The sequence below is a fragment of the Chionomys nivalis genome, chromosome 12 (genome assembly GCF_950005125.1).
Source record: "Chionomys nivalis chromosome 12, mChiNiv1.1, whole genome shotgun sequence".
In the NCBI taxonomy this organism is placed as follows: domain Eukaryota; kingdom Metazoa; phylum Chordata; class Mammalia; order Rodentia; family Cricetidae; genus Chionomys; species Chionomys nivalis.
Genome location: NC_080097.1, coordinates 26,777,148 through 26,921,326, shown reverse-complemented (window position 1 = coordinate 26,921,326; position 144,179 = coordinate 26,777,148). Strand labels below are relative to the sequence as shown.

Below are 144,179 nucleotides of genomic sequence, written 5' to 3'. Positions count from 1 at the left end.
AACTGTTATAGTGGGTGACTTCATCATGGTCTTGACCTCTTTGCTCATATTCTCACTCCTCACACTCTTTGACTGGACTTTGGGAGCTCAGCCCAGGGCTCAGCTGCGAGTCTCTGTCTCTGTTTCCATCAGTTGTTGGATGAAGTTTCTATTGGTGACATTTAAGATACTCCCCTATCTGACTACTTGGCAAGGCCAATTCGAGCACCCTCTTTTTGATTGCTTAGGGTCTTAGCTGGTGTGATCCTTGTGGATTTCTGGTAAATAAGAGCTTATACTTATATTCCTCAAAGTGCTCCACATTATAGAAACAGAAGGAACATTGTCTAACTCTTTCTATGGAGCTACAGTTCTGCTGATACCAAAACCACTCAAAAATTCAACAAAGAGAATTACAGACGAATCTCACTCATGAACTTAGATGCAAATATACTCAATAAAATATTGGCAAACTGAATCCAAGAATGCATCAAAAAAAATTTATCCACCATTGCCGCGCACCTCCCCCCCCCCTTCAGTCTGCGCTCTATGCACTAGAACCCAGTTCGCAAGCTTCGGGCAAAGGGCTTGAGAAAACACACGCAGAGACAGACCGACACAGGGACATTACAAAAGCCCTTCTTTAATAGCACCATGGAGGCTTAAATACACAGCCATCAATGGCCAACAGGTGAAAATCCCATCCTCTGATCCTCTAGGCAATGCACAGCTATTTTAGTAACTTCAATTAGAACGCTCTAAGAGGGAAGAGCAGCTGAAGGCCAGGACTCAATTAGTCCCAACAAACCATAATCAAATCAGCTTTATCCCAGAGATAATTCAACATACAGAGATCCATCAATGTAATCCAATATATAAATAAACTGAAAGAAAAAAAAAGATCATTTCATTAGATACTGAAAAAGCATTCAACAAAATCCATCACTCCTTCATGATAAAGATCTTGTTATGAAATTTCTAAGGTGATTATTTTCACATAGTTTACTGATTAAGTTTGAAGTAAAAATTGATATATGATTTTGGTTCTGAAATTTTCAAAAAGAAAGCAAAACATTTATTTTATAGGACAATTGGAGTAGTGAGGTTGTCTAGTTCCTAAGTCACAGTAGGTGATTCTCATTACTTATAAAAAGTCTTTTGAACATTTGATTTTCTAATAAGGCTAATGTTTATGTGTGAACAGTAAATATATTTCATAATCTTCATGGAAAGCACTTTATAAAATCATCATTAAAACTGGGGTTTTTTCATGCTTTCTAGACTTTTATAGTTAGATTTTAAAATAAATAAATTAAGACAAACACAAGGGAAAACATTTGAATTTTTCTTTTTTTTATAGGTTTTTAATGAGCTCTACAATTTTCTAGGTTCCCCTCCCTGTCTCTCTCCTCCTCTTCAACCCTCCCCCAAGATCCCCATGCTCCTAATTTAGTCAGGAGATCTTGTCTTCTTCTACTTCCCATAAAGATTAGATCTATGTATGTCTCTCTTACTGTCCTCATTGTTGTCTAAATTCTCTGGGATTGTGATTTGTAGGCTGGTTTCCTTTGTTTTATGTTTTAAAAAAACACTTATGAGTGAGTACATGTGATATATTTTTTTTCTGGGTCTGTGTTACTTAACCCAAAATTGTGTTTTCTAGCTCCATCCATTTGCCTGCAAAATTCAAGATGTCATTATTTTTTTTTCTGCTGTGTAGTACTCCATTGTGTAAATGTACCACATTTTCCTTATCCATTCTTTGGTCGAAGGGGATTTAGATTGTTTCCAGGTTCTGGCTCTGACAAACAATGCTGCTATAAACATCGTTGAACACATGTCCTTGTGGCATGGTTGAGCATTCTTTGGATATATACCCAAAAGTGGTATTACTGGTTCTTGAGGAAGGTTGTTTCCTAATTTTCTGAGAAATCACCACACTGACATCCAAAGGGGCTGTATGAGCTTGCATTCTCATTAGCAATGCAGAAGTGTTCCCTTTACCGCACAACCTCTCCAGCATAAATTGTCATCAGTGTTTTTGATATTGGCCATTCTTACAGGTGTAAGATGGAATCTCAGGGTTGTTTTGATTTGCATTTATTAGTTAAGGATGATGAACATTTCCTTAAGTGTCCTTCAGCCATTTTAGATTCCTCTGTTGAGAGTTCTCTGCTTAGGTCTGTACTTCATTTTTTACTGGAATTTTTGTTCTTTTGATTATGAATTTCTTGAGTTCTTTGTATAATATGAGAATCAGACCTCTGTCTGATGTGGCGTGAAGATCTTTTCCCATTCTGTAGGCTGTCATTTTGTATTGTTGACCGTGTCCTTTGCTTTACAGAAGCTTGTCAATTTCATGTAGTCACATTTATTAATTGTTTATCTCAGTGTCTGTGCTGATGGGGTTATATTTAGGAAGTGGTCTCCTGTGCCAATGCATTCAAGTGTACTTCTCACTTTGTATTATATAAGGTTCAGTGTGGTTGGCTTCATATTGAGGTCTTTGATCCATTTGGACTTGAATTTTGTGCATGGTGATAGATATGGTTCTATTTTCATTCTTCTACATGTTGATATCCAGTTATGCCAGCACCATTTTTTAAATATGCTTTTTTTCCATTTGATATTTTTTGATTGTTTGTCAAAAATCAAGTGTTCGAAGGTGTGTGGATTATTATCCGAATCTTCGATTTGGTTCCATTGGTCCTCCTGCCAGATAAAATGTGATTGATCATTGCCTTTAAGAATATAGAAGTATTCATCAGTATAGGATAGGGTCATTTCAGGTTCCCTCTCCACAGTTGCCCAAGGTACTAGCTGGGGACCTCTCCCTGGACACCTGCGAGCCCCTCTAGAGTCAAGTCTCTTGCCAACCCTAAGATTGCTGGCTCCCTTAATTAGGATATGTATTTCTCTGCTCCCTTATCCACCCTTCCTATATCCCAACCATCCGATTCCCCCAAGCTCCCCCCATCCTCGCCTTCTCACGTTTCTCACCTTAGAACCTTCATCTGGTGATGGATCGAGATAGAGACAGAGACCCAATTTGGAGCAACAGACTGAGCTCTTAAGGTCCAAATGAGGAGCAGAAGGAGGGAGAACATGAGCAAGGAAGTCAGGACCACGAGGGGTGCACCCACCCACTGTGACAGTGGAACTGATCTATTGGGAGCTCACCAAGGCCAGCTGGACTGGGACTGAATAAGCATGGAATGAAACCGGACTCTCTGAACATGGCGGACAATGAAGGCTGATGAGAAGCCAAGGACAATGGCACTAGGTTTCCATCCTAATACATGAACTAGCTTTGTGGGAGCCTAGCCTGTTTGGATGCTCACCTTCATGGACCTAGATAGAAGTGGGAGGACCTTGGACTTCCCGCAGGGTAGGGAATTTGGACTCTTCTACAGTCTCAAGAGGAAGGGGAAATAAGTGGGGGGAGGGGAGTGAGGGAGGGGGCAATGCATGGGAGGAGGGGGAGGGAAATGGGAAACGGGGAGGAGGTGGAAATTTTAATTAAAAAAGAATAAAATAAATAAATTAATTAAAAAAAGAATATAGAAGTAATTGGCATATCTATTTTAGTGCATTTGTCTATAGCAGAAATATGCATGGATTAACTTAAATAACCTGCATAGATATCAGAAAATACTGTAGGGAAATGCATTGTAACCTGAGTGGGCTGTTAAATGGGTAGTGATGAATGTTAGGAGTTTATCATTGTGGAATAACATTTATTAAATATGTGCATCAAGTTAAGTAGTTTAATGATAAAAGATGTTTTTTATTCCCTATCCTCAATTAAACAAATGCATATATCCACTGTGCAGAAGTGGGGCAAATTTAATATGTACTTTTAAGTTTTGGAAGCATAGGATTTATCACTTTTTAATTTATCAATTTTCACAAGAATTGAAATAAATAAGGATATGAGAAATTTCTAGGGATCTACCTCTTTGTGTATCAAAGTACCATAGGGTACCTTAGGAAACTCACAGAACCCCAGTGTAGCGTTTAAAATATTTATAGTAATCAAAGAAGTGTTTCACTGCTACCAGAAACACTGGGAATGTTAGCTGGAGGCAGTTTAAATATTCTACATAAATGTTATATTTTAGCATGGCATCCTATGTGTAAAAGGCTGGATTTTCAGCATGTGCTGTGATTTAAAAATAAATGTGAGTTTCATGTGAAAGTTAGTATGTATGGGAAGTTAGGGTGTGGTGCTTTGTTTGACTGAGAATAGTTTAACCTTTCAAACGGCACAAGTTATCCATAATTATTTAAGATTATTTAATAATGTTTCAAGACATATTTTCACTGAATAAGTATACTTTTTTTTTCAAATGACAACTAAGTGTTTAAACATAAATATAGTATAAGTAGTATAACCCTGTATATGGAAAATCAGTATTTTAGGCATTTGTTTTGGAGAATAACCTAATGAGAAAATGTTTGCATGGCAAAAATGTTGAAAACTACTAAAAATTGGAAATTTCTTCAACAAAATAAAGAACTATAGCTAAATTGCTGGAGATGTGAATGGAGCCACCTGCTCCATTCACATGGTATCTGCATTTGTAAGACACCACTGATGAGTCTAAGGCAATTCTATACACTCAGATAAACTTATGATCATTTTAAACATGCAGCCCTACACATATAACCTAATGAAGGCTAAAGAATAGTTGTCATTGCTCCAGCATGCAGACAGAGATGCCTTATGACTGTAGGAAGAGTGTGACTGCTTCTGAGTCCTTGTGCTGCATCTAATATCCTTCCACTTTCAATGCCGCAGCAAAACAAAGGTCTGTCAAAGTGAAGGGCACATAGTCACATCAGGACCTGTGCAGGAGATGAAATATCTGTGAATAATCACTTTATTTTTCTGCAACTAGTTAAAAATATGACACTGGCTGATAAGGCATTCCTACCTAATTGCAAAGCAGATGATAAAGTAATTAGACCATTAGTTCATATTTTTGTTATATGTACCAAACTAAGACTGTGGTAGTATTTTAATCTACTAATATACTAGTGTTTTAATCCTGTTGCTCTGCTTTATGTACTCTTGATAATTCAAAAATATCATTTATGCATCAGTTATTGTGAAAATTTATTATTTATATATTTGTTCATTTTATCCATACATGCATTTCTGCATTTGGTTGGTTCCATAACTTTTACTTCAAAAATGGACATTGTTGACATCAGAATTTTTGTTGGGAACAAAGCATTGTGGTAAATTCATGATTTTTATGTGAAAAGTTTATAGTCTATATTTTCTATTGTATCTTTTAACTTTGTAACATTAGAACTACAAGTAGCAGGCTTCGTTTTAACATTTTCATAAATATATGAACTTATTATTTTTTATGAATTATGCTTTGTTTTTATAAATCCCCTTCTCCAATTTTTTTTTCTTATCCTCATCTTATTGGCTCCATGCTTCTTAGAAAGCAACTTCACCATCTGTTTTTCCATTACATGTATTCCAGTACTTTCTCATTTATTCTTCTACACATATCCCTTCAGGTCTTATCCTACCTTCTGTTCTTGCCCATAACCCTGTCATTATAAACTATAATAACCATGTCCATTTTTACCCATGATATTTGGAAAAGTTTATCTAGAAAAGATGTGAGATGCAAAGTTTAAACTTATATACATATAAGAAAGGGAACAGACAAACAGAGCAAAGGCTGAAGTCATTTAATTTATCATGAATATCATGAAGTCAATACTACAACCATTAGAAACTATTTTAAACTAAATTAAATAAAGGAAAATGTAAAGTAGAGAACAAGAACAAAACCTGACATGTCCCTTTGGCTTTTCTTCTCTTGGGAAGGATTTCTCTGATAAAATAGTGCAATTAGCTTCAGATACTTTGAAAGTGACAACCCAGGCCTAGTTAAAACTTCCCTTTAGGCAATAGTTCTGAGCTGTGACACAACCAGTTAAGTCAGATCCATTCCAGGGACTCTTAGACAATGAGTGATGATCTTTGAGATTTTTTAAACCTTTATGTTAAATGTCTTGAATTGGGAAGCTTCAGAGGTTTGTCTCAATCTGTTTTGTTTCTTTTTTTATATTATATTTTTTTGGTTTTTTGTTATATAATTCTTAGAGTCATGGAATTTGAAATTTATATTCCTATTTGAAAACACATAAATTTCATCCAATAAATTACTTTAAAAATCATTTAAATTAAAGTGAATTTGTAAGAAGTTTAATGAAATTTGTTATTAAACAAATGCCATAATTATGACTATATACTTATATATATATTTGAAATTTAAACTTATTACTAAATATCTTTAATTTTATAAACTCAGGAATTATAATTTTTATTTGAAAGTGTTTTATTCTATCATGCTTCTCTGGCAATGCTATCACGTTTCTCTACTCTGGAAGCTGTGATAGAAAACAACTGAGGCAGTGGCATAAAATAAAAGGCTCATTTGCACTTAGTGTCTCAGGTAAAGTGCTGCCAGGGTTTACTTTTGGTAAGGTATGTCTTATCCCTTGAGTAAGGCTAATTTGTTCTTCACTGTGTATATAATTTTTCACCTAGGCTTGTGAACTCATGGTAGTCCTAATTCTTTTTAGGTTGCTAGTTTTGTAGGATTAAACTCCCATAGTTTTTGACATTTAACCTTAATTACTTCCTTAATGGACTCATGTCCAAATGATTCACATTTGAATGAAATCTTCAGATATGACCTATAAAGGCACACAATTCAGTCACTGACACACATACTTTATTTTAATTTAAATATATCACCATAGCATTTTGTACAAATACTTTAAAAAAGAAGTTTTCTGTGAGCAAATGAAATCTAATAAACTTTTCATCAGGGAAACGCAAATCAAAACAATTCTGAGATACCATTTTACACCTTTCAGAATGGTTAAGATAAAAAAGTCTGAGGGCAGGTTATGTTGGTGAGGATGTAGAGTAAGGGAAACACTACTGCATTGCTGATGGTAGTACAAACTAGTACAGCCAATTTGAATACTAGTATGGTTTCTCAGAAAATTGAGAATCAATATACCTCAAGATCAATAACTCATAGACAGATACCCAGAGGATGCTCAAGCCTACCACCAGGACACTTGCACAACTATGCTTCTAGCATAGAAACAACCTAGATCCCCCCTCAACCAATGAATAGATAAAAATAAGTGGTAGGTTTATACATTGAAACATTTACTCAGCTGTAAAAAAATAGCTTGAAATTCTCAGACAAATGGACAGAACTAGAAAAAGTCATCCAAACTGAGGTAACCCAAGCCCAGAAAGACAAACACGGCATCCTTTTGCTCATAAGTGAATTATTAGATGTAAAGGATAACCAGATTGCAATCTCCAGCTCCAGAGAAGCTGTGTAACAAGGAAGACATTAAGAAAGACCCATGGTTCACCTTAGGAAGGTGAAATTTATCACTCGAGTAAACCAGAGGGAGGGTGTAGTGGGGAAGGGGTGGATGATTTGAACATTAGTATATGGGACAGGCAAAAGTTTTGGCAGGGACAGGAGGGAAAGGAATGAAACAGAAATCTTGATAGAAGGAAATATTATGGGGTAAGGGAGAAACCTGGTACCTAGGGAAATTCCCAGGAATCAACCAGGATGAATTAAATCTGAACTTAAAATGCTTGTAGTTCTGAAGAGAAGCAAAATTGTGGGACATTGAGAAAAAAGTTCCAGAATAATTATATGTAGCTTGAGTCAATATAATTTCTGGGATTTATAGAGGAGTTTTGAAGAGATCATAACAGATACAGAGCAAACACAGCCATTCTATATTAAACATGTATGAGAATACTGCAATTAATGCATTTCTTTGCACAAATAATGAACACTATTAATACAATGTATAAATTTATATCAAATTTTTTTATAAAAACCTACTGAAGTTATTTATATACATTTTAATTTTCATTTTGTTTAAATACATTTCTGAGCAACAAAATTGATCAATATTTCTAAAATCACACAGCGATGTTAAATTGACCTTGGAAAGTTACACTAATGATATTAAGTGGCAATAGATAGTCCTAGGAAATATTTGAAACTAATTTTACAGAGCAATGCTAATTGAGAAAGTTCACCAAGGGACAAAAATTATATTAAGAGAACAGCTTCTAACTTGAGCATTGAAAACACTAATTACACAATGATATTTTAGTACAGAGCCAGATACAAGATCAATGATGTTGGAGCACAAGGAAGGTACTGAAGATCATCAAGGGCTAATGAAAAACACTGACCCATAATCTGGTATTAAAGAAAATACATGGCAAATATATACTTATTAGACTATTTATAGTAATGGAAAATTTAAAATTATACTTTAAATATAAGCATATATTCTTTTAAAAAATACAATCATTGAAAATTTAGAAAAACCTTGATGAGAAATATTGACTATATGAAAACTAAAGGCTATTTTCTCACTTGAGTATGTTCCTGTATACTTTTAGTTCCACTCTTTCCTTTACACCTAGCATACAAAAATAAAATACACAGGGGCTGGAGAGATGGCTCAGTGGTTTAGAGCATTGCCTGCTCTTCCAAAGGTCCTGAGTTCAATTCCTGACAACCACATGGTGGCTCACAACCATTGTAATGAGGTCTGGTGCCCTCTTCCGGCCTGCAGGCATACACACACACACACACAGAATATTGTATACATAATAAATAAATATTTAAAAAAATAAATAAAATACACAAATGAGTTGTATGGTGGAAACCTCATCTTCATCAAAAAATGCTTCTTTTACAAAAGATATACAAAATAACCTGAAGTTCTATTTTAAGAATTTTTTTTTTAAGTGAGATAAGAATGACTTAAGATACAAATGAAAGAAAGGATAATCAAGATGACTTAGTTAGCATTTATATTGCTTTGCTGAAACACCATGACCAAAAACCAAATAGTTTATACTTCCACAGAATGTCTCAACATTGTAAAAAATAAAGACAGGAACTCAAACACATCAGGTACCTAGAGGCTGGAGCAGATTCAAAGACTATTGATGGTTGCTGCTTAATGATTTGCTCATCATGGCTTGTTCAACCTTCCTTCTTCCAAAACCCAGGACTACCAACATAGAGATGGTACCACCTACAATGAGCTGGGCCCTCTTATATCAATCACTAAAAAAATATTTGACAGCCAAATATTATGGAAGTATTTTCTCAATTGTGATGACTTCCTTTCAGGTAACTCCAGCTTGTGCCAAGAAGATATAAAACTAACCAACAGAAAAGGCAAGATATCAGTAATACATTTCAAAAAATGCATAAAATTGAGTAGAAAATGATGAGCTGAAAAATCAGTGAGAATATTTACCAATTAGAGTTTAGTATTCTTCATCCTGTGAAGAATGTCTCAATGTACATTAAAAGTAAGGATATGCAGAAAGTTTCAGAATATAAAATAAAAATATTCTTATTCCTACATTCCTCACAAAGAAGTACATTGTGATGTTTAAATTCATTGACAATTTAAAAAGATATAGAATAATCTAAGGAGGGAATCTATGTGCATGTCTGTGAGAGAGTTTCTATATTATATATTTTGAAATGAGAAGATTTATTTTAATGGTAATTGCAATATTCCATGGAATAAAGTTCTTTGTCAAATTAAAAAGGAGAATGTAAAGTGAGCACAGTCATCCGTTTCAATCTGCTTCCTGACTATGGACCCAATGTGACCTCCTGCCCCTTGATCAGAAGATCACTCATCCTTACTCTGCTGAAGTGTACATTCAAAGGGTGAGCCAACGTACATACTGCCTTCAAGCTACTTTTTAAGCTCTTCTTTTCTTGTTATGCCACAAAAATGAGAAAATCAATTAATAAAAATATTGTAGATCTTTGGAACTGATTTATTGGTGGAATGTGGAGAAATTTGAGCTTTGGGATAAAAGACTGTCTCAATGGATAATTCTCTTGGGATATTGGAAGACAATAATGCTATGTGATAGAGAGCAAAATGTCTGAGTAATTATTTTGCACTGAGAACCAAGAACACTATTAAGAACTGGATTGAGGAACACATAAAGTATTTTGTATAAAGATATGGCAGAATGTTCCCTATGTCCTGAGAATGCAGTTGAGGTTGAATTACAATGTAGGTAACTTGTTTATGAGGCAAAGACATTTTAAAACACATTTCAATTCAAGATATATTATGGCTCCTTCTCACTGGTCTCACTGAGATCTTTAGTTGCAAAACAGAAAAAGAGAAAAAAATAACTGTCATGTTTTGAAAGGTTTGCATGAGAAATCAAGGAGAGTACTGATAACAAAGCCTCTGAAATTGTTAAAGTGTTCAGCATTTTTTACAGAGATATCTAAAACTCTTCACTGGGGCAATAAAAAGACCCCAACTCTTCATTCTGAAAATATAAATTCATTTTAATAGGAAAACCTGACCAAGATGTCACTGCACATTTTACCTGAACAATAATTAACTGTCTGAGAAAAAAGTTCCCCAGGGAAACCACACAAAGGAAAATAGAATTGTATTTCAGGGGGCAGGCTATATTATAAGGTGATAGAAGAATTTGGTTGCCTCTTTACATGGTTCTAGCATCTGTATTTGTACAAATGAAAAATGCATGGCAATAGTGAGCTTGTGGGACCAGAGGATGCTTGTTGGGACATGAGTCTCTGCAGAATTCCCCAACTTGTGTATCTCTCTATTGCCAAATAGACTTCACTTTCCTAACTGTTTAAAATGACCTAATTTCAATAGCAAGATCTGCATTGTGGGGATGCCAAGAACATGAGATATACATAGAGGAAAGTGGGATTGTGGCCATCACAAAAGATGGATTGCAAGTATTGCAGGTAGGTGAGCCCATGTCATTAGGAGCCTAGAACATACCTGCTGCCAGATCAGTAATTAAAATATTTTATGTTCACCTGGCAGAATTTTTGTCATAATTTACATCTACTTAAGTATATAACAATTAGTGTTGGTTATCATTAAAAGTCAGTGAAGTGTAGGAAGTCATGATATAACTAATACCTGAACCATCTAAAATACAAATAAGTCAGAAAATGAAAGGTATGCATTATCGGATCTCAATAAAATACCAAATAATAATTACATGATAAACTATATAATATCTGTAGAAAAACTATGATATAAAGAATAAGCATATCATTAATAGTTAGTTGGTCTACTTGATCATTTTTGATTAATTTTAATCTGAAGAATGCAATTAGATTCATATGAACAAGACTCAAGTCCAAATGGATCAAAAATCTCAACATAAATCCAAACACATTGAACCTCAAAGAAGAGAAAGAGAAAAGTAGCCTTGAATGCATGAAAAATAGAAAACCACTTTTTAAATATAGCACCAGTAACACACATATTGAGAGCAACAATAAATAAATGGGACCTCCTGAAACTGAGAAGCTTCTACAAAGCAAAGGACACAGTCAATAAGATAAAATGACAGTCTACTGAATGAGAAAATACCTTCACCAACCCCATATCAGACAGAGGAAAAATCTCCAAAGATCTATAAAATATGGAAGAAATTATACATCAAAATTCAAGACAGTACAATTAAAAATAGGGTGCAAAAAATCTTAAGAAATTGATCAACATCCATAGCAATCAGGGAAAGTCAAATCAAAATGAATCTAAGATATCATATTACATCAGTCAGAATGACTAACATCAAAAACACCCATGATAGTTTACGCTGTAGAAGATGTAGCATGAGGAGAACACTCCTTTATTGATAGTAAAAGTGCAAACTTGTAAAGCCACTTTGGAAATCAGTATGGCAGTTTCTCAGAAAACTGGTAATCAATCTACATGAAGATCCATTAATACCAGTCTTGAGTATACACCCAAAAAATGTACACTCATAGCACCAGGACAATTGCTCAGCTGTGTTCATCACAGCATTGTTCATAATAGCCAGAACCTGGGAACAACCTAGATGCTTCTCAATCAAAGAATTGGTAAAGAAAATGTGGTACATTTACACAATGGAGTATTACTCAGTTGTAAAAAAAAAAACAGTGACATCAAGAAATTTGCAGGCAAATGGATAAAATCATTCTGAATGAGGTTATCTAAGCCCAGAGTGTACTCACTCATAAGTGAATATTAGACATAAAACAAAGGAAAACCACCCAATAGTCCACAAACCCAGACAAGCTAAGTAACAAAGAGACTCCTAAGAGAGACATGTGTAAACTTCTCTTGAAAGGTGAAATAAACAAGCTCTCCTGAGTTAATTGTAAGCATTCGGGGAGGTAGACAAAGGGGAGGGTAGAGGAGGGGAGAACGGGGGGGGGTGAGGAGGAAAGGGATGAGGGTGAAGAGAATATGAGGGAATGGGATGGTTGAGATAGAAGAAGGACAGAGAGGAAGAACAAGCAAAGAAATATCTTGATTTAGGGAGTCATTTATAATAGGGCTAGCAAGCCTGGCACTAGGAAAATTCCCAGAAATCCACAAGGTTGATCCCAGCTAATATCCTAGGCAATAGTGGAGAGGGTGCTAAAACTGGCCTTCTCCTGCAATCAGATTGATGACTACCTTAATTGTCATCATAGAACCTTCATCCAGCAACTGATGGAAGCAGGTGCGGAGAGCTGCATTCAATCACTGGATTGCGCTACCAGAGTACACTAGATACAGGGATAGGCAATAATAGGAGGAAAGAGGTCAAGACTATGTTGACAATACCCATAAAAACTGCTGAACTGAGCTAATGGGAGCTCACAGACTCCAGAATGAGAGTGGAGGAACCTGCATAGGACTGAACTAGGACCTCTGAATGTGTGTTACAGTTGTGTGGCTTGGACAATCTGGGGAACCACTGGCAGTGGCTGCAGGATTTAGTCCTAGTGCACGAACTGGCTTTTTGGGGCCAATTCTCTGTGGAGAGATGCCATGTTCAGCCTAGATACATGAGGTCAGGCCTCGGTTCTGCCTCAAAGTGGTGTGCCCTACTGTGTTGAATCCACATGGGAGGCCTTATCCTCACTGAGGAGTGGATCAGAGGTGAGGCCCAGGAAATGTTGGCTAAGTGAGAGGAGGGTAGTGAGTGGAAACTGGGATAGTATGTAAAATAAAAATGATCACTTTAATAAAATAAAATAAAAATAAAAGATGTTGGTTGGTCAAATAACAAAAAGATTTGAAACTGTCATCATTCATTCTTTTTATTTGTTTATTTTTCAAGGTATAATTTCTTTGTGTAGCTTAAGAGTCTGTCCTGGAACTTGCTCTCTAGAGCAGGCTGGCTTCAGCCTCACAGAGATCCTCATGCCTCTGTTTCCCAAGTGCTGGGATTAAAGGTGTGTGCCACCAATGTCTGGCAGCTATCATCATTCTTGTTGAGGGAAACATGTAAGTCGAAGAAAAATGATCAGATTCTGCAATTGTTAAGTGAAGGTTTAGTGTAAGAGTTATAAGGAGAAGAAAAAATAAATATGAATGTTAAACACATTGTTAATGACTGCTGCGAATTGGAGTAGGAAGAGAAAGAGATAGTTTTATATAAATGTAGTAGAAAGAAAGAACATTGTTACAGTTTGTCCTCATACCAAGTTCTGAGAAATAAGGTAGAATTCTCTATTCTCACAACTGAAAATAAAGCTGTTGGAGCTGAGCCAGATTCAATGTTCAGTAATTAGAGGCAAGGAAAAATGTGTAGAGCACAATGAATTTGTTAAGTTTGGAGTAACAATAGCAGAAGGCATGCTAGGAGTATGGAGAGATTAGGAAATTAAACATTGCTGTGTATTTATGTTTTCTTAAGTCCCTATTACTGAATCCCCACAAAGCCATCACACCAGCATCCAAACTAGAGAGATCTGGCCTATTCTTGAATATGAAAACAGTAATAATTCTACATTAGTATGTTCTGTACCAAGGAATCTGAGAACAGAAACCCATTTTGCTGTTAAAATACATTTTCATCCACTTAGCCACATGAGAGTAGTCACTTTTTTGTTAATCCACCGTGGATTAATAATGAGGAGCTTTAATCAGGAATTCTTATTCTCATAGTTAGACAAATTGGAAAGTCTATGAATTTCTGATGTTCAAGCTCCTGAGCAGAATGTTACTTTACTGCATAAAGAACAAATTGGGCAGAATCCTATCACTGTGGAGTCAGAAGGACTGTGAAACCTCTAAGGGTCAAATATTTACTACTCCTTAGTGCTCAATTGATGAGGCATCCAAGTTCCATCTGTTTGTATTTGCCATCAAAATTTTGTTGAGTATTTAGTATATTAAAGGAATTGCTAATTGATTCCACTCCTCTGAGCAAGGAAACGTTTCCTTATGCATCATAGAAGCCTAGAAATACTGCCTGGAGAGAAGAGTGGATTATTCCATCTACAAACTAATTCACGAAAATATTAACAGGGTAATTATCTTAATACAGATGCATTTTCTCATGGGTGATTATCTGGGTTTATTTTAAATAAAAAGTATGAAACATCACGGCAGATTTGATCTAGTCAAATGGATTCAGAATGCTTCACCCGAAATTATCTTCTAATTTTATTTAAATTTTCTGGATAAGAAAACACTGATGTGTCTTTGGTTGATGAGCCCTTATTTGTTTAGAAATGAGCAATGGCACCCCCACAGGGTCACAGCGCTTCCTTTATCAGAAGCAGCCTTTAGGCCACAGTTTGCAATCAGTGAATATTTGTATTATTAGCAATTTCACTAGACAGTAATTATCTTATCACAGAGAAAAAGGTTAAAAAGAAGCTTCTCCATTGGACACCTACTGTGTGGATAATTAAGTAGCTCCATGGCTTCTTTCATTACTGTTTTCGATAATACTTAAATACTAGGGAACCGAGCTATAATCAGACATGATTTGATGAGACATAGAAAAAGACAGGGAAAAAATGACTTTCATCCCTAGTTTTACTTGCTAAACAAATTAATTACTTAATTTGATAGACAATGGTTACTATTTTAGTGATATCTCCTAGTTATTCGTTGTTGTTCACTAAACAAAACCATTATGTACTAACATCAAATTACAACTTGTGATATTCATGAAAATATATTAGGATATCTACAGCATTTCTCCTTTGAAGATCATGTTGAAAGTTATCTGTGAGTATGATTCTTAAAGACAATCAAATTTTGACATGTCTAGATGCTGTTTAAAAAAATTATTGCGTCAAATTTGAAGAAAGAACTTCTTTGTGGTAGTTCATCTCTTTAATCCACTATGCCAAATAAGTCTAAGCACTTTCTCATGTGAAGTTACTAAATATTATTTACAAAATAGTAAAATTGGATTATTATAGTAAGCTTTTATATATCAAAATTTTAGTGTGGACTTTTAAATGCAGTTAAACATTAATAGTATTAAGAAAATATTGATTTTAAATGTGAGCTCAAAAGCATTTTAAAATAATGCTTTGCTAATTTCGTAAATTCAAAAAAATATTAATAGCATTTTTACCTAAGGATCTATATTACTCATGATTTAAATTTCATCCAAAGGTAAAACAAACATATTCTATAAATCCTTCTCTCTCTCTCTTAAGATCTCACTTCAAAACACCCGCTTCTACAGAATGAGAACATCAAGTAAATACAGGTAATTCTCAGTATTGATCAGTTCAGAAAGATTTTGAATAGCCATTATTCCTTTGTAATGATTCCAAATATGAAGTTAGCATTTAAATTTTTATAACTAATAGAACCGATTCAATACAAAATATAAGGTCCCATTAAATGGAAAATAAAGATTTACCTTTATCACACATACATACAGTAACCTCCCTATTAACTACCTCAAATATAAAATTTATAATTTTAGCCTGTGTTATTTACAAGTCACAACTTAAAGAACTAATATGTACAAATCTCAGTATTTCACAAAGTCCCCTTCATGGCAGTTTGAGTGAGGACTCAAGCTTCTACTTATATATTAAAGCTGCTGAGTATAAAATATATTTGGCATGCATGCCTATGATGTTTGTCTGAAAAATTTTAGGAGATAGGGATTTAAATAAAAATCACCTAATCAAAACTAGAACAAGGGGATTCTAATAAATTAAAGAAGCAATGAACTGAATTTAAAAAGAGGTAAGTTGTAAAATTGGAGAAAATATTTACTCAAAAAGGCTCTGAGAAAAAATATCTCAAATATTCAAGGAATCCAAACAAAACATAAGAAAAACAAATATTATTATTAAGAAACACTGACAATTTATACTATAGAAACCATACAGACTTGTCTCCTCTTTGAAGAAGATGTATACCCATTTTGCATTTGAAAACCCAGGAATGGAAATAGTTAATCTGCAAGACAAGGTCTCACCTAAGTCCTCTTGACTCTTACTTTTGTTATAGGCTCTTTCCCCTTAACCACTGTTTCTTGGTCAATAAAACCCATCTTAAGTAACCACTGTGCCAACACTAGTGTCGGTCTGCTCTTGACTTCTACATAACTTATGTTCATCTCGCTCATTCACCTTAGACCCTTATCTTTATTATATATTCTGAACCCAGCTTTAGGAAACAGGCCACAAGCATTTTGTAAAGAGTTTCTATGAAAAAGTGTCTTAAGCTTTACCATACACACAGGATTTAGTTATTTATCATCATCTGCCACACCTTGGTACAATTGTCTGGCCCAGTTGGCAGGGAAAAGGTAAACCAGCCCTGAGTTCCCGAGAGTGGAAGAGCTAGCCTAGCACCCCTATTCTGCCATGTGGTGGCAAGTAAAAGATGTCTTCCACCCTCACCATTTGCCAGTCATTGCAGGAGAGTTAACTGACCTGACCCTCATCAGATGCAGCATTCAGGGGAGCAGGTCCTTCACCTCACTTGGGCAACAAAATAAAGATGACCCAGTTGATAAGGGTGTTGGGAACCAGCCAGGAGAAGATAAGCAGGAGAGATCTTGTCCCTCCCCTAATCTGTTATACAGTGGTATGAAGGCATCACCACCTTTTGAAACCTTGTGGCAGGTGAGAAACTTTTCATTAAGATAAAATGAGCCTCAGAGTTGGCCCTGCTTCTCACCAGCTGCATCACTCTGCAGATCTGCCCCTATACCTCACCCAGCCAACACAATGAGCTGGTCCTGGTTCTGTAGATGTGGCCAAGTTGGCTCCAAGGACATAGAGCATAAGAATTTGCCCCATGCCTTGCTTCTTACTAAGAGGGTGAGCTAGCCAGGGCAATGCTTCAGAAACTCCATTATACAGTACAACAGGATATCTGAGAAACCCCATTGAGAACCCAGTATCTAGTGTATCAAAAACCAAAGGCCTGATGAACCAGACCAATTGTCAATTGAAACAAACATTTGCAAGTAATGCTATATGAATTAAAGAGTATACTGTGTGAATCACTGTGTCACACCGTATCTTCCAGCACGAGATTCTTCTTTTCTTCTTTCCTGTTTCTTTTCTTTTGAATTTTATTTGGACTTATCCTGTGTGTGTGTGTGGGGGGGGTTGTAACAATAGAAGGTGAATGGGAAGGGAGGCTGAGAGAAGGGGGATTGAGATGCATGATGTGATAGCCACAAAATTTTAAAATTTAAAAAATTAAATTGGATAAAGTTAACATAATTGATCTCATAGAAATTGATGGGAAAATAGTTCTCAAACTTTGGTTCACAAACTCTTTGGTGAAGTCAAATGACTCTTTAACAGGAGATGCATATCCACTGAAGCAGAATGCAAATTGAGAGACTCTAAAGAATGGAAAATTTGAGAAAATAAAAAGTCAGCCAACTGGTGCTGTGTTAAAATTAAGTAGGATCAATGAATTCTAATATACTCTTATACAGTAAAGAGACTGCAGATTATAATAACATATAGTACACTCCAATAGCTTAGAATAAATAATTTTTGAAAATGTTTACCAGTACCTGTGCCCATGATTAAGAATCATTAAGAATAGGGGGTGGAGAAATATTACAAAAGTCAGTGAGTGGACTTTGGCAGATAAAAACTAAGTTACTGATAATGACAGGACCTTTGTATACATGAATGCACACTGGTTGTGGTTGCATGCACAAAACCTGCAAAAGATCAAGTCAGCCAAAAATTCCCACATGAAAAACAAAGATAAATTATATACAACCCCTACTGAGAAGCTACTGACATGTCTGCGTTCCTTTGAGTACTTATGTTTTTCCCATGCTTCAACATAATTTAAAATTCTCTTCTTAACCATAGACCCTTTATCATAGTTCCATGAGCTTTTCTCACTACTGTTGTACCCAGAGAAAGAGAAAAGGAGGAGATGGGGAGGGAGGGGGAAAATAATATTTTCATGAGAAAAATGTACAGAAATTGAAGATGACATTATAAAGACACACAAATACACAAACAGACATACACAGAAAAGAACAAGGATGAGTGATAGGTAAATGATGTGGCAATAGATGATAGATAGATATACCAATAAAATCAGGTAGCTGAAAGAATGCAAAAACAAAACTTATACAACGGTTATATCTTTATTATTTTTAATATATATATGTATATATATATATTCCTTAAGTAATATTGTTCGTCTACTGAGAAATACTTTTGAGTAAAACTGGAAGTTACAAGAAAAGGTAGTAAAGTAAGACTACAAAGTTTTCCTAATTTGCCTTCCATATACAATTTAAACTTATGTTTAATGGCACTAATTAAAATCTTCCCTATTTATAAGCCTTAGCCATGCGATAGTAATTAGCATGGAGGTGTTATTCACTCTTGTCCTAATACAGGCTTCCTTTTAACCTTTCTCAGAGTTCTCACTATTTTTTGCTTCACTGCTTTGCTTTATTGAACATTATACAACATGGCAAGCAATTATGTATGATTGTGTCGGAAATTAAATCAGCAAAAATGCGTTAATGGTCAGGTTTAAATACATAAGCAACAAAATTGAAGTAAAGGTTGCAGTTCTATATTTAGCTTTTCGTATTGTGCTTGGGTATTAAAGAGTGTAAAATGTGTTAAATCATTCAGGCTTTGAAGAACATTAAAACATTTCTTCACAGTGGATTTATTTGGTGGCAGGATTTAAAGTCCTGCCAGAAAATATCATTATTATCCTTGTTTATTAGCACAGGCAGAGTGAGCTATGTTTCGTTGTTCACATCTTGGCACACAGGGGATGCGTTTGAAGGACAGAGCTCTAGAACATACACAGTGTGTGCTAGAGTATTAGCTTACAACTTGCGGAATTACTCAAACTGAATATTCCATGAACTGTTCAATATTCTTTTCCTTTAGAGAACCGTTCCAAGGAAAACATTCTGCATTGGTGAAAATAAGCCATGGTAGGAACCTTACTCAAGAGATTACTGGGATTTTTTTTCCTTTGGCAGATAACATTTTGTGAATTAGCCAGTCATACAATTAAAGCACTGTATCCTAGACATGGAAATTTCAATGATATCTTTTCTCCACCAGCATAGAAAATAATATTTATTCTTTATTTTCTCTTCAAACTTTTCACATTCACACTTCTGTTGTTTGTTAGCAGGAGAGTAATTTTTGGGGGTGGGGGGAGAGATTGTTTTGTTTTTTTTCTTTTGTTTGAGGTGGCAGTTTGTTTTGGAGTTTTTCTGTTTGTTTGTTTTGGTTGACACAACATCTCACTCTGTAGTCCACCTTGGCCAGGAAATCGCTGTCTGGACCACACTTGTCCTTGGGTCTGCCTCCCAAGTGCTTGCTTTGGCGGTATTCACCATGCAATTCAACAGCTCATGCCTTCATAGCACATGACAATTAAACCTAATTCAGCAAATTGAAACAATTGGAAGGGAATTTGCATAATCCCCATCTCTGCAGAGCCATCTCCATCTGTTTCTGTCACCTTAATATTAGCTGTGTTAAATTATAAAGAAATACACTGACTTTTTGTTAGCATACAATCTTTCCTTTAATAGAAGATAACCAGAAAAGATTTGAATGTTTTCTCCTTTGTAAAATGATGATTTCATTTTACTGTTTTCTAATTCAATCAGTCCACAATGTCCAAATTCACTCAGAAGAATAAAATGAGTTTGGTGTGGTATGGTCTACTTCAATTTTTTTTTAAATTTATTTTTTTTTAATTTCATTTTAGAATCCAACCACAGTTCTCCCTCCCACCCCTCCTACTGCCCCCCATCACCTTCCCATCAGCTTAGCTCCCATCCATTTGTCCCAATGGGTAAGGGTTCTCGATGCCAAGAATCCACAAGGATGACTCCAGCTAAGACTCCTAGCAATAGTGGAGAGGGTGCCTGAACTGGCCTTCTCCTGTAATCAGGTTGATGAATACTCCAACTATTATCACAGAGTCTTCATCCAGTAGCTGGAGGAATGAGATGCAGAGACCCACAACCTACCTTCAAATGTTAGTTATCTGACAAACTCTCCATTTTTCTCCTCTCTAGCCTATCAGAAAAGGTAGCTCTCACATAATTCTTTAGCTTTAAATCACATATTCCCATGTAGCAGCACACTGGAATATGTCCCATCTGAGTTTTGTGCAATAGTGAATTCTAAAACCTTGCATGCTTCCGTTTTATGACAGGATTCTAATGTAATATATAAAATATGCTACAACATATCAATCATTAAAATGATTGGCAATTTTAGTTATTTAATTTCAAGACTTGTCACAAGTTTAAAATATCAGGAGTGCAGGGCTGAGGGAAATGATTGAGCTTTTATAATACTTCGGGCTCTTACAAAGAACCCTGCTTTAGGTACCAGTACCCAAGAGGTAGCTAGCAACTACACCATGAGCTTGACGGGATTTAACACCATCTTCTGGCTTCAAAGGTCCTGAATTCAGATGGTGTACACACAGACAAAACACTGGTACATATAATTATTTTAATTGAAATATAAAAGAAATATTTAACAAACAAGCAATCAAACAAACAAACAAAAAAAGCACTCAAGAAAAAAAAAAAAGCAGGGAACCCACATCTGGGCTCCTATGTTCACTGCTGGTTGAATTTTCCCCAGGTAAAGCTGTGGTAAAGACTCAGTTATTTTGTACCCAGAAACAGCATGTATCAGGAGAATGGTTTATATAACATTAAAGGTTTGACTCTCTTCTTCACCGTTTTCAACTGGGTCTAGTGAAAAGGCAGATTTTTTTTTTAAACCAAGAAATTACTACAATTTTTTTTTTTAAACCAGGAAAATATTAGTAGAAAAATCGACATAAGGGACCAACTGCTACCGGAATGAAAATACATACACTCACTTCAACTATGTATATATTTGGGAAGCAAATCTGACCCTAATCCTTTTGTTTCCTAGCAACCTTGTATTCTTCTTGATATTGTATAATTATGTTAAAACTCATTCGTGGGGGAGGGAAATGGGAGGCGAGGAGGAAGTGGGAAAATTTTTTTTTTCAATTAAAAAAAAAAAAACTCATTCGTGTCCTAATGATGCATTCTCAGTCACACCACAATTGCTTCCTTACAATTATTCCATCCACAAACAAGTGCTCACAAATTACATCAGAGCAACTGGAGTTTATGAAAATATCTAAATGCTACCCTTGAAAGAACCAGAGACATGGATTTTTCAATTTTCAATTTTCTTAAAAGATGGCTTCTTTTGAAACAGAGGAAAATATTAGAGCTTTTAACTCCAAATTAAAGAGCCAGGTGAAATTACTCAGTGTTTAAGAACAATTGAAGACCAAGGTAGTTTTTATTCCCACTACCTACAGGGTTGCTCACAATCATCTTTAACTCTAGTTCCACCAGACAGTATACCCTCTCTGACCTCTGTGGACAAAAGGCACACATGGAGTGCAAAGACACATATGTAAAACATGCATACACATAAAATAAATACATTTAAAACTACAGAATTTAAAGATGAAAATATTTTGATTAAAAGAAATATTTTTAAAATGCTTTTTGAAAATAAAACATTGTAACTGGTATAGAATCAAATTAAGTCTGCATAAACAAAATGATAAAAATCTCTGTGAGAAATAATGTCATAGAATAAAATTATGCAGATACATAAAAAAATCTAAAAACTATTCATTGTAACAGTGAATTTTTAAATAATTATATAAATAATATGTATATATGTCAATGCATCATTTTTTCAATAGGTTAAATGACATCCATTTGAGAATAATAATTCGGGAATCAGAGAGGAATTAGGCTATATTAAAGTAATAAGGAAACATTAAATAATAACTTAAATGGAAAGAGGAATAAGTGAAGAGAATGATGAGAACCGGAAATAATAGGTTAATAAAATGTTATAAATATATAATTAACATTTTCATACATTTTTGTTTTTAATTTGTTCAATTTTCCCTTTAAATGTATTCTTCAACTAGAAGCCACTTGTTTGAGCCCCATGAAAACTTATGAGCGCAGTAAATGATAAGAAATAAAGCTAACCTGGGTGGTAATGGAGCACACCTTTAATTCCAGCACTCATAAGGCAGAGACAGGTGGATCTCTGTGAGTTCAAGCCCAGCCTCATCTACAAAGCTAGTTGCAGGATAACTAAGGCTGTTACACAGAGAAACCCTGTCTCAAAAATCCAAGAACCAAAAAACAAACAAACAAAAAGAATCAAAGCTAATGTGAAATAAATTCCTTAAGGCCATTTTTCTTTTGGGTAACCAATGATTTGTGTTTCAAGCAATTGTATTCTGGGAGTGAGTGGCAAATTTTCAATAGTATAAAGTATTAGAATAACAACTGGATATATATGATAGGTTAATTAATAAAGCTTATTTAAAAAATATTACCATTGAATAACAAATATTTTGCACAGAGAGAAATTAAACACTATACCTTACCCGAATATTAAACTCACAGGTGCACATTATTAAATCATTGTTCCAGTATTTACATTTTTTAAAATTTTGTTTTGTTTTGTTTTTCGAGACAGGGTTTCTCTGTAGATTTAGAGCCTGTTCTGGAACTAGCTCTTGTAGACTAGGTTGGCCTCAAACCCACAGAGATCTGCCTCCCTCTGCCTCCCCAGTGCTGCAATTTAAAGCGTGCACAAGCACTGCCTGGCTAAAGAAATATTTTATTTTTAATTGAAAAGGAAGTTTTACCATACACTATATTCTGATTATGGTTTTCCTACCACCCAATCCACCCAGATCATTCCTCTTTTCCACCGATTCAAATCTACTCTTTTTCTCTCTCTCTCTCTCATTAGAAAGAAATAAACAAGCATTTGAAAATAATAATAACAAAATCAACTAAGATAAAACAAAAACTATCATAAATAGTACGTAAAAACAAACAGAAGCAAAGTGTCAAAAAGTATAAGAAAATCATATAGATAGACACACATGTTCACAAAACATAAATTCTAAGGAAACATATAATCAGAAAATCATAGCATGTACTCATAGGACCTATGCAGTAAAAAGAAAGAAAAATCAGAAAGAGAAAGAGGAGAAGGAAAAAAATAGAGAAGAGGAAAGAAAAAATCCTGACTATACTTCTCTTTAGACAGCGAAACTTCAAATTTGTCAATGTTTTCAGTTTCTGTTGGCCATATACTATAGGACATGAGATTTCTCTTAAGTATAGGACTTCTCTTAAGTATAGCTTATATACCCAGTGATATTTTGTAGGAGAAAAATATGTTTTTTCTTGGTGAGGGGTTATTACTTGGAGACAGATTCTTGGTTGGGCTGGAGCATGTTTCCATATTTTTCAGCAGTAGGACCCTATTTCACCTGTGCAGGCCCCAGAAATGTAACTTCAGTATTGTGAGTTTGTGTATCAGCTTAGGGTTTTGCTGGAAGACCTTGTTTTTGTTTGTTTGGTTGGTTGGTTGATTGGTTGGTTTTTGGTGTCCTCCATTACCTATGGTTCTAACAATCTTTCCATCTCTTTTATTGTTCCATCTCTTTTCTCGTTTCATCTCTTTTTCTTTGCTTGAACACTAGGGGAGGAATTTGATGGAGACATTCCATTTTGAGATTAGTTTTCCAAGGTCTCTCACTCTCTGCATACTTTTCATCTGTGGGTCCCTGTTGCTCACAGCTGCTACAGGAGGAAGCTTCTCTAGTGAGGCCTGAGAAATATCAGAAAGTCAGGAGGAGTCATTTTATATCACCTTTCATTAACAGAGAAGTAGCATTTGCTTTTCTTCTAGGTAACTGTCCTATCAGTCTCTGTTTGTTGGCCACCCAGCAGTACTGTTGATGGGCGGGTGGGTTCTACCTCTTAAAGGGGGTTTTAAGTATAGTCACATTTTGTTTAGTGGTTACCACAAAGTATGTAACTTGCATTAGCATAATTTACATTTTGACCATTGTAGGTTGAAGCACTTCTTCCTTGGTTAGAGATTCTCCTTTGGTAGCAATCAGAGGACCTTACAGCACGGTGAATTATAGTCACAAGTGAAGAAGTTTCTAGTCAAGCACCAGCTTGACTATTCCATGTTCAATGAGTTGTGTGGATATTATCTGAAAATATGATATCTTTACACGATGGAATATTACTCAGCAGTTAAAAAATAATGAAATTCACAGTTAAACAGATGGAGACAGAAAAAAGATCATTCTGAGTGAGTAAGCCAGAAACCAAAAGACAAATTTTATGTTATTCGCTTATATGTGAAAGCTAACTATTATATCTTCTATGATCCATGTAAATATGGAGGTGATAAAAAGAGTAAGAGATGAAAGAGAAGGTTTGGATCTTCCTAGGAAGGGGAAATACAATAAATACTTATGAACAGGCTGCAGAGAGGTGTTGGAAGAGTGAAGGATCAAATGGGGAGGGGTAACACAAAAGGAATGAAAAATAGAATAAGGAAGGGTCAGGTAAAGTAAGAGCCATTAAGGGAGGCCTATGGCAACCTTACACAGCAGAAGTTTTCTAAAATACGTACGTATATGAAGATCATTCAAAATGAGTCAGAAAACAACAATGGAGAAGGATTCCCAACTTAGAATATTTAATAAACAAGTGAAGTCCCTGCCCTGGGAATAGGTTATATCTAAGCAAGTTGTTGGCGAAGGGACACCATAGGGAATCCCAAACAATATAGGCCATTGGCTGCTCTCTACAGACTGATACTAAGACCCTATTTTTGCAAACAAAAGCTATAAAACTCATTACTTCTGCATTTTAATAAGTTAATCTTATTTTTCATATATCACACCACAGGAATTTTTAGAAAAATAACTTTGCCTTGTAGCATTAATGCCTCAATGGCATTCCACTCAAGGTTGGTCTAAACTTAGAAAAAAATATATGTACTTAATTGGTCATTTTATAGAGATTATAAAATTCTGAAATGAAAAGTTATTTTTTCCATAACACTTACTCTGGTTTGCTCATTAAATTTATCTAGTAGGATGACACTATTAAATCAAGTAATTTCTTACATTAACAAGATAACTATTTTTGTAAATATTTCAGAAAATATTAATCTTCAATTTTAATCTGTCAAAGATACTTTATGTGATAAAGTTACTGAAGTAAATAACCATAACTTTTAAATAGTTTTATTAAAATTTATTTTTACACTGTTTTTAACATTCTCAATTTTATTTTGTCTTTGAACAAAAGAAAAATGCTCCAATTAAAAGCAAGATCCTTACTTTTAATTGTAGCATTTTTGTGGTGTTTAAATCAGATTTTTCAACATTTAATTTTCACAATTTCTTCATTATTTAATTTATTCACTTTTCCTTCAATGGTTATCAAAGAATATATCTCACTTATGGTCAAAGATACTCTGAGTATCTTATATTTTAGAATTTAATGTGACAAGAAGCTGTTTTTAATATACTGTTTTTTAAGCTCAAAATTTCTATATAATTTTAAAATAAAGCAGCCACGGTTAGGAGGATGGTGTTTAGAATAGGAAAACACTGTAACTTTAGGGTACCTAAGTCATACGTTAACAGATCTTCAAAGGCCTACACTATTGAAAATCAAAATAAAAGTAAAAGAGAGAGAGGGATGGAAGAAGAGAAAGTGGAGAAAGAGAACATTTATTTTAATATAAGAAGCAGAACATACTTTCATTTGTGAGTGAAAGATGGTTTTGGGGGGCAACAAGTGTAGTTTATGAAACTTTGGAGTCATATCTGTTTTAATAAAATAACTTCATGATATCTTGAATGGTGACCATTTTAAGTGAATTTACAATAGAGGCCACAAAAAGTTAAATTACTCTTTTTATAAATTGTATTTCTAATATGTTTATTTGACTAACATGGCTGGGTTTTAAAACGTATTCTTATATTGCTATATGTGTGCATGCATGTCTGCATATGTGTGTGGAGCCTGGAGGTTAGCATCACGTATCTTCTTCAGTTTCTCTCCACTTTATTTACTGATGCAGCATCTCTTGCTGAACCCAGAGCTCCTGCATACACGAGTCTTGCGATCGCAGGTGACGACCATGGCTGTCTAGCTTTCATGTGAGTGATCAACAAGAGCTTCCTAATCCTAAAGATCTCCCCAGTTCTGCATGTAGTTGATTTCCTCTATGGAAAACTAAGAAAGGACCATATAGAAAAACAACAACAAAAAGAGGCTTTCTTTCGGTCTGCAGAGAATTCTTACAAGAATAATAAATTATCAAAGGCTCCAACAAAATCCAGAGCCAAACACCTGTACTCAAATGATATGCTTTAAAACAATCTTATTTTACATACCATCCCAGTTCTGTCTCCCTCCTATCCTGCTGATTCTCCCACTTTCTCGCCATCCCACCTCCACCCATAAGAGAGGGTGAGGCCTCCCATGGGGAGTCAACAAAATCTGTCATATTACTTGAGGCAGGACCAAGCCACCCCCCACCCCCAGCCGTGTCTAGGCTGAGCAAAGTGTCCTGCCATAAGGAATGGTTTCCAAAGAGCCAGTTCATGCACTAGGGATAAATACTATTTCCACTGTGTTAAGTGGTCCCACAAACTGCCAAATTAAACAACTGTCACCCACATTCAGTGTTATACAGTATAGGCCTAGTTCAGTCCTATACAGGTTCCCCAACTGTCAGTATGGAGTCAATGAGCTCCAACTTGTTCAAGCCTGTTGCTTCTGTGAGTTTTCCCATCATGGTTTTGTGTCCGTTGCTCATAATATCACTCCTCCCTCTCTACCGCCGGAATACAGGAATTCGTCCCAGTGCTTAGCTATGGTTTTCTGCATCTGCTTTCATCAGTTACTGGGTGAAGGTTCTATGATGACAATTAAGATAATCATTAATTTGATTACAGAGGAAGGGTAATTTAGGTACTCTCTCCACTATCCCTTAGATTTTTAGCTGGAGTCATCCTTGTGGATTCCTGGGAATTTCCATAGTGCTAGGTTTCCTGCCGGTCCCACAATCGTTCCCTCAATCAAGATATCTTTTTCCTTGCTCTCCCTCTCTGTCCTTTTCCATCTTGACCACCCTGTTCCCTCTTGTTCTCCTTTCCCCTTCCTTTTCGCCTCCCCTATCCCTTCTAGCCCTTGAGAAGATTTGTGTAACAAATTGAAAGCACCTTCTTCTTGCAGGCAGAGGAGTTAACACATCTCACAGTAAATACCAGGTTATCACAATTGTTCCATGTTTTGCATTTTTTGCAGGTGGAAAATTCCAGTAAAAGGTCATGTGCAACAAATAATTCAACAGAACAAGATACATTTAAATTGTATTTTTCTTATCTAGAAACTTAGTTTCCTGTCCTAGAATAGCATGCTTAGATTTACTTTGTTTCTGTTATGGAAAAAGGTACATTTGTTAACACTCATTTGGATTTTTTTCTTAATAGCTATAATTAAGTTATTTATTTATTGTGGCATGAAGAAACTCCTTTGCAACTGCAAGGATGTTTGTCTTGTGAAGAAGATCGTGCCTACTTTCTAAGGCAGTAAACTACTGAGTACACTGCTTTTTTCAAAGTAAGATGTCATTGTCTAAAATTTCCAGATTTGAAACAAAAGCCTTCTGAATAATGTGAATATGAGTTTAACTTAAAACTATAGTCTCGAAGTACTGTTTTAAAAAGTTTCTTTGTGATGAACCAGCTAAAGGGACCTTAACTGTCCTGCTTCATGTAAAGATCACTTGTTTCTTGGAAACCCTCTTTTAACAAGCGGTTAAGTTGTCAGCGTTAAAGGGTGAGTTGTAGGAGCTTTCAAAGAAATTAAAGGTCATATTTTCCTGAGCACTTTGAAGATGAGGAATAACTAGAGAAGTGAATGCAATTAGCAGAGAACTCAGATTACTGGAGCCATTTTATACATCACTTTGAGAGCATGGAGAAGTGTGCTGAAGCCCTTGATGAGGTTCTTGAACTTAAAAGGTAAGGACACCTTAAAAAAAAGCTAGAGCAATAACCTAGAAAGCAAAGTTTCTCTGGAATTTCAGCTTGAAATATTGTAAAGGAAATCAAGTACTATGAAGCCATATTAAAGATCACCTAAAGAACACAAGCATAACATCCTTCTCCTGCCAAAACATGAGTGACTGAGTGATCAACTCATTGTCTAAATCTTCTCTTTTTTTCACCTGTCTTCTTTAAAATAGTAAATACTTGTAAGATTCATGTTCAATATTTTTTCTAATAAACAAAAGTGTCTAATATTTTCTATTAGAGATGAATTATTTAGTTTTTAAGGACAGTCTCAGTCTGTGGTCTCAAATAAGAAAGTAGAACATTCAGGGAGAATAAAAAGTGCTATTACATGGAATGAGTCTTGTATTTGTAAAGGAAAATCACCTCCCATACACACTTACAAACCAAGTATTTTAAATATTTTTATAGTTTACTTAATTTTTTCATTTTGTTTTAAATTTTCAAAACATTGTATGCAATGATATTAAGGGATTTGTGGTTATTGAGGAATGAATTTTTGGTTTTCTTTCTATTTATGTAATGTTGAATATTCTCTTGCAACATAGCTAACCACTTTATGTCTTATTCATAGAAAGTGATTGAGAAAAGCAAAGTGACAGAATGTGATGAATAATATCTATATGTTGATTATAAAATTGAATCCATGTATATAAGAGAATATATATAGTTTATATATATGAGCATACAAATTATATAGAATGCAGATAATATATTTTAATGACTGCATCAGTAAAGAGTATTTTATAAACATGTTTTGAAAATCAATTATTTTAATTGATCAACAAAAAAGTGAACTTGACACCTCAGAAGCAGACATGTTTTGGTCTGAGCTGCTTTGTTTACAATAGGATTCTTTTGTTCTTTAGCAGATTTCATCTTGGAAATACAAAAAGTGAGAAAGAGAATTAGTGACTACCAATTTGCTAAGCTAACATCTGATTGTTTTAAAGTACTTTGCATTTTAGAGTGGTTGGTGATGGTTTTCCAAACCTGGTAAGGGGAGACTTTGGGTATCCTTCAGAAAGACATTGGATCAAACTAAGATGGGATCATCTCTCTCAATTCGTTTGTTGTATATGTCGTAAATAGTTTCAGGTTTTTGTAGAAAAAGATCTCATAAGCAGAAACCAGAAAGAATAAGTAACTCGCCGGGCGGTTGTGGCGCACTCCTTTAATACCAGCACTCGGGAGGCAGAGGCAGGCAGATCTCTGTGAGTTCGAGGCCAGCCTGGTCTAGAAGAGCTAGTAAGTAACTCTACGTTCTTCTCTCCTATTTATCATCTATTTATATGTATAATTTATCTTCTAGGTTTCACATATATCACCTATGTATGAATGCATACATGAATATACCTATTTGTATCATCTATCATTTATGTATTATTTAACATTTATTCTAATTATGACATTCATTTTGATCATGGCATCTTATCTTATATAATAATCTTATCTATTATTAATGAGATATTTACTCTGGTAGAGATATTTTGCCTTGGAATTTAATTAAGTATATTATGACCATTTGGTGTAGAAATATTACCTTATATTTCATTTATTAAAATGTGTTTTCTTTTGTTTGAATCTAACTGAAAAGATTTAAGGAAAGTTATTTCTCATTTGATCTTGTGTTTGTTTTGTATCTTTAATTTCAATGAAAACAATTAGTTCTGAAATTGTCTTCCTCTCAAGATAAGCACTCAGATGACAATATCAAATAATTTTCATTTCCCCATATTAGGCAATAACACAGGGTATTGGTCTTTTGGGAAATAGATTATCGAAATAGAGGCAGAAAGCAAGACGATGTACATATATGTGTTGCAGGGAGGCCATTTGTTCTTCCCTGCCGCATGGTTAGCATAGACCTGAAATAATCACACAGAAACGTATTAATTAAATCACCGCTTGGCCCAATAGCTCTAGCTTCTTAATGGCTAACTCTTACATCTTAATTTAACCCATCCCCATTTATATGTACATCACCATGAGGTCGTGGCCTACCAACAAAATTTTAGCACATCTATTTCTGGCAGTGTTTCAATGCCGTCAGTCTTTCTCTGCCTTCCTTCTCCTAGTATTCAGTCCCTTCTCCCAGCCTACCTCAGTTCTGCTCTATCAACAGGCCAAAGCAGTTTCTTTATCCATTAACAAATAGAAGCAATACATAGACAGAAAGAACTTCAACACCATATATGAAAGCAAAAAACAAAATTCTACAAGGGAAAATACAGAATAGTTCTTAAAAATGTGACTTTCATCATTAGCCATTACAATAAAGCATCCTGCTGATGTGTACTTTCTGCCAGGCATTAGATCTGCCCTATATAATATATGCACTAGGACACCTCTATGCAAAAGGCTTCCATTTCTGTAACCACTTCTGGACAAAAGATTGAGAATGGGCAAACATGGCTTATCATACTAGGACACTCTTGTTTTTTTGCCTTCTACTCATATTTTATTGATATTTTCTCCCTCATAAACAGAGAGCTCATATGTGGAAACAAAAGAATAAACTGTGCCAATATTAAGGTATCGTAAATTGTTCCAAACACAAAACTACTAGACCCTACATAGAGTTCATATGGTATTTAGTGTCATCTTTTAGTTTTGGAAATTTAGAGGTTTTCTTTTAACACATGCTCCTATATTTGAATAGTACCTTAGGCAAAGACACTTCACTCATGTGTTTTAGTGGAAGGACTATAAGATCAAAATAAAAACAATGTGACATCTGTGTGACTATGCAAAGCTGTAGCTAATATAATCAAAGTTCTCAAGATAGAGAAAATATTTATTTATGGAGGGAATAATAGTTTATTTGTCTCAAATGATTTTTTATTTTGTTTTTTATGACATGAATAATAATAAATTCTAGTTTTTCCTCATGCTTTAACTGCTTGGTTTTTATTTAAATTTATGCTATAAAAAGACTTCTTAACTTTTGTATTCTTATTTTTTTCTCTGATTAAATTGTAAAAATTGTATATTTATAAACCAAACCTTAGAAAACAAGTGTCTTTGATCCACAAAAAACTTGATAAATACAAAACAAAAATGCTATTTTTTTCAGAAATTACTTATAAGCCAGTTATTCTGGGCATATTGTTTGTTCAGTGGAAAGAGAACACTTTTGGGGCGACAACCAGACTCCACTGTCCTACTTTAGGTGTCTAAATAATGAATCACGTTGGCATGCCTCTCATGGGAAAATATGTCTGCAGCACTAATCATTCTCCTGCAAAATTGCTGCTTAATTTGCTCAGTTCAGTGTCAAGAGAGATGTTCCAACAGGGTCTAAAACTCTTAATTTTCATCTAATACATTAACATAGTTTATAATAATCATTTTCTAAGAATCTGCTAAATTATAACCTGCAAAATTTTGTTCGTTCCTTAAAGGTAAATATTCTTTAATTAAACATACTAAGTATCAACTGATTTGCTCTCTGAAATTATATTTCTGAACTATGACATTGAGTTTATTTATACTTCAGAAATTTAAGAGTAGGACATAAACTCTACTAAATATCACATGCTGTATTTGAAGTAGAAACCAAATTCCAGTAAACTTTTATTTCACCCTTTTCTCAGTTTGTGGGTGTGGGTGTGGGTGTGAATGTCTCTGTGCCTTGGTATGTGTGCACATATACCATGGCACAAGTGTGAACATCAGAGAAGAAATTGCAGAAGGAAGTTCACTCTTTATATCATATATTTCTTGTATAACAAATACTCCAGATTCCTACTGAGAAATCACACAAAGTCCCAAAACACTTTAAACTGTACAAATATATTGACAGGTACATGAGGCTTATTTCTGAAAACTAAATTGCCCAGGAATTTAGCAGCTAAATAATATACTCTTCTTCCCTTAAAAACTTACTTTTCTGCACTAATCACTCAATGTTTCTGAGAAGATACCAAATAACAAATATGATTATAGGAGCTAAAGTTTATCACTGTATAATTAGAAACAGATCGTTCATAATTACTCAGATATATATATATTTTTTGCTTTCTAAAGAAGACATAAATTTCTTGATAAGGTTGCCTGTTCTCATTATTTTTATAGCAAATAAATTATTTTGCTTATCCAGACTTTATTTGCATTGCTACTATCTGTTCAAATATGATTTCAAATATATGATCAGATCAGAATATGACACACTGATTCATATTTAAAAATATCAATCTAATTAATAATTAGATTAATCTAAGATACAGAGCAACCCTGTCTCAAAAAATTTGAAAAAATCTAGTTTCTTTTATTTCATATGTTGTATGCTTCTGAAGTTGTTCATATCACTGTTGAAAAAGTTTAAGGTGCACATGTTTTTATAAATTTTACCAAGAAAATTGAGGCCTAAATTCTAAAAGACTTGTTTTACAAAACAAGTAAAAATAAATGATGAATTACAAGATTTCTTTCTCTGTGTATCACTGGCTTTCTATTTTTAATTTATGAAAATATACTTTAATCATAACATAATCACAATATACACATTTTGAATATATGGATATAAGTATATGCTGGTTTATCATTAAAAATAAACTAGAACAATAAGGCTAAGAAGCTGTTCCAAAAATAATAAATACAAATTGTTTTAGGTTCTTGGGTAAAAATTCTAAAACTATATTTGTCATGCTGATAGCTAATAATATGAGAGAACATATAACTCACAGAGGAGACAAAAGGAGAAAAGTTATCTCAAACACTAAAACGTGATTAAAATTCATAAAAAGAAAATATCTAGTTACAATAAAAGAAAACTTCCAAAGCATTAAAATATACCCATTTAATCTTATTTAAATATTTTATTTTTATTTTATGTGGGTGTCATGCTTGTGTGTGTGTGTGTGTGTGTGTGTGTGTGTTTGTATGCGTGTGATTATGGTGCCCCCAGAGTCCAGGAGAAGGCATTAATCCACACTATCCCTTCCCGGTAAGGGTGCTGAGAGACATCAGTCCTCTGGAGAAGAGGAAATACTCCCTTTACATCATTGGCCAACCTCTCCCATTTCAGATATCTACTCTAAATAGAGCACACATGCAGGCAGAAACATAACCTAAGTATCACTTGTCTTAGTGAAGAGTTTCTACTGAAATATCTGACAAATTTACAACTTTGTATTCAGGAAGGTAAAATTAAATTTCCCATCTGTCTCTGTTACAAAATTTTATGATTAATGAAAAAATAAGTAAATGAATGATTTTGAAAGTTTTTTTTCAACAATGACTAGTGCACAAACTAAAGGAAATGTCTCATCTCTAGAATGTTAAGAAATGACAAAACTAAAATGTATTTATCTGATGAGGCAAATTAAACAATTATCAGATTAAGTAAATCATAAATGTGAATTGAATATATTTCACATATAAAATTATACAAAATGTGTAAAGAATTTAGTACATGTAACATTTATTATATTTCAATCTCAAGTATTCCAATAAACAATGAAATGCTTGGCAAGCTGTCCTTTAATAACCAGAGCATGTATTGAGGTTCTGAATCTTGTGAACATCATTTGTAATCAGATATCCGAATTGTTGATTAATAGTTTTTTATTTTTAAACCTGCCATGACCAGACAAAGGCAAAGCATGAAAGCAGATTTCATAGATTTTATAAATAAAAAGGGAAACGTAACAAGGATGGGATAAGAAAACAAAATTACTAAGAATAATTGATATTTTTATTTGTGAGCTTTAGAATTAATGGCTGAAGAGGAGTGGATTTGGGAGAGAGAGAAAGTGGGAAAGGTAACACAGAAAAGTGGAAGGCGGGGTGACTGGTTTTAATTATATGTATTGTATGAGAGAAGAAATTTAAAAAGTAATTAATAACCTGAACATAATCATAATCACTGTTAGAAATGTAATTTGTGAATCATAACATCATACAATTCAGCAAGACCATAGGAAAAATTAACAAAAAAAATGTGGGAGACATGTAGGCTAATTATTTCTGGAGCTGCATTATAACAAGCAAAATGTGAAAAATAAAATAAATATTGGAATAAATTCTGCCTATAATAAAATGAATTGAGCAACATAATTTGTTTAATGAATGTTACTAATTATAAATAAGAGCATTAAAAATGAAATAAGTGATTTTCAGGTTTTATTTCTAGCTGATTACTACTTTTAAGAAAAGCTAAAACAAAGAAACATGGCCTGCCAATATCTGATTGGAAAAGCAAAAGTTATAATATCTGATTGGATATGCAAAAGTCATAAAGCCAGGTAAGCTGCTAAACCATGAACCAGCAAACCTGAGCCTTATGATGGCCGCTGTGTCACTTTGTGTTTTGATGTCCATATGTTGCATGCTTGGAGGGGAGCTGTAGGAAGCCTTACAGCCAGTGGTTACCTGCCCACTGGGACGTGGCCTCTTATACCATATATGCTATTTGCCGGTCTCTCTGTTTCAGTTGAAGATTTCAGTTTCTAATATCCGTTCAAGCAGAGGATTCTGATTTGTGAGTCTACCCCTAAATAAATAACCATCTATTTCTCAATTCTGAGAGTGTGGAATTCAGCTTCCTTCTTCAGAGGGGTTTTTACTATTTCTACAATTTGAAGATATTAAAATATTGGAAAATTTCTTATGAGTCATTTATGCCTTCTTCCAGGAGTATTGCTTCTAAGCTTCCACAGGAAAGTCTTTAGCATGCTATTCTTTCCACTTTGAGGTAGATATCCTTATTCACTTGAAGGTCTTCTGAAGCATTGGAGGTTATGGCACACATATAAATACCAAAGAATTCTCTATTAGGCTCTGAGATATTGTTGAAACGCCTGCTCCTGTACTTACTCATGAACAAGATAATCAGAATAGGCTCAGGTGATTGCCTAGCGTATAAAGGCAGCAAAGTTTGATTGGCTATAGTTACTTCTACCATACACAAAAACTTATGTTGATGAACAAAAATGAGACAGAAAAAAAGAGTAAAGAAAGAGATGTCAGGATCTCCCTTTCATATAAACATTACCTCATGCAAAGGCACTGTGGTAACATATGAACAAAGACCAAAAAAATTGTCAGGCTTAGGCATATTAATAAATTCTATAAAGTTATGAATTCAAACATTAGATTATGCCAGAAATTGTATAATAACTGCAGCAACATTGGCCTGAGGAATTTTCTTGGGCACTATGACCCCTGAAAGTTATCAGTGCACAGTTTGGGACTTGGCAATCTGCCTGGAGAATTTTTTCTGTCTTGCATTCTTAAAGCCTCAAAATCTGGCAACCTAAATATGTCTCTAGATACATAAAAATGAGTTAATGGGTTGATGAGTAAAAGTGATTATGAAAGATAACTATTTATCAATGATACTAAACTTGTGAGAAAATGATTATAAAAATAACTCTGTCCTGTCATGGATTTTCAAAGTTGATAAACTTTATGATCCTATATTTGCAAGAGAAAAAATTTAAACACATGCCAGGAAACAATAATGATATGACCTATGTTTTGGAACAAAATCAATCTCTCCGTGATTACTCAATTTTGTATAAATAAAGAAACACTTGTAGGTAATCAGGCACAGAAGTTCTTTCTGACAACAATGTTCAGGCTCATTTATTCCCTCACCCTCCTGACCTCATCTCTGAGACCTGGTCACAGCTGGGACTGGTCCCTGGCAAAAATATATTTCATAGTCCTACCAAAAGCTTTTTTTTTTTTTTTTTTTGGTTTTTCGAGACAGGGTTTCTCTGTAGCTTTGGCGTCCGTCCCGGAACTAGCTCTTGTAGACCCAGCTGGCCTCGAACTCCCAGAGATTCACCTGCCTCTGCCTCCCGAGTGCTGGGATTAAAGGCGTGCGCCACCACCGCCGGCCTAACCAAAAACTTTGTTCCAGCACAGTTGTGCTAGTCTGTAATCACAGAGCTAGAGAACCTGAGGCTTGACAATTGGATTGTTGCCTGTGATATATAGCGAGGTCCTCTCTCAAAAATGTAAAACAAAGCCCCAAAATTAACACATCCATTCCAGGGAAATCAACACTATATCCAAGTCACCATGATCACTACTCATGGTGCAACACCAGTATGCATGCATGCAAAACAGACATATACATAAAAAATACAAAGTTAAATAAAAATTAAAAAAAATAGAATCTATTTTGAAATCGATCGCATTGATGGAAGACATTTGTAAGATTTGTTTTTGTTTTGTTTTAAAAATAAATATTTAACATATTAATTATACACACTTTGGTCACCAAGAGACTGGTTTTGAACGTTCTTAGTACTTGGAAAATGTGCTTTCTCATGATTACGAAGTGCTCCATATGAAAAAAAAATGACATAATCATAGTCAATGAATCTAAATCTGAATTTATAGGCTGAACGATACTCACATATTACTGTTAGCTTTCAAAATAATGTAATATATACTACCACCATTTAAGACTATATGACAGTAATTCTAAATGACTCTCAACTTTATAACAATTAAGAGGAACTTTTATGCATACACTGGAGTAGAATATAGGACTATTGATTTTGAATTAGCTGAATATTCATATTGTAAGAAATAATTTTGAAGTGTATAAGCACAATTTAAAGCAACTCATGCAATATTTTCTTGCATAAGTAAATTAATTTTGTACATGTTTTATTTTAGTCTTTACTTACATTGTCTTAAATAGATGCCTATGTAAATTTAAATATTTTGGAGTATGAGAATGTGAAGTGTGGGTTATAGTTTGGTTGGTGGTGTTCTTTGGGCAGTATGATATTTCTATTTTTAAAAAGTATACTTAAATTTATTCTGCCACAGAACGCATTAATGGAACAAACTAAACAAAAACAAATTTTTATTTGCTCATGACCTTTTAAGACTTACTATTGCAGTTACAAAGATTTTCACTTGCAAAATAAATTTCAAGGACAAATCTCATCAGAAAGTTATATTTATTTATTGCAGACTACTATTATATACACTAACAAACTTTTTAAAAGCTTGTCATTTCTTTTGTAAAAGCACATAACAATTTTTATTCGTAAAATTTACTCATAAATAAACTACTTATAGATGATCGTGTAAAAATAAATCCGCCAAATTACAATTTCTTGAATATAAATATATTATATTCATAATTATTTTTATATTTAGAAACCCATGATAATCAACAAAACTTTCTTAAGGGAGACTTAATCTTTAAGTAATAATTTGTAGTTAAGTCTAAACATTATGTTGAATTTTTCCATTTTAATGTCTGAAGTTTCCTAAAATAAATTTGCATTCCTATTTATTTATTGCTCAATATGTTGGATAGTATATCTTGTTGTGTATAAGGCTTCATTCAAAATACAATGTTGCATTTAATTTGTTCTCTCAAAATTATAGACTTAATATGTGTGGCTACCTTCAATTTGCTCCATTAGAATTCATATTTTACAGCATTAATTGACCAGAGAGTACCAGTTTTTCATATTTTATTTCAGCTGGGATTTTAAAATTCACTTTGAAATATTAATACAAATTCCAAAAATAGAACATTGTCTGGGGGATTAATTAATTTCCTATTTTTATCTTATATGCCAAAAGGTGATTTTAAAAAATTGCAGTCAAAGATATATTTAAGCTTAAAAAATTACATTTGGATTATCTCTATAGGGTTGTGCTGTGGACAGTTATCTGTTATTTGAGATATTATAAATGACAATTTGAAACCATTATTTCTGATTTTTTAAGCAATTCTCCATTTCCTGCTCTGCTTTCTTTTATCTATTTTATTCTTATGATTCAGATTTTTACATTATAGTATTTGTGTATGATTTTCTACTTTTGGTAACAGGAAAATGCCCTTAACTATGCAATGCTTGAATAAACTTTGAAGACACTCTTATTCTGAAGATAGCTATTGACATTAACCCACACCCTTTATTCTTAGCCTTTAACATAGACAAGCTGTGACTCTTCAATGCTTGTCTCTTCCTATTATATTAATCTTATCCTAGCCTCTCCCTCTGTTTATAATCAAAGAATGTATGTCTCAAGGACATAAACTTTTCTTTGAATTCAATTCAAAACACTGTTTACTATTGCATATAGGAGTAGGATGTGTGTTGGAGTAGAGAAATATAGCAAATAAAAAAGAAAAAAACACAATAATAAGGGCTATTCTTTGATATTTTGTCTTCACAACCTATCACTAATTATTCCATAATTTAAAAGTTGTCCCAAATTTGTTTTAATAGTGCCCAGTTGGAGTTATCTCTTTACTTTTGCAGTATTTGTGGAAGGACTTGTTAAAAGTGGCTTACAGACATAAGAAAATACATCATTACCATATATTGATAAAATTTAGTGGCATATATAAATCTTTCTCAGTTAATTGTCTTCAAAGTCAATAATCTTACCAAACTGTTTTGAAAATAAATACACATTGTTATGCTTGTCACCTCATTTATTAAAAAGTTCACCCTTGTACCAGTAATTTGAGAATCCTGTTTCACTGAATATCGTATTTCCGTATGTACTTCACATTTTTGCCACAGCTTTCTCTCACAATATTTTTTAATGTAGCCACATGCTGATGTACCTGTGACATCATCTTTTTATTTATTCTTCCATTTCTTTCTGCCCAAAATGATTTTCTTTCTTATTGTTTTTATCCTAAGGCTTCATTTGACCTTCACTTTTTATTACCTAGATTTCTCATGACTTTTATGGCTGTAATACTTATTTGGAAATGATTTTTCAATGACTTAATATTTTTTAATTTTTATTTATTATATTTAAAAATACAAATACAAATTCACACGCCCTCCTTTCCTCCCATTTCTTCCACACACCCTCCCACCCCAACTCCCCATCTAATCCTCAGAGAGGTTAAGGCACATTATTTTGTGGAAGGTTCAAGGTCCTCCCTACTATATCTAGGCTGAGCAAGGTATACATCCAAAGAGAATAGGATCCCCAAAAGCCAGTATATGCAGTAAAGATAAATCCCAGTGCCACTGCCAGTGGCCCCTCAGTCTGTCCCAGCCATACATCTGTCAACCACAATTAGAAGGACTAATTTGGTCCAATGTTTGTTGCTTCCCAGTCCAGCTGGAGTTGGTGAGCTCCTATTAGCTCAGATAAACTGTTTCAGTGTATGAACCTTTCATGAACTTGACCTCTTTGCTGATATTCTCATTCCTTCTATTCTTCAACTGGACCTTGGGAGCTAAGTTTAGTGCTCTGATGTGGGTCTCTGCCTCTGTTTCCATCTGTTTTTGAAGTCATCCTTGTGGATTCCTGGGACTTTATATTTTGAATGTATTTTTCTCATTTTTTAATTTGTTTCCAGCAAAGTGATTAAACCAAATCTTATGCCTCCAGTCTTTAACTTACCTGAGATTTAAATGTTTTTTTAAGACAGGTTACAACTGACTCTCTCAATTTGAACTATGTGCTTACACAATAAATTTGATATGGCTACTAGTCAAAGGTAGACTAGTTGAAGTAATGAGAGAATACAGACTTCACTCTCAATTTGTTCTTAAAACACTCTTATGTACATAGATAATTCTTACTTATACTGTATGTGCTGGCAAATTCCAGAATGTTTCCACTCATATTGGAGGAGTAGAGGGAATGGACGGAACCAGGAGCACATGGTCCACCAAATTAACTGAGCAGGATAACATGGGCTCACAGAGACTGAAATGCTAAGCACTGGGCAAGGTTAATGTAAAATGTAAATGTTAGCTAGAAATATGCTTAAGCTATTGGCCAAACAGTGTTGTAATTAATAAACTGAGGACTTTTCATCACAGTGAGACATATTTGCTCCTGGTAGCACCAACCTACTTCAAGAGAATGATGGACATTGAAGAGGTTCCTTATAGAGTTTCTTAGCCAATTGGCTGGGGATAGACAACCAAGCACACATCTAGTTGAGATTTTTCTTAATATATTTTTAAGTGTGTATCAAAAAATCCACAGTTTTTGCAATGTAAAGTGATGAAAGATCACCATAACTATTTTGTAACAAATATTCTTCATTATTATAAAAAATAAAATAGCCAGCCAGGCGGTGGTGGCACACACCTTTAATCCCAGCACTCGGGAGGCATAGGCAGGCGGATCTCTGGGAGTTCGAGGTCAGCCTGGTCTACAAGAGCTAGTTCCGGGATAGGCACCAAAGCTACAGAGAAACCCTGTCTCGAAAACAAACAAACAAACAAACAAACTAAATGAATAAATAAAAATAAAATAAAATAGCCATTTAATCATCACCAGATTATTGTGGGTAATATTTTTATAGAAGTATTATCTTAAGAAAAATATGCACTGTATCTGATCTGAAGTTATGGTCGATTGTTAGCAGTGGCTGCATTCCTTTTAAAACTAGAAAGAATAAAATGCATAGCATCTCTCTATCAAGTGCTTGGGAGGTTGTACTGTTAGTAGTGAGCAATATCAATAGCCAATGTCAGGATAAACAGTCACTCACAAAACTTCTCTAAAAGATTAAGACTTATTTAGATGATGATGATTTTTCTATGGTTAAATATTGCATTGGTTAGCATAAAAATTTAGTAAATTCTCCATCCTACTAAATAAAGGTTCTTTTGCACTTTTAGACCAGTTTTACAAAATTACATCAGGAAATCTCTATAGGACTCCATTGACCTAAGAAGTGACAAAAACACCCAATTCAAACTGTTCAAATTTCTGTGAATGAAGATGATACAGAATTCTGCTTTCAATGGTAATAAAGTCAAAGACTTTCCACTGTTTCTTTTTATCAAACACAGACTAGACTGTAGAATGATATGTTAGGGTTATCTAAAATGAACCATTTAGAGAATTTACAATTAGAATATGGCAAACTGACTTTGAGTTCATGCTCTTGCATTTAAATAGAGTGAAATTTGCCCAACAATTGTTTTAAAATGAATAGCACTTGAGACTGACCATGACCTCACCATGACCTTGTCATATAGGTTCTAAAAATGTTGGTAAAAATGTTTTTAAATGTCACATTAAAACATAAATTATACAAATTATAAGGCATTTGGCCAAGAAAAATTCTAACTATTGTTACAATAAAGTATCCAAAAATATATTAGTTATTGAGAATGTGTAGTCAGATCCAAGAGAAAAATATTACCTAAATTTTATTAAGAAGCTTCAATTTATAAAGCAAAAATGTAGAGAATATTAAAAACAACAAAAATAAACTCAGAAACAACTAGGTAATAAAAAGTCATGAAGTGAGTCAGCTTCTTAAAAATTAATGACATTATTATGACAAAAATAAAGAATTTAATGACAAGATCAATCTAAGTATTTCAGTACCATAAATATTGTAAACAATATTCAACTCATTATATCAACAAATACAAAAAGTAAGCATTTATGGAGACCTCCCCAAGCCAAGGAACAGGCCGAGACCACACGGATGCAAATCGCAAGAGGTTTATTAGGTAGACACAGGTACCTGAGGGGGCGGCAAAGTATTTCGGAGGACTTGCCCGCCTGCAGACTGGGAGAAGGTCTTTTTATAGGAAAGAGGGCAGCAAAAGCAAGTTTACAGAAGCAGAAGCGTGGTTATCGGAATGGGGGGGGGGGGCATGAATGGTTTTTCTTCTCCCAGCACGGATGTTTGGCAGCAGACATCCTGCTCTTATCTTATAGATATCCTACTTTGCAGTCATCCTGCTTTGTAGATGTCCTATCTTATAGATATCCTGTTTTCCTAAGCAAATGGGATGTTCTCACGAGAGTAGGCTAGCTGCTGATCCTGAGAATCTTTCAAGCAAACAGGACATTCTCCTGGGAGCATGCTAGCTGCGGGTTCTGAGGAGGGGGTCGGTAGGGTCTTTCATTGTGGATCTCTAGATAGTAACAATCCTATATAGTAACGATGTTAATGAAAATGGGTTAATGTCTTATTTTAAACAAAAAATCTAAATATGTTTTTTCTACTACTTAGTTTGCATCCTCCTTGATGAAATATACACAGGCCTAATAAATGTTTCTAAGATCTTGCCTTTCTTCCCAACTGTTCTGCAGTGTTATTTACAGGAGTTAAATGATTTTACTTGTTTTAGCGTTATCTCCAGGTTTCTTTTAGTGAGATTTTTAACTAAATTATATTTGTTGTTTGAGTCATACATTATCTTCTTTAACATTCCTAAAACTTTGCTTTTTATACTTTAAGTTTGGGTGAAGTGCCACTTCACAGAGTTTCCATGGCAACCTGCACAAGTGTCCACCTTTACACCATGCCTTTCTAAACTACCCTACCACTGCTAAAACAGGAAAACTTCAAGTTCTTATTGCAGACTTCTTAAACAACACAGCCTATCATTTTAAACTATGTACTTATTGCTATTTTTATAAGGTCATAGTTGTAAATGTTTTTCTGTGAATGTTACAGATAATATTCTAAGTCCCAGATTGTGATCAGAAAGTTAAATGATAAACCACAAAGATACTCCATTTATATTGGTTCATATCTTGCATAAAAATTCAACATTCTTTATTATCTGTTACTGAACAGCATATATCCAATATATATCACATTATAAACAATTACACATATATAAATATCTCCCATCTCTTTGGAAGAAAATTGAAAGTACTTGTTTATCATTGTATATCTTATTCATCAAATTATTTCTCCAAATAATAGGCCCTATGCCTTCATTTGGCATTCAGTGAATATCTTTTGAACTGAATCAAACTGAATGTGGGCCAGCTGTCATTTTTTATAATAACACTCTTCCATCCAGAAAAAGCTCATATACACAGTCCAGAGGTCTCACATTTGTCCTCATAAATGTTATGAAGATAAAGAAAATAATGATATTTCTATAAAGATGCAGCTTTTTATCTTACCCATATGGATGTGTTCTACAGAAAATTTCAAAACAAAGATTTAAAAAGAATTTAATCTGAGCCTGCTCTCTGTTGTATCCATCTTATGTTTTACAAATTTGTGTTATACAGATTTGGCATTAAATCAAATCTCCATTTTCTATTACCTTATCTACAACGGAGAGCAGCAAAATGATCATTTTTCAGGTTCCACAATATGTCAAGACTTCCAAAATATTGCACTGAAACAAATTTCTGACTGGAACAATACACTCTCCATAATAACCATTGTCTATTATTTTTAACATAATTTTGCTTATACTGTAGGAAAACCATTTTACCCACAAGAGAAAACTTTAAAAGTCCTGTGGCTTTATAATTCATCTTTAATCTTTGAGCGGATTAACAATTTACTACTCTGAACTAATTAGTTGTACTAAAAGGATTGATTCCATTTAAATTTAAGTACTATAATCAAGGGATTACATTTTCTAAAGGTATTTGTGATGTCAAAACCAATAATTAATCCTATATCGCAAGAGTACTTTTCAATAACTACAGGCAAATAAGTTATTATAGTCATTTCTTTGTATTTGTAAGTGAAGATACTTAAGCAATATGATTATCTTAACATTATACCCCTTTTCAAAAGTAAATTACTTTACTTAGTTCTAGTTATGGAAAGGGATTTTTATTTTGTTCATTTGTTCATTTGTTGTTTTTAATATGATGGACCATAACATTCTGCTCTTATAAGAAATAAGTATAGGCACAGTGACTTTGAACATACTGAATTAAGATAACTTACATTCTTTATTTTTATATAGCTAATTTTCTTATTTTTATTTGCAAGTGAATTGATATAGCCATTTTAATGTAAAATTGTGAAGGTAACAATTTTATAAATTTGATAAATTGGAAATGAAGTGAAATTAGAGAATAATACAAGAAATGTATGATTATAAAGCAGAAAAACAATACATTTTTCATAATAAAATAGAGATATAAAACTGCAACTTAGTCATTTCCACTGTCCATACATGTTGTGGAAGTAAATCAGCTAATCACTTAGTCTTATTTATTTATTTATTTTTTTGCACTGCCCACTACTGTTTAATATAATTTACTTGTTCTTTTTTCAATTGATTTTTATTGAGCTCTACACTTTCTCTGTTCCCCTCCCTGCCTCCCCTCTCCCTTTCAACCCTCTCCTAAGGTCCCCAATGCTCCCAATTTACTCAGGAGATCTTGTATTTTTCTACTTCCCATGAAGACTAGATTCATGTAAATCTCTCTTAGGGTCCTCATTGTTGCTCATTGTTGTCTAGAATCTCTGGGATGTTCAATAGAAGCTTTAACATCAACAGAGTAGCCAATGACATTCTGGTTGAATAAGACACACTCCAAAAGATAAAACCTGTACCAAGCATCACTATAAGGGCAAAACCTGTGGCTAGCCAAATCCTAGGTGCAAGGGTGATAGTGCAACTGTTATGCTGACAAATAGAAATGAAGTTAAAATGACTCCTTACCTCATGAAAAATGCAGCTTTTATCTCTCATATGAGAAGAAACTTTTTGCAGTACTTGGAGACTACCATAGAAATCTACAACTGGCCATTGTATAGAGAATAAGAGATTGCAGAATGTTCAAATGCAAATGAAGCATATATACTTCATTCCTATACCTCAAGCTCTAGGATCACTGTAGAAGACAGGGTGAGAAGAATGTAACGGCCATGTAAGTGTATGTATATAAGGACACATTATCTTCGAGACCTACAGCTGGAAATAGGAATTCACAGTGTACAAATGTCCAAAATCTGTGTAAGGCCAAACAAGACTAGATTCTTATGTGGAAATCGAACACATGCAAGAAATACCATTTGTAGATGATGTGGGATTCCCCTCTCAATGCTACGAAAATGCTTTATTACCATTGGTTAATAAAGAAGATACTTTGACCTATGATGGGGCAGAATATAACTAGGTGGGTAAACTGAACTGAATACAGGGAGAAAAAAGGTGAGGTCAGGCAGATGCCCTGTAGTCACCTATGAAGGGAGATGTGAGATAATAAACCATGGGCCTTGTGGCAAAATATAAAAATATAAATGTATTAATTTAAGATGTAAAATCTAGCTAAGAATACCCTTGAGCCATTGGCCAAAGAGTATTATAATTAATATAGGTTTGTGCGATTATTCAGGTCTGGGTGCCTGGAAAATGAAGGAGCAGTCTCCATTTTCAACCACTCACAGCTGTGGATGCATTGGTAATCATTAGCTGTTGTTGAGGAGACTTTTATCTCTATGAGTGCCACCTGTGGTAAACTGAACAATCTCTCCTAGAAAGTCATATCTAAGAATATTTGAGCAGCATGTTTTTGTCTTAGAAGACTAAAAACAGCAAATCTAATTAAGATGTAATGTAAGGTGGGTAGGGTAGAGAAAATGAATCAGTGAAGGGTTGAGGTGGATAAATATCAGTAAATCACATTTATAAAACTCTCTCTAAAAAATAGAATAACTCTGCAGGCTTTTGTTACTTTGCTTAGAAATTTCTCCTGTTGAAATGTTTGCACACCCATTTTCATTGTGGTTCAACTCTCAATATCTGGGAAAATTAACCAACTAAGATGCCTATATATGATAAATATATAAAAAGTGATTAATTTACTCATTGGAGTATCACTAAATTGCAAAGAAAAACAGAATTATGAAAATTTCAGGTATTTGGAAAAACTGTCAAATAACTAATAATTGTCACACAAAAGAAAAAAAAGGAAAAATGGGATTCCAGATGAGTGATGCTGAAATCACTAAGAACACATTTGAAAGCACATAGAGCTTTTCTTCTCCAACTAAAATTTCAGTTTGTTTTAATTCTTTCGTTTTTCACTAGGAAGTTGAATAGAAGAAAAAAAAAGATAAAGTCACCAATGCTTATGAAAATGCTTTAAAGATATCAAAATAGAAACCCACTAACAATGAAGGAATTTTAACAAAAATATAGCCACCATCTATAAGATAACAATAAAGTGAACAAAATATCAGTAAAATTAAAGACTACCATAGCATTTTTATTAAAATCATTACAATCAGTACATAAAATATGTGATGGAAACAAATGATATACAAGTATACATTCTATTCTGTATAAGTACAGTATGTTTGTATTCAAGCTTCTATAATTTATTTATAGTAATAAAGCCTAAAATCTCTGTAGATTTAATTCCAACAGTGAGTGAATCACATGTAAAGACATTATTTTCAGTTGAGCAAAGCACATTGTGTCAAACTAAAAAATGTCATCTTTTTTTTTTTTTTTTTTTTTTTTTACTTTTTAAAGGTTATTTTTTTGGGTTTTTTTTTTTTACTTATTTATTTATTTTTATTCTTTTTTAATTAAAATTTCCACCTGCTCCCCATTTCCCATTTCCCTCCCCTCCTCCTAAATATTGCCCTCCCCCCACTTCCCTCCCCCTATCCCCACTCCTCTTCTCCTCCCCCCACTCCATTCCCCCTCCCTCTCGATACTGAAGAGCAGTCCAAATTCCCTGCCCTGCGGGAAGACCAAGGTCCTTCTATCTACGTCCAGAAAGGTGAGCGTCCAAACAGGCTAAGCTCCCACAAAGCCCGTTCATGTATTAGGATCGAAACCTAGTGCCATTGTCCTTGGCTTCTCATCAGTCTTCATTGACCGCCATGCTCAGAGAGTCCGGAATCAACCCATGCGTATTCAGTCCCAGACCAGCTGGCCTTGGTGGGCTCCCAATAAATCCGTTCCACTGTCACAGTGGGTGGGTGCATCCCTCGTGGTCCTGATTTTTTGCTCATGTTCTCCCTCCTTCTGCTCCTCATTTGGACCTTAAGAGCTCAGACCGTTGCTCCAAATTGAGACTCTACCTCGATCCATCGCCAGATGAAGGTTCTAAGGTGATTTGCAAGATATTCATCAGTATAGGATAGGGTCATTTCAGGTTCCCTCTCCTTAGTTGCCCAAGGTACCAGCTGGGGACATATTCCTGGACACCTGCGAACCCCTCAAGAGTCAAGTCTCTTGCCAACCCTAAAATGGCTCCCTTAGATAGGATATATACTTCGCTGCTCCCGTATCCATCCTTCCTATATCCCAACCATCTTAATGTGTGATCCTATAGAAGCTAAATAAGAAAGTGAACCCAAAGAAAATCATATAGTCATCCGCATGGAGAGGGGGAAGTAGACAAGATTCCAGGGCAAAAACTGGGAACTTGCGGGTGAGGTGGCATGGGGCAAAGGGGAAATGGGATGAGAAATATGAGAAGGGGAGGATGGGAGGAGCTCGGAGGATTGGGATGGTTGGGATATAAAAAATGTCATCTTATGATGGAAATGTTCATCAACATCAATGCAGCTTTAAAGGACTTTTTGAAAATTATTTTGTAAAATTGGTTTGCTGACTGAGTGCAGCATTAAATATAAAAACAATGCAGATTGAAGATTAAATCATTTTTCCAGTGAATAAAAGTGAAAGTTAAAGAGGTTTTTAGGTTCTTTAAAAGTTGCTGGAATAGGTCAGACGTTAGAGTTACTTTTCATTATCTCTATCTAAGTATATTTTGTTAGGGAAAAAGAAAATAATAAGGAAGTTGTTAAAGAATTCATTGTGTCTGTATGTTCAATGCATAAAAATGGAAAACATATTAAGGATTCAGTCAAACTAAAGTTATATCTCCTTGTTTCCTTGAATTTTTGAATATTCATTTCATAAAATTCTGTTTCATTATGTAAATGAAATGACTCACATAGAATTGATTAATAAAATAAGGAAAACAAGTATTTATTTTTTAGAATGCATACTGATATAAAATAATAATCATGTATGTTGAGTGTTGAGTTGTTCACAAATTAAATTTGTGAAGAGATGATTGTTTCTTGTACTGATGCATAATAAATGTATTCAGCCACTGCGTGGAGCTTCCAACGCTTGGTTAGGTCATTTTATACAACTTTTATTCATTTTAATATTATCTTTAAAAGTATTAAAGTCACATTTGTATATTAAAAGGGACATTTCTCAATGTGGATTATTCCATATCATTTTTATTTTGTCTGCTATAAAGCACAGATTAAGTGATTTTTATCATTAAAACATTTTTCAAAAAATTTGATAGAAATTACATGTTATCCCTGACATTGTTGGTAAAAATTCTCTTCTCTCCTGTCCATCGTCTTCCATGAAATAATTTGAAGTCACTTTATAGAATATTTTCATTCCATATAAAAATTCTAGCTTATCTGTAATTACTTACTTAAAGTGATTTCTGTTAATTGAGTAATATCCTACTAAGCTTTAGAGATTCAGTAGAGAATGCTAATGCTAGATTTCTTATTTATATACCTATAATTTACTAGAAGAAGCTATTTTTATGCTAACTAGTTAGATTATTCATTCAATTATTTTAATAAGGTCAAATTTAATTTCAAATTGTTACATCTAAACACTAAACTTCAAGAAGTTTAGTTTTTATTTTGTATAATTGAAAACTTCCCTTAATTTCTTGGAAAGAATTGATAATTATCTATCTGATAACTATTTAATTTCCCATCTTTGAGAATGTATAAGAAGTTAATTCTGTATAATGAAGGTAGTTTTCATGTGTATGAAGGTTTGCCATTGTAGAGGAGGTATGCTTATTTTTGATTTTAGTAGAGATGCTTGCATGGATATATCTTAGAGAAAAATCATTGATTTCAGAGGAAGAAAAATCATTAATGACCAAATCAAAAGTTAATTTAACAAGTAGGTATATTTTGTTTGATTACATTAGAAAATCTTTGTTATGTGAAATAGAAAGCAAAAGAAGTATTTCAATTTTAAATTAACTTAAAATTAAGGAAATATAATATTCAACTTACATAAACACTGAACCTACTCTTTGTCTCATTGATTCTTTGTGTTGTTTTCTTTGTTTCTATTTTGTTGATTTCTGCTCTCATTTTGATTTTTTCCAAAGAAATAATCAAAGAAATAAAGGAAGAAATTAAATATTTCCTAAAATACAATGAAAATGACCACACAGCATACTCAAATTTATGGGACACAATGAAAGCAGTGTTAAGAGAAGAGTTCATAGGACTAAATGCCTACATAAAGAAGCTGAAAAAATCCCACACTAGAGAATTAACAGAACATTTGAAAACTTTAGAACAAAAAGAAGCAAACTCACCCAAGAGAACTAGACTGCAGGAAATAACCAAATTGAGAGCTTAAACCCCCTACTTATGAAACCAAACCTCAGAGTAATAGTTAGGTAGGACCTGTGGAAATACACAGTAAGAAATATCTCCCATCTTAATAACTTATTTTGAACACACACTATGTGGAGAATGAGACAGTTTGGTAAGTATCACTTTTAGTATATAATTGCAAGTATAATTCTACTGTTATGAAGATCTAATTTATCTTCCAAGTATCTGTGGAGTAATCTGTTGAGTCTTCTGGGTTTATGACAAGGAGAAATATATCTATATCATATGTCAGAATTATTTTTCACATTAATTTGTTTGTCAGTTTTTTTTTAAAGTCTTAGGACACTTCCCAGAGTGGCTACACATCTTTATATGCCCATTAATAGTGAATGAGAGCTCTACTTTCTTTACAAAATCCCCAACATTTGTTCTCATTTGTTTTATTTATCATAGTCATTCTGAGAGAGATGAAATTTCAAAGTTTGAATTTTTATTTTCCCAATTGCTAAAGATAACAGACATTTTTTGATGTATTTCTTAACCATTCTATTTCTTCTATTGAGAACTTTCTGTTTAAATCAACAGCACATTTGTTGTTGTGTTTCTTTTAGTGTTTGGGTTCTTAATAAACTGTAAGATATACAACTGGAGAAAATTATCTTAGCTTCTGTAGGTTCCTTCTTCACTCAGTTGATTGCTTCTTCAGCTGTTGAGAGACTATAATTTTGTCCCCCTTGTCAATTCATGGACAAATGGGGTACTGTTTTTAAAGATATCTTTTAGGTTAGTGCAAATATTTTCTTATAGAAGTTTTAGTGTTTCTGGTATTATTTTGAGGTCTTAAATCCACTTGTATCTAATATTTGTGTAAGTTGATAGATATGAGACTAATTTTGTTTAATTAATCTATAAAATTAATTTGTTTGCATAAGGACATCAAACTTAACAAGCATCTTTAATTGTTCATGCTATCTTTTTTTTAGTGTATGTATTTTTTGCTCCTTTGTTAAATAGCATATTGATTTATATATATATATATATATATATATACATATATATATATTTGTGTCTTCCACAATTTTTCCTTGGTCTACATGTATGTTTCTGTACTAATACCATATTATTTTTCTAATACTATGGCTCTATAATGTGTCTTAATGTCTAGAAATGCAATTCTTCCAATAAGTTGGTTTTCATTTTTGTATTGTTTTGTCATTTGTTACCTGGTGAAAGGGTATTGAGCCCACCCAAGAAACAGAAGTATATTCAGTTAACAAAGCTGAACAGAGTTGGAGATATGAAGAGTATTTTGACATTGGATAAGGAGATATAGGAGTTTGTGGTTTTGGTCTTTCTTTCTTCCATTATTTCTTCACTATGCTTCTTCCCTACATTTTGGAATGATAATGTATATCCTGTGTTATTATATGTTGGAGGTATGTGGTCTGTTTTATTTTTATTTTACAAGGAATTACACATAAGAGATTACCTGAATCATAGAAGAGACTTTGAACTCTGGACTTTTAAACATCGTTGAAACTGTGATTGACTTTGGGGACATTTGAAGTTGGACTAAATTCATTTTGCATTATGATGTTGTCACTAGCTTATTGGGGCCAGGAATTGGAATGTGGCAGTCTGAATGTATGAAGAGTGACTTTGTTGAGTAGGTATGGCCTTGTTGGAAGAATTATATCACTGAAAGGGTAGGCTTTGAAGTTTTCTATGTGAAGGATATGGACCAATGTCTTAGTTGACATCCTGTTGTCTGCAAGAAATAGGTTCATCAGCTACTACTCCAGCACCATTTCAATCTACATAAATACATTTTTCCCCCATGATGATAATAGACTGAATCTCTGAAAGTGTAAGTCAGGCAACCTTAATTAAAGCTTTTACTTTATAAGCGTTGTCATGATCTGGGTGTCTCTTCACAGCTATAGAAACCCTAAGACACCATATATTATTTTTCATTTGTGCCTCCTAATTCTCAGATGTGAGTATACATCATGAAGTAACTACAAAAACCAAGAAACTATAATGGGACCATAGGAGCATGGACAGAGTTTGAGAAGGCAATAACAGAATATAGATCATATGTGGAAATTAAAATATTGAGAGGCCTGTCTAACTGGAAAGGTATGTGGTTTGTTCCATTCAGAGGGACACATAGGGATAAAAGCAAATAACACTTAGGTTGATTGCTCAAGCCTTAAGGATTCATGCAATTTTATATTTATCTAAAATTATGCTTTCTATCTTTATATAATTATATAGAATTATTCCCCCTTCTCTCTGCATATATGTACTTGTGTATATGTATATATGTGTGTGTGTTTATGCATGTATATGTGTATATGTATACAGATATAGGAAGTTATATATGGAGGCTATGCTACTTTTCTATAATGCTCCCAAGAGAAATATGGTGTATAACATAAACCCTAATAACAGGCACAAGAAATCACATTTTCAATTGTTGGTTAGGGTAGACTAAGTTATTCCTTAAATATGTACATGGTTGAAACAGTTTCTCAGAGTTTGAAGGCAAGCCTCTGTTGCTGAAGTCACTATTCATTCATGACAAAGAATTAGGATGATTTGATTTAGATCTATCCTGAAAGTTTCTTTCCTGTGGTCTATTTTCTATGATACCAAAAAAAAAAACAATAAAAACCAATACAAAAAAAAAGCAACAAAAAATACATTTCAAGAGAGGGAAGCAACTAACAGTTCTTTATAGCAATATCAATGAACAACAACAATGACCAGTATGGTAAGATATTTATAAGTCATTCTCACATAGTTGAGGTCAATAAACACTTATTTTTTGATTAATTTTTAAATCTTAATTTGCATGACATAACAGAATGTTCTGAAATGTCCTAACCCTAGAGACCTTGTCTGTTCTGGTAGCCATAAAAGAAATATTTGCAAAGTAGGAAACTTGCAACACTTTACCTACGATGAGGAAAGGATGAAAAAATACTTTTGCATTTAATATTAGTGTTTTAAAAGAATCATTTTGAAACTTTATCAATACCATAAATGGCTGTGCATGCTGGAGACACTCTTACTGTACAGACCCTTTAGGGTTAAGTATTAAAGAAATTTAATATTTGGATACAATGAAAAAGACATTGTTTAGTTTTGTTTTTGACGCATTCTTTGTAGTCCTAAGTGTTTTGAAATTTGCTATGTAGAAAAGACTGGCCAGAAACTCAGGGACATCCTCCTACCTTTAACCCCCAAGGTTGGGAATGAAAGCATACACCAGCATGCCTGACCTCGGTTTCAATATGGATGCTTGGTGAACCTGAGAGTTGTTGAGGAGAGCAGGTTGTAAGCTCAGAGATCTGCTTTCCTTTTGATCCCCTGGATTAAAGTATGTGCCACCACACATGGCTGAGAGCTTTTATTCATGACCACTAAATGACAATGTTGGTTGTGCTTTGAAAAGGAAGAATAGCTTATGTGGGCTCAAATTTATTTAGACCAGATTTACTTATTTTGAGACCTGGTCTTTTCTAGGCCAGGGTGGCTTTAAATTTCATATTCATCTATGGCATTATCTTGACACTTTTAATTATACAATTACAACCTATTGACCATCTTATGATTTAAACTCATAAAATGTGAAAATATTGCTTCATTATTAATAGTACATATTTTCCTCTTTTTATTAACTAAATTTTCTACTTCTTTTACATCCTGACCACAGTTTCCTCTCACTACTCTTACATTTTGGTTAAACATAACAGATCATTATTTCTAAAAGTCTGATTGGCCAATAGCTGGGCAGGAAGAGATTGGATGGGAGAGCCCGAATAGGAGGATGTTGGGAAGGAGAAGGGAATCACAAGAGACAGAAAGAGAAGCAAGATGAAATACCATGTTAAAAGAAGGTACTGCAACATGGCAGAAGGTAGATAAAAAATATAGGTTAAGTTAAAATATAGGAGTTAGCTAATAACAAGTCTCAGCTATGGGCAAGCATATATAATTAATATTAACTCTCCATGTAGGTTACTAGAGATATGTCAGGTAAGAAAGAAAAGTCCACCTACATTAATTAACAAATTTTATATTTATAGTCAAACTATTATAAATTATCAATTATTATTATAATTTTTAATTAGTATGGTGTCTAGATTTTACATTTTAGCCTAGTTTATCTGCTTCAGAGTAAGGGAGTTTCTCACTTTTACTTCCCCCATAGAAAAGTTATTCTGAAAACACTATATAAATAGTACCTGATATTTTATGTTTTTTTTTTTATAATAGTCTGCAGAATTTAGTGGTAATGTTGTCTTCGAGCATTTAGTGTAGCACTTCCTGTAAGGTTTCTCAACCCTACATATTAGATTTACATGTATAACTAGTTGCTATTTTGTGGATGGTTATTTTGTGAAAGTAGAAATATTTCATCTATCATAATGTGCTGCTCATCTGATCAACATCTGGAAATGGTATTTACAAAGAATTACTCAATTCTAACCAATACTTTCATTTTCTGGGACCTAATTCTCACAACAACTATCAGTAAGAAAATTAATCCCATATCAAACAGTTACAGGAATAGTGATAAAATTTGTACATTTCTTTCTGTGTTGGGTTATCCCTTCATTCCAGAAAGCATGTGCAGTAGTCAAATTTTTGCATACATTAATATAACTTGCTATATTTTTAAATGGATTTATATTCTGTCTGTGTGTTTACAATTAATTTGTGACAGAATACATCATATTGAAAAATTTTTAAGAAATTTTCTCATCTCTTGCTTATTGTAAATTCAAGATTCTCTAGCATTTTGGATAAATATTTAATCATGAAATAAAACATCTAAATGTGAAGCAGACAAGAATAAAGTAAAGACTCAGTAGAGAAAAATTTCCAGGCATGTTTCAGTCTCAGTATCTCTTCAATTTTCCTTGTTGTATTGTTACCACAAATATATGCACTCCAATCCATCCTCAGCTCCTTTTGTTTTCAACAAGATCTCCTCTAGTCATCTGATTCATAAAGAAAGTGCCCCAGAATGTTGTCTATCTCAGCCACATATGTTTACTTTTCTATGCTTTTCTGTCCATGTATTTTTATCATATTGCACTTCAAATAATTGCCTTGAAAATGTGTGTTTTCATTTACCTTTTTAATTAATTAATTATAAAGATTGCTTTCTAAACCTGAAATGATTATAAAAGATTGTGGTAAATGAATGGCTAAGAATTATTTTCTAAAGCAAACAATGATACTAATTTTATGAATGAATGTCTTCTTTTTTTGAAAAACCTGCATGTGTTTTAAGATACTATCTCATAGATTTCATAAACCAAATGAACAAGGCTATAACTGAAAAGCACTTTTGCTAGAATGCGACAGTAACAGATGAAATAACTACACTGTGCTGAACTCTCCTCTGAGAAAAATATGTTTCCTGTGCTATTTGACAGGTCTGACCTTTGACAGTCAGTAACTTACTGATTCAAATAAATGATCATTACGGTTGACTTGTTAAAATGTTGGAGACTCTGTGTTACACACTTTGCTACATATTTTCAAAACCTTAGGGAAAACAAAGTTGTTGAAGCCTCAAATTTTATTTTTAACAGAATACCCTTCAAATTCTTGGTTAGTTGTACAGGCTTCCCTGAATTTAGTTCTCCTAATTAACTCTGACTTATTTTACATATCAATCCACAGCCCTTTCACACAGAAGAAATAAAAATATGAATCTCTTAAAGGCCAAGAAATGGCATTATAAAAATGCCTTGGGAGTCATAAAGATAACTTGTGGTGTAATGCTGAAAACCGGTGAAGCTTTTGAAGGAGTAAGATCCACAGTGCTCATTCACTGACAGGATATGGTAAGCACAGACAGAATGTGAATGTGCCAGATGCAAACTCTCTTTCCCACTCTGTCTAAGTTTACCCCAATCATTGTAGTCAATATGGAGCTGAAGAACCTTAAAGATTATTTTTTATTTTACTCATCCTGAGTTCTTATAGCTTATTACATAGAGATCTTTACAATTCACTTATCTAAAGATAGAGCATATGTCACATTCATGTTGTAGAAAAATATTGAATAGCAGAAATTACACATAATGAACTTAATTGGAATGATAATACTCATTTAATATTAAAATTAGCATTAAATGAATATTTAATTATATCTGAAATTTGCTAAAATTCAAAGTTGTAATTCACCCATAAATTATTAAAATAATTATTTAAAATTTATTTTATTTTATTTTATTTATTTATTTATTTATTTATTTATTTATTTATTTTTTGGTTTTTCGAGACAGGGTTTCTCTGTGGTTTTGGAGCCTGTCCTGGAACTAGCTCTTGTAGACCAGGCTGGTCTCGAACTCACAGAGATCCGCCTGCCTCTGCCTCCCAAGTGCTGGGATTAAAGGCGTGCGCCACCACCGCCCGGCTAAAATTTATTTTAAAGTAGAAACATTCACATCTTTGTAATATTAAGTTTTAATGGCTTTTTGGAGCATAAGAAATAAAACAAATTTTGTCAAATGATCTGTCTGTTTCAACTTTCCAGGTGGATCGATGTATGTTTACCTAGGGTTCAACTTATTACTTAGCTTTTCTAGGACCATGAACTCTAGGCTCAATATTCTTTGTTTATAGTAAGTGTCCACTTTTGGGTCTCGGTTACCTAACTCAGGATAGTGTTTCCTACTTCCATCCATTTGCATGAAAATTCAAGATGTCATTGTTTTTTACAGCTGAGTAGTACTCTAATGTGTAAATGTGTCATATTTTTTTTTATCCATTCTTCAGTTGAGGGGCATTTAGGTTGTTTCCAGGTTCTGATTATTACAAAAAATGCTGCTATGAAAATAGATGAACAAATGCCTTTGTAGTATTATTGAGCATCTTTTGGGTATATACCCAAGAGTGATGTTGTTCAATCCTGAGGTAGTTTGCTTCCCAATTTCTAAGAAACCGCCACACTGATTTCCAAAGTAGTTGTACAAGTTTACATTCCCACCAACAATGGTTGAGTTTTCCCCTTACTCCAAATCCTCTCCAGCATATGCTATCATTGGTGTTTTTGATCTTAGCTATTTTGACAGGTAGAAGATGATATTTCAGAGTTGTGAAATTTGCATTTCCCTGATGACTAAGGATGTGGAACATTCCCTGAAGTAATTTTTGGCCATTTGAGATTCTTCTGTTGAGAATTTTCTGTTTAGTTCTGTAACCCATTTTTTAATTGAGTTATTTAGAGTTTTACTGTCTAATTTCTTGAATTCTTTATATATTTTGGAGATCAGTCCTTTGTTTGGTGTGGGGTTGGTGAAGTTGTTTTCCTATTCAGTAGGCTGCCTTTTTGTCTTATTGACTGTGTCCTTTGCTTTACAGAAGCTTCTCAATTGCAGGAGGTTCCACTTATTTATTATTGTTCTCAGTGTCTGTGTTACTGGGGTTATATTTAGGAAGTGGTCTCATGTGCCCATGAATTGAAGACTACTTCCCTCTTTCTCTTCTTTCAGGTTCAGTGTGTTCAGATTTATATTGAGGTCTTTAATCCATTTGGACTTGAATTTTGTGCATGGGGATAGATATGGATCTATTTTCATTCTTTTACATGTGGACATCCTGTTATCCCAACACCATTTGTTGAAGATGCTTTCTTTTTTCCATTGTAAAATTTTAGCTTCTTTGTCAAAAATCAGGTGTTCATGGGTGTGTGGATTAATATCCAGGTCTTAGATTTTATGCCATTGGTCATCTTCTCTGTTTTTATCCCAGTACCAAAGTTTTCATTACTGTAGCACCGATTCCTCCAGAAGTTCCTTATTGTACAGGATTGTTTTGGCTATCCAGATTTTTTTCCATATGATGTTGATTATTGCTTTTTCAAGGTATGTGAAGAATTGTGTTGGTACTTTGACAGGGGATTGCACTAAATCTATAGATTGTTTTCGCTAGGATTGCCATTTTTACTAAGTTGATCCTACCTATTCAAGAGCATGAGAGATCTTTCCATTTTCTGGTATCTTCTTCTATTTCTTTATTCAAAGACTTAAAGTTCTTGTAGAATAGGTCTTTCATTTCTTTGGTTAGTTTTACTCCAAGATATTTTATATTTTTTGTGGCTATTGTAAAAGGTAAGGTTTCTCTGATTTACCTTTCAGCTTCTTTAGCATGTGTATATAGGAGGGCTACTGATTTTTTTAGTTGATCTTGTATCTTGCCACATCATAAAGGGTATTTTAGATTATAAAGATAAATCAGTACTTGTTTACTTCCAAAATATTATGAATTTTTCCCAGTTTTTAAAAAATAACAACGTTATTTATGAACATACTATAGACATAGTCAAAATAAACAAAAATATTTTATATTAAAATAATTTCTTTTATAGAATTAAAATTGTTGTATATATAATATATTTAAATTTTAGTTTTAAGAGTGGAACCTTGACATCATATGTGCCGGGTAAGTTCTCTACCAATTAAGCGACATCATTGGTCCTACATGGTCTTTTACTAGTATTTACTTACTATAAATGACCACTTGCTAGTTACAGTGATTTAGGTTTCCAAGAATCTGTCTAAAACTGATGGAATGATTTAATTTTGACATTTATCTGCATGATATAAGACATATTGGCCATCTACACTCAAACCAAGTAGCACATAGTAACAAAAACAAAGTTGTCAAAAGTCATTCTTCTTCCAAGTTCAGCTTCTCAGTAAATACATTCCAACCCCTTCACCCCTTAGGAGCAATTTTGAGAATCACATAATTCTAATTCATACTTATGAATTTAAACTGGCTATTTATTCTTGTGGTAACTATTAATCAAGGACACAATTTTTATATGCCAGGGATGTCAGAGCAGGATTTCTAATATTACTAAAGTCATGTTCAGACAGCAGCTGGGAGACAAGCAATAATTGAACATATTTAAAAATCCACTCCATGTACTGAACAGATTTCAATGTCTGCTGTGTTTAAGGTCCACTGGGTTGTGAAATGGCTGTTTCGTTCACACAGATGTTAATATCTTCAGGCTCTTCAATAGCTCAGCATCTTCTCATTTACATATCTGCAGTAAGTTTGGTGTTCATACTGCTATATGTTGCTGTTTTGTGTTATAATGGAGCATGTTAAAGACTAAATATGAATGAATGTAACTACATCTCATTAAGGCTTAAGAAGAAAAATAACAAGGAACATAGCAATAGGTAGTCAGTCACCAGTGCTTCATTAACTCTTTTGCTGTTTAAATACCTGCAGCTGATGAATACAAATTATTTTTGGAAATGTAGATTAGAAAGTTTTCCATTTTATCTGTTTTGTAGTATAAAAGTTATTAAATGGATGAATTGGAATATTGATATTATGAGAATTTAATTTTACTTTCAAAGAAATCAAACTGCATTTCTTATTAGTAGAGTGCATTTAATGTGACTCTGGGATGCAATTCTGAGATTGTCTAAAATCACTTGATTGATTGATTAATTGGGAAATACAAGGTTTATAGATAAAGCAGGGGTTCCTCCACTTCATTCACTGCTTAACAGTCTTATTTGACAAACTGTTGCTTTCACATGTATAATCATCTCTCTGTGACAATGGCTCTCATTCAAGCAACTAAGTACAGCCAAGAAACACTGCTTCATTGCTTCATTGAATAAACAAAGAATGAATAAACATTTATTGCTCCATTGTATAGCTTCATAGAGAGTAGTAAAGACTGTTTATGTTGACTTTAACTTCACAGAAATATGTTAAGTGAACTTTATAGCCCATTTGATACATTAATTGATTTTCAGTCACTTGAGAGTATTTTCCAGTTCAATTTTTTTAATATTGACTTAATGAGTAATTCTTTTAAAATATTTCATATGCTTCTGGTTTTAAAATTAACTAGTGTTGATTCATTCTTCCATATTCATATAGGTCTCGGAGGGAATGGTCCTTTATTAGCTTTTCATGAGTACATAAAGTCAACAACTTGTCCTTAAATTAAGTACAAAGAAATTTGCTAAATAAGCTGAACAATTATGTTGCCAGTGGACAAGCCAAAGTAGACAGGGAATGTCGTAAATTCTCAACCTTGCATAAAAACTGCAGGCAACTATGACATAATGAGAGTGAGAAGCATATTCTTTTTCATGGAAGAGCACATAAATTAGTTACCAAATACCAAATGGTCAGCCCATAGAACATACATACAAGTAACATTATACAGATTAAATAGGTTGTATTTAGGAATGTATCTGTATTTAGAAACACAAACTTGCACAAATACATACATAAACACACACATATTTGTGTGGGCATTAAAACTGATTAGTGAAAAAGAGAACATAAATTGGACAGAGGTCAAAGAGGGGTATACCAGAAAATTTTTCAAAAATTGAAGAAATGATGTAATTATAGCATAATTTTGAAAAGAAAAGAAAAAACAAAAATTACCAAAAAGAGCATATTTCTTTCATATTTCATCATCTAATTTATCCAAGTATGATTTTAAATACAAATAATAAAAATATTTCCATTTATTTAAAATAAACCAATAAAGTTAAATAAATGTTTTAATATGTAGATATACACACATATCAGATAAACAACATACACATACAAAATCAATATTTTTAATGAAATTATAATACATCCCAAACATAGGTTCCCCTCCATCTACTCCTCCCAACTCCTCATCTCCCTTCATTTCCTCTTCTGTAAAAGAAAAGGCTCCAGGAGAAGACAGCCAAACAGGAGAAAACAAGATAAAATAAGACAAGATGAAGAAGGCTTAACTAGGCACACCAATAGTTGAAAGAAGGACTCAAGAGCACGCAAAAGAGTCAGAGAAACACCTGCTTATACTGTTAGCAGTCTCTCACAAACATCAAGCATACAATGAAAATATTGCAGAGGACCTGGTGCAGATCCAGCCTGATTGCCTGCTTGTGGTTGCAATCTCTATGAGCCTATGTGAGTCGTGCTTAGATGACTTTGTGGACCATGTTCTCCTGGTGATCTCTATCCCCTCTGACTTATAGTCTTTCCCCTCTGTCTCACATAGGGTTGCCTGATTGGAGACCTACAATTTAGGTTCTCTCAGCATAAAATCTGACTGTGGATCTCTGCATCTTCTCCCATCTATTTTCTGAGGAATCTTCTCTGATGATAACTGGACAAGACACCCACCCATAAATAAAATACAAGGAAATCCTATTATTATTAAGGATAATTTCATTTTTGTTTTGTTTTGTTTTGCTATTTGACCAGTTGTGTTTGGCTCTATCCCTAGGTCTCTGGGATATCCAGTCTTTGGTTTCTGGCCATCCAAGTAGTGTTATGCTGTTGTTCCCAAGTTGAGACTCCCAGAGAGACCACTGGAATCCAGTCAAGTCCAGAATGCAAAAGCAAGGATTATTTCTGTGTCCATAATTCAAACCACATAGCTGGGAGCTCAAAGTGGGGAGAGATCCCGTTTCTCATTTAGGGTTGACATATATAAACTGCAAGCCAGGTTTACTCACAGTCAAAGGGGCTGGTTTTGCTAGACACGGGGTATAGACTACTTCTGCATACCCTCTTCTCCCTTTAAGCGGCTGCTTCTGCCTCTGTGCATGTCCCCCTGCCATCCCTGCGAGGAGTTACTCCTGCTTCTGTCTAGACCACAAAGCTGGATGTCTATAGGTGGCTAACTGCTAGGAACATTTTGTGGTTTAAACTTTTGCAGAGGTTCCTGTTTTCAAGTAGCTCTTGATGCCTTAACCAGCGTCTGATCAAGCAAAGTTTATTAAAATTTTCCATGTCCTTACAGTGTGTGGACTCGCTCTTGTGTAGTGAGTCTCAAGTTAAATTCAGACAATGACTGACCTCCAACTCCTGCTCCACAATTGCCCCAGAATAGCTTACTTACTTCCAGGACTTACTGTAGGTGCAGAAGTTTATTCCTCGGTTGGTGATCAGGTTTCTCTTTCTGGAGCCTGCAGAACATGCTCTTGTGCCAAAGAAGCTTAAATTCGTGATAAAGGACCCAAGCCTGCACCAGCAACCCCCCTTGAGTTCTCTACATTCAAAGATCTGCGAGGATTTGATCCTCAGCGATGGGACTGGGCTGCCAGTTTTCAGTGAGTGAACTTCTGTTCTTCATTCAACCTAGGTTGTTTAGGGATTACTATGGGATCACCTCGGCCAGCAACTCAACCAAAAATGTATCAATTTCACGATTGTAAGTCTTGCCTGACTACAACTGTTGGCCAATTTAGATTGTTTCCTCCCTTTGTAGACTTCTTCCCTAGGGTCATCCTCACAGATTCCAGGAAGAATCCACTACACTTGTTTCCACTCTGCCCCATCCCATTCCTCCTGTCTCCCCATGTACTACTCCTTTATTCCTTGTCCTTCATCTGATTTCTCCCTCTCCCATTAACACTCCATGGACAGACCACCCACAGAAATTTTCTTTTACCCTTTCCAGGGTGGCCCATGATTCACCTTTTATCTAACTTCTGTGGATCTGTAGAATAGGTATATACAAGATCATTTTTAAGTGTAATTTAGATTTAGTAACAAGTGTTTTTGATAATGATATGGCACTAGCTTAAAACGTTTATGAAAAGGAGAAGTTTTCTAAATTTTTGTAGGCTCTTTCTCAGATTTTCTAGTTTTTTATTTAAGTTCTTATAATATTAATAAAAACCAATAAAAATATAGAATACAGCTATAAATATATTTATCTACCACAGATATATTTATATATCTCACAGAAAGTAAGCATGAAGTACATCGAGTGAAAGGACAAATGTTAAAAATTAAACAGTTAAGGGCAGAAAAGTGATGAAAACCAGTTTGAGAATATAGTTCCTTAGTAAGAGGCTCTCTGCATTATCCAAGACCTGACTGTAGACCAGCATGTTCTGAATAAGTTCTCTTTGCAATAGAGTTTCACAAAAAGACCTCTCATTTTGATGTAGTTATACCCTGTTTTATTCACAATTATAACTCCATTAGGTTGAAGACATACACAGTAGTTCACACTTATGGATATCTGATTCTTGACAAAGATGCTAAAAATACAGACTGTAGAAAAAATCGAAAATAAATGGTGTTGGTCAAACTTTATGAATAAGTATAGGAGAATAAAAACACATCCATAGTTATCACCCTGCACCAAACTTGACAGTTAACTGATCAAGGACCTCAACTTAAGTTCAGATATCCTTGAGCTAATAGAAGAGAACTTAGGAAATCAGCACGAACACGTTGGCACAGGAAAAGACTGTCAACAGGACAATGATAGCTCAGGCACTAAGACCGGCCATTAACATATAGGACCTCATGAAGATTATAAGCTCTTGTAAAGTTTGGGTCAAGGTTCTGGATTCACAATGAGAAAATATCTTTATCAATTATACAAATGTTAGAGGTTTAGTATACAGAAGATATAAAGAAATAAACTTTAAAAAGAACAAGAACACAAATAATATTTTATTAAAAAGGAGATACAAACTAAAGAGTCAATTCACAAATAATGGAACACAAATGATGGAGAAACACATAAAGAAACATTTGTAGTCATTAGGAAAATGTAAATTAAAATTTCTTTTGTTTTCTTTTTTCTTATTTATTTTTCCATTCAAAAATTTACACTTCCTCCCATCCTCCCATTCCCCTCCCTTTCCCTCACTCACCCTCCTCTCTCCCCCTCCCTCCTTTAGAGAGGGCAGGGAATCCTGCCCTGTGGGAAGTCCAAGCCCCTCCTTCCCCATCCAGGCCTAGGAAGCTTTGCATCCAAATAGACTAGGGTCCCAAAAAAGCCAGTACAAGCAGTAGAAACAAGTCCCAGTGTCTTTATCAATGGCTTCTCAGTCAGCCCCCATTTTCAACCACAATCAGAGAGTCCGGTTTGATTGGATGCTCATTAAGTCCCAGTCCAGCTGGATTTGGTGAGCTCCCATTAGAACAGGCACACTGCCTCAGTGGGTGGAGCCACTCCTCGTGGTTCAGACTTCCTTGCTCATCTTCTCCCTCCTTCTGCTCTTCAACTGGACCTTGGGGACTCAGTGCATTGCTCTGATGAGGGACTTTGTCTCTATTTCCATCCATCGCCAGACGAAGACTCTATGGTGATATTCGAGAAGATATCTACATTAAAATCTCTTTATCATTTCAACTTACCCTGATTAGAATGTCCATGATCAATAAAACAAATGACAATTAATGATGTGAACATTGCAGTGAAAGAACAAGAGGAAAAGGGAAAAGCAAAATATATTTCAATTCTTGTTGCAGTAAAAACCAGCTGTATCACTCTTGGCTGATACTCAAATGATCTAATTTCACTACAAATTATTCTTACAACAAATAAGGCAAGGAAAACTGCTAAGTAAAGAAAGAAACAGTATTTGTCTATCTTCTTTTCTGGTAACTATCTCCATTATATATATATATAAAAAAAAAAACAAGCCCGTCCTTTTTCAGAGCTAACTATAAATCTCAATATACCTATATAGTACTATAAAGGCTCTATAATTCACTAGAAATATTAAAGCAATATCAGAAATTTTATGATAACTGGGATACAATTTTATTCTACAAAAAAAATCAAATTAGAAGCAGTCCACAGTATAGATAAATAAGAAGGCTTAAAGATCTTTAAAGAAGAAAGGTTTGTGTCTACAGGGATTTCTTTGCTGGATGACTATGTGGCGATGTGAAGGAATTAATCCCTACCCAAAGAGTCATGTGGGATTATAGCTGGAGACTTAGCATTAAGACCTTTTGAAGTAGATATTGGTAATTCAGTGTTTACATGCTTACATTCATTACTTATTCTTAAAATATATGAAAAAAGAAGCACATGAGCAAACAAACTGTGATAAATATATAATAAGGTATACAAACCTAAAACTTCCAAGGCTGAGACAGCGAAGGTCACTTTATTTTGAAGCTATTGCGGGCTAATTAGTAAAAAACATGTAAAATTCTATAATGATGATGGTGATGATGATGTTGATATTTGAAAAGTTTTAATTTTTCTGAGTCATGAGTAAAATTTGGGGTAGTAGAATTCAATTTGTTTCATTAGTAATGTGGATAAGATATAAAACATTGCAAACTGTGAAGTTTTAAATGAAAAATTGTGAGCAATATCTATCCCTAAATTTTCTACATTATACGAGTCCAAAATACAAGAAACAAACATTACCTAATTTTCTATTTGTTTGTTTGTTTAAATGTTTATGTAGGAGTGATTTGCCTGTATGTTTGTCTGTGTATTATATGTTGTTCCTAGTGCTGGAGGGAAGAAGAGAGCATCAAATCCCTTGGAACTGGAGTTTCAGACATTTATGAGTGTTCCTCTTGGTGGAGGAAATCAAACGTGGGTCCTCTGCAAAAGAAGTAAGTACTCTTATTCAAAGAGACATTTCTTCAGTTTGAAGAAAAAAACATTTTAAATAAAACTTTTATTTTGATGTTGAATAACATAAAATCTGATGCACGGAGTCTTATCTTTGTGTTTTAATAATGGAATTCCATATTTTCTCAACAAAGCAATATATAGCAATCATAAGAACAGTAAAATATTAACTTCATATGTTTAGGGACTTGGCTGCATCTGATAATTTAATTCTTATAATGTAGATTAAAGAAAAATGCCTACACATGAACTTAATAATATAATTACAACTCTGCACTAGAGACCGTGCAGGCAAATGAAGACCCAAAGAAACTGTAATAGTCAATTATTGCATACTAAATTGGAAAGATACTAGTAAATTGAGAAGAAGCAACAATGTTACTGGTGAAAGCTCAGCAGGTAAGTAATTTTAACAAGGTGGAAGCAGCATATTTGGTTGTATTCTCTTGAGGTCAAATCTCCCATTATTATTATTATTGATTCTTTTTTTTCTGGGAAAACTATTGACAATTTATTGATTTATAAATGCTGAGGACAAATTGTTCTCAATGCATGAATCAGTAAAATCATGGTTGAAAGTTATTCACAAACTACAAAGTCATCTTATTTTTTTGTCTTTTAATTCAAAATTTTGGACATGAATGACTCTTAAATCCATTTCTTTATGTCTGCTCTCTCTTGGAAAAAATAATTTACCTTGGCTTCTTTATAACTAGTTAAGTTATTGCAGAATATAATAAAAATATAGTGCTAGCTTTAGGCTATGTGCTGCATTGCATCTCTTGATGGTATGTCAGGATCTAAGAAATTTACCCTCACATTCTTGTCACTAAGACAAAAAGGCAACCCACTGACTGGGAGAAGATCTTCACCAACCCCGCAACTGACAAAGGTCTGATCTCCAAAATATATAAAGAACTCAAGAAACTAGACCGTAAAAGGCTAATCAACCCAATTTTAAAATGGGGTACTGAGTTGAACAGAGAATTTTTGGATTTTTCGAGACAGGGTTTCTCCGTAGCTTTTGGTTCCTGTCCTGGAACTAGCTCTTGCAGACCAGGCTGGTCTCGAACTCACAGAGATCCGCCTGCTTCTGCCTCCCAAGTGCTGGGATTAAAGGCATGTGCCACCACCGCCCGGCTATTACTGATTCTTTTATTGTTCCTTTTCTTGTTTTATTTGCTTTTCTCTCATACTATACTTCCTTACCACAGCCTCTCTTCACTTCACTCCTTCCAGTCCCCAGCCTCTCCTCTTTCACAGATCCACTCTTTGTTCTTTTCCCTTCAGAAAAGGCTATGCCTCCATTAATATCAAGCAATCAAATATAAAACTACACATAAAGTTTCATATCAAGACTGGAAAAGGCAACCCCAATAAGAGAAAAAGGATCCTAAGAGCAGACAAAAGGATCAGAAACAGCCCCATTCTATTGTTAGGAGACCCACAAAAAACCCAGAGCAAACAAGCACAACATGTATGTAGCGGACTAAACACAACACCCGTGTTGACTTCATGATTTCCTTTACACTTTCCTTGAGACCCTTTGAGGCCTACTTAGTTCATTCTGTAGATCATGTACTATGGTTGTTCTGAGCATCCCTGCCTCCTATAGTCCTTATTTTTCCTTTTCTGTAGAGTTCTCTGAGTTCTGCCTAATGTTTGGTTTGTGTCATTTTATCTGCTTCCATCAGACACCAGATGAAGTCTCTTTGTTGATGGTTGTACTTGGACCAGTATATGATTATAGCAGAATATCATTAGGAATTATTTCATTGACTTTTTTTCCACTCATGTTTAGTTCTACCCTAGGTCTTTTCTCAAAGGCCCAAGAAACACTTAACTAAATGTTCAACAAGGAAATGTAAGTCAAAACTGTTCTGAGTTTTCACCTCACACTTGTCAGAATATCTAAAGTCAACATTACAAGTGACAGTTCATGCTAGGGTAGGTGTGGACAAGGGGGAACACATCCTCCATTGCTGTTGAGAACGTAAACTTGTACAGTCACTATAGAAATCAATATGAAAGTTCCTCAGAAAATTCAAAATTGATCTGCCACATGATCCAGCTATACAAATCTTCGACATAAACCCAAGAGATGCTCCATCCTACCACAAGGTCTGTTGCTCAATTATGCTCTTAGTGGCATTTTCATAATGACCTGAAACTGGACTTAACCTAGATGCTCCTCAACTGAAGAATGGATAATGAAATTAGAGTGGATTTACACAATGGAATATAACTCCATTTTTACAGTCAATGGCATCATAAAATTTGCAAGCAAATGGAAGAAACTAGAAAAACACATTCTAAGAGAGGCAGTACATTTCCAATGGACAGAAATGATATATACTAATTCATTAGTTGATATTAGCTGTTAAGTAAAAGATAATAAAGCTGCACTACACAGATCCAGAAGTTAAGTAACTAGGAGAGCTCTAGAAGGGAAAAATGGATCCCCCAAGGAAGGGGAAATAGATTTTGCTGGTCAACTTGGGGAATGCAGAGATAGAAACCTGAGGGACCATTTAGGGGAAGAAGGGATGGAGTGAGATAGAGGAGAAACAAATGCAATTAAGGAGCATTTGGGGGAATAATGTAGAAACCTAATGCAGTGGAAATCTCCTGGAACCTATGAGGGTGACCTTAGCAAGAACCCATATTAATCGATCATAAGGAGCCTGAAACAGTCACCTTCTGTAACCAGGCAATTATTCCAAAATTGGGACTAGGGCACAAAACCAGCCACAATACCTTCTGCTTACAACCTGTCCTGCCTAGGATGTACTATCCAAGTAGTGGTTAGCTTAATAGTGGCTCAGAGTTTGTGGGAGTGCCCAACAGTGACTGGTTTAATTAAAGACACACATTGCCAGAGGAAGCCAATGTCAGACACTGCCTTAATGGCCAGGAATAGCCTATTATTATTATTATTATTATTATTATTATTATTATTATTATGTCTTTCAATATAGGAATGTCACCCCTTGTTTTACAGAAACAGACATTATCAGAATGATTATCTTGTATATAGTATCTTAAAAGTGGACTTTCTTTGAAATAGCCAATTTAAGTATAAGACACATATGTTCTTTATAGTAAGCAATCCCTTAGCCCTTTCAATTTAACAGGATGTTCTAAAATATCAATCATTTCTCACTATTATACATTTCATGCCTGCCAAGAATCACTAGGATAGTGATGAATGAAATTAGTCATTAACTATTCGGATGAAATCAAAATATTTGTGCAAAATAATAGTTTTTAAAAAAATTTCCATTAGATTTTGACCATTAGAAAGGATGACACCATTTGCTTTGTGAAATAGTAATGGTTATTGCTTTCATATTGAAGATCATTTATGGGAATAAAATATTAACTTCAGGAAGTCAGTTATCAGGCAATCTAATATCATTCCAAGATTAAGCATTAGTGTAAGAAATATCCTACATTGATAATGAAGCCAATATTCAAAATTTAAGAAGAACTATGTACTTTTTAATTATCTACACTGTAATGTGTGATGTGCATTTATTATTTATAATCTTCCTCTAGAAACTATATAAACTCATTTAGTTTGAATTCCATTAATGATGTTGATAATTTTATGGGATGTTTTTCTATTCACTCTTTGGATAGATGTTTGTATATTACAAGGGTTTTATTATGTGCTCTAGTAAAATATTTTACTCTAAAATATTCACTAAAGTATCAAAAAACTAAGATAAATATCAACTACTTAAAATTTAATTTTATATGCAAATTTATATAACAATATTTTCTGCCTAGAATAGCACAAATTTTATAAAAATTATGCTTTTATTTTATGACATTTCATATGTTTCAGTTTTCTAATGCATTTTTATATCAAGACAATAGTATTTATGCTATTATAGGTCTCTGTAATTTTATTCAGGAAAGATAGATATTCAACACCATACTTTTCATAATTAATTTGAGATATTCTGATTTCATTCCAAGATGAATTTCACAAACCTTATTATCAAATATCACCTTCAAAACCTATTTCAGATCATATTATTTTAAAATACACCTATGCTTGTGTATTTCTTATCTAAAATATTTGTTTCCAGTAATGTTTTTAATTTTGAATATTATAGGAATGTAAAATATTTTCATATAGATGATGAGAAAGTTTGAGGACAAGACTAAGTCTTAAACAGCCAATCCATTTTATTTCATGTTCATCTAATGTTTAACATTCTGAAGGATTTATACGCAGTGTGTTAAATGAACCTAAATAGTAACTAATGCATGAAGTAAATAGAATGTTCTATCATTCCCATTCTCCAGAGTTTTCCATTTTCAATAATATAAACTTCAGAATTTGTTTAATGTATTTTTCACCCTTACAGTATGTATCATCACGTTTCTCTTAGTTTCTTTCTTTTTCAGTGTTTATTATATTTTTATAAGCTTTCAAATTTGATATTTAAATAATTTCTGTTTTATTATAATTTTTCCAGTTTTCTTCTTATTTAATCTATGGCCTTTTAATTTTGCTTTTCAGTTACAGCCACATGCACAGCAAAGTAATTTACATTTGTTCACCTTACATATTTTTATTTGATAATCAGACTATTTTATGCATTTTTCTTTCCCTAGGCAACTACCTGACATGTCAATATGTTTAGCACTGTATTGTTCTCTGAGGACAAAGTTATTGCTCTCTGAATAGGTTTTCTAGGTTCTCCTTGTAAACTCTCAGTTTATCTCTGTGGGTGTTAATGTATTTTTGCATACTCAAAAGAACCATAACATTCAAAATAACATCAGGACCAATTCCCACTAAGTCATTTCATCTTAAGGGATGCTTTCAGAAAGCACAGTGCTACTTTGCTATGGCTTGTTAAGTAAGTGATAATGGCTTCTGCATACCACTTACTTAGTTTTGGATGCTTTTATAGTTATGCATGACCTTTAAAAACATTCTGTTTAACATTGCTGGCTGGTTCTCCATTAGCTAAATAATGAAGGCTCAGCTTCTCTCTACATGTAGGAAACTGTATCTCCGTTAGTCCTTTTTTGAAATGGCTTTCCTGCTATACATTTTTTGGAAATGCTTCCTTTTCACATTAATGTCACAGTTGATTCTCTGACTTACACGATAAATTCTGAATGAAAATAGCATAATAATAATTTAGAACTAAAGGTTCAAGACATACCAGCACTCTGCCAATTTCCCAACATCACAATCACCAGTGTGGTTAATGTTACTCCATTATTCATGCTACCTGGGAATTAGAATAACAGATGTATATTAACATTGTTTAAGATAAGTTAAATTCTGAGACTTTAAGGTCTATTATAGAAACTATAATGTTAATATTATGTATTTATCTAAAATCTCACTGATTTTGAGATAAATATTTGACTTCTCAATCTGAATACAACTGATCATGAAACTATTTCTCCAATCATTGTAGTTCACCATACTAATTACATCCGTACTGATTATTATCATACAGAATAAGTCATTCTCAGTTCTGTAACTACTAAAATCATTTTCAAAGGACTGGCTGATCTTTTTATCCATCATTATCATACATAAAAATTCCTGCAACTTAAGTGCATCGTACACTTGATAGTTCATTCAGATCCTTCGAATGCCTTTGTTCAATCAACAGAGCATTGTTCTGTTTCCTTTACTTTCAATACACCAGTTTCAGAAATATTGTGTGACAAATGTCTGGCACAAGTTCCCAACATATTTTTAATCTACCATGATATCTCATCTGATCCTGAAAGCAATCAAAGTTCCTAAACAGAATAAGAAATCCCATTATTGATCCCAAAGTTATTACATATGAATAAATAATATGTCTTGTAGCTACATCCTCAAATAGGAAACAATAATTATCTTTTTAAATTGTTTCATTAGTTGTTTTACTCCACTGTGTATGTGAGCTTTTCCAAACAAAGTATAACTATTTATTACATATCAGGCAAAATAGATTTGAGGATCTGCAGTCAATACAAAAAAATTATATGAGGACAATGATTCAAGATTATGTTGGAAAATTCTGTGATATAACTCATGTTTTTCTTCATGAAAATTCAAAATTTCATCTAATATGTTTTAAGAAATCAGCCTTATTTTTTAGGTAAGATTTTTTTCTTCTTAATTTTTTTTTTTTTTTTTTTGATTTTCGAGACAGGGTTTCTCCATAGGTTTTTGGTTCCTGTTCCTTTGGAACTAGCTCTTGTAGACCAGGCTGGCCTCGAACTCACAGAGACCTGCCTGCCTCTGCCTCCCGAGTGCTGGGATTAAAGGCGTGTGCCACCACCACCTGGCTCTTCTTAAAATTTAGAAAGAAATGATTACAATTATACAAGGATTATTCTTTTTTGTTGAATTATTCATGTCTAGGAAACTAAATTTAGAGGTACACTACACAACACAAGTTCCAAGAACCCTGTGAATAACTGAAATCTATCATAATATGAGACATATATGTTGGTTATTTGTTATTAACTTCACTGGACTTGGGATAGCCAAGGGAAAACTTTCGGTTGTGTTTTTGTTATGAATTGTGTGTGTGTGTGTGTTCGCACACATTATGAGGCACTCACAGACCTCAGATGACAGCTAATAGGTGTCATTTTTTCCTTTTTGACCATTTCGTTCACAGGGCTCAAACTTAGGCCCTTTGAAGTTAGAAACTTCTGACTGATCCACTTCATCCTCTCTAAAGTGTTGTTTTGTCTTTGATTGTTAAATTCCAAATAGGTGAGAGTGTCCGCATAACATAATATGGAAATATGAGCCGAATAAGAATGGGGAAATAATAAACAGATAAGGAGATTCCAGATAAATAGCTGCATTAATCTCTCCTCAGTTTCATAACACTGTATCAAATGTCATAAATGTTGCCTCCCAATGGATAGAAACTAAATCCTCCAATTATGAGCAAAAAATAAATCCTTCCATACATAGTAATTTTTCAGGAGTTATTTTGTAACAGAAAAAAATTAATAAGACTTACACATTAAAATTTTGTTAGATATCTGCAGCAATAATATATATTGATTTGTAAATATTGTAAATAAGGCAAGAGTAGTAATAATAATAAAGTAATGATAGCAATATATTTTAATAAATTGTTAGCATTAAAAATGCTGAGATTTAATAAAGAGGAAATAGTATACACAAAGTCAATAGGGCACTAGCATAATTTGTATTTTTAGAGCAATAAGGACAAATAGTGGGAGAGTCCATCACTCAAAACACCACTGAATTTAAAACTTTGGATTGCTTATTTTTCACTTTTTAAAAAATCTATTTAACTCCAGCTGACTGGAATTGCAGAAATCATGTAGATCCAGCTTTTCTTTTTCTTTGATTCTTTACTCTCTGTTTTTTATCTACGATATGTTGCCCTAATCCTCAGTACTGCAGCTGTGATATATGGCTTAATAGAGAAAAAAAAATTTAGCCTGGACAGCAGTAATGTTTTCGAATGAACTGAATTCTTAGAGAGTTTACCAGTTATCATCACCTTGCTACTTGGCAAACTTTTATCTCCATTCAGCATCTGACAGTCTTCAGATGTATTCTAGAGACAGTTGTTATATATCAGCATTAGTACAAAGGGCTAGGATCCTCACAGTCATATTCTCAGCTCATCCTTACTGATAAATCTGGAATTTAATAAATATTTTATATGAGTATTATAACTTAAAGGATCATTTATCCAGGTAATTCACTAGAAATATTGTTGTACTTTAAGTATCAAATCAATTGATATGTCAAATACCCAAGCTCTTTTAACTGGATGATTATCTTTATAGATCTATTATTAAAATCTCAAGCAATGTTTATCCATAATGATACTTTTTCTTTAAAACCTGAATGACGATAACTTTTTTGCTTATTTTTGCTCTTTTAAAGTTATTGAGAATAAATTTGTCTACACACCCTGACCTAGGGTGTGCTTGCTTGGTGTTTTGGACATTAATATAGCCCATAGAGGTAGATCTGCTCCACCCTGACCAAAGGTAAGATAATTTAAGTATACTTTTGCTCCTGATTTTGAAATAGGAGATTTGACTTAGGGTGTGACCGCCTGTGGCATATTTGGTCTAGGGTATGTTCACTGCTCACTGCTGAGTTGCTTTTCCAGTACTATACTAGGTCTCCGTGTTTCTTTCCTATTTCTGTTCCTCCTACCTAACATTTCTAATCCTCATGCTCCTACCCTGGAACTTGGAAATCTACCCTGGCAGAATTAATACCAAAGAGGTGGCTCCTAACACAAGTAACCTACAGTGACCCAAGAACCTCCTACTATAAACCACTTGTGGATTCTAAGAAGCTAATCAACATTCAAACCATAGATGATAGTTTAATTCAGAAGGGAAGAAAATGACCATAAGCAGAAAGTGGGGAATTGTAGTCTATATGCCTGTTTTGTCTATCTCAGATATGAATAACAAGTTAACAATGGTTATAAGCCACCTATTAATAAACACATAAAGAAAGAGGATTTAGTTAAAAGGATATCATCAGAACACAGGGACTGTATACTGCAGACTGAATGGTATGTTTAATATGCAGATATATAGAAAGACATTCATAGGCACCTAAATGAGGAAGTAATGCAAGGATGGAGTGCATTAAATCCTTATTATTATTTAACATATGAACTTTGGCATTATATTTTTTATTATCTATGTTTCTGAATTATTATATCTTAATCTTTATAAATAAAGTACAAATAGGCCTTATGCTTTACAGCATTTACTATGGAAGCTTGATTTCTTTTCACACTTCTGCTAAGTTATCATTGGATCATCTGAGTGATGGTTGACGATGTGGCAAACCTCCCATTTTCATTTGCATTGCACTAGGGTGGTGCTTTGCCTTGTAATCTAAAATAAAAGCAGCAACACTTTGATCACTCAAAATGTTGGAATGATGTTGACCCCAGAGTGAATGGCTCTTAGGGGCATTTTTAAAGTCTCTAATGATCTGTGCTAACCTTCCAACTAAGAACTCTTAAGTTATTCTCTCTAATTGCTGTCCCGTTGTTACTGTAAATAATATGGACACTGATATACTCAAAATCAGCATTAAAGGAATATGTTTATGGGCTCCATTTGTCACTCTGTGAGTACGTGAAAACAGGGTTGGAAGGTAAGCAATATGAGATATAATGTTTTATTAAACATAATGCAGCAGTTCTTTCTATTACTGAAAAAAGTCTTTAATCTTCTTAGAGAAAAATATGTTTTATCACAGAATGTTACATTCAGGTTTTATTGATGTAAACAAATACAAATTCAGCATTACTTTAATAGTCTACATTCCATTGTAAGCAAAGTTGAATCATCTTTGAAGAACTGTGATATAATACTAAAATCTCTATATTACTCTATCATCAGTTGTACACTGGAAAGGTAGCTTGGGTAATTTTGATGTAGGAAGCATGGATACCAAACACTGAAAGAATTATTTCATTTTGTGTTGAAAGAATCTGTTCATATTTGAGCATATACATATATGTTCACATAAGAGTATTGTGTGAAATACATGATGCATACACAGAGTAAGAGAGAACATTGATTGGCAATGTAGAAAATAAACATCATTAGTCTTTTGTATATAGATATTATTAATTTTTCAGAATCACCAACAAAATGGTGTGTGTAAATTGAATAGACCCTTTAGAAAGGTGGTGAAAGCTTGAGAATGTCCTCATGTGATTTCTGATGACAGTTTACCTTGAGAGAAACTGAATGTCTTATCTTCATGATTTTGAACATAGTTTGTCCTTACATTATCCTTTTTCTGAGATGGTGTTTCTGACCTCCCACATGTTCTACCTGTCAAAAGATGAAAGCATGTTAGATAAGCTCACATCAGAATTTGTATACTCAATAAAAGTCTCTCACAAAAACATTCCCTGTTCTCCCCAAGGATTGTAACGGGCTTGTTATGTGAACATTGTTAGGTTTATTGAAATCAAGAGGATGTGAATTCTTGTGATAACTCATTACTATTGAGATTTCCTCAGAAAATATTTGCTATATAATGAACAAAATTATTTAAATACTCATGTTTTCCCATTCGGTAATCTCCTATATTTAGAACACTGGAGGATTCTACATACATCTTTTGGTTTGTGATAAAGAAAAGTAATTATTCTGTTTATATGTTTTCTGTTACTTTGTGATTTTATCTTATAGGAGATCACAGGTCCAGATATAAAAAAGCAACACCTATTTCTAAAGGACCATATTTACTCATTATTATTGATAGTAATTTTATTATATACATATAAATAATGAAAACAGTAACAATGAATACACACATGTAGAAATAAGAATTTAATGCAGGAGTTTGGAGGGCACTGCCTCAGGTCCAGCTAATCTGATCTTATATGGAGCCAAGCACAAGGCCCAGTGCAATGCTTTCTGATGGATTTTGATTAGTTGTGCTTGGCTGGCTCTTCTTTACATTACTTCAGTCCACACTCATTTATAAAACTAGATGGAATTTCTCCATAGCAAGGGCATGCCCATCTGAGGTAAGGAATAATCAACCCAGCCAATTTCCCTTGTTTACTCACTGCAGAAAATGCCATGCTCTTGCGTGATGCCTCACCAGAATCATAGAAACATTTTCTTCTGTTACAAACTGGTTCAGTGTCTGTTGACTCATTTTTAACATTTTTCATTCAGACAGTTATTTCAGAAATAAATCTATTATTTTTTAGAATACAAAAGTAGTAAAGGAAATCACCCTGCATTTCACCTTTGGATGGAAAGCTCATCTGAGCCTTCCATGAGAAAAAGAATCCTGTTCCTAATGATCATGAGGAAGATGATCCCATAAGCTTTTCAATGTCAGTTCTACTTATTAACCTACAACAATGCCAATTTTCATTAGACATATCTTTATTATCTGCTCCTAATCTCTAAAGGTGGGAAATAAGTCTGCTTTCAAATGTACTGCTGTTTTTATTAATGTTTGTGGAACTATAATACTGCATTTAGTTGATTAATCTTTCTTTTCCTATGCCATTGCTGTGATATACCAAAAGTAAAATTGTAGTCCTTTTAGGAGCAATAAAATGTGGAGTAATCAATTTAATATATCTAAGTAGAAAATAAAGTTTGAGATGATATTTGAATAAAAGTCAAATAACATACATTATCTTGCAATGGTACTTAGTTTTCCTCACTTGGTATGTCTCCTTGATTAATATTTTCTAAGAAAATGTAGACACGGCAAAATTGTCTTAAAGATATTGATCATTTTCTTAATGAATAAGTATAGTCTATTTTAATTTATACTTCTAAAACAGCACTTACAATGAGTTGATAACATGTGCACATGGAGATGGCTTGGTGGGTACAAGCACTAACATTCAACTCTTAGGACCTGAATTCAATTTCAGAACCCACATAAAGAAGGTGGATGTGATGGCTGCATGATGTGGGAAGTCAAGTCTGAATGAGAGCCTAATAGCCCTAAATTCAGAAGTGGACATGATAGTAGATGAGGGTAAGAGGGATGTAGGAATTGTGAGTTAAAGGGTGGAGAATAGAGTGTACCGCAGGACACAGATAGAGGGGAAAGGGGGAAGTTATCTTGGAGTATTTACAGTGCTAGAGAAAAAACAAACAAACACGAACACACAAAGAAACAGCAACAACAAAAACAGGAAACACTGTCGAAGGCAAAAACAATCTCGTGAATGTTGTCCCCAAATATGCCATATGCAGATTTTGACATACTTTTTCCTGATTCTCTCTCTGTCTCTAACTCTAGGTGTCTCTTTTATTGTCACGTTCTGTCTGTAAGTCTGTAAGTCTGTCTGTAAGCCTCTCTCTTTCATACACTTACACACAGAACCAAACTAATTTTTTTTTTAAATTGTGCATTGTAATTTGATGTTTTTGGAGTTTCTCCACAACAATCAGCATCTTGTGGTCTTTCTCTTTTCATATATTAGTCCTGTAAAAGCACATGTGTTTTCCCTGACAGTGTCACAAAAACTTATTGTATGGTGGTCCTATTTATTTCCTTAGATAATATAGTAATATATTTATCTTTCCTTCGATTTACCCTTTTTATCATCTTTTATCATAATTAATTATCATGTAATTTCATAACTGATCATTCTCAAATGATAATCCATTATTTGCTAGATATGTTCTATAATTGGGTATATAAAATGTCATAATAAACTAAGAACAAATTGCAGTCTTCCACATATATTTTCAGTATCTATTTTCAATACATATCATCCTCTTGTCCACTTAAGTTTACTACTACTGAGGTTCAGGGAAAAGGTTTGATTGGAAAGCAAGAATTTATCCATGGAAAAAGGAAACACATGTTTCCTTTCATAGTGTGTTGACCAAGGTTTTCTGTATCTCCCAGTCCTGAAGCCCTTAATTACCAAAGAATCACACAAAGGTGTGATTAATTATAAACTGATTGGCCCATTAGCTCAGGCTTCATATTAACTCTTATAACTTATATTAGCTTTTATTCTTGTCTATGTTAGCCACGTGGCTCGGTACCTTTTTCTGTGAGGCAGTCACATCTTATTTGCTCTGTGTCTGGATCACGGCCACTGACTGCAGAATCCTCTTTCCATTGATAGTAGCTGTAGGAAAACAATATAATGTGTCTTATATCTATTTATAAATACATAAGCTCCTTGAAACTTTCTTCATATACATGATCTGACCCCAACAGAAAGCACAAACATCCTTCACCTGTACGTTATGACGTATGAACTTAGAGGCGAGTCACCTCAGTAAACAATGATGTATATGGGATACCAAATCTACATCTTGTAAAGATCATTTGTACTCCTCCAATATTTAATATCGGAGTTCACATTTTAGATTAAAGCACTGAAGTTTTCTAAAGGATTCTATTTCATTGTCACATATAGAAATATGGTAAAAATGATTTTTGCCTTTTGTTTTTTATTTATGTTGCTTAATGACAATAAAAAAATTGTAATTAAACATTCAGCCCATTTTTAGAGCATTTAAAGGCATGGAAGTAAAAAGGAAAATACTATTACATTGAATTATATTTTATGTACATCATAGTGTAAATTAAATATGTGTTCACTCTTTGAACATGAGAAAATTAAACTAACAATTGTCTAATCAGTGAAAGTGTTTTCTTATCATATACTTCACAAATAGCCTATCCTAATTTACTTCTTACAACTTTCTTAAGAAATAAGCATCTTCTTGTTCCAATTCTATAGATAATAGAACATAATAACATCCAGCCTCAAAAAGATAAGAAAACAATATTCTATTAACATAAGCTTTAATTTCAGATTGTACTGTGGACAGAATCTCAACGAATTGGGTAATTGGACTCATATGTTAGGTTATTCTCTCTGATAGCTATAAGTGCTGAAACACAGCAAATTGCAGACTAGTAGAAGAGCTCCAAGAGAGAGCACTTTGCTTTGCATATGTGAAAATATAAATTAAATCACTAGCAAGACATTAGGAAATGGGTGCTTTCCAGAAATTTGGAATTTAAAGTGACTATTGATACTATCTAGTGATCAAAGGCAGCAAAACTATATAGAATGACCATAATTTAGATGTGAACAATGTCCAGATACCTAAAATATTTGGAAGAAATATGTTTATAATTGATTTTAATAGGTTAGATTTAGTACTGATAGAAAGTAAAATGTCTAAGATATATCTGGAAGTATTTTTTACTTGATTATTTTTTGCTTAAAATAACTAGGTAGTTAACATTACAGATGACCAAGATAGATGACATCACAGGTATAAGATGATTTTAGAATCAAGAACAGCGATTATGGCATAAGAAAATAGAATAGAGGCTCAATTTTGGGCAGTTTGGGTCTGCGGTGTCACTCAGATTAGCAAGTAAATGTTTTAAATAGACAATTGCATGTTTAAATCCAATGCAGGAAGAATTAATGTAGTAAAACCAAATTCCAAAAGCAAATTCAATATGTTTTAGTGCTCTGAGAACAGAGGACATTGACAGAGAAGAATCCTCAGGCAGAGACTCCCTAAGGGATGAGGACAATCCAAGTGACAAAAATCTATATAATTATTGTGAAAAATGAATCCAAGGGAATTTTAACTTTTCAAGGACAAGAGAAGACATAGCTGCATCAAGAAAAAGGGTCCAAATGTTACAGCAAATAAAAGGAACCCAGGGCATAGAGCAGACAACTAGAATTCTAACCAATTGTTGTCCCTGAATTAGCCAGAACTTTAGGTGTATATACTCATGGTCACAGAAATACAAGAATCAAGTATGAACTAGAGGTATATTGAAGTTCTTTCAACACTAGTTTAAAATTTTATTAAAGGAGGTATAAAGGTGTAATCATCTAGTGTTTTGAAGTGTATGGACTTTACATATGACAAGTGAGAAATTTATCATTGCTAGAACGATAATTATGGCAATATTTTGTATTCTTTTATACTTAAGGACTATGTTCTTCCATGATTATTTTCTACAAGAATTCTGCATGTTATACACTCCAGTGGTCTTACTTTATGCAGATATGGGATAATTAACCTACCATGGACAGAACACTGTTTGGGTCTGAGAGTGAAAAGCTTATGGGCCTAAAAGACAATTAGTCAATATGATTTCTTCATTTTTCTGTTTAAAGTGTTGACAAATTAAATATTTCTCTGTTTATTTGAGCAAATAAGCATGCTTGAATAGATCAGTATTCAGAAAAGTAGGCAATTTATAAAATATTGCTCAGCAAAATAAGAGAAAGGCTTCCGTGGGCCAAACTCAGAACACAAAGAACAGAAACCACTTGATTGAATCCAGCCAATGAGATCACAATTTTACCCATGTCTCATGTAGGACACATTTTCCTTTTCGGGACATTGAGGGAAGAAATAACTGGCTGAATTGCTGACATCTGTGTAATTTGAGTGAAGCATAATGACTTCTTAATTGACTGCTTACTTTTCAGTTTCCTTACCAAGTAAATGTTTTGCTTCCTTATGGAATGGAAAAAATCAAAGTCTAGACTCAGCCTCATGTCAATGGCTTCATATATATTTTAAATATTTGCTATAGAAAAGAGTACAAATGTTAAAAGCATTAGTTACATTATTATTATTTTCTTTTTCATATGAAGAGAAGTTATTATTACTAAACTTTTATGGCACAAACATGAGGAAATATATTCTAGTTCAATAAAGGATCAGAGATCCATTAAAATAAATATCTGGACTTTTAGATAAGTCCAAGAAGACTCTTCGAGAAAGACGAGCAAAGAAAGGGCTTTGCCTGCAGAGACACAGACATGTCCTTGAGATAAAAAGTATTTGTGCCTTTTACATGCTGTTTTTATATCTTTTCCCTGACATTTTAAACTTTAAATTTCTTTGCCGTAATTATTTGTCATTATTTTTTTTTATTTTACTGATCCTCCAGTGGTACTCTCTGTAATATATTTTTGACGTTTAGTTATATTTGTTTTCTTCATGAAAGCTGGTGTGAACCAGTCCAGCTGATATGAACACTACCTGTTCCTTCAACAAAGTCTGATGAGTGTCAATTATTGATTTATTAATTTAAGTAGTATCATGCCTCCTTAATACCAGGGGCAAGCAGGACCCAAGATTGGGTCCTGTCATGGTTGCTTGTGAAGGGGAAAATGTAAAGGCCAGCCATGATAATCTAAGTCTTTCCTTCCTCCAACCATTATCACCTGGGACTCTGGCTACCAATGAATTTCAATAGAGGCTGGAGTCTCAATTGCTTACCTTGAGATGAAGCCCGGCTGCAGGGGACACCAGAAGCTGACATCACCCGACCCCTGACTCAAGAACAGACCATTCAAAGGGAATGCTGGCATAACAGCCAGCATTTCTAACACCCTTAGCTCCTCCAAGAAGATGCATGGTTACAGAAGGACCATCTGCCTCCAGGCTTGCCCTTGGCCTTGGCATAGCCACTCATACACTCACTTTCCAGCTTCCTGGATGCTTTACCCGCGGAATTGTAGGAGAATGACTATGAATCTATATTAGGTATTTTTTACAATTGGAGCCTTTAGAGCCTCAGTAAAGCAAATTTGTGATCTTATAACCCCGTTGTTCACAAAACTGAATGGGGTTCAGTGATTCCTTTTCTTGAATGCTGATGTGGTAGAATCTCATCATTCTGATGATTTGATTAGGCCTCCCTCCCTGGATAATCTATAATAATTTCTTTATTCAAAATTTGTAATACAATTATTCTTATGAAGTCCCCTTTGAGATAAAAAGTGACATATACATGTTTTTGAAATTAAAATTTGAATATATTTTCAGTTAACATTCTATGTTATGCTCACAGAAATATTGAGTCAAATGGCTTAAACAGAGAAGGGAGATTTTTTTCAAAGACACTTTTATAGTCAAGATTCCCTTAGAATGGAATTTATCTTTTGGGGGGGACAAAAGGCAGGGATTTTTTTTTTTTTTGCGTTCTGATTTTGTTGTTTTTGTTTGTATTTTTTCTTTTTGTTTATCGAATGTTCTGACAGAAGTGTTTAGAAGTATTAGTGGGGTGATTGACAATAAAATTATAGTATTTGTGCTCCCTAATTGATATTAACAGAGATTCTTGTCTTCCTTTTGAGACTGGTGTATTGTGTATCTTTTCTCCCTGCATAGTTCGTTTAAAAATACAACTCCCACATTTTTGAAAGAAGACAGCCATTCTTGTAAGAACTTCAGTAGAAAGGGATAAGTTTTATGTCTCCAAATAAGAGGATTCCTAAAAATGAATATTTTAAGACTCTGGGTGTCAAAACTTAGAAATGTAGACAAGAAAAAAGCTAACTGTATTTGGTCTAGTTCAGGGCATGTGAGACCCATCTTAGTCACTATCACAGACACTCAGAAGACTTCACAGTAGCTGACACACAGTGTCAGATGGAATACGAAAAGTACATGCTGTGCATCAGTGAAAGTCACAGCAAAGAAACTAAATGATCATAAGGAACTTAGAAGAGCAGGCAAAAATAGGTAGAAATCTGGGTCCTTGACCTTGGAGGCTGAATTGTATTGTATTGCATTTTTGTATTTTCACAAAGATTTAGAACCTGTTAAGTGTCATTTTTATGTATGTACCCATGACAATATTTGGTATTGTAAATGATATAAGGATATCTCTGTCTCTAAATGTGTTAAATGGTATGTGTGTGTGTGTGTGTGTGCATGTGTGCTGATAAATTTATTTCTTTGGGATAAATTTATTTTCCTTCTTATAAATTTATGTTATTGTGAAGCTCATGATCATAAGATAATAGCAGGGAAAGATCACAGATTTACACCTTAAATCTTTTCCTTCTAATATATTGCCCTCTATCCTCCAGTTTCTGTTAAAAAAAATCAAAATATTGTCCAGTACCTCTTTTTAATTATTCAAAACCATAGGTAAATGCTAAACATAAAAAAGAATAAGCATGTTAGAATTCTTAATGATCCATTAATAATTGTCACTCAGAGTTCTTCATTGAAATGCAAGAAGAATTAGATTTGCCCTGTCTCTGATGCCCTCTTAGTCTTTTGCTGGTTTGCTGCCTTGTGCTCCTGTTTTGAATTGTTATCCTGCTCCAAATCTTTCCTCTCCATAGACTACCCTGTGCATGTAACATTGAGAGCATTTATCATTCACTTTAATAATCTTTATTCCTTATCTTTTATTGTGATGGTATTGTTTTGCTTGTTTCTTTCAACTCCACAGCCTTAAGAGGCAAAGGCTGCATTTAATTAATTTCTAAATTCCTAGAGCCAAGCATAGTGACACGTAAAAAGAAAGAATGTGTGTGTATTTAAAGAAAGCCGTGGTTTTATAGATAAGCTTTAGATTTTCCCTTCTATCAGTTTTAGTACACTACCTTATCCCAAGGGCATCCAAACAGTCAATTAGTATTAAAAGTATACCTAATATATCCAGAGAGATGAAAAATTTATATCTTGCAGCAAATTTAATATAATTTAAAATGTGCAGTATATGGCATGACATTGCAGTTAATTTATTTCATTCCCATATACTATCTGAATTATACTTTTCCTGAAAATGTAATTCTATATAGTTGCCAAGTCAAATAACACTTATCTCAAGCATAAATCGCACTTTTTTTTAAATTTCATTTTTCATTTCTTATCAAAATGGTCACTCTGTTTCATTTAAACTCTTGGTGGGTCATTCAGCTTTTACCTGTGATGCTTTCATTTCCTGCTGTCCAAAATGAAACATGTCTTCCACCTATAACTGACAAGATGCACATTCCTAGTGGGATTTATTTCTTTCATCTCCTTCTTTCTTATACCCTTATCTTTCTTTCCCTTTTTCTTTCCTTTCCATGATAAGGTTTCTGTATTTGGTTCTTGTGCTCAGCTTTTCTCTTTTGATTTTCATTTATCAGTTTCCAGGTTTTTTAATTGATATATCCCATGTGTTTATCTCTCTATTTATCTGAGTTTATACTCTTATGTTTTATTCTTAACAGGTTTTCCCAATATTTTACAATGAACTCAATTTATTTTTGTGATGTTATCATTATTCAATATTAGGTTAGTGTTTCTGCTTATTATTGTCCTTCTCAAATATCTTCATGTCAAGTTTCTTGCCTTATAATGTCTACCATTCTAGTCACTTTTATTTTTTTACATTTGTTAATTTAAGCATTCCATGGGTTTTCATATGTAACTAACACTGCATTACTTTTTGTGTTAATATAGTAACCACACAAAATCATTTATTTTCATATGTGTTAGCCATCAACAATTTTTATTCTTATTTGAAAATTTTAATATAATTTGAAAATTTTTCATATTTTATAAAAAGCGATGCAACCAGGTCATTGCTTTGCTATTCTCCTAAAACAATAAGAGGAGCTCTGAGACCTTAATTGCAGAATTATGGAACAAATGAGCACACAATGTATCTATCTTTGAGTGGGAAACCAAAATAAACAAGGTACTTATTCTATCCACTCCTATATATATTCAAATTTATTATATATTATTCCTAAATATTTTGCATAGTTTTATTCCTATATATTCATATATACACACACATATATGTGTATACACACACACATATATATACATGTGTATGTATGTGTGCATATATAGTATATAATATATATATTCTCTGGTTCCCCAAAGAAGTCTCTTAATTTATCTCAGTTTATATCTCAGTATCGTCGAGGAACTGTATAAAAAAATGAACTAATTCATGTGACAAGGTCCCGGAGAATCTGATCCATTTTTGGCAAGGATAAATGGATAATTTCGGTCATTACCTCAGTGTGGAGGTTCTGAAATGTGAGCCTATTGCCACCTTGTCTGATGGTCAGAGAATCTGGAGGTTGCTCAAAATGGTTGACAAGTGTAGCTGCAGTTTCTGACCCAGGACATGATTACTTGGTTATTTTTGATATCAAGACAGCTCACACAAGTTGATCTATTCCATCCTCACAGATGGTCAGGATTTGCAAGCATACTTCTGTTCCTTCTTTTGTAATGGGAGGTTACCTGGGGAGTGGCTTCCTTGAGAATGCTTGCTGTAGAGTGGTTTCACTACCTAAACCACAGAATGCTAATGACTTGATGTCTCAAAGTGTTAAAGCAATTAACTGTTCAAGTTGTCCTTTGTATCATGTTAAAGAAGTCTTTTGTTGCCTTTTCCCCCTAAAAGTCTATGGAAAATTAAATGTGAACAATTCCAGTATTCACTAGAACACTCTCCTGGTAATATTCTATGGATTCTGTTTTATTATTTTTCATGTGTCTTCATATTCTTTGCTTATATTTCTAAATTCCCAGGCCCCTGCCCTGACAAGAGGTGTTTTTGTTGAGGCTGGTCCCTAATCCGTAGGGGTGTATGTGATACCTGTTCTCCTTGCTTTCTTTGTGCATATAATATTGCTGGATGCCTCTAGTTTCCCTTACTCAGAGTTATTGATAAAATGGCTATTGCAGAAAGAAGACATCTGCCTGATGACTCTTCTTTGGGTAAGCCACAGAGGATGTTGTTAAAAATGTAAAGTGGACCTGATTCAGCCCCTAAAGGCTTTGATGTTTTAGGTATGACAATAAATTCAGGCTTTCTGAGAAGAATATGCTGCCTTTCTAATGCACCCTGTGACTAGCTTGAAAGCGTACCAGATGCTCATGACAATATTTATTTACATAACTGATCTTGAGAGAATAATTTTAACCAGAAGAGCACTGGAGATATGTTAATAAATAGATGATATCAGGAGCTAATGGGGATAGTCTAGGAACAAGGAATGAAGCGGAATCATAGAAACACACAATGCCCTCATTTCTAATAGATGTACCAATACTGTAGGAAGTTGTGAGGAAGGGGCTATGAGAACAAAGGATAAGGAATACCAACTATTAAAAATAATTCTTCCAGCAGACTGCATCTCTTGTTTAGAAAGGGCCTTTTTCACTTCACAATTATGCCCATTAATAGTGTGGTATTTCTGAACAACAATTTTATCAACTGTGTCATGGTCATCAAAAGTCACAAAAGCAAATCCTCTCTTTTTCCCACTCTGCCTGTCTTCCATAACTTCTATGGTTTCAATCTTGCCATACTTTTCAAAGTAGTCTCTCAGGTTGTACTCTTCTGTATCCTCTTTAATACCACCAACAAAGATTTTCTTCACTGTTAAATGGGCACCAGGCTTTACAGAATCCTCTCTAGAAACGGCTCTCTTTGGTTCCACCACACGCCCATCAACTTTGTGTGGCCGAGCACACATTGCAGCATCCATCTCTTCAACACAAGAGTAGGTCACAAAACCAAAGCCCCTGGAACGTTTTGTTTGGGGATCTCTCATTACCACACAATCTGTAAGTGTGACCCATTTCTCAAAATGTTCTCTTAAGCTATCATCTGTGGTTTCAAAGCTCAGACCACCAATAAACAGTTTCCTCAACTGTTCTGGTTCCTTTGGATCATGGCCCTCCATTTTGAGACCGGACTCGCCTCTTCCAACTCGAGTTCAATATAAGTCTTTTACTTATGGAACTTATAGGATAATAAGAAAAAATCTGGTATACCCCCCATAAGAGACAGAGTAGTATAGAATAAAAAGAATTGTTTCAGTCTTGACTAGTAAGTTGATTGTGAGAAATTCGATTTTACCAGAGGTAAACATTGACCATTAAAGGCAAAACTTTTTTTTATTTGCCTGATGCTATAACTGCAAAAGATGCCAACTAGACACACCCGTCTACCTGTAGATGTGCGTAGTGAGAAAACTTCCTTTGCTGCTAGCAATTCTGCTCATGCTCTTAACATTAGAGCTATGAATCAAGTAGGTAATGGCTACTGGTGGGAAAGCTGGGGGACTGAAGAAGAATGAAGTAAAAAAAATAAATTGGCAATTACTGTAACCATAACTAGATGCATAAAGAAACAAATTTAATGAGAAATCTGTTCATGCAAACTATTGAAACTTAATAAATAAAAGCAGCCCAGGCCATTCAGGGCGACTTGTTTGAATCAGATGGTCAGAATTTCTTTACTGAGCTGACTTCTCACATATGAACCAGTTCATCAGACCTATTTGGAGCAAAGTTCCCAACATTCTAAGAAGCATTCCTAATGAAATTAAAAATTTTACATTATTATAATACATTTACAAATATATGTATGTTATTCTAAATGTGCAAAAAATTATGTAACAAAGAAATTGTACTTGGTTGCACTAAGATAATGAATAAGTTATGACTTCAAAACCTGATTCTATGTAGCTTTATTCCTAAAAAGAAACAATGATAGCTGTGCATTAATTCAGACAATGTGCCTGGCAAGGATGCAAGCTACTCTCATTCTCCTGTGCTGGAAACACTCTGTAGAGGCAGGCAGTCTGCTGAACTATGACTCGTATTAATACAATCAAACCCTCAATTATATTATAAGTTAAAAAATTATAATCTGTTTTTATCATTGAAACTTATCCTAATTTCAGTGTATTTTATACCATATTAGTCATCTATCTAAAATTGTTTAAAACTACTGCCAATTAAAATATGACTAGTCATTAAGTGTTGGAATATTCTACTGTTACTGATATTTCAATATTAATACTTCATTCAGGCACAACTCTTGAGATGACAAAATCTTGCGTGAATCAATGACTTCTAATTTATATACAAATTATTAATTTTTCAAATAGTTAACAAATATTCCATCTGCAGTAAAACAAAAAAATTGTTTTTTATGTTTTATGTTTGCTACCATAAAAAATGGCTATCACTCATAAATGCCAAGAATTTCAAGACTGTTTCAAATAGTAAGTAATGCAACGAATAGTTAATCTCAGTAAACCTCAAACCAGAGACCAAGATTCTCTGCATTAAATTAATGTAATTACAATTAAGTAAATGCATGTTAATGGAATGGTAAAATTATATAATTATTAAAGTTACTCTAACATTCTTTCTAGAAATGGCTATGTTTTTTAACAGGTAAGATGTTTTAGTCTTTTAATATTATGACTACATAAATTTAATTTGTTTAAACTTCCTGGACTCATATAACGTCAATGAACTTTTGCTTTTTGAAGGGTGTAAGATAAAATGCTCGTGTTATGAATGTGCTTAACTCTGTAATATAGACATGCTCACTGAAGTCAACACCAACCCCTCATGCATTGCCATGTTTACCATGAGTGTCTTCACATTGAACCAGAAATATTAGGGTTTTCAATCTTGACTTCTATTAGATTCACTTTTGCTTTCTTTTCCCCTTTCAGTGGTGGTTTGAATGAAAATAGACCTCAAAGGGAATGGCTCTACTAGGAATCATGACCTTGCTGAAGAAGATGTGCCTTTGTTGGGGGAAGTTTGTCACTGTGGAGGCAGCCTCTGAGATCTCAGGTATAGTCAAGTCACACCCAGTGTCTCAGCCTACTTCCTGGTACCTGTGAGCCAAAATCTAAGAACTCTCATCTACTGCTTTAACACCATATCTGCCTGCATATTGCCTTGCTTCTTGCTATCATAATAGACTAAACACCTGAACTGCAAGTGAGACACTGCCACACACCGCGGCCCCTGTCTGTGTTCTATGCGCTACAACCCAGTTCCCGAGCTTCTGGCAAGGGGCTGGAGGTTGAGAATACACACACAGAGACAGACCGACACACAGACTTTCCAACACTGGTACCAAAAAGCCCCTCTTTAATAGCACTTTGGAGACTTAAATACCCTGCAGTCAATGGCCAACAGGTGAAAATCCCATGCTCTGATCCTCTAGGCTAGGCACAGCTTCTAGTAACTTTAATTAGAAGGCTCTAGCAGGGAAGAGCAGCTGAAGGCCAGGATTCAATTAGTCTCAACAACACACAACAATAAAATGTTTTCCTTTACAACAGTTGCGGTGGTCATGGTGTTTCTGCAATAGAAACTTTAAGATACACTTCAGATGACTAACCACGACACTGGCAGTGTTTTCAGACTCTAATTAAACTGAAGATAAAGGGAGTCATATATTCCTTGCAATGACTTCCTACTACCAATTCAAAGTCTTTCAAGTAAGAATAAAATACTACTTGAAAGAAGACTTGTGATAATACCTATTATGGATTATTATAACTATTACTCTTTGAGTTCACCAAAAGCACAGCATGAGATAGGGCTTCAGGGGCATAACTTTCCTTTGGGAGATAAAATGAATCCATAATGAAATGGAACATGTAGAAATGGATAAAATGCAATGGGGAATACAGTTCATCTTCACAGACCCTCTGAATACCTACAGGGGGACCCCTCAATCCACAATTTTGAGAGATAGAGGCAGAAGCTTTATGCTAAGCCCCATTTATTTATCATTTTTACAGTCATCAATGGAGCTAGCTCTCCCATGTATTTCATTGGAACTTATCTGAAGCAGGATAGGCAATCATAGAAGAGCTATGATGTAGATGGTTGCAATCCATTTTGTTAGTGCTTGAATGTTCACCATCAACATACACAATCTGTGTCTGTGGATGTTTTAAGAAGCACGAAGATGAAATGATTGTACCAGCACATACATTGACATTCAAATTTTCTCTATACCGTTGATATTATGAGTTACATTAAAGCTGCTTTGTTCCTAACTTTTTAGTATTTGTCTTCTTGAAAATTTTATTTTGGGATAAATTTCTCACATACATCTGTTGTGTCTCCTGAAACAGATGTTCACAATCTTCTTCTCCTTCTCCTATCAAGCTTCCAAAATACTAACCAACCAAATCTAGAATTAGTTGTAGAAAATAAAATTATAAATTATGAAATAATACTTTATCGTCACCTATGTATTATTATAGCTAATTTTAGTCTTGTCTGCTTGCCTATTTGACTTTTATTATGAAATCATAAACATGAGCCAGAGGAGAAGAGTGTCCCAAACTCAAACTATTAGAGATGTAAGCCCGAGTCATGGTATAACCTATCCTCTTTTATTCTCTCTCTTTTTTGTTCTTAATCCCATCTGTACAATGGAGATTCTCAGTCAAAACCCTACTCTTATACCTTCATGGTTCTGCAAATGTCCAACTACCTTGCTGTGCCGTTCCAGTTCTCATAATCACCAGATATCCTTAGGGTAGTACTTAGTAGTTCTTGAAGGTTCAGCAATTTTTTTTGTAGGGATTGGAGTATTTTTACTGAACAAGGCAAAAGAGCAGTATAAGTTTGCTTATGTCTCACTGTGTTCACTGTGCTATTCTTTAGGAATGTTAGAACTGCCATTTGTTTTATTTCTGCTCACAACATATAGATACTTGCTTACTTGTTCTCATAGGTCTTTGGTGAAATTTCCCTTTCATCCCAGATTGGCATTAAATATACTGAGTGAGTATTGCTTATGAGGTCACTTTTAGGAAGCAAAAGTAAGAAATATAAATGGTAAAGCCTACTGAAGAATCTTGAGAAATTTTCTATCTCTGTGTAGTCAAAAAAAAAAAAAAAAAGCAAAGGGATGACATATAGCTACAAATGCTTCAAAATTTGCAATAAAGTGGTTTGTCTTCTCTTGATTATTGTTAATATTGAGATATATAGAACAATTCTTAACATTTTCATTACTTTAAACACATATTACTCAATAAATTTTGAATTGTACTTTCTATACCATTTAAAATTTCATTAAAATGATAAATTATAATTCATTTGAATTGGTGGCTGAAATAATTTTATTCACTATAATTTTAGTAATGATACCAAAACATTATCTTCTGCTAGAAGAAAAAATGGAAGTTTGAGGGCCATTGAAATATGTAATACTATACTAGTGTTATAAAGAAATTTCCACCAATTTAAATATAAAATAATTCCAGAGAGGATAAATGGTGATACTAAAAATAAAAATCCTTAAGTTTTAGGTCATGGTTAGTTAAATTAATCTTAACTAATATGTAACTTCCAAACATTTGGACAATATGTAGCAAAAAATATATTTCTACCCCAAATTCACATGATATAGAATCCTTAAATAAAGCAGTTGGTACTTGAAGAGATTACAGAGAAAGAGAACATTTAATAGATAGAATATATAGGTACCAACTTGTTTACAGTGTGTAATACCAAGTTTGATAAAGAATACTCAGGTATCTCTGTTCCTTCCTAGTTGATCCCACTGTCTAGTCTCTATCACTAAAGCAGAACACTGACTACAGCCATCCCTTTCCTTGGCTACATCTTTTGTTGACTTCACAGACCATCCCTCACTAAACTCCCTCCGCCAAATTGTCACTGAATCCCAGCCCCCACCTCCAAGAGGTACAACTTGCTAAACCAAAAAAGCTGCCTACCAGAAAACCAGAGAAACCAGACCTACCTTGCAATCTTTTCCCTAGTGCTACAACAGAATACCAGCTGAAGCCTTTTCTCAAACCTGCCTATAATCTACTGTGGAATAGAAAAACCATCCCGTCTTTAGCTCTCTCTCTCAGCTCATCATTGTAGCCCATGCCCCAAATTCAGCTTGTGCACCCTGCTAAGCCAAGGGCCACCACTCCCAAAGCAAAAATTAGGTTGAAGGAATGCCCAGATCTTTCCTACCAGTCCTGCTAACTAGTCCCTCCACTCCCATCCCCCGTCTGTATCTGGAAATCTACCCTGGTTTCCTTTTCCTCTCTGATCTCAGGCCCAATGGACCTCAAAGACCTTCTCCTGCAATATTCCTATACCCAACGCATTCCAATAATCCAGCTGCCATTTGCAGACATTCCTTGTGAACACCCCAATGAATAGACTAGGAAAACAAGAAACACATAGACAGCATACTCTGAAAATCCAGAAAGGAAATAAAAAAAAAAAAAGAAGAAGAAGAAAACACCAACCCCACAAAGACAAATACAGAAAACAATACCTAGCAGATTAATTATCCCATACCCAGATACTGAGTTGCCAGTGTAAAAAATAAAATAAACAACAGCCAAGATGATGGGTTTCCACTATAGCCTAGCTATCTTGCCGTAGCAGGTCCAGAATACTTCAACATAGCTGAAGCACACACAAACTACCTGATAACAGACTTTTTAAATATAATAAAAGTTCTTCAAAGAGAAAATAAACAAAATCCTTTTAAAATGCAGGAAGCAAATAAATCTTTTGTGTCGTGCCCACCTCGGCCAGCAAGGAAGACGCAACATTGGAGCTCTTCTTGGCAAGCAGTTTATTGAGGACTTTATTCACAGCTTCTTTCGCTTTCCCTTTCTCCCCCCTCCCCCCCCGCCCCACTCCGGGCAAACTTCTCCCAGCCCTTAAATAGGCACAGGCTGCCAATCCCCATTGCCACCTGGGCACTGTCCAATAGGTCCACGCATACGCAAGCAGCTGATGATCATTGCGTGATAATAGCATAAGTCAGGCCTTAGCCATATAAGGAATTGATTATTATAGAGAGCACTCGCTTTCGGGATAGCGGAGGGTGGAAGCCAGCGCCATCGGGTGCGGCTCCACGCAGCTCTCTACACATCTCCATCAGGTGTGGCTCCACGCAGCTCTCTACACTTTTGTAACAAAACAAAGTCTTAAGAGGAGGTTTAGGGACACCATCTTTGGTTCTTTGAAAGAAATGGCCCCCTCAGAGTGGCATTATTAGGAGCTGTGGCTTTGCTGAAGAAGGTGTATCATTGTAGCAGCAGCTTGGAGGTCTCCTATGCTCAAGTGTATGGTATACAGACCCCTTGTACTGCCTACAGATTGAGATGTAGAACTATAAGGTCTCTATCTAGCACCATTGCTGCCTGCATGCTGCCATTTCCTGCCATGATAATAATGAAATAAACCTCTGAAGCTATAAGCCAGCCCCAATTAGATGTTTTTTATGAGTTGCCATGATCATGGTATCTGTTTTCAGCAATAGAGTCCCTAGATAAAACACCGAACCAGCCACAAAACCTTCAACCTAGAGTTTGTCCTCTATGAAGAGTGCTCTGTAGCCTGAGACAAAGAATTGAAAAGTCATCAAAGAAACCAGAAAGACTTCATTCAGCAACTAATAGAAAGGAAGGATTTGAGGAGCAAGAGGGGTAAGGTACAGCATAGGAACATAGCTGACAAAATCGGCTAACTGTATTCATGGGGGCTCACAGAAATCAGGAATCCTGTGGGGGTCTGACGTAAGTATTCTGCATATATGTTATGGATGAGTATCTTGGTGCTCTTGTGGGATTTCTAACAGTGGGAACAGGGTCCACCTCTGACTTTTTAACTACTTGTGTGACCCTTCTTTTCTGGAATGCCTCCTTCAGTCCCTATGTGATGATATGTGGCTGATGTCATTATAGTCTGTTATTTGATGGATATCCCTAAAGGGAACATTGGTAAAAGAAAGGCTATATCTAAAAATCTTTTTTTTTTGAAGAAACGCGTCTTTAATTCTAAAAATACACATTCACGTGAAAACTTTCATATGGCAATATTTAAAGTTTGCATACAAACTCTCAGCCCCTGCATCTGGAACAGCAGCATGGTGGTGCGGATGCTTACGAAGCATCTGTGTCAAAGGCATTCTTTAAATAAATAATTTAATCACCGTCACAATGTTTATTGCGTCTCTAAGCACGTAACTTCCGCTGGGTTTCAGTTCTATTGCATAACAAGATTTGAAGATACACAGGAAAAAAAAAACATATCAAACATCAAGATAAGCTACGCCTTTCACAAATACACACTTTTCCTTGGAATTAATGCCTGAAATAAAAAACCAACACATTTGTTTATACCTCTTTTGACACACCGAAATTTGGGGAAAAGTCAAATTACCGTCAAAGGAAAACCATTCCTGTGTAAACACAGGGTAATGTGGTTTGGTTTTCAAGTTAGATCAGCAACCTGGTGATTCAAGAGTGTTTTAGAGATTATCCTGCCTATAAGAGTGAACACAGCTTCAGACTCATGCTTGGCATGCCGCTGCATGCTGTAGAAATAGAATGTCACATTTATGTGGAATTCAGCTTATGAGTTAAAGCCCCCCAAATAATCAAGCTTCATAAATTTATACCTTTTTCTGAGGAAAATAACAGTAGTTTGACAACTGAAATTATACATCATTTACCTTATATTTATTTTCCATATTCCATTTTCTTCGTCCTATTCAAGGAAGATGTCTCAGTGGGCTCATGTTTTCACAAGTGTACCTGGTTGGAATATCAACTCTGGTGTGGCTCAGATTATCCAAGATATCTGAGAAATTATGAAAAAACTACACAGAAGAATAATAGGTATAACTGAATTAGAAGAAAACCAGTTCTACTGTCAATAATAGTTTTTCAGTAAAATCAAAGAAAATTTTCCTAATCTCATTCTTAGGAAACAAAAAGATATCCTATACATATCTGCAACGAGACTACACCATCCAACAATGATCTTAACTATGAATCTATGGTCTCATAGATTCATCACTTTCCACTCCCTGGCACACATAGTATTGTAACCACTTGTTGGTTCCTGATCACTTAGCCCCGAAATAATCACACAGAAACTATATTAATTAAACCACTGCAAGCCGGGTGGCCGGGAACCAAAAAGCAGCTTCTTGCAACAAAGAATGTCAATGGTGTTGGGCTTTGAACTTACATAAACCCATGCCTGACCATTCTCGAGCCATTTATCTGCCTCCAACTTGTAGATCAGATGTGAGGTCTCTGTCACAGTTCTAACACCACATCAGCCTGTCTGTGGCATGCTCTTGATCATGATGCTCATGGACAAACATTCTGATAGTGTAACAAAGCCCCCAAATAACTGCTTCCTATTATAAGTTGTCTTGTTCTTGTTGTCTCTTCACAGCAATAGAAAAGTAACTAAGACAATAGGAATTAGGAAAGAATAAAATAATATTAAATAAACAGATACTCATTACAACAAATTCATTTTGATGATAGCATATTAAATTTCGTGCATTTAAGTATTAATTTGCTAAATGGTACCTGAGTCTCATGAATTAATTGAGTATGAAAATGTACATTACTCATGCTGTCTTATGAAGTAGAAAGAACCTGGGTCATTGAGTGCCTAAACATACATGACCTGGTGATATCTATCATATTTATATTAAAATTGGAAGTATATATTTTTTAGTTAATCTAAATATTAATGTTTCTAAAAGTTAATATATCTATATATTTCCATTTCATTCTGTGGTGTTATCTTAGATAAAGGTAAAAGAAGGCAGTAATACATTAGAAGACCTCCCTAAAGGCTCTTGAAAACATGATAAAGTTTCAGTCGTAACTGAAATAAGATAAAATTACACTCATTCTTCAATGAAGAGTGCTATTAACATTAAAAAATCTTGACACATCAAACCTCATACTTGGTAGCCCAAGACTTGTATATATTCCATAGAACTTAGGATTCAAGAGATGTTAGTTCAGAAAATAACATCAAATATAGGATCAAAGTAGATAAATGTTTTACCAGAGTGTAACATATGAAAAGTCATGGTTCCCTCTTATGTATTTTTAAATGCTATATGTCTTCTGGCAGAACCACAAATCACAGAGTTTTAGTCTGCAAAATTGTACTGTAATGAAATAATATACAAATTGATCTGTGAGTTAAGAGTAGAGAATTGTTTTCAGAGGCTGGAAAGAGTAATATGAATTCAGAGATGGGAGAAAGATGAGAACTGTGTAGAAACTTACAGTGAGTCACAATGATGACATTCTGGTGTACTTTTGAACTGTCGAGAGATGATAGTTAATTAAGTAATATTCATTCCAAAAGTCCATAAAATGATTGGCATGTTTTCATCACAATAAATGATTCATATTTGAGGAACTCCATATGATTAGCTCCTTTAAGTAGTCTTATATCACATGATTGATACATTAATATATACAAAGTTTTGTTTTTAATATTTGTTTAAAATAAGTTTGATTTAAATTAATGTAAATACAATTAAACATTCAAGCAAATTCAGAAAAACAGACTTGAAAATCAAAGCAGAGTTCAAATTTTAATAGTATTCACCATCTGTTTACAAAGATTACAAATAAAAAATTAAACATGATTGCCCTTAAAATAAGGAAAATACTCCAAAGTTTATAAAATCATGTGAACAGAAGAAATATATTTACCATTAAATATCATTTTTTCTAATCATAGAGAACGTTGTAATTGCAAATTCAGCTTTCACCATCCATACCATTACAAGAAACTTTGGTCAGAATGAGCGCAGGATTTCTATACTGTATTGGAGAATGGAAAACTATCAATTTTAAAATCAAAACATGTCCACAGTGTTCTAAAGAATATGCTTACAGACAGTTTCATTGTTAGCAGTTGGTAAATGAGAACCTCTTTATGTTATGATTTATGAGAAAATTGGGGCAAAGGGAAATGTAGCTATTCACAAGTGTAGCAGCGATTATGAATTAAATGTTTTTAATGTGTTTTGACAGATGTGATGAAAGAACACATTTTCTTTTTAATTATCTTAGTGTGGTCCACTGTATGTAAAGTTCCGTGTTAGAACTGTGGTGTTGGCCAGTATATTTTCTTTAATATGGTCTATTCCTAGAAGATTACTAAAATGTGAAGAATAATAATAACTTTAATATCTTGTATTTTATAATGCTCTGGCAATTCAAGACTATCTAATAAGTCCACCCAACCTGGATTCAGTTTTCAAATTTCCCTGATAAAATTAAGGAGGCTCACACAATAGAATTAGAATTCATCTCCACTCACTGCCCACAAAGTTTCCTGGAGGATTAATCAACTGCAGTGTCTCCTGAATAAAATGCTCACAATATAATTTTAAGCTGCAGCTAGCCGTTAACAGTCTCAGAGATGAACGGCACCCATGTTTCATGAAGATTTATATGAAGGACTGATCTGAAATATAAGAGCAGCTGAAAGAGAATTCACTTGGCTTCTAGATGAGGCAATCCTTTCCTTGAATGTATTTATTACCAATGTATTTCAATTGTGAGAGATGGTGTAAGAAGTTAGAACTCACAATGTTTGGAAAGAAATATGTAGGTGGGTTGACCTTGCAGGTGATGAGTTATTTGCCAGGGTTTGAGTACTGTTCCATATGCAGTAGCTAAACAGCATGATATTGCCAACAGGGGGAGCTAAAGACAGAAGACAAATGAAGCCCATTGTGTTTAGCAATGTAATTTAGCTGAACTGACAATATATTATACCTTAATAGCACCTCAGAGTGAGTTTAATTGATGACTCAACTTAGATATTCTCATAGAGTATCTTTCTACAGGATTGGATGCAAGCTGGGCGCTTAAGTTTGCTTCCCTGCTGCTAATAGTGTGACTGCCATCTGGAAAAGATATCGGCTTATATGTTCCTGGAATTTTTTTCTTTATTGTTACTGCTTAAGCAAACAATTCAGAAAGATTCTGATAAGCTTAGAGAAATGGAAAAAAAGCTAATGCTCCTCTCACTGAGACCTAAGAAAGTTTAAGTAGACAAACATCTGACTGTAGGTATGTTTAAATTTCCCATTTTAGTCAGCTGAAATGAAAATAAAGTCGAACTGGAGAACAAAGTTAAAGCTTTTGATCTTGTTTCATCATCATCACTCACAGCTAAATAATTTTGTTCTATATCAAAACTTCAAAAGCTGTGACAGACATGAGAAATAGGTTCTTTTAAAACTGACCTTATATAAATGCTTATTTCCAACACATCAGAGTGGGAAGAAAAGTTATAAATATTGCATTTTATCTTCTTATGAATAGTCCAGATAATTATAAGATAGTGTCATAATAAATTGTAACAATCTCGATGGAAATTATGGTACAATCTCCTGTGTCTATCTTATCATTTCCAACAGGGCTTATTCTGATGAGCCACTTCACACATTTATGCACTATGAGTTGTTATGTATATCCTATATGTCAACCACAAAATTGTGAATAAGAGAAATTGAGAAAGCTCCTGCACATCAAAGCACATATAGCCTAGCAGTTAGAGATCATCAAGTTTAAAGGTGTGTCTATGAAAACCTTAGAGATGGTAAGTTAAAGTAAGCATCGCAGGCAGATCACAATGAGAAGGAAAAAAACAAAAACAAACAACAACAACAAAAAAAAAAACAATGTGCTTCAGCAGTGGAAGAGGAGCAATTTGAATATATTAATCTTTTATTGACCAAAATGTGTCAACTGTGATCAATCATCACATCTATTCATCCAAAGATGTACTTGACACCTATCGCTGCTAGGCTGTGTGATTTTCATGTAGAATGTAGAGCACGCTCTACCTTTCAGCCACCTAAAAAAAAATCTAGTGAAACAGCAATACACATACACACACAGACAGACACAGACACTTCTATCTGTTCAATGCGTCTAGTGGATTTTTCCAGGATTAAACATCTTTTAATTAAGATTGGGGTAAAATCTGTGATGATTTATTTTCCTTTTTTCTGTCTCTTTGTCTTTGTTTCTCTCTGTCTCTGTCTCTCTCTTCTTTCTCTTCTACCTACTTCTTTCACTCTCTATCCTGAGGTATTTTTTTTTTACCTTTATAACAAAAATATATAGTTATTCACAGTTATAATGGCTTTAGTCTGCAATACTATGCAATTGCTTTTCTCAAACTTTCATACATATACATCATATAATGCAAAGTGTCCTACCTCAAACCACTAAATAACACAAACAACTATAGCTATGTCTGTAAATCTATTGGTCTATGAAACCAATCGTATAGTATTTGTAATTTTAAAAATACAAATTTCTACATAACATAAATGCAAAAATAAAATAGGAATTTTCAAGAAGTAATTTTTTAATATGGATAGCTGACACTTCTATATATTTGGAATTTTCCATTCCTTTAAAAATTTCACCTCACATATATAAGATTAAGTGATGGCAGCTGAAGAGATGCATGTGACTTCTGCTCTATTTTGCTTAGTTTGGGATGATTTTTGCATAACAGTACAACTCATTTGGGGATAAGACAAATGTGCTCATCCTGAGTATGTCAGTAGTATTTCTGTTAAAGAAATAACTGAAGTATAAAAGTTGGTATGAAAATAGTTCATTTTTACATTGATTTTTATTGAGCTCTACATTTTTCTCTGCTCTCCTCCTTGTTTCTCCCCTCCCCTTCAACTCTTTCATGGCCCTCATGATATCTCAGTGGGTGAAGTGGCTTCAGGATAGATGGAGAGAAGACAGATATCAAGTTATCCTCTAACTTCTATATGTTCATTGTCGCACATGTCGGCTCATATAAACACACAGACACATGCACCAAATAATAACAATGAATACAATCACTTGGGAATCAGAACCAGGTAAATATCTGTGAGTTTGAGGCCTGCAGTCTTGTTTACTCAATGTGTTCCTGGGCATCTAGGGCTATGCAGTGAAAGCAAACTCAAAATAATAATAATAATTAAAATACTGGGAGGTGGATAGGGAAACAGTTGAAAATTGTTTAGTTCTTTGTTTTTGTTTGCCTGTTTGTGTGTGTAAAAGAGAGTGTGTGATTGGATGAGCGTGTGCTGTGGCACCTGTTCAGAAGTCAGAGGATAATTTGTTAGAATTAGTTCTTTCCTTTTGTCATGTGGGACATGGATGTCAAACTCAGGTTATCATGTTTGGTTGAAAGTATCTTTAGTCATTGTGTTCTCTGGTTATTTTAAAATACTTTTATTTTCTCCAATTATAGGCACCCATGTACATTTTCTGACATGGATTTTAATATTATTATTTTGAGTATATATATGCTTTTTAAAAATTGTATGATTTTATATTGTGAATTTTAATTTTGAACATCATAAAAGCAGTTGTCAGAAGATAAATAAGACACTTAGCAAATACAGTATGGATTCTATAACGGCAGCAAACTTGCTCAATGATAGATTCTTCATTGATACAAAAACTCTAAAGTCCTTTATATGGTCACTCTTCTGAATATTTTAAATTATCTCTAAATATTAAGAACACATGATATAAATAGATATTCTAAGCTTTTAGAGTGTACTATGTAAGAAACAATAACAAAGACGCTTGTCTTTGTTCAATACAAAATAACTCTTGTGTTTGCATGTAGTTCAGCCAGGATTCTAATTTGGTATGCAAATGAGGATGACCTTGAATTTGTCATTAACCTACCTCAATCTCTCAAAGCCTTGGATTGCAGGTGTGCAAGTGTGTTTCGTCACCCTTGTTTTAGGTGGTGTGAGGAATTAAACGAGGGACTCGGCATGCAAACAAGCAAAATGAAAATGACTTACATACACAGCCAATAACAGCAACAAATACTCTCAAAGAGTACTGTTACTGTTGAAAGAGTTTTCCTGTTAATCTGAGAACTATTTTAAATGGTAAGATAACATCATAGGATATTTTAAAATTGTATTTTCTAGTTCTTGTATATACTGATTAGGTTTTTAAGCCTTATTATTACAAGGATATACTTTGCACTTCATGCTTTAGAAGTCACTGCTTTACTTCACTTCTTTGAAATAGTATTTTCCAGAAAATGGTTCATGTTGTGAGGATATGGTCCTTAGACCTTGAAAATAATCACTGAGAGAAGACAGTATTATGACACTATATTTCGTTAGCTGAATGAGGGTTTCAGAATTCTGTGAGGTGTTGTCTTAGCAGTGGAAATTAGTTGGGAGAAGTAATCAAATGATGATTTGAAGAAAAAAAAAACACAAACTGAATAAATGTAACGCATACACACAAAAGAGTGTACTACAGAATATTTTTCAATTCCAAAAAAATAAAACATACTAAAATTCTGACATTTAGAAGAAAATGGATGCAATCAGAGTTGTTAATGTGAGGTAAAATAAGCCCAACATAGGCATGAAAGTCCAGTTATTTTTTTTCTCATCTGCGATAGTAAAAAGTTCTGTATGGATTTAGAAGTTTCTAGAGGTTGGTAATGGATGATGAAAAAGGTAGATAAAGAAAGAATAAATTTTATTTGTTAATACATTGTTTCTATTTTGAAATATCATACTGAAACCATTAATATACACAATTGGTAGATCCTTTTTAATGAGAAAGTGAACTAAGTTGACTTCAAATGTAGCATAGTCATGGTTACTTAGCTCTATGAGTATTAAACATGATACTCTCTTAATGTAGTAAGATTAATGATATTCTCACAATTTTATATGTTCTTGTTTACCTAATATGTAAGATTATTTTTATTTTCTTTTCTGGAATAAAAAACATATATAAACGCCATTTGTGGATTTTAGATAGCAAAAGATATACTATACATTAACTCTGTAATACTGGGGGTTTTAAGCAAACTATAACATTCATCTTTCTTTCATTGCTAATATGAAGTTTAACAATACAAAACACTTTCTTGGCCATATTATTTAATGTTTTAGTATTGGAGTTATCTGTTGCTGAGTCTCTTTTCTAAAATACATGACTACAGCAAATTAAATCCTAGTCACCTAGCTGTCAGTTTAACAGATAGCTGACATTTCCACACATTGTGAAATTTGTTCACCCAAAGTCGAATAAGGTGTAGGGAATGATGAGGGTTTAGATTATTTGTTGACAGAAATGGGACATGCTGAAAATGAGTCTGATCTGTGCAGCCACAGAGAGTCCTCACCTGATGTTTAATCCAATTTAGGCCATCAGGAAAGGATACTGAAGTCATTATTAAATGAATTGAGCTTGACAGCACCATATATACAGTGTCCTCAATGCAGCTAAAAGAGATGGAATTAAGAAATAGGAGACATCCTTTTAAAACTCAAATATACCCTATGTCAGTCAATTAATAAAGATCCAAGATAAATTGCCATTCTATTAGTGATATGTAATAGACAATCTGTAGAACTGCAGGATATTATAATCAAATGTGTCATGAATATAATATAAATTTAGAGACATATAAATATCTTGGTCATCTGGAAAACTGTATAATATATAATCTATAAAATATTTTCTTCAAATTCTTGAAACTACAAAAACTTTTGTCTTTATATACTAGTTTATAAAGAAAAATGCTATTGTTACATATCATTTATCTAATTTCATTGATTATGTGCACATTGTAATCTCAAGGTAACATACAAATGTTGAAATATCTGTTCAATGTAAAGATAGTTTGGTGGGAGTTTAAGAGCTTAAAGACACGTTTTATCCTTGATTCACCAATAATGCGACAAGAGACTCTGCTATCTTGATCTTTTTTCAATCTCCATGGAAACATACAATACCTTTAATAAGAATATATCATCCTGTAATCATAGAACACCCCTTAAAACATTTGAAACGTGTGGCCGGTGGTGGCGCATGCCTTTAATCCCAGACTTGGGAGGCAGAAGCAGGCACATCTCTATGAGTTTGAAGCCAGCCTGGTATAGTTCCAGGACAGGAACCAAAGCCACAGAGAAACCTTGTCTCGAAAAACCAAAATAGCAAAAACAAAACAAAACAAAAAACATATGAAGCTTCTTTGAAATTTTTATTTTCCCCAAACTATGAGAAAGTAAGCATATATTCTTATTATTTTATCTAATCCTGTTAATTTTATTTCTTGTAGCAAATGGTATACAATATTGTGTTGGTGATTTATCCTTCATCTTGATGGTTTCCTGGCTGAATTCTGTATGACACCTGTAGTATATCCTGTTTTTTGTTTTTTTTTGTTTGTTTGTTTGTTTTTTTTGTCATTTTCTGTTAGTTCTTTATATTTGGCATATTTCATTTAAATGAAATAATCTATTTTGTATAAATTATTTTGTTTTGTATACTTTGCTGTATTTGTTGAAAATAATTAATTTTACCGTATGCAAAATGGAAGTTAAATCCCTAAAAAATGTTAACTAATGTGACTAGAGAGATTCCTTAGTGATTAAAGAAATTGCTGCTCTTGCAAATGATTTAGTTTGACTCCCAACACCTATATCAAAAGACTCACATTTGGCAACTCTAGTTCAAGAGAATATATATTTATCTTCTATTCTATGTGGGCACATAAACTCATACTCATATGCACCTATATATACCCATACTGTTGGACACTAGAGTCCAATCACTGAGGAGGAGTCGCCCCCCAGAGACCATCTCTTACCACTACAGCTGATGTAAAAGCATGAGGATTTTATTAATTATGTCATGACAGGGTCTTCCAGCATTAGGGAGGCTAGAAAGACCCCGAATGGCTGGTACAGGCTATTTTTAAAGGGAAAAACCACAGAAGGAAGGGGTGTCTGGGGTTGTGCTTTAACTATTATGATTGACTTATTTAAAGGGACTATTACCAATAATTGGCTGGAGAGTGGTTGCCAGATCAGATGAGGTAAGGGAAAACATCTGAGGTTCATTTTGTCCCTTTCCTAGGGCCTAAGTCAAAACATCAGTCACTAGTCAACACCTAAGGGTTATCTTGCCCCTATTCAATAACTGACTTCTATTTGGAAAACATTCACAAGGACTCAGGGAGATTATGGAACGTTCCCAACATTTCAGTACATGGTTGGGGCAATTGTTAGGTCCTTGGTTCCTAGGGGGAAGAGAGGAACATTACTGCTGAGACTGAGAGGGGTCATATTGTCATAAATGATTTCAGAATTTTCTTAAAGTTTTACAATATAAATAAAATATTTAATAAAAATAAAACTTTAAGTAATTATTTACTAACTTTGTTCTATTATGGATCTCTATATATTACTTCAAAATTAAAATGTTTTATAAGCAATAATTTATTAACTTTACAGAACACATGAACCTTGGAAATTATTCAGTTTATCTAAACTTTGACAGTTAGAATAAGTTATTTTGCAAACCCAAGAATATGCATTTGTATAGCCTATTTTCTCTATTTTGTAAATATTTTATAATTGTGTGGCAATTTCAAAGTAAATTATGATAAATTATAAAACATCATTTTAAAGATAAAAGATCTGTTCCAGTTATTGATATTTTAGGTTATTAATCCTTTTTAGCCTAAATTTTACTTATTTATCTGTCTTCACATATTTTAGGATCTCTGACTTTAAACGTCTCACTCCCTCTGATGAAAATACAATATTGTGAAGAAAATGTACACTTAAAAGAAGGAAAACTGTTTAATGACCTCCAATTTTTGAGGATACTGTAGAAATTAGGGTGATAGTAAAACTTCTTCAAGAACTAAAAGGACCAGCTTTAGCCTGTCTTATCCTTATTAATTGAACACATCTGGAAAATATGAGAATAAAGAAGAGTAGAAATATTGGGCAGTGTCACAGACAGTCGAGGAGCAAGAGACCATGTTCCTTAATCTCTACATGTGGAATAGAGATTGTAAGGGATAATAAACTCAATTTTAGGTAGATGCTTTTGTAGAATGTAATATTCTTTAAATGTTCCCATCTGGGTAGAAAGTTTAATTGGTACAGCTTGTGCGTCAGGAACCATGAAATCTTATCTGTGAACTAATTATTTGGATAGCAGAAGGTACATATTCCATTTTATAGCTTTAATAGTAACCTATACATCATTAGATCTATATATGATATTATAGCTGCGAGGTAGCTTAATATTTTTGTTTTATCATATTAGGAAATGTGTTTAGTATAACAGTATAATAGAAGCAGTTAATATACAGACACACATCCACTGCAATATTCTATTTTAGATTTAATATATAGGGTAAAAGTTAAAAGAGTGTTAGGTTAAATCAAATCAAATGTCCTCTTTTTGGGAAAAGGATGTTTAAAATTATGTAGATTTCTGATTCTCTCTTGACTATCCATGCACCAGATCTATAACCACAATATCTCTCAACCATGGTGTTCTCAGCCATATGATCTTTTAGTCAAAAAATAAATTTTATTTCTAAACTGATAAAATATATTAGAAATTGGTATATTGGTTAATGACCTCATTGTTAGTCATTTAAATTATATTCCAAGGAAAAGAATTGTCCTAGATTCAATTTCAAGAAATTACTTCTTCATCTAAGATTCCCTCTGAGGCATTCCAGTGTGGTCCTGTGTAAGCTCTCAGGCATTTTTGCAAAGCATAATTTTGGAGATGACTCTCTGGGGTTTAAATCAAGAAAATATCTTTTTTTGTCCAAAATGAAAAAATAATTGTTATGCAGTCACTGATCCTCTATATATTTTCTGTATTAATTATTTGTTTTCATAAAGAGGAGATTAATGGTCTTCCTTAGTTTGCAGATATATTTCAAACTGTAGATTTTATTCAAAATTTTATTTATGTGAAACCAAGAAGAATTAGTGACAATTGTAGTTACTGAAATTTAGGTCTCTCTATGAAAAAGTAGAGAAAATAAAAATGTATATCTTTTGAGAAGTATATTTCTGCTCTCCTGTAATTCATTTAAAACATCCAGATTTACATTTTATTTATCATATAGATAAAACGCAGTACATTCCTTGTTATATGGTTTGTTTGCTCTGTGTGCATTTATGTTAGTGATGATAAAAACTTTATTGTTCAGGATATAAATGTTGGCTTTCCCTCTCACATTAGGTATAAGTGACTGTTCTGTTGTTACCCTATACACTCATGCCAAGATTGTTTGGCATTTATTCAGTTTTAATTTACCCATATAAAATACTAAAAGATTTTTTAAAAAGTATCATATAAAATTTGGGTAATACAAACTCTTAGAAGAAAAAAATCTAGGAAAATGTACAGGAATCAAAGACCCACTAATTAATACATTCAGGAATTCCATAAAAACACTAACCTAAGTACAGAGAACCTGGAATAGACTCATAAAGGTCCTGTGCACACTGCTTCAGTTTCTGTGTTCTGTGCATTCATATGAGTTTTGCTCATGTATCTATAGAAGATAATTATTTTATTGGTGTCTTTTTCCTTCTCTGACTTTAAGGTCTTTCTGCCTTTCTCAAATGGTTCCCTGAGTCTAACAGGAAGGATTTGGTGGAAACATCCCATTTAGAACTTTTTGTTCCAAGGTAGCCCACTCTCTGTGTAATATCTGGCTGTAGGTCTGTAGATTTGTCCTCAACTGCTGTAAGAGAAAGCTTCTCTGCTGATAGCTGAATGAAGAGTTATAGTTTGTTGGAGTTTTTTATATTTTTGTCTGTTTTTTTCTTTTTCTCTTTGGGTGTGGTGATGTGGGATTTCCCTCTGTATGCTGTGAATATGTTTTATTATCATTGGTTATTAAAGAAGCTGCTTTGAACTATAGCAGGGAAGACTATAGGTAGGTGGGAAAAACTAAATTGACTTCAGGGGGAAAAGTAGGTAGAATCAGAGAGACACAATATAGCTGCCATAGCGGAAAAATGCCAGAACCTTACTGTTAGGCCACAGCATCATGGTGATACATAGATTAATAGAAATGAGTTAATTTAAAATGTAAGAGCTAGGTAGAATTATGCCCGAGTCATCGACCAATCAGTGTTGTAATCAATGTAGTTTCTTTATAATCATTTTAGTGTGGGTGGCTGGGAAAAGAAATGTGCAGACTCCGTTTACAGTGTGTTCTTATTTTTCTTTGGGGTTTTGTTATGTTGGATTTTTCTTTGTTATTAGAGAAAAATAGAAAGGTAGAGATGAAAAGGAGATCTGGAAGCACTGAGGTTGGGGAAGAATCAGATTAAATATCTTGAAATTCAGAAAGTATTCTAAATAAAACAAAAAAATAAGAAAAAGACTTAACTAAGTCAGATTATCTTTTTTCTTTTGTACAAAATAGATTATTTTAACAGATAATATATTCTGATTATGGTTCCAATCTCTTTACTTCTCTCAGTTCTTCCCTATCTCACCTCCTATCAGGATCTACTCTCTTTATGTTTCTCATTAGAAAATAACAGGCTTGTAACAGATAATAGCAAAATATAACAAAACAAATAAAATAAGATAAAGAACTATTACACATTTTCTTATAGGGTCTTGTACCCCATCATCCTAGACTTTTATAATTTTTTTCCCTTTCTTTCTTAGGGTTTGCTGAGTTTTTGTGGGGAGAGACTTTAGTGATAAGTATCCCAAGGTTTCTGACTCTCTGGAAAATCTGTGGATATAAATCTCTGTATTTGTTCCCATATGCTTCAGGAAGAAACTTCACTGATAATGACTGAGTAATGCTGGCTTCTTTGAGCCTCTTCTTGCCAGGCTTCTTGAGCTTTCATACTCCCCTAGTTGTTACTAGGCCTTCTTATTCCCCAGGGAAATGTGAATGTTCTATCCGCCTATTCCCACAATCCTATGATGCAGGACCATCAGACGTGATAGGGAGTCGAGAAGAAGCAGGAACTCACATTTTTACTGTGAGCGTCAGCCTATATAGTTAAGTGACATCGTGTGATCTAGGTATACCTGCATCCAATGAGAGGCAGTCAAACTCACCCTCTGGCTGGAAGGGCATCTACCTAATTTTTGCTGTCTCATCCTCACTCCAACTCGAAAAGGCTTTTCTCTGTCCTAGAGTCCTCAAAGTATTCTTTTTTTTTTTTTTTCTGTCCTATAGGCCTCAAAGTACAGGCCCTGAGATAATTTTGGCCCAACAAGTAAGACATTATAGCAGAATGTCATTAGGAGATATTTAAACACAATATCTTTTTTTTTTTTTTATGGCTAGAACCATAAGTGTGTAGTTTCTTTTTTTTTTTTCAACATTTTTTTTATTCTTTTTTAATTAAAATTTCCACCTGCTCCCCGTTTCCCATTTATCTTTTTTTAAAAAATAGTATTTTGTTTTATTACAGTTTTTTGGGTTATCTAGTCCTCTGTTCTTAGTCATTGGTCAGGGTATGGTTTGAGATCCATATCACGGTGTGGACTTTAACTCAAAATAGATATTGGTTGGTTATTCCCACAGATTTGTGTCAGCATTGCTCTAGTGTATCCTTCATGTAGGACACCATTTTAATAAAAGAGTTTGTAGTTGGGTTGGTGTTTACATTTCCCTAATGGTCGCTTTCAGATTACCTTCCTGTATCAAAGATGATAAATATAGGCGTGAAAGCTCTGTGTAGGAATCAGCTTGAATTCTTCATGTTATATGAGTTGTGTGGGTATTATCTTCAGCAATGGGCCTTGTTGAAAGTTTATGGAGAACAAGCTAGTTGTCTTTGTAGCAGGATTCTTTGTTTGGAAATTTCCATATGACCCTTTTGATCAACACACTAATTTGATGTAACCAAATCCTGGTCCTGGAAGCATCATTTGGTGACTGGAGAAGACCATTTGGGACTATGTCTTCTCCATTATTTTATGATTTCATTCAGTTTACCTTCAGATATGTATTTATTTAAGCAAGAATACTACAATCTAAATGTTTTCTACTACACTATGTTTCCAAACTACTGTTCAATTGACCTTAATTTTAGCTGTAACTTCCCATAATATCTCACTTATCTTCTTCAGGCCTCCCCCTATGCATCTGATCTTCTCATTTTAGTCATCCCCATTTATTCATAATTATTAATTCTATTTCTTTTTCCTAATGAGTTCTATCTGTACCCTATGGCCCATACTATATACCTATCTTCTTCGGCTGAGGAATTATAGCTTGATTATCATTGACATAATAGCTAATAGACACTTATCAGGGAATACATCCATGTTTGTCTTTCTGGATCTTGGATACCTCACTAAATATGATTGTTTTTTCTAATTCCATCTATTTACCTGAAAATTTCATTATGCCATTTTCTAATGGCTAAGTAATACTCTATTGTATAAATGTGCTACTTTTTCCTTTTACTCTTTTTTCTTAAGGGATATCTAGATTGTTGCCAATTTCTGGCTTTTATAGATATAGCAGCAATGAACATGGTTGCGTAAGTGTCTGTTCAATAAGATGAAACATCCTTTTGGGTGTATGATTGAGTGTTGCAAGTGGATATGCAGGTAGATTAATTCCTATCTTCTTGAGCAACCACCATAATAATTTCCATGTTGACTTTACACATTTGCATTCTTCTCAGCTTTCATCAATGTTCTTCTCATTCTAAACTCTGGCCATCGTGAGTTGTCACCTGTTTCATTGATCTCAGCTCTTCTTACAGGTGTAGGATGAAACCTCAAAGTATCAAAGTAGTTTTATTTTCATTTTACTGATAGCTAATTACTAATGGGGAACTCTTTCATTGGACAAAGGCTTTTCAGTTCATTTAATATCTGTCCAGTACACACACACACACACACACAAATAAGCAAATAAAACAAACATAAACACAAACTCCATATAAGCTATAGATTCTCTCAAATTGAATAAGTTTTTGTCCATGAATTTTCAGGCAGCCAATATGTGCACAGATAGTACATTTTCCTCAGTATTATATAGTGAGTTTAAATAGAAGCAAATGAATGGTATACTTAACTCCTAGTAACTCAATTATATTCTCTCAATTTCTTCTTATATTTGCTTATATAAATGTAAATCCTGATAAGAAGCTGCTATTTAGCAATTATGAGGAATTTCCTTTTTTACTTTTAAACTAAATTTTAAACTAACTTTCATTTAAGCTATCAGTAGTAGGGTGAGAACATCGAGCAACATATTGGAAATTAACATAATTATATCAAGAGTACCCTAGTGGTCAGAAACATTAGTATACAAATTGCTTTATGAATATGCATCTCAAGTATTTTGGTTTAGGTCACTTGTAACTAATACATGAAAATTCAAGTCAGTGTAATCTTCTAAAATTTTAAAGTTTCAGAAGACCAGTGATAAAATTATAGAAAAACTAAGGCATGGCAATTTATTACCCAAACAAATATAATCCATTTATTTTATGATTAATCATATTTTTGTAGTAACTATTTATGTTTCTCTTTGTACTCTCTTTGTTTCTTATATTGTAGTTTTAAGTAATGGGAGCATATTTTCTAAACAATCATTTTTCATCCATTGGGATTTTTTCAGAATAATATGTCATTTTTGACGATTTTGTTCAAATCAACTTGCCCAACTCTTTTATGTAGTTATCTATTTTATATTCCTCTGTTTGTTTAGCTTCACTCAAACTTTACAGGCTACAATTATCTTCCTTATTTGTTTAACCATCATTCTTCTTTTGTTGGGTAAGTAACTCTTATAACACATTAAAATGTACTTTGTAACATGCATTTACATTTCATCTTTCAAAATAAGGACATTCACTCCATAAAGTTTTTAAATGAGTACAAATTTGATGACATTTAGTCCACTTCTTTTAGGATGAAATTAACATTTCCAGATGAAGGAAAATGATTCAAAACATATATATACAAGAGCTAGTTCTGGGACAGGCACCAAAACTACAGAGAAACACTGTCTCAAAAAACAAAAAAAAAAAGAAAAAAACTTATATAACAAGCAGCAAAACTATCATTTTGTGAAAGTGCATATGTTTTTCAATAATGTACACAGATTTTGATTATTTACTATATTAAAAAATACATCACTGAAATCCAAGCAATTCATGGCTATTGGAAAAGAGAATATTATGTATGAAGTTTAATAGGTGTGATGTGGGATTTTTTTCTGTATGCTGTGAATACCATTGGTTAATAAACTGTCTTAGGCCTGTGCAGGGCAGAACTTAAAAAGGCAGGGTAAAACAAACTCAATGCTGGGAGAGAGAAGGCGGAGTCCGTGAGATACCATATAGCCCCTCTGGAGACAGATACCAGAGCTTTTCCTGGTAAGCCACAGCCACATGGCAATACACAGATTAATAGAGATGGGTTCATTTAAGATATGAGTTAACCAGAAATACGCTGAAGCTATTCGCCAAATGATATTGCAAAAATATGGTTTCTGTGTGATTAATTCAGGGCTGAGCAGCCAGGAACAAAGAAGTGGCCACCTTCAACAAATTGCCCCCCCCCCCCGGCCCCCCATACAAACTCTGGCCCTTTCAGGAAGTCAACCATTTAAATGGGGTTTGTGGACAGCATATCGCAAATTACTTGGTGTTAGCATAGGCCAACTGGTTATCAGAGTGGAGGTGGTGAGCGTGACTGCCACCCAGCAGTTGGAGAGGCAATGAACTTCTGTCATGTCGCACTGGGTGAAGTAAGCAGGCAAGGCTATATTTGCCCCAGGAATTCTGTCACTTTGGTTTTAGGAAGGACTTAACATTTTAAAAAGTCATCCTGATCAGAAAAGGATTATAGATATGCAATTAGGACAGATTCAGACATAAAAAAACATTGATAATGGTGGATTCCATTGTCTGTCCTTATATTTAAGTATTAAGAGGTGTGAATGAACGTTCAGTAAGCAGGATTGATTAGCCAGGAGAGTATGTGGGGTGGGTGGAGTGCTCATTTCACAACCGCATTCCTTACCTCTTGTCTACTCATGTGTAGGCACAGCAGAGTTTTTGGGGAGCTCAAAGTATAGCAGGAATGTGACCAGAATGATGATTTACTTAAAGCGCAGATGATCAGTGAGATTGTGTTTTAAAATATTAGTTGATACTTAGTTCAGTTTATAGAAAAAATAAGGTTGATTCAGTTTATTTCAGTATTCTTAGCTTAACTTTTTTGGGCAAATTTCCACATTAATTCCTAAACTAGAAAAAAGGTATTTTGAATTAGACTCCAATGTATTGTTTCACTTTTACATGGAAGCCTTTCTTCAGTTTTTTTCTAATGATTAATAAAAAAATGACATACTGAAAAAAAAGAAAAAAAGAAAAAGAAAAACAGACCTCTAAATGAGACACTGTATGTTTAAAAATGTACATAGGCTTGGAAGAGAGAAGAAAAGAGTAAAGAAACAGTAAATGTAATGTAAAAAGGGTACAGTCATAGATTAAAGGAGCAAAGATAATAAATATTAAACTTGTAAAAAAAGTAGTAGGAATAAAGAAAACCAAGCTGTGTAAAGATGAAATATACACAGAGAATCTGGATTATGTATGTTATTATTGTTTCTTTGAAATTTTTGACTGTGAAGGTACTAAGTAACCAGCATATATACTTTAAAGGTATCTTGTCTTTAAAATTTGGGTCTAAGGATATGTTGCTTTGGAAAAAGGTTCTTCTTTTGTTTCTACAGAGGAAGAGAACTTGTGGAATCCTTCCAGATTAATGTAGTCTGATGGACCAACATCCCCTGAAAGGTCCCCATGAACACACCAAAAATTACTTCACCCAACAAAAAGCATGAAGCAGATTGTAGAGATCTATGCCCAATTTCCCTAGATGATTGTTTATAAACATCTGTTTACATTTAGAGAAGGATATGTTATAGAGATTTGCATTGATATGGATTTTGTTTTATTGATACAAATTTAAGGTCAATTTTGTTATATGTATATTTCTGCTGTTGATTAAGATATTGTATTTGAGCGGCTCATTTAAAAAATGTAATGTATAATTAAGAAATACAGGTAAATAGAAAAACATCTATGATAGTCAAGCTTGTAGTCATGTTAGTTAGATTTTCTAGATATACAGAGAAATATTTCAGATGGATAGTTATTCTTCAAACCTTTCAAGGAGGATAGAATTTGGCATTTAAAATGTTTCTAGAAATTAGAACTCAAGAACAATGGCAATGGGTTTTTGATCCTACTGCACGTACTGGCTTTGTGGGAGCCTAGGCAGTTTGGATGCTCACCTTACTAGACCTGGATGGAGGTGGGGGGTCCTTGGACTTCCCACAGGGCAGGGAACCCGGATTACTCTTAGGGATGATGAGGGAGGGGGACTTGATGGGGGAGGGGGAGGGAAATGGGAGGTGGTTGCGGGGAGAAGGCAGAAATCTTTAATAAATAAATAAACAATAAAAAGAAAAAAAGAAATTAGGACTTTTCATGACAATGAGACACATCTCGTCCTGGCAGCATCAGTCTACTTCAAGAGGATGATAGACATTGAAGAGACACCTTACAGAATTGGTTAGCCATTTGGGCAAGAAACTGCTCTTACCAGGACTGTTTGATGTTATGTTGTATAAACTGTACATGTAGGACCCACAGAGAAATGGCTGCTAAACTCACCTAAAGGTGAGACAATCTTTTGGTGTTTCTGCGTCAAGAAAGAGTCTGCTAAATACTCTATAGGATGCAGGAAATGGACTGACAAACTGTCAATATAAGTGGAATTTTCTTTAAAATTTCCTGCTTCGTGGAAAAGTCTGTTAGATAGTATGGACCTATAGGCTGAAGATGGATGCCCCAAAGACACAGGGGGATTTTGTTTGACTGTCCAGGCAGTGAGATGTCTCTGTCATTTTTAGAGTTTTGGAAGTTGCTTAAAAGGCATTTCTTGTTTACTTAGATAATATTATATCCTTCTGGATTCTTTGATGGAATTGAAGAATAGATAGTTATGCTTTTTCTTAGTTATAATGAAAGATAAATATATATGTATATATATATATATTAACTGTAATTCTTGCTTGATACTTGTTTTGTTGAACGTAATTTTGCTACGTTAATGTTAAAACCTTCTTTTATATTTAAATAGAATAGGGGAGGTAATGTGGGATTTCCCTCTCTAGGCTGCGAATATCATTGGTTAATAAACTGTCTTAGGCCTGCGCATGGCAGAACTTAGGTAGATGAGGAAACTATATGCTGGGAGAAAGAAGGTAGTGTCAGTGAGAAGCCATGAAGTCCCTCTGGAGACAGAAGCCAGAACTTTATCCTGAAAGCCACAGCCATGTGGCAAAACACAGGTTAATGTAGATGGGTTAATTTAAGATATGAGTTATCCAGAAATATGCTTAAGCTATTGGCCAAATAGTATTGCAAATAACATGCTTTCTATGTGATTATTTCACAGCTGAGCATCCGGGAGCAAACAAGCGTCCTCGTACAACATAGTTGTGTTTATTATTTAAGGTCTTTAAAAAATAAACTTCTTTTCCTGTACTTTTTTTTTCTGCCAGGATTAAATTGTCATTCTCATAGTGACATAATGTACTGGAGCAATTTCCTTGGTGATGATTACCCCCGGTGACATTATTCTTTATGGGAAGTTAAAAACTCTTTAATGAGTGTTGCTTTTTGTTCTCTTTTCTATTTTATTGTCTTCATATAGATTGGGTGGGAAATGTCATTAGGTTCGTTTCCCAAACTTAATTATTAGCAGGGAGTATAAATCAGACTGAATAATCAACGTAACTTTTACTTGGAATGTCTAATATCTACCCTAATGAATTATAATGGTTTAGGGGAGTATTAGTATTACTTTTATCTCTTGACCTTTCTAGGTAAAAGTAACTGGCTAGATTTTTAGTGCATGCGTAATTAATCTCTTGTTTAACAGGCACAATATCAAGTTAGACAGTGGTTCTGGCTTGTTACTCCCAAAATGGGATTGTTACAAGTGCTTGTTTAGATATATCTTGACTTGTTTGTCTCTGTTGTGGTTCATAGTTGTCCCAGCTGGATAGCACTATGAACATGAACTACAGTAACCTGGGAAGAGGGAATCCCAGTGAAGAATTGCTTAGATTAGTTTGAGCTGTGGGTGCATCTTGAGACATTGTATTGTTTTAACATGGGAGGGCACAGTTGACTCTGCATAGCAGTATCATAAGCAGGCACACCTGAGCTGTTTAAGAAAATCATCTGAGCATGGGCCAGAAAGCAAGCCAGAAAGGGGCCAAGGATAAGTTTCTCCCTGTGTTCTATGTCCCTGCAATGAGATCTTTATCTGACTTCCCTCAGTGGTAGCTCATGAAAATTTAAGAAAATTATTTTCTCACTAAGTTGTTTTCAGTCAGTATTTTGTCACAGCATGAGCATGCCACTATAACATGCTGATTGTTTCAAAGGGCATATATGTTGTATGTGCATTGAACTACATATCTTAAGTGGGTGCAGCTTTATAAAAACTGGCATGTTAATAAGGCTGATAGAATGAAAATATATATTTTATTTTGTTTGAGTTAGATAAAAGTTCAGGTGGTTTATCTCTAAGGAGATGGATAGGTAAGTAGATGAATAGATAGATAGATATTTCTTATTTTTAGATAATTGAAAAATAAGGTATATTTTAAGTATTACAATGTAAATTTTCCTTAAAATATACTGATATTAGTCATTCTTTTAAAAAAGTGCACACATAGGAGAGTAATGTACTTTTTTGAGTCTGTAGAATACATGGATATGTGTAGTATAAAGACAATGAGAACCTGAAAAAAAAAAAACACCTTTGAGAAGGAATAGGTTATTAGCAGAAGTTAAGATAACATGACTGACCATTTTCATCTCTGATGATGATCACTAAAGTTCTACTAATGATAGATGGAACAAATAAATGAGTCCTGAAATATACATTAAACCTTGAAAAATGAGCCAGAGAGCAGTACAAGATGCCAGGTAACATTCCCCACTGCTTCCAACCACAGGGAACAATATGTGTCTTTTAAGAAATGTGTTTTAAATTTAGAAATTATTACCACAATTGAACTATTAGATGATCCCATAGTGAGACCCTCTTTATCCTGCATGCATGGTTATAATTACCCCTAATCCCCTTAACTTCTGGTTTAGTTACATATGTAAAAATCAATGTCAGTTCCTTAACTGGTTATATTGTACAGAAATGTCATAAATAATCATTGTTAGAAAAAGTCAAAGAATAATTGCAAGGTCTTTATTTGTAAACATACTAAGAGCAAAATATTTCAAATACATTGGGTAAAATTGAACTGATTTAAGGCACTTGACTGTAACATAAGATGAATGATTTGGAAGTAGGTATTGAAAATGTTGTACGCATAATTTTTAGGAGAAAGACAAACAATAAAATGTTTTATTGCAATAAATCTGGAATCAATATTCATGTTTTCTTCACTTATTGATTTTTGTTTATGGTGCCACAGAATAAAAGATTTGGTGCTTAAAAGAATGACCATTACAATACATTTTAATTCCCTAACAGGCCTAGTAAAATAGGAACAGATGGTAAACAAAAATCTTAATTAGGAAACTGGCATTATGAGAAATAAGTGAATAAAAATTGTGTTAAATACACTTAGAAATTAAAGTGAACATATCCCTTTTGAAATTTCAGTATAAAAGGATGCCTTTAAAATTTCTGCCTTTGCTTGAACTTTAATGGATAATTATTTTAGAGAGAGAAGGTGGCAACTAAGAAATAAGATAGGTGCAGTGTCCTAAAGATAGTGATTTGATGATAACATCCCCAACTCATTAGCTTGAATTCTACTTTAAAATAATTCCTGTTGCCTAAAGGTAAAAATGAAATTATTTCTTCTCACTGCCATTTATCAGGCAAGATTGCAGACATCTTTATGGAATTGTTTCACTGGTAAGAACCTTTTGAACACAAGAGTGAAAATTAGAAGCTTTGTCCATGTCTTCATACTTCTGCAAGTCAGACTGGCACTGTTGCCTGGTTTGGCGGACTCACCATGCTCAGGGGGAAGTGATGATGGTGTATTACACAGAAAAACACAGCCTAAAGGGTGAGATATATCCTTGCACCAGGCAGATGGGCCCTATAGGAGTAATCAGAGGTGACATGGGAGCTGACTCCTTGACCAGCTGCAGCACATGGAAAAGTGAGCCCTTTCATTTGGGCAGTGCAGCAATGCTGACCCTGGTGACAAATTTTCAGATGTGCCAACCCTGTGATCATGAGTGTGAGAGACCTAACTGCACTCCTCATCTGCTATATGATAGCATAATCGAGGGAGAGATGCCCTTACCCAGCACCCACCTAGCAATGGCTAAGTCAGGTGGCTCTCTACCTTTTGCCTGTGAGCTTTTACTTTTTTCTTCTGTGTATCTATTTTCACTCGTACTCGACGGGAGGCTGTGTTATGTGGAATTCTCCTCTGTATGCTGCTAATACCAATGATTAATAAAGAACTGTCTTGAGCCTATAATAGGGTAGAATATAATATAATAGGGTAGAATAGAGCTAGGTGCGGAAAACTAGACTGAATTCTGGGGAAAAGGAGGCGGAGTCAGAGAGAAGCCGTGGAGCCATAGCCAGAAACAGACACGCTGAAATCTTACCAGTAAGCCACGAGCCTTGTGGTGAATATAAAATAACGGAGATGGGTTAATTCTATATATAAGAGCCACTTAAATAAGTACCAAGCACCGATTTAATTAATACAGTTTATTTGTGGTTATTTCAGGAGTCTGGGCAGCTGAGGAATGAACAAGCAGAGTGTGATCTGGAACACACAAGCAGCCTCTTACTAAAGCTGTGTGTCTGGATGTTTGGCCCCTTGCATTCACCTCTCCTTATTCTTGTTTCGTGATCTCTTTCTCCTATTTATTCGCTTTGCCTGTCAGCCCTGCATATTCTTTCTTCTGCCTATCTATTGGCCATTGAGCTCTTTATTATAACAATCAGTTGTTTTAAACAGGCACAATAACACAGCTTTACAGAGTTAAACAAAAGCGACATAAAAGAATGCAAGACATATTTACATAGCTAAAACAAGTGTTCCACATCATAAACAAAGTGACACAATTTAAAATAATATTCTACAGCCAGTCACAAGTGTGGGGGAGCAGGTTCTATACCGTGCCAGTGCAGAAGTGTGGGTAAGCCAGCTTCCATGTAGCAAACATGGCGGTGCTATACCCAGTTCTCATCTGTCTTGAGGCAATATAGGTGGAGGATAGGTTCCACTCTTCTCCCCTCCCCTGTTGATCAATGCCCAAGGCTGGTGGGGGAGGAGGCAGGTGGGAGATCTGGCCTGAGCTCACTAGCATGGGAGAGTTGTCCCTGCCTTCTACCAGCTGCAACACTTGGTAGAGCAGACCCTGCTTCTCACAAGGGTAACATTATTGAGCCAACCGTTTTGTCAAAGGTATGGGAGAGTCAATCCAGATGTTGTAATCATGGGTAGGCATCTCCCATTGTTGTAGGCTGTGGGAATTGCAGCAGGTAACAACAATTATTCAGATGTCAACCCATAAGAGATATCATCCTCTGATGGAGGACAATCCCGACAGGAAGGGCTTATAGAACCACCAACTCTGAAAACTGTTGCTCCTGTTTGTAATTTCAAAATTATAGAGATATAATTCTGTAATTTTGCACATGTAAATGTGTAAAAGCAGCTATAGTGACTGCCCAATACCTGCCCAATAGTTTGTAATTTCACATGATTTATATATGTATTCTCATGTTTGCATCTCAATCATGTGGGCACATTTATCAGAGGGTGGTCTTGAAGATAACTGCAATAAGTTGTGTAATTTTGATATATAGAAAAATACTATGATGTGATTCATAACTAAATCTATTGTCCCATGAGGACTAGAAGACACTTAAAAGCTTGCTCTATTCCTTTTCCTTAAACTAATACAAGAAAACAATTTCTCATCATTATAAAACAGGCTACACACAACTTATTTTCACCGAAGAGCAAGTTCAAACTAGACTAAATGTGTCAGTAAATGAATCATCAGTTAAAAACCTTACAGATATTGTAAGGTCACAGTTGCCGATGTCTAACCAAGGTTGTTAACACAAAGCAATCAAAAAAAAAAAAAAAAAAAACCATGCAAATTCTTCACTTGCCAATTTGGTTGATAAAACCTGTATCTCACAGCTTGTCTTGCTGGATACTCTGCCCCTGACCTCTGGTCACAGTATTACACCTGAAACCTTGTGTTGCCATGGTAAATTTCTCTAACCTTATCATTTACCGGAGGAATGTGGTATGACCAATGAGGTGGAACTCTTGTAAATGTTTTTTTTTCTTATTGTCTCAAGCTTCCTCTAAAAAGTATATCTAAGCTAGATGAACAAAGAAGGGAGAATTTCAACTAAGAGAACTGGAATAAAGACCTTAAACAGAAGAGAACAAGAAAAACTAAAACTCAGAAGAAAATTGAAGACAGAATGTAAACAGAAAAATAATGGAACATGAAAAGAAAAGCACGTGCCTGAATTTATTATGTACCCCTCAGAAAAACCTTAAGTTCAGTTTTACTATGCTGCAGAGTTTTTCTTCAAACCCTAGAGGTAGCCTTGAGAGCTGATCTTTCAGGGATACTAATAGAGAACTGGCAGGCAGACAGCTCTGAAGCAACCCAGGTCCAGAATCAAGGTTATGATTTCACCTGGCCCCAAATCTACCCCATCTGTGATGTGCTGGCATCCATGAAAGGACCTGACTGCAGATTCACAGTTGCAGGACATCCATAACACTGGGCAACAGGATTGCCAAGAAGAGTCCCAGTGAGGGTCCAGCATCGATAGAGTAATAGTAACAAGAGGCTTCACACCAGACCAATGGCTCTCATCAATGAACACTTGAAAGTAAAAATATGTGAAAAGGGGGTTTATGATGTTACCCACTGTGTCACAGTGCAACTTTCATGAGATTTTACTTAATCCCCCCCCCCCTTTTTTTTCTTGACTTTTGTTTTATTTTACTTGGTGGATGGTGTGCAGGACAGAAGGCGGATGCTAAGAGACAAGAAAACGAATGCGATGGAATCAACATACATGATTTAAAAGGCACATAGAATAAGTAAAAGGACAGAAAAAGCAAATAAAGATGGCTTACTTGAACTATTTTAGTGTTCATTTTCAATTTTTTTTCTGTACATCTGTGCTGTTCCTCTGTGTATGTGTGTTTGCACGTTTGGGAAACATGTGTGTACGTATGTTTAAGTGGTGACTCAAGCTGATACCAGGAAGCATGCCTCATTGCTCTTTTATGTTTTCTTTTTTCACTGAATTCTGAGACTTGCCAGTATTCTCATTAATCAGTTTAGTCTGAGAATTCTTCTGAGACTAAAATTACATGTGGGACACCATGTTCTTCTAGCCCTTCTGGTGTATTCTGGGGTTCTGAATTTAGGTACTCACTCATGTGAAAGAAACATTTTGAACACTGAACTACTTTCCAAGTCAAAATATTTCATCTCTAAATGCATAAAAGGGTTTATAAGTAGGAAGGTATTTTTGCCTTCAGATTTGAGATGTATGTTCTATTAGCTTGTGGTTTGTTATTTAATAAAGAAACTCAAACTCTAAGGTCCTTATGGTTTCTAAATAATTATTATTATGGCAGTTTATTTTGAAAACATAAGCAAAAATACTCATATATAGTTGGATTTTGAATTTTATTGTTTTCAGAATCTAACTTTATTCTTCCCCGGTTTGATAATTTGTGTTTATTCACATTTCCCCAATGTAGATAAACTGCAAGGCTTCATCAATTGCTTTAAGTAACTTAAGCCTACCTGTAGAGTATGCAGTGCTGTAGAGACAAGAGGGGAAGCAGGTCAAAAGACTGTTGGATTGGTTAATTTTCAGCTATTAAATATATAAGAGTTTATAAATGAATTGGGGAATCAGAGAGATTACAATTTCAATGGAAGCTAGTCTCAGATTCTGAGCAATGTATGCATTAAATTATGCTTGTTATTGCCAACGGTGTTGTATCTGAAGTGGAATTTTAGCAATTTCTCAGAAGTGACAGTTAACTTATAATCTCAGCATGTTCAGCATGCTTAATGAACTCCTTGGGGAGACCAGAATATCTGTAACACAATTAACTTCCCATTCTTATTTAAATGAGGAGTTTCAAAGTCCCTGATGGAAGCCTGCTTTTTGGCTACAGTTAGCAAATGTATGCTATTAAATGACACATGGAGCCTTAAGCTGAAATTTAGACTTCACTAATTTGTGCTGTGACATGTGCAAAGTGCTTTGGAGGAAAAGTGAAACCCAGTTGTTTAAATGTAGTTGATGAAATAGGGATTATCACCCTTGGCTAAACTGTCATCATCAGCTTGATTGCTCTTACTATTTTCTACTTTTACAGAGGAGAACTTGACAAGCTTTTCCCCTGCAATATTTGCTTTAATACTACCATTTTCTCATTAAATAATAGGTTATTTATTTCACATAAAACAAGTACAATGAAATAATATTCGCCTCCAAAGGAAATAATAATAAAATCAATGTTTAGTAACTAAAGACGCCATAGTCTTTAAGGAATTAGTTTGTACTTAGATACTGAAAAGTAAAATATGTGGATATAAGGACTATTGAGCTGAAAAAATGTAATTAGTGGCATACATATTTTACTGATAACTAAAACCTTTGGAAATTAGACTTAAGAAGGAGTCAGCAAGAGGTTAATTTTGCCTGCTATTGGAAACCTGGTCAACTACCAGAGGGATGGTGAAATCAAGAATTTGAGAGAACACACATCCACCATTTTACTAAGCCAGCGTAATCCCTAAATACCCTCTAAATATTTGTCTTTATACCAAAAGGTAAGTGTAGTCTTCACCCTCACCAAGGAAACTTCATTTTGCAACAGATGGAGACTATTACAGAAAACAACAATTAATCAAAATGCACAGTTGTGGAGGACTGTATCGGTGCATACATCTACAGGCACCTTCCACACCTAAGGCTCACATAACATTTTGAAAGAGAGTGCAGAAAGACTAAAAGTCCAATAATAAGGGAATACTGGAAAACTGTTTCTCCTAGTAATTCTGGAATCTGCACCTATTAATTTCAAAAACTAGTACTGAGCTGATCTCGGACAATACAAACATAAAAGTAGATGAGGTATAGACCACAAGGCCTCAGCCCCAAACAAAAATATAAAACAAAAACCACAGACAACTAAATAATAATGAGAGTGAAAGTAGCAGTCCTTTCGAGGAAATAGTACATGAATTTGTTACTTAACACCAAAAGATCAGCCCTGAAAACATAAGCAATTACCATTATAAAGAGAGAGCAGCTCATATTTAAAAATAAACATTTGTATAGACACAGATACATAAAGCAAAATTAATTATAAAAATTTCCATGAGTTTAAAAAAGAACAAACAGTGGTATATGGGAGGGTTTGGAAAAAGGAAAGGATAGAGAGAAATGTTATATTTATAATATACTTTCAAAAATAAAAGGAAAAAATCAAAAATAATATATTTGCTATTATTTTAAATTTCAGTTCAATTTTAATATATATTTATCTAATTTTTATTGAGTATACAGTTTGGGCAAGTTTTTAAATACATGCTTGTGGAAACAAAATAAAACAAAAAAATCTTGAAAGTAGGGGAGAGCTTGAAGGTACAGATAAATGCAATAACTTTTATAGTAAGAATATATTTTTCAGGAAATATTGTAACCAGTTAGCAATTAATAGGTCTAAATCTACTAAACAGAAGATTCTGTACAGTAAACAAACAAGTAATTGTAAAGAGAGATTAGCTGTTTTTCATAATGTCAGGAATAAAATAATGTGTATAGTTCTGAGCAATATCTTCATTTTCAGCATTTTACTATGGGTAAATTATGGGTAAATATAAAATGTATATGTATTTAAATGGTTGATTTTAATTTCTGATATGACAAATGCTGGGTGATAAAAGTTACCTTTACAAAATGTCCTAATTCTTTTAATATTGTAGATAACTTTTGGCATATTTGAGGTGGCAACATTTGATAAATATTATTCATAATCAGAAATGAAGACCACACAGCAGTACTCTTGAATCAATAAGAGACCCTATTCTTTATTTGTCCTTCAGGTTATTTTGTAACATAACATTACAATGTCCCCTTCATTATAAGTGATGCCAAAATCTCTTCTCTTTCTTTATGTATATAACAAGTTATTTCTGAAGGAATGAAAAGGTATCTGATCATTTTAAATCTGAAGCTTTATTAAATTACAGAGAAAATTTTTTTGATCTTTCTTGAGTTGACCATTGAATAAATAATTCTATACTTTTATATTCTATAGTATGAGGATAAAAGAATCTGGGGAGGAAGACAGCCAAATTTTACTCATCCTTGAAGCACATATCTCCACTGAAAAAGAAGGAAGTATAAGGCTAACAGAAATAAATCCACATGCATTGGCTGCATTTCACAAAGACATAGTATGAATGAACAGTGCAAACAAGGGAGACATTAAACAAAAGGACGGTTTTAGAAACTGACTCTGCAAAATGAGGAGAAAAGGGAAGAAAGGAAAGAAAAAAACAATAATTCAAAAAATTAGAAGAATTAAGGAAAATAGATAATTACTTGTTTGCTAGTTGATAATTAGTACTTTTTGAATATGATAAAAATATGACTGTTCATGAAATAAGATTATTTCTTCTTAGCATGTACTAACTATAAATTCTAGATAAAATGACGGAAGAAAAAGAATCAGTTGAGAATATAATTGAATTAAATACATCTGTAGCATAATAACTGATGAGGACCTTGAAATCCATTATGCTGTATTAAACTTTTAATATCCTTGAAATTCATCATAATAAACATGTAAAGCAAAAATTGGCAAAATGAAGAAATTCTGCAATGATTACCATGACTCTACAGATGTTTTAATAGACGGGCTTGCTATAGAGTTAATTCAATTACATTTTTAATAACTTTAAGAAAAACCTACTGACTTTTCTTAAGATATGTGAGATGTATTATTGTATTCACTCAAGGACGCAGTGCAATATTTACCAAATTAGTAAAAGGCTAATCTATTTATCGTACTCAGAAGTCTAAGGTAAACATGGAAAAGATAATGATAGTTTCCAAATTAGTAATGTGAGGCCACATTTCTGTGTTGCAACAGTTTTAGCAAGTCAGTCTCATTCTTGTAAAAAACAGGAGAGGTTGTTGTTCAGTATCAATAGTTGAGAATACAGACTAGAGAGCAGCTGCAAATACATTTGACTAAACTTGAAGCATTCGATAGCCAGTAAAATGAAATTATTTTAATAAATACAAGCCAAATGTTGTAAAAATATAATGAACTATTTTTAATATTTAAGCAGGCATGTATGAAATTATCTAAGTTGAAATTAATTCTGTCATAACGAATTTAAGTATATAATTTCATGTATGATATGGGAGTCCCCTCTGTGTGCTGTGATTAACATTAATGAATAAAGGTCCTGCTTTGGACCCATAGCAAGGCAGAATTTAGGAAGGCAGGAAAAGCTAGGCTGAATGCTGGGAAAAAGAAGGGTGGAGTCAGAGAGAAGTCATAGAATTGCAGGAGACAGTGCAAACTTTAGCCAGTACGCCACTGTTACATGTAAATACAAAGATTAATAGAAATGGGTTAAATTAATGTGTAAGCGTTATCCAATAAGAAGCTAGAGCTGATGGGCCAAGCAGTGATTTAATTAATATAGTTTTTGTGTAATTATTTCATGGCTAAATTGCTGGGAACTAACTAGTGGTGCCCTTCTCCAACATATATATTATATCAAAGAAGCTTTTGATTACTCAACCTGCCTAACATTGTGACCTGATTGTTCCAGTTATTTTAGTAAATAAATGGGTCAAGAATATTCCAAAGAATTTTTAGTAAGTAATGGATACACAAGAACTATCTCTCTATGGTACTATTTATCTTCAATAACACAGAACAATGAGGAGGAATCTTTAATTTTTGAAGTAGTCAACACTGAGTTTACAATGAAATTCATAGGTAAATATCACTACAATGCTGTGTGGATTTGAATGACATTGGTCCCACAGGCTACTACAATTTCATTTTAATGCTTAGTTCTCAGGTGAAGGATTAGGACATATAAACTTGGAGGACAAGTCTTAATAGGTATGGGCTTAGAGGTTTCAAAAGCCCAAGTCATGTGGAGTTTTCTCCCTGTCTCTCAATTTTTCTCTGTCTCTCTCTCTCTCTCTCTCTCTCTCTCTCTCTCTGTCAGTCTCTCTTCTTGCTTCCTGAGGACCAGAGTGTAAAATACTCATCTACTTCTCCTGGACCTTCCCTATCTTTTACTGACATTCTCCTTCCATGATAATATAGGAAAAGCCAGTGGAACTGTAACCAAGATCCAATTCTTTTTATGAGAGTTTCCATGGTTAACCTTTGCTTAAAAAATCTGGGTCAGTCAGAGGAACATGGTTTCACACAAAATTCACACCTCTGGCTTCTTTTTCAGTAACTTTAGTTTCAACCAAGGATTTGTATATTCCAATGTTGAGAGAAAAATAATTTATTTGGAGGCCCTGCTTCTGCTTTCTAAAAGAAAAGACCTTTTCATTATTTTGTTTTTTGATTTCAAGCAACTTTTCTAGATAGCTGCCTTCAATACATTTAAATACATTAATACACCTTATAGAAAAATCTCTATCTACAAACACTGTAGTTATAGTTCAACAATTTAAAGTCCTTTGAAAATCTTTGTGATCCTGGTATTCAGTTAGTATGTCAGATACAGCAAACCCATACTGAGCTCATCATATTTTGCTCACAGGTTGCTTGAAAAGGAATTACATAATTTTATTAGGATTGTAGCATTTGCTCATTTATATTCTCAAACATGCAGTCATTTCTGACTTTCATATGGTCATTTCAGATGTAATAAGGCTGATATTGCATTACACCAAGCTCTGTTTTCTTTTACATCAGTCTATTTGCCTAATTTCAGAACACAACTTACTTTTCCATATGCACATTTGCCAATCATGACAAGATATTAAAAACAAGCTAAACTATCAGAATTTCCAATCTTTCTTTATTGCTGCAGATAAAATAGTCTCAACATCCACTTTACTGTTTAACAGTATGTTCCAAACATCTTTTACTTTCAGCATCCTTTCATTTTACATGATATTGTTTTCTCCTTGGAGGCAGAGGATGCAATATCATGAAACCAAAATGTTCACAAACATAGGCTAAAAGTCAAAGTTGCTAAAAGAATTGTTTATTGAAAAGTTTTTCTTCAGTATTTGTAGTAGTTATTAGTCAATATGAAGACAGATTTCATATGAAGTGAAAAATAATCTTACATTTAAACTTAAAGATGTACATAGAAATTATTTAGCCACTAAAATATTGCCTACAAAACAGTAAATGATTTTAACAAAGGCTCAAACCGGTCTTTCTTAGAATACACACATCTAAAAAAGATGGAACTGAGATAGAAAAAGTACGTGACTCTGATGCTAGACTGCACAGATCAGAATGGATGTTTTCTGTCATGGAAAGAAAAAGTCAAACAGCATAAACTTTAAGCAATTAAGTTTAAAGAGTCATATAACTGTGCTCTAATTTGTTGGATAAATGATGTATAAGTAAAAAAAAACATGAGGAATGATGGAGAAAATGATTCTCACGTTATATCGCTACAGAAAAGAGGATGTTCCAACGTTATCTTGTTTACGAAAAGAAGCTAAAGGGAATGACTAAACGATCACTCAGGCGTCCTCTCGGAAATGAGCAACATTTAAGTCAGTGCTCTTTAACTAAAGTATTTTTAAACCTAAATAAATTTTCTAAAAGTCTTCAATTACTAAGAGAAGCCTGAAGCTCTGGAAGCTTCTCTCCTGGGCAAGCACTGAGGGGGATCTGGGTTATTTCTTAGGTATTTACACAAATTCTGACTAGTAAAGAGTAATCCTAGATAAAGGCTGCCTAGAGATTAGCAGTAGGGTCTTGCTGTTATTGCTATTGTTATTTTTCCTGCTGAGTAAAATCATCTTCCGAGGTTAGAAATAGCTCCCAGCCATGAAGTGCACAATGTCTCTTAGGCGTACTTACAAAATTTTATAGATGATTTTTTATAAGTTAAAATATTGTATTCAATAAAATAATCTCTTCTGCATGAATAAACTATTTAGAGAGTCTTTAAATATAGCTCGTCTTAAACTGAAAAATTCTGTTCATGGAATCTGAGTTTGTTTATGTCTGGAAATCAAAGTTTATGTCTCCTAAAGAATATAGTGATTTGAAATTATGGATACCTCCATCAACTATATATTTATAATTTTTAGATCACTGTAAAAATAATAGCTACATTTAATTTAAATTTTTGTTTTTTTTATGGTACTGAAGACTAAACACAAACACAGTTATTTGAACTTGCTACGAATCTACTTTACCACTCTGCTAAATCAGGAACACTGAGTGACAGCTTTTAAAAGAAATGGTCCTAAATTTTATTTTTATATCTTTCTTTTTAAATAAAGTATGATTATTATTATTATTATAAAACTATGTCAACTGCAATTAATGAAAAGATCTGTAACATCAAACAATTTCTATCATAAAGAAGATATATAAGTACAGAAGATATCACATGCAGTAGGAAGGCACCATTAATGTGTGGAGAAAGAGAAAGACAAGCAAGCAATAAGCAAACATCTCTGGGTTTCTACTGCATTGATTGTGCTCTTAAGTGAGAGCTGTTCACTAGGAAACTCTCCAAAAATTATATTCAATTCAACAAATTATTCACCTATAGCAGAGAAACCTGTGAGGTCTAAATTTTAATCCTCATTAAAAATTGTATAGGGGAACAAGAAAAATAATATAAAAGTAAAATAAAGGTAAAAGCAAAGAGTAAACGAAGAACTCAGTGAATCAAATATAAAACTGAGTTTGCAAGGCCGGGCAGTGGTGGTGCACGCCTTTAATCCCAGCACTCAGGAGGCAGAGGCAGGCGGATGTCTGTGAGTTCGAGGGCAGCCTGGTCTACAAGAGCTAGTTCCAGGACAGGAGCCAAAAAGCTATGGAGAAACCCCGTCTCGAAAAATCAAAAAAAAAAAAAAAAAAAAAAAAAGAAAAAAAAAACTGGTCTCGCTGAACATAACGGACAATGAGGACTACTGAGAACTGAAGAACAATGGCAATGGGTTCTTGATCCTATTGCACGTAATGGCTTTGTGGGAGCCCAGGTAGTTTGGATGCTCACCTTAATAGACCTGGATGGAGGTGGGTGGTCCTTGGACCTCCCACAGGGCAGAGAAACCTGCTTGCTCTTTGGGCTGAGGAGGGAGGAAGACTTGATTGGGGGAGGGGGGGGATGGGAGGTGGTGGCGGGGAAGAGGCAGAAATCTTTAATAATTAAATAAATTAATTAATAAAAAAATAAATAAATAAACCAAAAAAAAAGAAACTCCAAAAAAAAAAAAAAAACTGAGTTTGCAGCATTTTCAATAGACTATACATTGTACAATTTATATTAAAGATGAAGGACAACTCAGAGGAAATAATACATTAATTTACCAGAAAAATCATAACATGAATAAAGTTTGCAATAATTCTTGGCTATAAGTATCCCAAATTTGTAATCTGTGTGAAGGAAAATTGAACTACAATAAAACTACAGATATATAAAATCCAGTAAACAATATTTTAGCAGTCGATTTACTGAACATACAATTAGAAATAGAATTTAAAACATAACCGATACTTAAAATTCCAAATATACTCGACAGAGACAATTTACTTTATGATATCTTATAATCAAGAGGCAAAGTATACAAAATAAAGTAGCAGTACTTAATTCTGCAGAAAAAAATCATTCACAAAGATAATACAAATCAGAATAACATATCTCTACACTCCTTGAAACTCATAATTATAGACTAATATACTTCAAATCCTTAAAGTAAATAATCATCAACTAAGATTGCTATTTTAGCAGTCAACTTTTGAAATTGATGCAGAAATCAAGACACTAAAAAGAAGTATCTACTGAAACTGTTCATGACTGTCAAGACAGCACTACAAAATACATCTGAAGGAACACTAAATACAGATTTAAAATAGTGAAAGTATCAAGCACAAGAGCCCTGGAAAAAAGTAAACTTCATAAGAACAACTAAAGTCACAGTAGAAAACAGTAAAGGAGAGAAATAAACATGTACAACTCAGCAAAACAACAAACCCTTTATAAATAGGGTGAATTGTTGAAGAAAAGTTAAGAATATAATCAACAATAGTCAAGGGAATACAAAAAACTTCCTCAAAACCAACTCTAAATGTTCCTGGTTTATAACTAAATCAATAGGACTATTAACAAAAGCCTAATATTTTGTCTCTAAGAATTCATCTTATTGCAAATGTCACAAAGTGACTAAGAGATAAGTGATAACTACCAGGAAAACGGAAAGCCCAAACAAATATACATTTCAGTCATAATTAGATAACCGTGGTAAAGACATCCACTACAGCACAATGATGTGAGCAATCCATCAAGAATATGTAGCATTTGAAAATATGTAATAATGGATATAGGAACTTTTATCTCCTAAAATAAACCATAATGGAAATAAAAGGATAGGTGGATATTTCCAAAAATACAGTTGCGTGGCTTCAATAACACTCATTTTGTCTAAGATTGATTATCCAGTTAAGAAAGGTTCTTCAGAGTTCATCTGCAGCATAAATTAAAGGGACTCAATTAATAAGAAAATACATTCAAAAGCTACAGAACATGGATTAATTACAGAAACTCATGATATGCTAGAAAAATTTTTATAATTTTAGACAGTAAGCAAATCTTATTAAGAAAAGAATTGAATTAATTCTTGTATATTTCAAACAATACTGTAAACAGCCCTGCAAAATAAAAAATAAAAAAAAAAACTTCTCGTCATTGAAGAAACCAAAGAAGGAATGTAAACATGTAAACATTAATATCAAGTGAACATGGAAATATATAGCTTAGTAAATATTCAAGTTATAGGAAAGACACTTTGTAAAAAACTGATACTGTTAATTTAATAAACAAAGGAATTTTATATAATATAATGCTCTACTTCTAGTTTTTATAAAAACAAAAACACCCCAAACCCCAATGCATAAGTTAGAATATAATAATTAAAATCAATGAAATTGATTCTAGAAGAAGAAAAAAAGAAGCAGCGATATAAAAAGTAGGTTACGCAAAAATAAAAAACAAGGTTGATAGAAATTCAAAAAAACAACCAAATGAAAGAAATGGTTACTGCCGGGCGTTGGTGGTGCACGCCTTTAATCCCAGCACTTGGGAGGCAGAGGCAGGCGGATCTCTGTGAGTTCAAGACCAGCCTGGTCTACAAGAGCTAGTTCCAGGACAGGCTCCAAAGCCACAGAGAAACCCTGTCTCGAAAAACCAAAAAAAAAGAAAAAAAAAAAAAAAAAAGAAAGAAAAAGGTTAATGATAGTAAAAGTATATGACCATAAAACATATACTTGTTAAATCCAGGTATAATTATGGGTTACTTTTAAAAACTGTTCTCAAAAACATTAGAAAAATCCATAAGAAAATGATACAATTTAAGAAATGTAAAATTTGCTCTAATTAAATCTAGAAGATATGAATTACAAGAAAAATCTTAAGGGATCAAAGAGAGATTAATGACAATGAGTAATAAATAATACATGCAAAAAATAAACACAGGATTGACTTTGTTTACTGATTGATAATAATCTACATTTTGTTCTACAACTTCTATATGCCAGTGTTTCATTTGCTTTATAAAATATTATTTTCATTCTTTCAGTATTCTTTACATACATAAAATATATTTTCTTTGTGTTCTTCCTCACTCCCATCCTCTAAATTCTTACAAATTTGCTATCTCACAGCTTCATGAACGTTTATATTAGAAAAAAGGTAAGAAAGAAAACTTACTGCCTGATGCTTACTCTGTTCCTGATTTTTCATGAAAAGTTATTCCCAAAATTCCTCAAACCGTATCATAAAATTAAAAAGGATGGAATCCTTCTCATTTTGAGCATGTAGTACTATGCTTACAGAAAAATCATATTATAGTTTATCAATTTCCTTATTAACATAGATATGAAGATATCTTGCAAAATATCATCTATCAATCCATCTTTGAATTATTTGAATAAATATGTAAGATATATTTCTTATCTTACTTGTTTTAAACTGTAAAGGTTTTTTTTTTTAAAAAAATCTAAAAATCTGGAAAGGGAAGGGTATTTCAGAACAAAATAATTTAATTTGTGCATTTATTATTTATCAGTTTCACTTTTTGGGTTTGAATATTATCCAGTTTGAATATCACATGTCTTTATAAGAGCAACATTAGTGCATTCTATCTAGTACCTTGAGTGTAACTTGATCAAATTCAAAAAGGAGTATGTTCATTTTAAACATAATGAATATGTTTATACATAATCGATATAGTGATATCATGGTGTTTCAAAATAAAAATTGAAGCAAAATTATTTGACTAAATATTGGAAAACTATTCATTCCAATAGTTAAAAAATAAATAAAATTTTAAAATCACATGTTCTCTACACTGGTGTGGTCTAAACAATTAATTCCAGCAGTAAAAAAGTAAATACAATTTTAAAATCACATGTTCTCTACACTGGGGAGGTCTGCTTCTCTCACTTTGACCTTTCCTCAATTTCAGTAGTTCTTTGTGAATAGTTGAGGCCTGGGGACTTTTCCCCATGTAGTTTGACATGTTCATTGGTTTCATCCGTTGTTTAGTCATATGCATAAGGCTAATATATAGAGAGAGTCCGTGGTTTTTAACATATCAGAAATTTATTTCCTAGTTGTAGTCTATTAAATCAAGATTTTTTTTCTTATAAAATTTACCTTTTCCCTGGCAGACAAAATTATCTAAGGGTCTACTTTATGTGTTTCCATGTGTTCTTTTCATACAAGTACATGCTATACAATATTTAAGATTAAATATAAACATATAATCCGATATTTATTATTAGTCTATGGTGATGAAATTTAAACTCTTTACTTTAGCTTTCAGGAAACTCTAATACATCATTATCTGTAGTTGTGTTATTGTGTAACAGCACACAGCAACCTTGACAGCTGTACTTATCATTCAATATTATTGCTATCTTTCTGCAGCCTAACATCATCCCGAAACACACATAGGTAATATTCTACTTGAAATCTGTCAGAACATATTTTTCTCTCGCTATTGATAAAATCTGTCAGAACAAGTTTTCATAATCCACACAACACTGAGGTCTCATGATATTGACAATTCTTCATCTTGATTCATGCAATAGACTCCATTTTTATACATACGTTGTTAATAGCATCTCAAGATCATGCATAGGTACACATTTTATTACTAATACCAGGCTGGACACATAGATTGGATCTATAACTAACTTGTTATTAATACTATTACAGTATTTATTGGTAAGATAATATTTTATTTGGTGTCTACATTTCTTCTGACATAAACTGTAGGAAATCTTCTGAATCATATGGTAATTTTATGTCCACTCTTTTGAAAAATCTTAACTTTGTTTTTCACAAATGTTGTTCTAATAAATTGTATATTCTACCAATATTGGTCTGAGCTTTTCTGTCCTCCAGACCCTCAATCTTTCTTATTCATGTTATAAACATCTATTCTCATCATGGTTTTAATTTGTATTTGTGTGGTGATTAGTGAAATGGGTAATTTTGCATTCTTTTCAGCTATTAGCATGTCTTCTACTGGGGAATATTTATTTTTAGGTTTATTCATCATTTATGAAGTAAGTTACTGAAAGGTTTTTCTGTTGATTTGAAAATTTTGGAGTCTTCTGTAGAGTCTGGATATTAGGTCATTTTCTGATATAAAATCAACAAATATTTTCATTCCATTCTGTAAAGTGTCTTTACACAATTTTTTTTTTCTTTTCGTTTTTCAAGACAGGGTTTCTCTGTGGCTTTGGAGCCTGTCCTGGAACTAGCTCTTGTAGATCAGGCTGGTCTCGAACTCACAGAGATCCGCCTGCCTCTGCCTCCTGAGTGCCGGGATTAAAGGCCTGAGCCACCACCGCCCGTCGCAATATTGTTTTCTTCACTATAAACAATGAGATAGGACAGAAGTATATTTTAAAAAAAATATATATATATATACATATATATATACACACACACACACACACACACACACCCCACACACAGTATTACATCTAACTCAGAGGCTCTATGTACCTTGATCTTATAATAAAGAGCTTCAAGAAATCTTTATTATTGTTTCTTTAATCTGATATTGAATTTCATGGCAATGTCCTGTGTTTAGTATCATATATTATCAATAGTAAATGGAGATTTTTCTTTATAGTATCTTGCTCAAATTAGGGGTAGTATTGCTCAAGTTAACTAAAGCTGATCGCTTATGAATATAGGAGATAACGTGGTCTACAGAGGGACTCAGTGGATCAATGTCTTGTCTGGCTGAACTGAACATAACAAATGTATTCATTCTAGTGTGTTGCAGGTCTCCATTTCCTTGGTGGTAGGGCCTGCTAAGGTGACTGTTTGAACATTGACCTTTGAGTGAAAAGTTTAAGGTTATGAAGGGAACTGTTCCTTATTTATCAAGGAATATGTTGTTAGTCAAATCCAAGTGTACCAAATTTAGGAACCTCTATATTCCTTTAAAAAAGGGTCTAAACAACAATTACCACATGTACTCACTCATAAGTTGTTTTTAAACATAAAGCAAAGGAAACCAGCCTACAAATCATAATTCCAAAGAACTTAGACAACAATGAGGGCACTAAGAGAGCCATATATAGAACTAATCAACATGGGAAGGAGAAAAAGACAAGATCTTCTGAGTAAATTGAGAGCATAGGGACCTTGGGGGAGGGTTGAAGAAGAGAGGAGAGGCAGGGAGGAAAACAGAGAAAAAATGTAGAGCTCAATAAAAATCAATAAACAAAGGTCTAAACTTCATAAGCCCACTTCAAAACTGTAACTTATGATGGTGACAGGAGCATTACTCTGTCTATCTCTGTGTCTTATACCAGGAGAGTTCTAGGACTTTCTACTGTGTACTCTGTTTTGTTAATTGCACTTTTGTTTGTTAGCACTGAGAAACAATGTGGCAAAGTCTGCCCTGAGATTCAAGACTAAGATCCTTATTTACCTTTCTGATATGCTATCCAGGCAGTAGTCTCCTCTATTTTAAGTTATCATGCGTTGAAGGATGGTAGGAAGAAGGAATATCATAACCACGTAGTTGAGTTTGTTCTAATGACCCAATTATTATTACACAGTGTAATACTTTGATTCCTCATGGCAATCTCAGTACTATATTTCATTGGTAGAGCCTATATTTAGTACCTTCTTGTCCCATTAAGTGTAGCATATCCAAGGTTTTAGGATTTTAGGAGGCATAATATGTGAAATTTTTATTTCCTTGTCTTTTTTAAGTGTCTGTTCTTATTACAAAATGGTCCTTTACCAGTCACATTTAGTTCTTGCAAATCAATTTGCTATGTGACTATTCATTCAAGATGATGTCTGTTTGTGAATATGTGATGGAGATATTAATCATCTTCTTGTTGAGCCATTTTCTGACTCTAAATCATTGTTATAAAAATTCAGCTCCATCAGTAGGTGTAAAGAGGTTAAGTATTCGTGGTCTGGTAGTGGTATTCCTTAGATTATAGTCTTTCCTATTGTTACTTTTATATATAATTTGTTTCAGTATCCACGTTGCTAAAATAACTCCTTATGTATGTACAATCTAAAATATTTACCTTCCCCCTTTATAGCCAACTTGTACTAAAGTCAACTGAAAAATAAATATTTGCCTAAAAGTCCAGGCTTGACAACTATAAATGTAGTGTCTACTTAGTAAAACCTCAAGGCTATTTCTTAACTCAGCACTTTAAACTTCACTTGAGCAATTTCTCTCAGTTCTATAAAATGAAAAACTGAACTCCCCAAGATTTGGCCCACAGTAGAAAATCCTTAAGTTGCAAGCAGACAATTTCCTTACAGCTCCAGAAATGTAATGACACTTTGAATCAATAAAGATACATGGGAAGAGAGTCTCTAAAAATAGCGCTCCAATAACTCTAAACCAAGATGCTTAAATCTCTCCTCAAGGACAGGATTTCTTCAGTGTCTGGTGTCTTTTGTCAAGGGCTTTTTAATAAGAGTGAAAGAGCTTGTATCGATGATACAGTTTTACCTCCCTGCTAAAAATAGAAAGATCATCAGTCCAGGGGACATTCTTTCCCGTGGCACTCAAATAATGATTTTTTTAAATTAGAAGATTGGAATACCACTCCTATGAATGGCTTTGTCATTTGTAGAAGAAAAACATATGCCACTACTGAATCAAATGATGTGGATATTTTTAGTGCTCACCGTTTTTATTTTAAGGAAGGAGGTTTCATTTCTTAGGCTATCTTTATCCAAAAATCTATGTTTCCTATTTCACTGCCTTCTTATTTTAAAATGTATTATTTTATACCCCACAATGTTAATAGTATTGAGTCCGTCTTTTAAAATTTTATTAGAATAAAATCTAGCTTCAGATGTGTATATTCAGCAGTAACAGCAAACATTATTTTCATATTTCATAACAAGTGTAGCATTATTTTTTTGAACACAGAATCCTTTCCAGTTGTGTTTTGCTTGTTTTTTTTTTAAATATACTGTCTATTAATGATTGCTCAGACCTTTAAACATAAAACTTCTCTTTTATTTCTTACGAATAAATTACTAAACCAGGACAAGGATGACTTGAGAAACTTTCTTTATCTACAATAGAAAGTAATGAATAAAATGTTTGGAATTTGATTCTAGATTTATCCTGTGCACCATAAAGCAGTGTGATAGGATTCCCCAAGTCACTGTCCATGCATTTATAGATCTGGAAACTGGAGATAATAATGCTAGCCTCATGGGGTGGTTTTTGAAGGATTTCATACAATAACATTTCTTGTTCAACTGTCCAACCTGGTGATAATAAAAGATTAATCTTTGTCAAAATCAGCTAGAGATGGACAAATACACAGGAATAAAACCATCATTTTTATTTTATTATTTTTTATTTAACTTAGTAATGATAAGAATATGAACATATTTTGAAACAGAAATCAAGCATTGGAATGTCAAAAACATTGAGGTTAATTTTCATGTGACTTAATATTCATTCTTTAATAAAATATTGTTTCTTTTGTTAAAATTTTTTGATGCAAGGTTTCTCTCTATAGCTTGCCCTGGAACTAGCTCTTGTAGACCAGGCTGGCCTCGAACTCATAGAGAACTGCCTACCTCTGCCTCCTAATGCTGGGATTAAAGGGGTGTGCCAGTACCCTTTCCTTATCTGCATATACTCAAACGAACTTGGACCCATGGTGTATTTGCTATCAATCTGTTTAGATAGTGAGACAGAATGTCCAACTATACAGTTTGTTTTTTTTTTGTTTTTTTTTTTTGTTTTTTTTTAACAAAATAGAATCATTAGTAAACATAGGCAAATACCACCAAAGCTTTACAGTTGTAGTTCCAGCTCCTAAAACCTATGAATGCCAACAGGGAGCATGTGAGCATGTGTCTCTTTTATAACTGAAGAACTGTGGAAAGACTCCCCGTTATCAGAGCTTGTAATGTCGTGAATGTTGAGGACAAATTACTGAGGGCTTTCAAGCTGTAAGCTTATTTGCCAGCATGTCTGCTCACAAATAATGACAATGAAACTTCTTATTAATTATGAAATCCTGCCTTTAGCTTAGTAAATAGTAAACTATTTCTATTAATCTACCTTCCATCACAGAGCTTGGTAACCTTGCCTCTGTCCTGTATGCTGTTTTTGTTCCACATCCCATAGGCATCTCTCACACAGTTAAGTTCATCCCTCTGACTTCCTTTCTCATCTCAGAAATCCAGCGTATTCTCTCCTGCTTAGCTATTGGCCATTGAGATCTTTATTACAACCATCACAGCAGTGAATCTTCAGAAGCAGTAAAACTATTCAACAACACATTTAGATTGCAGAGGTTGTAGAAGAGAGTGAAAAGACTGTTTATGCAGGTACAATTTTATTTCATTTATTGCATTTCAAACATATCCCACAGTAATTATTGGGAATTACAAGAAGAACAAAGATGATATGGGGTTACCTTTACCTTTCCAGCAAAGTCTCCCCCAGGATGGACTCCACACAACACAACTCTGATACCTGATTTTGGGGGCCAAATTCACATAGCGCTTAAGGAAACTGAAATTTATAGCTAATACAAGAATTCCTTAAAAGGTAAGTACGTTTATGTTTATATTCTCTAGTTGATGTTTGATAAATTGAAGGGTAAAATCTGCTACTGTATGGTTTACACAACTTATTGGATTGCAAAGAAACTACAAAAGGAAGACAAAATTATGTAAAAGAGAAAACATAGCAAGAACATTGTGGTACATGCCTTTAATCCCAATACTCTGGAGGCAGAGCCATATGGATTTTTGAGTTTAGTCCTGCCCTTTCTACAGAGTAAGTTCAGAGACTGCCAGACAAAACAAAGAAATCCTGTCTCAAAAACAACAACAACCAAAAAGAAAAAAACAAGAAAATGCAAATAAAAATAAGGGTATTTGCATTATTTCATTTAAACTATGTCTAGATTGCATATATACAATATATTAGACTAAGATGTAAAATAATTACACTAAATTATGCTCTCCTCAAAGGCTTAAGGTACTTCTTTATTACAAAAAACAATAGAATATCTTATTGCGTTCAATAAAAGGATTCTTTATGTTCTTTCACAAGCCTAATTACTAAACTTATGATGATATTCAAACTTGCCGTTTCTGATACTTTCTTTTTATACAATGTATTTTTTTTCTGAAACTGCCCTTTTTATGTGTTCCCTTGAAGTTATTTCTTTGGGGATGTTATGTCACCAAATTCAGGACAATTACTGACACAGTGAGCTCACAGTTAGAAGAATTTCACTATTCTGAGAGTCCTTTTGCCATATGACCATTTTTATTTATCACTTTGAGGTGCACATAACAAAATATATATCCAAGATTTAATTAGTTATCCTCTCTGTATATAGAAGAGAAGCCTATATTTCTTCAGTTGAAGCTAATACAGAGGACTGCAGTAAAAATATTGAGAGGTGGACTTATCCTCATCTATGAATGGGGCATACGTTAATTTTTGATTTTTTTAAGGAAAATGATACAGATTCTAATAGCTCAAATCTTTCAGGTGAGGCAACATACTGGGCTTACAGGTGTTAGGAGACCTAATTCCTTGAGATTTCAAGATAAAATGTACTTATTTTATAGATTCTGTAACTTTACACTTCCAGTCTTCAACACTACAAAACAGATATTTACAAACTCACTTGATTTCAACAATGATATAAAAACCCACTTTTAACTGAGTTTGTGAGTTGAACACCACAAGGCTTTCAATTATTAATATTGTTAATTAACATTATTGTGGAGAAATCACAGCTAATTCTGTTTGGGTCCTGTTGATTCTAGTTGTACCTTATCAAATTGATTACATCAATGAGTACATAGTTGTTTACAGCACATACTATTATCAATTTCCACTGTCTTGACTGTGTTGAAAACAATGATAATCATATTTTGTTTTAGAGACTTTGAAATTTATATTACTATAGTTATATAGTAGAAATATGATTTTCGTTGTGATAGGCATGCCTCAATTCTCAGTACTTGAGATGCCAATGCTGGGAAATCCAGAGTTCAGGCATCTCAGGCAAAGCAGCATGATGGTGTCTCAAAAAAAAAAAAAAAAAAAAGCAAACATAAAACCAAATAATTCAGCTTCTAAGGTGAAAGAGAAAGGGAATGGAGTTGGTGGGTATGGAGGGCATTGGATAGAATCTCTGAGAAGTTGGAATGGGGAAACTATTATTAACATGTAGTGTACAGAAATTGTTATCTCAATAGAAAGAAGAATTTGTTTCTAATGGAAAGCATTCACCATAAGATCTATATGTAATAAATTTAAGTGAACATTGCTAGTTTCTATTAAAATTTTAAGGTTCAGCTTTCTTGATATCATAATAAGCAATACAAATAAAGTAACTCAACATTTTCTCAAAAAAAAAAAAAAACAGAAACTGTGTTATATCAGTTTTTGAAACCAATAACCAGAGAGCCATTCTTTTGATTTGTTGACAAATTTGTTCTTTATAATCAAACTTAGACAGAGACAGAGACCAACATTGGAGCACTGGACTGAAGTCTCACGATCCAAAGGAGGAGCAGAAGGAGAGTGAGCACGAGAAAGGAACTCAGGACTGCGAGGGGTGCACCCACACACTGAGGCAATGGGGATGTTCTATCGGGAACTCACCAAGGCCAACTGGCCGGGGTCTGAAAAAGCATGGGACAAAACCGGTCTCGCTGAACATAATGGACAATGAGGACTACTGAGAACTGAAGAACAATGGCAATGAGTTCTTGATCCTATTGCACGAAATGGCTTTGTGGGAGCCCAGGTAGTTTGGATGCTCACCTTAATAGACCTGGATGGAGGTGGGTGGTCCTTGGACCTCCCACAGGGCAGAGAAACCTGCTTGCTCTTTGGGCTGAGGAGGAAGGAAGACTTGATTGGGGGAGGGGGAGGGAATGGGAGGGGGTGGCGGGGAAGAGGCAGAAATCTTTAATAATTAAATAAATTAATTAATATAAAAAAATCAAACTTAGAGATCATTTCACTTTAAACCAGCAATCCTTCTTTTAAGTACTGCTACTTTGGTACACGTGTTCAATATCTCTTGCTTGGGAAACTAATTCAAAGAGGTTTTCCGTCATTTTACCATCAACTTCAATTAGTATATTTTCAATAAAAAAAGATGTATCTTAATATTATTTTGAGGAAAAGATGAGAACCAGTTCGAAGTGAAACAGGAGTCTGGGTGAGGAATATTATCTAGGAAAAATATTTAGACATATACTGACACATAATTATGAAATTCCTATAGTAGAACTTACATATTGTATGCATGGTGCAATAGAATATATACTCTATAATCTTTACTTAACAGTTTTCTACAGTGAAAGCCATTATAATTCCCTTGAACATCTAGTAGCTTCTCTGCCCTGATCCTGTTTATCCATTTCTTTTATTCTGCACCTTGCTCACTCTAACCAGTCACTCTAACCAGTACCATTAATCTCAGTTTTTCTTGAAATAAAATGCCCTTGCAAACCTCTGTTTCAGATCTTGAATTTGATTTGTTTGCTCCCTGAAAGTTGTTTTTGAGGCAACCTGGTAAATATCTTCACCAATACAATTACTCCAATGGTCCCTCATCAGAAATGACACCCTCGGACACTTCGTTCCACAATTTCTCTACTACATTTTGACTTTAGTACTTATCTGTGTTAAAAGAAAAATATGGCAGCTATTTATATGAGAATATTTTTATAATAATAAAATGAAAGCCAGAAAACACTTAAATCCAGAGAATTACCAACTTCATATTTGAAGAGACTGCCAAAATGTGTTTTATAGACCCAAGTTACATAACGTATGTTTTTCACTTTGCAAATCCTATGATTTCACAAATGCATTGGACAAATATTACTGCTGCTAATAATACTAAAAGAACCATACATAAAAATGTAGAAAACTATTAAAGACAGGGATAATATTAATTTTCTATGAGAACAAGTCAATGCCTCCACATCAGGGTCTTGTTTTTGTTTTTTCTGTCAGCCTGGGATTGTATAACCTTGACTGAAACTATTATTCAATGGTGAAGTCCTTGAAATGTAATTGCAAAGGCAGGAACCCACAGGGAAATGGGGATCAAAAGCTCTCCTCACTCCAGATGCTACAAAGCCTTTCCTTCCAGATGCTGCCGATTTTGCTCCCCAGGTACTTTTAAATTAGGAATCTGTCTTAGCTGGTTCAGGAAGACAAGAGGTCAAGCTAAATAAGATGATTCACCTAAACCTATTTAAAAAGAAAATGACCTAGGAGTTTTATTGCTAGTGTAAAGGATTATTTACTGAATCAGATTGCTGAGTTTCTAAATATCTCAGCAGTTTGATGAATCTTGTTATCCAGACTTGATCAGGGCAGACACTGAAAATATAGAAACCTTTATCAGACTGTCTGAAATCTCAGTGCTTTGGAGAAATACTGATGAATGCTTTCTGTGGAAGAAGGAGAAGTACCCTATGGCTAGAATGTCACCCACATGTTTTTATTTCACTTTGTAGCATATAAAAGGTAACATAATTAGTCTTGCTGAGAGAGTAAGTGCTTATGAGAAATTTTGGAAGGTTCCTATATTTTTGTAAGTATTTTTTTTTAAAGAGTGACACGGTATTTTTAATTATCGATGCCATAAAAAGATTTATCAGTAAACTATTGTTCATGGCATGGGACTTAAAAGGTAGAACACATATAAAAACTATGTGCATTATAGCATTACTTCCTTACTCAGAAATGCATAATTATTTACAAATATTAATAATTGTTCTTACACATTATGTGAAAAAATGAGAAGGGAACTGGGAGATGTTTTGTGACTGTGTATTTCATATACCCTTGAGTGCTCCGTGTTATTAAGACAAAACAGTAATATTAGATGAAACACTGGCAGCCCACATGATGATAAATACAGAGTAATGGAAGAAGAGAGACAGAGACAGAACCAGGAAAGAGATTGAGACAAATGTCTGTTAAAATCATGGTAGTTACTAAAGTCTAAGTGCAGAATACTACTCAGAGAATAATAATAAAATTTCCAGGAGAGTTCTAAATATGCATAGCCAAAACAAACTATGGATATTGGAACAGTTTGTAATGCTTTGTGCCTCTGTATTCTTATTATTAATCAATGAGACCCAATGTGAGGTAATTAAATGATAGAGAAACTGAATCAATGCATTCTTTGGAGTGCTATAAACAAGAAAATAATGTTGAATATAACTTGGATCGTCATAATCCTATGAATTAATACGACTAAATATTTACAAACGAACTTATTGGAAAAACTAAATTAAATATAGCAATTTTGGAAAGACTAAATAAAGCAATCTAAAAGCAGTAAATCTACTTTTTATTCCCTTTTATTCCCATCGAAGGATGTCTTGTTGTTGTAAATGATAAAAACTTCCAGTTTTACTAATGCTGGAAGATATACAATGCCTATAGCTTCAGAAAACTATATGTACATGAATGAAGGGATGTACTCATTAATCTGGATTTTTACAAATATTTCAAGTACAGAAGATTTTTCTAAAGAATAAAGACATTCCAAGCTTATAAAGACACAAATACAGAAATTTTCTTTGGAAATAAAAACTTCTTTCTTCATCTTTAAACTTTAAAGTAAGATACTTTGAGAAGGAGTTAATGTTTGATATAAATTTAATGCATACCTTTTCCATTTGGGGGTAAATATTTAATAAGTTTAAGCCATTTGTAATTTCTTACATTTTTCTGTAATAGTGGAGATTAGACCTCAGACCTGGCACTTATTAGAGAACTACATTGCAGAATATTTGCCACAATGTATCATTTATTTATTTTTAAAGATATATTTAATTTTTAATTCTGTATATGTTTTCTGTCTGCATGTACATGTGGTATACACACATGTTCTGTACTACTTTTTCTCACAATAAAACAATTCAGTTAGTGGGGAGATTCTTTAAGCCTAAGAATTTTCTTAGTAGAGTAAAATTTCCTGTGCTATAGAAAAACTTTTCAAAACTTATAAAGTACCATCCTCTGCAGTATGGTGGTGGGTGTGAAGAAAAAAAGCCCTACCCCTCAATACCCCTACTGCCTTGAACTATCCAGAGAGCTGACCATCCCCTTTACCAGCTGCAACACTTGTCATAGTGAGTTCCGTGCCTCGTCTGTTCATCACAGTGGATCTGACCCAGTTTACGAAGACCCAGTGAGTGACCCCGAGAATATGAGCCTGAGAAATCTATTTATGCTCCTTATCTTCCATGTGAGATCATGGTCAGGGATGGATGTCTTTGTAACTCCTGCCTCTCCCCCCCCCCCCCCCCAATGTCAGAGATGGCATAGAGAGCTGGCTCTAAGTTCTTAAGAGCTGGGAGCCACTCCTGACCCACACCAGCTGCAACACTCAGGAGTGAAGATCCTGTATCTTGCTTGCCTGGGAAGCAAAGAAGACCTGATCCTGTTGGAAGAGGTATCAGTGAGCCTGACCCAAATCTGAGAGGAAGGAAGAGTAGTCCTTGCTGAACCTCGCAGTGGTGTAGGTGGGGGAGAGATGTCCTCCCTTTCCCCTCCAGGGTGCTTCCCTTCCCCCTTCCCCTTGTAGTGCTCAAGAAAGCAGGCTCTGCTCCTCAGCTGGGCAGACACTAAAGCTGATCCTTTAGTTAGAGGCACAGGTGATCTGGCTCTGAGTGTATGAGGGTGGGATAACTGGCCAAACTCTCATCTTCCATGTGGAGAGGGCAAGGGAAAGATGCCCTCCTCACTTGTCACTACCACCTGTGGAAGCAAGGATGCTAACCCTCTCCTTTACCCATTGTTGAACTCAGAAAAATGGGCTTTGCATCCTCATCTGGGCAGCGCAGCAGAACTGACTCTATTGGTAGGTTTATGAGTGAACAGGCCCCAAGACCATGAACATGGAAAGGTTAGCAGTGCCTCTCATCTGAAATATGGTGGTCTGGGTTGGGGAGAGACATGCTCTTCCGCTACTATGACACCTGTGGCAGGTGAGAGAGCTAGTCCTGAGGTCATAAGGGCAGGAGAGCTGTTCCTGCCCTTCACCTGATGGCCTTGCTATGGGAGAGCTGAGACTGAGGGCGCATACAAGCAGGAGAACCGGCCCCTCCTCTTGCTCATTGCTGTGCAGTGCTGCAAGAAGTGACTAATGTGAGCAATGCTGAAGGGGTCACCTTGATGGTCAAGACATGGAGAGCTGGCAGGCTGACAAGTCTTGCAACTAATGAGGCCTAGATTGAGGGTTCTGAGTTGACTGATGCCAACGTCCACCACAATTATACAATTATTATCTGTGGGAGCAGGTGAAGATGCTGGTCCTGCAGACCCAAAGTTGCAGGATCTCCATAAAACAGGGAAACAATAGGCTATCCAAGAGGATTCCTAGCAAGGTCCCCAAAGTGAAAAACAAAACAAAACAACAACAACAACAAAAAAAAAAAAAACAGAGGCCACAAAACAGACCAAAGACTTAGCAATGAACACTTGCAAATAAAGATATAGGGACAAAAGGAGATACTGCAGTGACTCACTGTGTCATGCTACAGCTTCCATGATGAAGAGATTAATATTTTTATTAGTTACAATGTTTTGTTATTTGAAATAAATGTTTCCTTAGGGCCACATACAAACTCTGATTTGTCTGCCTTCCATTAGAAAATGGAAATGGTCAAAACTTTAGGTAGAGAGATGAGTTGATACCAAGAACTAGTAAAAAAGGGGAGGGGGTAATTCCCTTGAAGTGTGTTCTGAGGTATGCTTAGGATATTGATATGAAGTGAACAGATTGGTTCTAGATGCTTCTTCTTATGTTCTACCTTATCACAAACTCAAAATCAAGGTATATATGGTACATGAACTGAACTGCTAAAAAGAGTCTTTTCTTTTCAGCTTAGGTATTTTGTCATAACAGTAGAACACAGTAGAGCAATTAAGACAAACACTATTTTGGACCTTGAATGTATCTAAAAATAGAGGGCTTGCTTAGGATAGCAAAAACTATGAGTGTAGCCGGGCGGTGGTGGCGCACGCCTTTAATCCCAGCACTCGGGAGGCAGAGGCAGGCGGATCTCTGTGAGTTCGAGACCAGCCTGGTCTACAAGAGCTAGTTCCAGGACAGGCTCCAAAACCACAGAGAAACCCTGTCTCGAAAAACCAAAAAAAAAAAAAAAAAAAAAAAAAAAAAAAAAAACTATGAGTGTAATTCTCATGATTGAAAACAGGAATATTAAAGCAAAACTAGCTTTTTAATTTATTTATATTTTTAAATTATTTCCATTGAAGATTATTTTTAATTAATAAGTTATTTAGATTTTGCATATATATGAATATTTTAAATCCTTCTAGTATGTAATAAATATTACTAACAAGAAAAACTCAATGTGGTTAAAATAGCTCAATTTATTTTATGTATTTTTACAGGCCAGCTAAGATATGGTTGTTCCTTGTTTTGCATTTATTTTAGAGGTCAGCTAGTGGATTAGCTGAAATTTGTTCTGCCAAATTTGAGTGGCCTTTCTAGTTTCTGAACATATGTCAATTTGATAGGAATTATGTTGATTAAACTGCGCTCCTTATATCTTACTCTCACTTGTCCTTGTTAAACTCGATATCAGAACCCTTGCCATAGGCCCCTCTTCAAATTATAGTTCCTTGGTTTATTGTGCAGTTCTGGGGGCTGTGAATT

At 34.1% G+C, this 144,179-nt stretch overlaps 1 protein-coding gene across 1 annotated transcript; it reads right to left on the bottom strand.

Annotated features, from left to right (window-relative positions):
* Positions 1–85,129: 85,129 nt before the first annotated feature.
* On the bottom strand, positions 85,130–85,882 carry LOC130885218 (heterogeneous nuclear ribonucleoprotein A3-like). Its single transcript, XM_057786660.1, has one exon. It carries the CDS (start codon positions 85,847–85,849, stop codon positions 85,130–85,132), a length of 720 nt encoding a protein of 239 aa, XP_057642643.1. The 5' UTR covers positions 85,850–85,882.
* Positions 85,883–144,179: the final 58,297 nt, after the last annotated feature.

What these genes read in the sequence shown, in the direction of transcription:
- LOC130885218 (XM_057786660.1), bottom strand. Translation starts at nt 85,849, where the DNA reads ATGGAGGGCCATGATCCAAAGGAACCAGAACAGTTGAGGAAACTGTTT.